We start from the raw sequence: 142,289 nt of genomic DNA, 5'->3' as shown, positions 1-142,289 counted from the left end.
GATCCTGCCAGGAATCTAGAAGGCAGAGATGCTCGTCTGGTTCCCTTAGAAAAGCCTGTGTGATCACCTGCCTCGGCGAAGGAGCATTTAGGGGGAAAAAAAAAAAAACTAAGGGCTTATATGTGTGAGGCTCAAAATTTACAGAAATCCAGAAATAGATTTCTTTGGCAGCTGGAAAAAGACACTACCTGGGGCTTTATGCACTCACAAAATGATATTGGTGGCACTTGGGTTGGCTCAGTGAAATGCTTTCTGTTCCTAGAAAGAATCTGCTTTTATGCTAGTTTTCAGCACCAGGCAGATTTACTGTATTTGCACCGTTTCTTTTTCTTTTATTTCGTTGTTGTTTGTTTTTGGATGTGTTATTTCTGTCTTTGAATGTTTCTTCCCCTGTGTCTTCCTGCTGTTTTCCGCATGTTTAATGTATCAGTCATTCAGGTGGGGAGTGACTGGTACGGCTTTGTCTCTCGCAACCGAAGAACTCTCTGTTTTCCGACTGCGGCGCCAGGTGTAACTGAAATTGACATGTCTTTCAATACATGGAGGAAATACGTTATTGGAAGAGACATCTTTTATTCTCCAGAACTTTACATCACACGCGATCTTGTCCGAGAGCTCTGATCTGTATCCCTCTGTGGGTAAGAGGGGGAGGGAAGGGCTGCATAGGTACGTGTGTGTGTGTGCGTGCTTGTGTGCGTGTGTGTGAGTAAGCATGCATTAAACACATGAGTCGAAAGGAAATCGATTAGCGCAGAAAAGCTGAAGTTTATTCAGGCAACAACAAAGAAAAAGTTCAGTGGAGATTCCATAACAGAAATTATTTGTAGGTCAGTAATTTCGGTGCTATACGTCCTTCTGCAGCGTCCATGAAATGTACTTCAAAGTTCAAACTGTAGAAACCCATTAATGTGATGTAATCGTTTGATATTTTGGGGGTTTTAAAAGTACAAAAGATCAAAATAATGGTTCAAAATGGACAGAAAGACAGCCTGCCAAGTCGAAAAAGCAAAAGGAAAAATATTTATTGGATTGACAACTTTAGCACAAAAGATGCTTCCCACCTTTCTTATTCTGATTATTCAATGCTAGATCTGTGAAATTATATTTATGAATCTATCAGCTGAGATTGTAGTTGACAATGTAGGTTCAAGCATTGCTTTACATCCAAACAGGAGATTTCAGTCCGTAATATTTTAACATAATGCAGTGTAGTAAAGCCAGAAATGTTTACGAAATGCCAAATTAGTTTTCATTTCAAGTGACAGAAAAGTATTGGAAACATTTTTCAGCAACAGGTGGATGAAGGAACAGCACTCCATTTCCCTATGCTCCATTAAATTATATAAAATGCTGGTGCTTCCTGCACTCTCTCTCATATCTTGTAAAAAGGACTTACTTTTTTTTTTTTTTGCAGATTTAAAATCTTTGGCATATATTGATATCAGTAACCAACCCATCTCTAGAAAAATGACCGTGAAGCTCTCGTGCACATTGCAGTCACTTGTTTTCCGGGTTTTTTGTTTTTACCTCAGAGTGGCCAACTTTATATTATTCCTATCTCGATTTGATGCATCAGATTCTTTCACACATTTACATCCTTACTGTTTATTTTGTACTAATAAACATGGTTATTTTATTTTAAAGGTTACATAAAGGTTTGTTTATGTATTTATAATAAAGAAAATCCTCATTTACCCTGCAACCGTAAAATAAGCCGATTTCCCCCCCTGATAAACTGGTCTGGAGCCGCGTGAAGGTAGGCTGAGGTATTTCAACTTAAGCTGAGTTTGGTCCAAGGTCTCTCCTCACCGGTGTATTCCTTTGTTGTACACAAACAGAACAGATTTTACACTCACTCCCAGTCTTTCTGACTGCCTTGTGGCTTTTCGTCTCTTTGTTGGAGAGTTCACAACCATTGAGGGAGAGCCAAACTGGGGAGAGCCTGAGATGCTGACACAGTAGAAAGCTGCCCCATTGCTTTAATGAGTACACACACACACACACACACACACGCACGCACACGTATACACATGACTGCTTGGCTATTAGGCTCCAAGAACAGGAGAAAAACTATTTGAAAGTGAATTTTAGATTTCCGGTCGTGGAGCTCTGCCTGGGAGTGGCAGCCAAGCAAAGGCGCAAGCAGTGCACATACACACACGGCGACACGCATGCACACCTCATGCACCTCACTGCTTCAGCCCCGGTTGCTCTTGCACACAGCATGGATGATCAAAAGAGGCCAACGGCTGCCGACCATTATGCCAATGACACTTTGAGTAAGAGTCCAGAGAGCGCAGCGACATGACAGCCATTAGGGATTGAAAGTGGGACTTTAAAGGAGGGCTGAAGGATAACTGTCAGTGCAGAATCAAAGGCGGAAAGTGAAATCTTCATAATGCATTGCAGTGGAGAAAATTCTTGCTCTCCCTGTCTCTCTAAACTACTCACTCAAAAGTATCCCATACAGAGATGCACCGTTCAAATCAGCCCCCCTTTCCAAAAAAAAAAGAAAGAAAAAAAAACACATGAAACAGAGATGAACAAAGGGCTGATGAGGGGAATTCAGAGACTGGCATACTGGTAAATGAAAGCGAACAGCGGTGCGGGCCATTGTGCGGGTGGTAGGCAGATCATTAAGGACTGGACTGGGCTACACTCACAGCAAAGGAGCAAGCAACTGGAGCGCTACACCTCTGTTTTCTCCAGCTTAGATCCAGCTGACAAATGTGATTGAAACAGTATGGCAGCACAATTAGAGCTAATGAATAACACTCTGCGACGGTTATGTGGAGCACTTAAAACTTTGTTGAAAATGCAAACTGAAGCTTTTGTCACAAAGTGTCAAAATACAGCTCCACATGTTTACCACTGAGGCGAAATTTCAGGAATCAGCAACCCGGTCCGAGTGAAACTCCCCGTCCTTCAACTGCGATGTCTGTACTTATTGTTTAAAAAAAATAAATAAAAGGACTAAACAGAGGGCTGCCCTTTTTGTCTGGTTTTTGATAGCTGAAATCAAGGTCTGCTGCTGGCACTGACCAAACACTCCCAGCTTGGCAGAAAACAGCCTCTAATGTGTCTTTCTGTCGCATAATCAGGGATTTCACACTCTAAATCTTTGATCATGGGAGAACCCTCTCTGATGGGAGAACCCTCCAACTGCTACCCCACACATGCACACGCAAACACATTCACACACACACACACACACCCCTTTGGGTCTCTGATCTCCCTCCAATTAATGATGTCAAATGAGTGTGTTTACAGGCTCATTAGATTACTGCTGCAGAAGTAAAGCACCGCCCTGCATCATCCAGCACACTCTCAGGCATCCAGATCCAGAGACTTGCTCTGTCTTGACACCGTCCTTGGAGGATAGCCTGATGGCAAGGCACCAAAGTGCTAGTGCCATCGCAGTCATAGCAGCGGCTCTGCGCTGGTAGCTGAGCCATGATGGCACCACTCCACACGCTCAGATACACTTACAACAATTTACTAGATGTGCAACCCAGCTGGACCGCTTTGGAGCCCGTTCAGGACGGTGATGCAGCCAAGTAAATCCCCTCAAGAGCTCTTTGAGTTTTGAAGGCTTCAGCCAAGGCCTGGAGACACACTGTCAGGTTTGTGAGTCTTATGGAGACAAAATTAAAGAAAAGGAAGCACGTTTAGAAAGAAAAGGGAATAACGAAAGAGACAGAACATTAAAAAAAAGAAGAAAAAAAAGATGGCAGTCGGAGAAGATACTCTTACTCCAGCCGGGAGTTTTTCATGTTTCATTTATTAACCAATTAGTCTCCCTTTACCACTGCTTGTTACCACAGAAAGCAGCATGTAGCCGTTAAATAGAGCCTATGAGCGCAGCTGTGGACAGCACGCAGGCCTGGTTCTGAACTTCTCCACTGCCCCCTGCTGGCTTGGAGGTCAGCCTCAACCTCCTCCAACTGAGAGCGCCACGGGCCGGCACTTTCACCTTAGCACTCAGACAAGGAGCTCGTTCGAGGCCCTCGCTTTTCAACCGGAGGTAATTATGACACTAATGAGAAGCGGAGCAAATCAGAGGGCTGCATGCGGACAGGAAGGCGACTCTGACATGGAGCTTCAATTACAGAACAGTCTGTCTTTGTGGAGCCTGAAGACGAAAGGGTTTGAAAGGAGTTAAAGAGGATAAGGGAGAGCGAAGAGAGGAGGAAGGCATATACGGCCTCTCTAATTCAAATTTAATATCTGCATCTGTGTTTCAGAGCACCGTTAATGTAATCATCTCCTTAATTAGGCAGCAATGATTGTTAATGCAGGAATCGTAAGCAGAATATTTCACATTTGGGAAAAGAAAATCACAATGTACAGGGCAATGAAAAAACTAGTCTTTTTTTAAGATTGCTGGGATTTTACGTGCTACACCAGCAGATTGTGGAGTAGAAGGAAACGGACACTCACTTTAAATTTTTCTTTGCAGATACTAATCTGAAAAGTGTGGCATGAATTTATCTTCAGGCCTTGAAGTGTCAATGCTTTGTAGAATCGTGTTGTCTGTCATTTTGACTGACTAATTTGAAAAAATACAGTCTTAATCTATTTTTCCCTATCCATCCATTTTCTAACGCCCTTGTCCCTTGGTGGGGTTGGGAGGGTTGCTGGTGCCCATCTCCAGCTAGCGTTCCGGGCGAGAGGCGGGATTCACCCTGGACAGGTCGCCAGTCTGTCGCAAACTCCATGCAGAAAGACCGGGGCTGGGAATTAAACCCAGAACCTTCTTGCTGCAAGGCAACAGCTCTACCAACTGCGCCACTATGCAGCCGAGTCCCTGTCAATTTTTAAAATTATGATAATGACATGGTTTGTTATTTTGTTTGTATATCCTTTTAACTCATGTAAATCACTTTGAATTGCCTTGTTGCTGAAATTGTGCTATATAAATAAAATTACCTTACCTTACATATCGAGTAGCATTTAATTTTATTTGATTTAATTAATATTCAGCAAGCTGCAGAGAGGCTTTGATCTGCTTCCCTGTCTGCGCTGAAGCAAAAGCGTCCCACAGCATGATGCCTTCACTACCATGTTTCACACTAGCAGTGGTGTATTCAGGGCAGTAGGGCAAAAGGTTAAATTATCATTAAACCTTCTTATGCACGTTTTTAGTGTCCATATGGATTGCGGCACACTTTAAAATGTATTCTTACACATTCTTCTTGCAGCTCTTACATAAAGGTAAGATTTGTGGAGTGCTGGACTAACTCAAGCACTCCACAAAGTGTTAACTAGTGGCATTAACTAGTGCCAACTAGTGGCATTAACAGGTTAGATTGTTCCACTAGAGTTACGTTGAGCTTCTCCAATACTGCTCATAGAAGACCTACAGCGGGAATCTTTCCAATTCTAAATGATGGAAAGATTTCTAAAGTTTTCAGTATTATTTTTAATAACCTCTGTTTTAAGCTAGTCCATAACTTTATCCCTGACCTCATTATGTTTGTCAACAAATATACTTTAATCAGATTACAGGTGGACTATGCTAACTGATTTGGTGACTTCTGAAGGGAATTTTACAGCAAAATGACTAAAAATGCATCCACTTTTAATTTGTAAAAACGGTTTAAAACTGATCCACTTAACTTTACAGTTGTAATGTGATGCAAAGATACAAATAAAATCATATTATAGCAAATTAGAATCTAAATACTTTAGTTAAAAGATTATTTTCAGCATTTCTTAAGCTTACATTTGAGACATCTGCCTAGAACTTGTCTGAGTCTGGTACTTTCCTCCCTGGGGAATCTGGCTAAGCATCACACTTCTTGGCAGTCTAGATGACACGGTGACCCCAGCTGGAGTGACATAACCCTCGGAGGAGAGAGTGCTGGCTCAGCAAATACTGCTGTAAACAGTCACTCAAGGCATCATGATGCTCAAACGCCTTGGAAAAAAAAAAGCCACACACACACACGCACACACACCCCCACACACGCGCACACACCTACACACACACACACCATGAAGTGACACCGACAGTGACAAATGCCCCTTTCAGATATCACACTCAGTCGGTGCAGAGCTGCACACACTGTATGCGAGGTGTACAAACAGGGGCTGACTGGCACGCACACACACGCACGCACACACACGCACACGCACACATCAACGGTGGATGGCACATTACTATTCTATTGAGGTTTAACAGCACCACCTACTCCTCCCATTGGGAATTCGATAAGCTGGAAAAGTCACGGCATTTTTCAAACACAAACGCGTAATTTTCTTCTTCTGCTGCCACCCATTTAGCAGATTTTCTGGCACAAGGATATTTCCTCAATTTTCCTCCTTCTATTTAGTAAAGACTCCACTAGTCCTTGCAGGTTGGGTTATATTAAAGCCATAACAGAAGAGGTGTTTTTGTTGTTTTGGTCTGTATGTTTTAGGCCCCTGCATCTGTTTTTTTTTTTTTTGGTTTTTTTTTTTGTATCCTCTGGTCCTCTCTTATCTCGTTACACACTCTTCAGGCTTTGTGGTTAAATTATGTATTAAGGTCAATGTCAAAACACGGAAGATGTGTAATCTACAGGGAGTTTCCTTTTATTCATTATTACAGTGAAGGCTGAGCACAACTGTCAGCTAGCCAGAGCTGTGCTCAGCATGGAAGCTTATGTGCTCAGCGGGGCCCCACAGAGCCCCTCTCTCTCCCTCTCTCTCCTCTTCTTCTCCTCTCCCCCTGGCTTCTTCTCCCCCCACCCCCCTCACTCACTCACACACACATGCATACACGCACTCTTCTTCATACTCTTCCTCCTCCTGGACAGAGCCCTGATAGATTTACCCAGCTAACCCCATCTCACTTTGGGATCTCCCTCCTCTGCGATGCCAATCTGATAGCTGTCAAGTGCACCTATATGCCAGAGCCATAAATCTGAAGGAGGGGAATAAGTGTACGCCTGAACCCGAGGGGAAAGAAGAAAATAGGAGGGGTGGTGGGGATGAAGAAGAAGAGGAAGGGGGTGTTTACCAAAAGGAGGGTGTCCCCTGATTCGCTTTTCGTCGCAGTAGTTTGTCTAATCTGGAATTATGTCAGGATACAGCGCCGCTGTAGGAGGGTACGCCCTCTTCCTCTACACTGTAAAAGCACATAATCTTATACGTTTTTTAGGTATAATTTCTAGAGTAAATATCTTAGCACACTTGAATTAATACAAAACCCACATGCAAGTAACTTTTCAGCAAGATATAGGAGTTTGTTTTAAGTCAGTAATCCGTAATATTGATGAAAACATGCTAGTTCCACTGGTAGATTATTTCATTTATAACATGGAAAAAATGTCTTTTTATGAGTGAAATAATCTGCCAGGGGAACTAGTGTTTTTTCACCAATATTATTTACTTAAAACAAGTTATTTTATCTTGCCAAAAAGTTAACGAAGTGAACAAAGCCGTTCAGTCCATGTTAGCCATATTTCCAAATATTGAATTAACATTAACTACCTCCTTGTTCGGATCGGCACTTCTCTCTTCACAGAGGAGGATGGCCAAGTTTCTTGGCGTCAAACTGGCCATTACAAACACCACGGGTAAACGTTAGCCATTGGGCCAAATTTAAAACTTCCACACCTACAGGAAGCGATTGTTTCTCAGGAAGCGATCGTTTCTCAACAGAGCCAAGACCCTCTGTACGAAGCGAATAGTGTAGAGCGAGAATCTGTTGACCAGATCTTCCCCTACCCGCAACGAAACAGAAAGCAGCGGCTGTCAGCATTTTTGTGTTTGTTTGTTTGTTTGTTTGTTCTACTCAAGGTTAAACTGACATCACATTATTTGTTGACAGGATAAGCTTTCGCCCCTACAGGGATTTGGATCCGGAGGCCTTGCACCGACTAGGCTCCCGTCTCACAGCAGCTCCACACTTGACCCGTTGTTTTCTCAATTGCTGTCAGTCAGAGTCTGAGCTCTATCAGATGCATCCTGACAGCTTCGGCGCGGTCAGCTTTGAAAGCTGTGGATGCCTTTAACTCAGGTTTGTAATCTCCTGCTTTAATAGCTCGGGGGTGAGAGAAGCAGTTTGATGAATCAGTCCAGCTTTGCTCCAGCCACTGTAATTATCTTCTGATTAGATTAATTCGGCTAGGCCTCGCTCGCATTTATAATACAAACAGCATTCCTGGGAGGCGAGCACTTTGTCATGTTAACGTTACGCAATTATTTCTGTAAGTGATAAGTGCTGCCGTTTATCGACCGCGTGACATGCAAAGATCCATTAATAAGCAGAATGCAGCAGCAGAAGGTAATACATTCAGAGCCTGAGAAAAGTGCTTATTGAACTTCACACTTTGTCACGTTACAAGAAACTTTAATAGACTTTAATGGCATTTTGTCTTAAGTACGGTCTTAAACCTTCAAGTAAACGTGAAGAGGAAAACAATATATAACTTTAAATAAAAAAATGTAAAAATGCACAGAATTAATTTGTCTTCAAACCTCTTTACCCTGAAAATCCCAAATAAAATTTAATGCAACTAATTGCCTGCACAAATTGCCCAATTACTAAATGGAGTCTGATTTAATCTCAATGTAAATCCAGTTGTGAACAAGAGGTTTGTCAGAGAACATTAATGTGAAATTATAACTAGGAAATGGAAATCCATAGTAAGTCTGAAGGAACTACTATATTCCACAGCATATGTGGGAGAATTTGTTGACAGAACACATTTAAGTTTCTTGTTTTATTGTGACTAATTGTGAGCTGTTCCATGAGCATCAATGCTTTTGAATGGCACTATAAAGAAGTACACAAGTAGCTGTTTTTTGTAAGATGGGAGAAGACTGAGAAAAAGGTGATGAAAAGAAAAATAAACTTCAAAGGAAAGTAAGGAAGGTGGACAAGAATAACAAAGCATGGCCAAGGTTATTTCGCATTTCTACTGCTGATGGAGTGACTGACGGAGAAAGGTCGCAACCTCGGCTGCAAAGGCAAAGAGGCCAAGGTTTGCTTTCTTCTGAAAATTGACTCTCTCCTTCAAGCCTCCTTTCTTTATCTCTCTCCTCCTGCAGCTTCTCTCCCGGTGGTTTTGCCGTCTCTCTCTCTCTCTCTATCTCTCTCTCTGTCTCTCTCAAAGCTCACGTGTTGTGCGTAGGAAAATGCCTCCTGACTGGTGGGCCTAATTACTGGCTCCTCACTGACCCACGCCGGGCCGAGGCCTCGTCAGAACACTGATTCAACATGAGCCCCTCGCCGGCCAGCACCTCACACTAATGAATACTAATGAATAATTATCGCTTGCCGGCTGGCATGTCAGCCCACTGCAGGGACACGGCCGCTTGTAGAGCTACAGGAGGAGCGTTGGAGGCCTTCAACGAGGAAAACGGGAGGCTCGGACAGCACGAGGCAAGGCTAGGTATGAAAGCCTCCCAGAAGGGATGCGGAGGAAGCATATACAGCCCTCAAGGTTAAGCAGAGGTAACGCTGAGCCGAGTGGCGTGCGCTGACCCCTGTGAAGACTGTTTTGATTGCCGTGACCTGTGCAGGGCTTAAGGAGCAAGTCATGGTAGTTGATATGGGTTCTCCTGACGCTTAGGGTAGCAACTTGGTTCGTGATGATGAAACATGTCAGCCTCAAGTATGGTGTCCACTGGCAGAGCAATGGAAACCTCTGATCTGCTTCCTGTAGATCAGAGGTTTGAAGACATCTATACTTTAATATGACTGAGAGGGGGTGGGTATTGAATTGCAACCAATGAGAAAGGGACTCGTTTTTTAGAGCTTTGCAGGTAGAACCATTTGAGTAAATGATGAATAGTGACAAGATTGTCAATTACTTTTTGCAGAAATGCTCTTGAGGGTTTTTTCTTCAATAAGCACCTGTTCAAGTGTTTGTGCACACATCTTATATCTAACCTGCTATTACACTGAATAGTTATTTTAAAAAGCATCTATGTTTGATACATATTTCATTTTATTTTGCCCAAATTAATTGACTGGTTTAAAAGGAGAATGAAATTTTCATACAATCGTTAAAATAAATATTTCAATGCTGCCGGTTTCTTGTTAGACCAATAAAAACTTTAAAGATGCTGCACTGTAATTTTTATTAGTTTTTTTTTTTTTTTTGCACAGACAGTTTTCCACTTACTGGCCAGGATTCCTACCTGGATCATGACAGGGTCGTTAGCAACATCCTGGAATTAGTCTGATTAAATCCTTATTTATTTCCAACAAGTAAAATGACAGAGAAACCTCTCTTTTCACCACAAATGGTCATGCTTGCTCAAAATTGGTTGGTTTCCTGGTGCAGACTGTGCATGTAGGTATAACTGATACATATTCAACAGGGTTGAGGTCAGGTCTGGTCAACATTCAATGAGGTTTGCTTATTTTATCTATTTTATTTATTCTGTTTGGAACATTGCCTTGTTGTGTCATTTAGATCTTGAAGAGAAGCTGGAGAATTTCAAAAAACAAACCAAAGCGCTTCATACAACATTCAGACATTCACCCATTCATGCACAGATTCACCTCTGACCCCCAGGTGAAGTGTCTTGCAGGTGAAGTGTCTTGACAGAGGCAGACAAAGTGGGGATCGAACCACCTACCACCGTCGCCACCATCGGAGAGAAACAAGATGTCCTCTCCAAGATGACTCACCTGGTTCCCCTCCTCCAAAGACTTGGAAGAGATCCTGTCCTGACAGATGTTTCGCCTACACAGACTTCCTTTTGACATTGTCTCTGAAAGAAGGCCGTAGTTCATCTCCCAGTTCTGGAGGGTGTTCTGTAAAGTTCTTGGGATGCAGGTGAGTCTCTCCCTCTGGTTTTCAACTGCAATTTGATAAGCAAACCAAATGACTTGAGCACAAGGTGGATACAAAATTGCAGGTGCTTTGTGAACAGGACTCTACTAAATGGCACATAAACTATGTAGAACATTGCCTAAAAAAAATAAATAAATAAATAAAAAATAAAAAAACTACACGCATACTTCAAAAACACATCAAGACTCAATTGCCACAAAATATTTTTGATTTCCTCACCTTTAGATCCACTTAATACATTTTTAAATGCCTGAATACATTACATTATGTCAAACAGTGAAATCAGCAAAACATCTTGTAAAATAGTACTAACCTCAAAAAGTTTTGAATATTTATGAATAATTTTTAAAAGCTGGTTTCAAGCAAGTTCTCAGAGGCAACGTTAACAGCGTTTGGCGCCGCTTTGTGAATCTGAATAGATGCTTAGCAAGTGAAAAGCCCTGTGTCTGTTTTCCTAAAAGTTTGAAGAGCAAAAGTGGTAAAATTAATCTTCATATGATAAATGATTTAATGAATAAATGTATGAAAAAAATTGCAACTGCATACTTTATAGGAATATTTCGATAACATTTCTCAAATGGTCAAATAGATTATTAAATTAATCTTTTAAAATGGTTAACCAAAACGTATTAGAGGCAATCACTTTGAGTCAATTTAGTTTTAATGAACTATCTTGTCTTTCAGCTTAAACCATCAAAACTACTGGGAAAGGTTAGCATTGCTATTGATGGGATTATTGGGCTGCAGGTCTGAAATAAATATTTATGACGTGTCATGTATGAAATAAAGTTAATCGTGCCATTAATACGTAATATTTTAAAAGTATGTACACGTGTACTTGTCCTACATAATGTCTAATGTATTTCTCACAATTATGTTTAAACACACGTATGAAAATATTTGCTTAATAGTAATTAAAGCTCTTATGATACATTATAATCATAGTCTAGATTAATTTACTAAAACACTAACATGGCGGAATAATGACTCTATTTAAACAAGTTTAATTAGAGTTCATTGGCTCATGTAAACCTCTAAATCTCTGCTTTTTAAGCACAAGTTACCCTAATGTAAACATTGTTTAAGCCCTTATTTTAAACTTCAATAGGCAAAAAAACTGTACATTTAGTCTCCAGAATAGCTTCAGCATTAAGTCACAGTCAGTCTTGCAGATTAAACTACCCTGCTACTTAAAACTGGCTGTGGGTGTTTTATGTGGGTGCAGGATCGCACCAGCCTGCTGCTTTTCCCCCTCATGAGGAAATGTAAAACTTCTTGGTGTGTTATTTTCTCCCCGTTTATTCTTTTGATCTGTGTGTACATTGTCTGCAGCTCTTTGAATTTCAATTTCACCGTCATGTAAGCTTTTTTTTTTCTCGCTCCTTTCTTTTTTTTCCCCTATCGCAGCTGAGGGTTACAGCTCTAATAATATTCAACTTTTAGGTCACAGCGGAATGCTAATTAGATTGCTATTTTAATTAATGTGTCCCTGCAGGTTTCTGTATCAATTCAGTTTTTACACAGAGCGCCGTGCACTTTGAGCCAATAAATTAAAACAAATTCCCAAAATAAATTGCTTCAAAAAAAAGCAAAGACTGTAAGGTGTACAGGAACTGTACTCGTTTGAACTGTGTTTACATAAATTGCTTGTTGTGGCTTAATAAACTCAATAAATTTCAAGCCACTCTGGGATGCTTTTCAAAAAGTTTCAATAAATCATAACAGATGTTTATTATTTACCCCCCAAAAAAAACATCCTCTCATGAACCTATTCACAAGATAAGAAAATTGAACTCAAACAAACAAAAGCAGATGAGTGCAGGCACTATAATACTACAGTGTGAGGTGTGTTTGTGCTACATTTAAGGACTTCAAAGTGCTTCACTTTCCATCAGAGGGTCATTTGTCTGTCAGCATTTGTGTGTGTGTGTGTGCGTGTGTGTGTGTGTGTGTATGCGTGTGTGTGTATGTTCCTGCGCTCGTCTGTGTTTATGTGTGTCACTGTGGATCCTCCCACTTCCATCCTGCCACTCAGTTTGTCCCATTCATCATGTTGAGCAGGAAAAGAGAGGCCGCTGTATTCTTCTCATAATCAAAGGTCATATTGGCAAATTGCTTCACTTCACTGCACAAGATATTAAAATTTGCTGCAAAATTTAAAAACACAATATATTTTCCTGCCTACTTGTATCATTCTCTATCTCTCTGCTCTCACATTTGTAAAATATTTTTTGGTTAAAGACTCAAGTTAGGCTATAACTAACAAAATAAAAATCTTCCCAGCCCACATTCATCTCCCCTTAAAGAAGTAGAACAGTGTTTTTGCACTCTAATCAAAATTTATATTCATGGACGAGCAGGGAGGGGGCTATTTGGATGTTTATTATACTTTAAAATGAAGTGATTCGCACTTCTCTGCCTGCGAGGTAATTAATGTGGGGAAATCTTGAATTAAAGATGTAAATCCTGACACTTTGGCAGAGTTGTGGTGAGGGGTGGGGAGCGATAAGGGACAGTGGTCTCCAAGGTCTAGATTATTCTTAGCGTATACCAATTAACACCATGTATCTTCTTTTATGTTCACTTCAATTAAGAGCCTTTACAATTTTTAAGTTCTTTTCTTCTCAGTAGTTAGAGAATGTCAGAGAGGCTGATCAAAGGCATTAGCTGCGGTCGGTGCACCATAGGTGATGCTGTTTTGCATAAGGAAATCTACATATTGCTAAGAAGGTTTTCATTTCATTTTGCATGAATTATGGAGCCAGAGATACTGCAAATAGATGGAGGTTGGTGAGGGATGATCGTAGACCTCAACAAAGATGTGTTCTCAGAACTGATTCTTTTCCGTATCTCGCAAATTTAGTCAAATCCTGGACGATCCTGGGTTTTTGTGTCAGAAAACAAACCAACACCAGTTGAATGCATCAGATGTTTTTGGCCTCCAGCTCTTGTGAAGGGCCTGCATGCAAGACCTCTGGTGCACAGTTATATCTGTCCACTGTGAAATCTTCCTCACATAAGCAAAGCTCCTGAAGTTATTACATTAGGAATAATTGTGGATTAATTTAAAAGTAATTTTGCCAAAAGAGAAAAAGTCTTCATCACTTTGTTTAAAAGTCCTGAAAATTAGACTATGACTTGTTAAGATCTCCTTCACTCAATTGCTTCCTTGTTAAGTTGAATTTACTGGATTTCTTTGGCTTCTGTCTTTGCAGATTATTATTTATTTATTTATTTTATTTTATTTTGGGGGTCTAAAGAGAAATCAGAAAATACACAACATACTTAATTAAAACTTATGTGTGCATCCATCAGTGCAGAGCCAGTTTGTGTCCCTCTGCAATAAAACAAAATATATGATTGCAGTAACAAGCTGCACAGTTACAATAGAAATATGCAGAGGGAAAATAAGGTTCTTGTCTGGTTTTCATCCTGTTCAATTTCTTTTCACCTGTTTTCTCCTATGTAGATGAGCAACTAATAGAAATATACTGCACCGAGAAGTCAGATGTCCTTTGTTGTTTGAAACAACAGCAACACCCTATTAAGTTGGAATTCCATTATTTATTAGCACGTTTGATCATTTGTATCTTCTTGAACCAGTTGAACACAAAGAGACATAAAATATACATTTCAGAGTATGTTCTCTATTTGAATGTAATAATATAAGGGAACATACATTGTTATGAGCTTGTAGTTAGCAACACAAGTACAGAATCCCACTGGTTTTCTAACTTTATTTATTTATAGCACTCCTAGTAGAGTCAGGGCATGAAATATTACAGAAATGGTGATAAACTTTTAAAAACTATTGTATAAAAGCTGACCTTTTCTTTTTAAACCACATCTATGATACTTGAGGGCTAATAAGCTTTTTACAGCAAGTTTAACGTTAGCATCAGCCATGTCTCTAAACTAAAGCTAAATGCAAACAGAAACTCTTACTCTCTCAAAACATTCGTCTTATGACAGTTCTTAACTTTGACATTTTAAATTATACCACTCATGATTATATCAGCCTTTCAGTTTTTTAAACTGTAGGATGATGAGAATAATGATTGACCTTCTGATTTTAAGTTATAGGATCTATCTGTCTATCTAACAGCTAATATCTAGTAGCCACAAAACTCCTTTACAAAGTGAACCACTGCAAACAGATGCTGGAAAAAACAGGCAACCTGTTCAGCTGTGATAATCACTGCTACTAAATTCAATTACTCTGTCAGCTTCCAATAAATCAATGAGCGGAAAGAAAAAAGAAAAAAGAAAAAAAAAGTAAACGACCGGCAATGAGGAATGGCCATCCGGTTCTTGCCTGTGTGCTATCCCACTGATGTTCCTGTGATGGTCGTCCTGGAGATATTGAATGCTCTTTTAAGCAAAGTGCTGACATCATAATAAAAGGGCCACCGTGAACTGGCCGGCTGTGCGGTTTAGAAGCTCCAGGCCAGAGAGATGGAAGGCCTCCGAACGAGGACGAAAAAAGACGGTCTTTAAAGTCAATCCAAGCAAGTGCTCTGTGTGGCTACATTTACCACACGTAATGAAACTACAAAAGGCTTTCTACAAAATCCCATAGACAAGCCACAAATGGCAGATGACTTTAAATAATTACACAATTTAAAACGATCATGATAAATAATGTGTTCAGTGGCGCCTTTCACATCAAAATTTGTTTTCAGTCCTGTCAGTTTACCTGAAGCAATAAAAAAAAACACATCTAGACGTGTGGGGCATAGATTGAAAATGACATAGCATAGAGTTTATTTTTAAACAAACTCAGATGCCCTTTCACCTCCGCGTGTGTGCATCTGTGGCTAACTTCCTCTGATGACAGCGTATTTAAATCCATTGTTCGAGACCTCATGAAACAAACGAAGGGCTGGCAAATTCAAACATCAAAACATGAAGCTGGGTGACATGTCTGTGTATTCATAACCCAGGTGTCTTGAAGCATTATTAACAAAAAAGGATGTGCATTTCTGAGGCCTGCAGCAGCACCAGAAAGAGGCTCTCTCTTTGAGAAGCACACGCAGCTCAGACAGCCATCTAGTGTTGGATGTGAGCAACAGCAGAGGATCCAAGCAGGGGAGAGAAGGCACTTCACCGCGTTGTGCGCACGTCCATTTGAAATGAGGCGTCTTTCAGATAAACAGGCAAATCAAAACATAACCTCACAAAGGCTGGATTAAGTATGCAGTTAGGTGTTGTGTGACATCATTACACCCTAAAAGTAGAGAAAAAATGCTCAAGCTGCTTCTGTAGTCTTGACCTGGGGCACAGGAGGCACGCTAATGGTCAGAACTGGTCTTTTCAGCCCACACAGAACACAGTGCACCCTGGTTTAGCCTAATAATCAGCTCGCTGTGAGATCTTAACCTTTTTCCCAGGGATACTACAGAAATAACAAGACGCCAGCTCCTGGAGGCTGTCTCTACCTCTGCTGTGAAGAACCTAGCTCTACCGTTACCTTTTGCCTTGTGTTTGCATTACAGAAGTACAAAATGTGACTTTGTGAGGCTTTTTGTTAATGCATGCAACCTAAATAATGCGTGCCACTGCGTACACATTGGGAGCATGAATATGAATTTTGCTGAGCGATCAAACGAAGACACAAAGGGAGGCCCGACTTGTTGTCGACTCAGCCCCTTTCTTTCCCCTGCTGTGAAAAAATCCTGCTCCCATAATAATCGCGCATCTTTATGACAATAGGTGTTAGGCAAAGCACATAATCAGAAGCGCATAATAAATACTGCACGACGCTGCTTCATCGGCACACGTGTGAAGAGGGTATATGCTCAGGTTTCAGATATTAAACAGTTCATCTCCCTCACTCGATCAGTCTCCCTCCCCTCTGCCGGAAAAGGTCTCGGCCTCCGAACAGTCACAGACTTATCGTCTAATTGCTTCCCATTGATCCTGTCCGATCAGGTGCCTAATGCTCGTCCTTTTCCAGGGCCGTCTCCTGAGCACTTCTGCCAAACCCAATCGAAAAAGTGAACATCTGTTTCACTTCTCATAAAACATCCAGCGGCGAGAGCAACACAGCAGAGCATTGTTTTCATGCTGCTGGAAAAGGTTATGGCAGAAACGGTATCGTCTGATGTCTGTGAACGCCTAAGGGATCTTGCAAAGGTAATAATGTTAAGCTTTAAAATATTTTGTTACATTACAACAAAATGTAGTTATACTTTAAGGCATTTTATCTGACAGGTCAACAAAAAAGAACAAATATCTAAAACTCTTATGGAGGTTATATGGAGAGTATCTGCCCACATCAACTTTCAAGAGTCAGCAGATCCTCAGATGAATTCAGGTCTTGACTTCGGACATTTTTAACGAAATGATAACACTTTGATCTACAGTGCCTACAAAATGTATTCACTTCAAACATTGCACATCATCACAAACACATCATCCCTACTGTGAGGTACGATGGTGGCAGCATCATACTGTGAGGATACTTCTTAGCAGCAGGTTCTGGAAGGTTTGTAAAGGTAGAAGGTAAAACATAGGGAAATCTCAGAGAACTGCAAGAGAACTACAACTAAAATGATTTGAAGACAGCAATGTGGATTTTGTTAAGTGGCCCAGTCAAAGCCCAGACCTCAATCCCATAGATAATTTGTGGTTTGACTTGAATAGGGCTGTTTTGCAAGGAAGAATGGAGGAAAATTGCAGAGTCCAGATGTGCACACCTGACTGAGGCCTCTCCATGCTGTTATTAGAGCCAAAGGTGCATCTACTAAAAACTGCCTTGAAGGGGGTGAATATTTATGTAGCCACTTATTTTATGTTACATATTTTTATTTCATTGACATTATTTTGTAAAGAAAATAAATCAGTTTTCACTTTGACATTAATGGGGTACTTTTGTTTCTATTTTGTAAAAAAATGTTGATCATGACTAATTTTTAAAAGCAACAAAAAGGGTAAAACATCCAAGAGAGTGAATACTTTTCATGGGCACCGTAAGCCTTCCAGTTGTAACCTGTAAGAACAGGCTTTCTTCTTTCTTCTTGTTGTTACAGCAACAAGGCAATACAAAGTGCTAGCCACCTTTCCAATAACTCAAACAAGCTTCCCTGTCGCTGCTAAAAAAAAAAAAAAAAAGAACCTCTACAGGAAGGTGTTGCCACCGCCATGTTTTGCTGTGAGTGTGTTTGGAGTTTCAGTTTTCCACCACACACAGAAATTTTGCAGATTTAAACCTTCAGATTTATTTATTTAAAAGCACATAAAGGACTAGACAAGCAGTAAGAACACTTCAAAGAATGCACTCACCGGACATCAACATAAAAATGAGAAACACAGTTGAGACATGGCATTATGAAAAAGCTGTATCAAAAAAAATCCCTGAATTTCATTGCCATTTGCAGTGCAGCTTCTTCCACACTGCCATGTTTCTTATGGATTCCTTTTAACAATTCAAAAACCTTGCACTTTTATAAATTCCAGATTTAAGAAAGCATTAATAATAGTTGTCCTCCTGTCAATACACTCCCAAAACAGAGCTGTTATCCTTGTAGCTGCTCCAGCATTAGCTTATCTTATTTAATTTCTCTATTTGAATTTCACTACTGAGGGTCAATGAAAAATATATCCTTTCTTTTCACAATTATGACCTACTTCATATAGATCTATCGCATAAAACCCCACTGAAATACATTTTCCTTTGTCGTTGCCAAAAACGTTCCAGGGTAAGGCACCATATGTGTGTGTTTTGTTGAGGCAGATTTCTCCGTTCTCTCTCATCCAGAACAGATGAAGACTTCAGTGTTCATTTTGAAGTTTGAAATATAGTTAAATCATTGTGGATGGGCAGCATAACAGAGGAACCCTATTACCTAAAGGCAAGCAGAGAGCCTGTGAGCCCTGAACAAGAGGGGGTGCGAGAACAACCTTGTTTACTTTGGACGGCAGCTAGAGAGACTTTTTCGGTAAGGTGAACCCAGATCAAGGATTCGGGACAGAAACGCCAGGCTCCACCTAAAGATTAAATGAAATCGGCATCAAACACGAAGGCCAGTGTATGTTGGCAGGCACTGCACTGGACTTGTTTGGGATTTCTATTGGGTTTTTTTAATTCTAATCACCACATAAATTCAAAATACATTTTGTTTTGTATCACCCCAAAACCTGGACGAGAGCCACAGCCCCTGATAAGAAACGTTCGGCCATCACAGCTTCGCTTTAATATGCTCGCCACTTCTTAGGTGGGATCAGATCAATGGAGAGTCTCAAATCAGACGCAGACACCAAGGTAGACAGAAGACACCATCTTTGGTGCATATTGAGAGCACTTTCCTTCCCTTGTGATCACACGTTTCCTTTTTAAAATTCCTCTTTACTGTGCTGTTGAGTTAAACTCAACTGTCTTGTGATGTCCATTAAAAATATTAACGTTAAAAGTGGAGCGTCCCCCCCATTCACCCATTGCAATGTGGGTTTAGGTTACTTTGAAAATAATGACCTAATTAAAGCAACTTCGTTTGTTATTGTACGCAAGAAAAAAAATTTCTTCAGATCACTGAGCAGGTCCTTACAAAAACAAAAATCTATTCACAATACTTCATATTTTTCAGAGAGTAAGCGTTGAAAAACATTTTAGACACAAAACCACGTTTTTTTTCAATTAATAATGTTTATTTTCAACTGGTGATGCAAAGAATGAGAACATTTTACTTAAAAAACAACATAATCGGATACTCTATTGTGAAGAGTAAAAAGAGACCACCTACATTTTAGTGTACCTTGTAGGTCTACGCTGTAAAGACTGCCGGGCTGAAATCAATCTTTTTTTAAATCCAGCTGGATCAAATAATAGGCTCTCTGGTTTACTTAAGATCCCAATTGAACCAGTGTACTGGGTTAGATTTTCAAGACAAAAAAAAAATGGGTTAAAGTAAAAAAAAAAGTCTAACATTAAGGCTGCCAAATAAGCAGGGAGAAAAGAAAATCTCATAACCTGGATGTGGGACCTATTGCCTTCCTGGATGAAAAATAAACTGACAATGGAACATAAAGTGTTTCTAGACACATAAACTGTCCAATTTAAAAGTAACACAGTATAAAAATGAATAATACATAAATAAAAATATGATGCATTTCGTCTGGTTGGAAAAACTTTACATATGCATATTATATGTAAGTGGAGCGTTGGACAGAACAGGAGCTTCTTAAAGAGACAAAGGCTAATTACTTTGAAATCATGTTTGATATATACACCGTTTTTGTAACCGCTGAAGGTGACATACTTACTTCATTGTGCAATAAAATGTCATTATGTGTGTGAAAAATACACATTACTGCACCGTTAAGTGAACCTTGTTCTCTAATTCTGTTGTTAACTCTTTCACCATTTCAAATTTTATTCCTTAGAAGAAGTTAAATGAAGTCTGATCAGATGGTCATACAATTCAAAACAGCTCAGTGAGGCTTGATGAGGATCCCTTTAAGCTGCGGCAGAGCTTGTGACTTAACATTTAGATGAAACTACCCTATATCTCTTCCTGTCCCGACAACCTAAACTTTGCATCTGGGTTAAAAAAATAACCCAGCAGTGTTTTTTTTGTGTGTGTGTAGTGATGTAAAACCCATCCAAGATGTTGAATGGCATATCCGTCTTTCTTCATGCATGGAATTTCTTTAGCTGTTCTGTAAATACGGTGTAGCGGCGCGAACACCCTGCGAGCCTTCTGCCGTGCATTATTCAGTCTCATTCAGATGTACAGGCCGCCCTCCTCTCTCTCTCTCAGACGAGCCGACCACTAACACGCCGCACTAATGTGATGTAAAAGTGAATGATGAAATCCGAGGAGGCCAAATGAAAGAGGAACAGGGAGTGTGCGTGTGTGTGGGTGTGTGTGTGTGTGTAAACGCTGGCCCGGGTCTAAGGCGGTGCATGTGTGTTTAAAGGTGAGGCCTTGGGTGATGTGGAATAGGATTCCCTTACCTCCCTATAAGTACAGAGGAGGATAAAAGCCAGATGTAATGACCTTGGTATAATGAAGGCCTTGCTGATTTCCATGAGTTTTCTTGCCTTCGCGAATCAGCCGTTCCATCGGAGCAGGGTTGAGGGGGGGGAGGCCGAGACGGAAAAATGGAGGGGAAAAAGGGAGCTTTGTCTGCAGCCAGCAACATATGCCCACAATCGAACACAAACTCTTGTTCCCATGTTCGAGCAATTATGTAAAAGATTGTTATCGTGAGGCAAATTAATAGATGAAACACAGTTTTCCAAATGGGTGGGTGTTTTATTTATTTATTTTTTGTTGTTTCTTTTTTTTTTGTTAGGTGACCAATTTACTTGCAATTTCCTGAATTCGTCAAGTTATTTACAAAGTGATGTAATGCTCGGTTCTTTTTTATCTCGAAAGCGAAGGCAGCATGTTGTCTAGGGCCACTTTGTGCAGCTAATATGGCAAGACGAAATGAAAGGCTTCAAAAGAGCTCCTCCACTCGGAGCTGATGCGGTGTCGTGGCCGACATCCAGATATCACTCGACTGCAGCGAAGTGCAACAATAGCAAACAATAAACAACTGGTAATTGGTGTGATCCTCCGTCCCAACAAAACAAAACAAAATGGAAAAATTCCTTGATTTGCTGCAAATTACGAGCGTTAACGTGTCTGCGCGCTGTGACCCTCCAAGGATATCAAAAGGCTCGTGATGGGCCTGTCTCATTAAAGACGAAGCTGGAAACAGATGTACAACACTCTGATCATTATAACTGGCACGAACTCACCTCTGATTCCTACTGAATGCGTGACTGGCATGAGACATCTGTGTTTTAGTGAAACGTTTCTGTGCACCGTCTATGAGAAAGTGAGTGAGAAAGGTGACAGGTGGCATCTCAGGTTAATTGCGCCCTCTTCAGGCAGTTGCTATACATTCTACATTCTTGTGTAGTGCTTGAGGGGCAAAGGTGCAAATTGTGCAAAGCACATTCGTGTTAAAGTTAAGATTTCTTGAGCGAGGAGATATGTTAAATATCTGTGAACATGCACTGAGCTTTCTTTGGCATCCTCACAACTATTCCTGCCTGAGCTCTCCAACTCCATACATGCCACCTCTTTCATTAATATGTGATGAGAGAGAAAATCTCCAAAGGCCCAATAGTCAGAGGCATTGTTTCTCTTTTAAAGTCATCTCAGATGGAGGGAGCAAACTTCACAGCCTCAGTGAAGTGTCTAATGAAAGGAGTCTCCTCCTTCGCGCCTCCACTTCGCACAGCATATTAGGAATCTAAATGTTGACTGAAGACAGTTTGATTTTTTTAGTGCCTGTGATTTTCTTCTGGAAAAATAAGAATAATAATACAAAAAAAAAGAAATAGTGGTAGCCATGAAAGAGCTTACGAGCAGGCACATCTTTGCTCAATGCCATTTTGGGAGGCGGGAAAGTGAGGTTCACACCACGGTTCATTTGAAAGCCTTATCAAACGGAGGCTGTTTAAGGCAAAGATCAAAGCGATTTCTGGGCCAAAATATCACTAGACTTTCAATATCCTTGTAAGATTTCTGCTTTATGCTAACAACTGTTTCAACAATGTCTGGCTATTATTGGAGATAAAGCAGATACTGTGCACAGTGGGGATGCAGACAATTAAGTATACTGTTCAGGAGTATAGCTGAAGCATAAGCACCTAAGTGTTTATTACAGTTTAAATCACGGTGAAAGTCACAGGCCTGCTTAATAGCTGTGAACGTCATTCTTGGAGAAGAAAAATGCTCAGATGAGATTCTGCTTAAGGTCTTAATACAAAATTTATTTTCCATTTTTGAAATTGCTGGTGGTTTTCCCACAAAGTCGAGATAAAGACAGACGATGCTTTAGGATGATGAAAACATTAAAATTGTTGCTCCGATTGCTAACTTGTCACCAGGAGTTACAGGAAACAGGTAAGGCACAGTAAATAATCATTTTGGCATCATAGCCACACACAATTGATTCGTGCTTACTCGGTTATAAATCTTGTTTACATTATTTTTTTAAAGACACTACATATACACCTGTTCTTGCACAGTAATATTTTGTCATAATGTTATGAAAATTACTAAGTTGACATCTTGTCATTGTGACAAAATAAATTATAGTTGTATAAATACACTTGGGATGGGGAGAAAAACATATCATTAACGCAACAATAACTGTCTGTTATTGTACTCAAGGTAAAATAATGACTTCTAATTACTGAACAGGTACTTACAAAAATAAAATGCGCCAAAAATACTATATATATATATATATATATATATATATATATATATATATATATATATATATATATATATATATATATATATAAAATGTGTTTTCTGGAAGACAAAACAATTAAGTATTTTAGTGAAATGATCAAATTTCTTTAAATGCAAATTTATTAAACTGATGTTTATTTTATGCTCAGAATGCTAAGAGTGAGAAAGTGTTATGAGAAAATATAATTTTCTACTGTAAGAAGGAAGAGAGGCCACCTGATTTTTCTGTTCCCCATAAATCTACACTTTAAAAACTGTTGTCTTCGCCTGATCTAAGAAAGATTTAACTGTAACTCTGGAGCTTTTTGTTGTAGCATTTTGGGTTACAGTTTTAACCCACAAATGTGTTAAAGTAATAAATATCAAAATTACAGCTGCCAAAGAGTGGAATAAAATGACCAACATATCGCATTAAATAGAAAATATATCATATTTGGGTTCAAATTAATTATTTATTTTTTATGTATTGCTTAATTTAGTACAAATACACACAGATAAAAAAAATACTAAAACAAACCAATAAGTGAATTTTTCATAGTAAAATTGATACTCGGTATACAACACTGTAAAATATTGTGTGCTTTAAGGACAATTTTATTGTCAAAGTGGGAATTTTGAGTTTAACTAGCATTAGCTAAAAAAAGCTAAAATTAATTTATGATTTTAGAGATGAGGTTCAGTTGGAGACTAAAAATAGTTAACATCTCGCCTGCAGCAGATAATTCTCCTCCTCATTTAGCCTAAATCCAGATCAGTTGTCCCAAAGGCTCAAGATAGCAGATAGTGCAGGAAAGGCTGGAACCAAAGCAGACGTCTACGACCTTAAAACATTTATAATGTCATAACTGTCATAACAATTTGTGCAAACATCATCTTATTGATTTATGTATTACTTCGCTAATAATTGAGACAGTTATTCTGACAAGAAAAACTTTGTGTTCTGTTTCACACAGGATTGTCTTTGTTGACACAGCCTCCAATCCCTCCTGTATAAATAATCATGAACTTCTATGTTAAACAACAAAAAAGGAAAACAATTTTGGATTAACAATGGATTAAAGGTTGGTAACAGTGATTACTTAACTAAAAATGATGAGAGGTTGCTTTGCAATGATAGAAGTTCAATTTAGTCTTGGATAAGCCATTTTTTCTACTAGTTGTACTTATAATAAATAAATATGCTGAGAGCATATTTAGAAGAACCTCATTTAAAAAGAAAGCAAATTGTCCTTTTAATATTTTTTAAATCTCTATCTTCAGATTCAGAAAACTTTAATCCCATTTGACAATTTTTTCAACTCTGTCCTATAAAATAGTTTCTATACTTATGCAAGTAAACTGACTCCATCTTATTATATTCCGATTAATACTAAGTTTTATTTTGCTTGGGAGTTTCAAATTGCTGAAGATTTTTCAGTAGATTTGTTTCCCCCTAAGTCCATACAAAACACTCACGACCAGAAGTTGCAGGAAACATCTGAGGCACAGTCAGCATCATTTTCACCTTTGTATTCACTTTGTAGTTCATTTTCAGTCAATTATAGTCCTTGTTCCGTAGTCCTAAAAAGCTACATTGCTTATACACCTGCTGGTCCTAATGTCATGAAAATTGCATTGTTGACATATGGGTTTTTCTTAGCTGTTATTATAACGCAAGTATATATTATGGTTGCAGAAACAGACTGATTAGATGAAGAAATTCTAATTTCAAAATAATGTTTTTGGATTGAAGACCAAAGGAGAACAATCTGCCTCCAAAAACACTGCTCCCAGAAGAATTCATTTGCAAAATGTTAGAGAAGTACTCAACCTACCATTAGTTAAATAGTTCTCTAAAAGGGAATATGTAAAAACTTTTGGGACATCTTATCATGATCCATGTGGCTTTAGGAATGAGCTGACATACATCTCTCTCTGTTTTTTAACTAATTTATGCAGCACAGTGTATGTGCTGTAAAAATGAAGCATCTGTACATGAATTTAGATTGTAAATGGAGAAACAATATGGGATTAAATTCATTCTACATATCTTCTGGGAAATCTGTAAAACGGGAAATTCTGGAAAATCTGCAACAGATGTAGAGCTAATTTCTTTTAATGATGAAATGTTTGCGCTTATCTCTGACTCACTCAAAAATGTAAAAACAAACAAAAAAAAATCTACTAGGTTGAAAAACAGGTTCAGGCAGAGGTGGCAAAACAAATTCTTACAAAATTCAGCCCAAGGCTGTGGCTGAACTGGAGAACTACATAAGCTACAGTGCCTTCAGAAGTATTTATGTTCCTTTAACTTTTTATATTTTGTCATTTTTACAACCAAATATTTTAGTGATAAGCCAACACAGTGTAGTGCCTTGTTATGAAGTTGAAGGATGAAGATGTGTGGTTTTCAAACTTTCTTCCTGGTAGAATAGCTCAAGCTCTGTGAACCACAACTTTCAAGTCTCTCCATGAATTTAGGCCCGGACTTTGACTAGGCCATTAAAAACCTTAATACACTTTGATATAAGCCATTCTAATGCAGCTCTGGCTATATGTTCACAGTTGTTATGCTACTCTAACTGCTAACCTCTGGTTATCCCATCAACTATAACCAGGTCCCTGTGGAAGAATAGCATCTCCACAGCATGATTCTGCCACCTCCATGTTTCACCGTAAGGATAGTGTGCTCAGGGTGACACTCGGTTCAAGTTATACACCACATAGAGTGCTTTGCATGTACAAAAAATTATTTTGGTCTCATCCAACCAGAGCACCTTCTTCCACATGGTTACCTTGTCCCCTAAATGGCTTTCTTCTTGGCACGCTCCCCTTTAGAAAAACAAGTGTAATTTTTCCTCCGCTTCATATTTATGTGCTGCTTTGTGCTTCTGTGTTATACAAAATCCCAATAAAGTACACTGAAATTTGTAATTCCAACATGAAAAGTCCTGAAAATGTCAAGGGGCATGAATACTTTTAAATAAGGCGCAGTCTGTGAATTATGCAACAACAGTATAAGGGATACATGTAGAAGACAAATGTTAATCATTTTAAATGTAAACTTTCTTACTAAAAATACTTTTTAAAAAAACTGCTTAACCCTTTATATGCCAACTGCTCTTCCTCATTAAATATGCCAAATATTACGTGTAAATATTGCAGAAGAACGTTTTCCCTTTAACTTGTCAATTAAAAAGAAGAAATCTCAATATGGGAATTTGTTTTAGAAGAAATTTAATAAAACACTAAACATATACAATGTCAAAGACCTTTTTTTTTTATCCCTCCAAATCTGAAAAGTGCACCATTTCCAGCTCTCCTTATTAGAGCGGATTGCTTATCATCTGCTTCAGAGAGGGCCTGTATAGCATAGCTGACAGCAGTAAAGGAGAGCTGCACACATGAACTCTTCACTAACGCTTTTCCTACGCTAACCAGCTGTCCCCCTGTGGTTTCAGCCTCAGCTAAAAGCTTTGAAATGTCCTTCAAGGCATGGAGGAAAAAGAAAAAAAAAATAAAACAACATGCACACCGCTTTGGGTAAAATCCTATTTGTACACTGTAATTACACTTTGAAAAGTTGCAAAGTTTAAAGTTTCGAGACCTTCACTTTTTCTCTTCTCATTTCGGATATTGATCCGGCTCTAAAACGCATGTGAGGCGGTGTTGTTGTACAGAACAAAGAGGGCTCTCATTACATGTTGCGCCTCAGACAACTTTGAATGCTTCAGATTTGATTTGCTTGCGCTATCAGGGGACACATAAAGGAGAATGCAGTCAATAATTTCCACAACTGTGGAACCACTGCTAATCTTCTCTTAACAACAAGGCCAGAGGCACTTTGAATGGGGTTATTAGGAAGATAGATGGAGGTTTGGAAAGATGGGCGTCTCTGATGTATTTCTTGCAGAAAATAAAAAAGTAACATCTGTACAAACCGTGACAGACAAGCCCAGAGAAGTTAGCCTCACAACCACGCTACTGTCTTTTATTCAAAGGTAACATTCTCGCAACAAAATACAATTTCTGAAAGGCATCTTTTATGCTGTAACTGAGTGATTATGTTCAAAATAGAGGCAGAGGCATAAATGCTTAAAGATTTTTTTTTTTTAAAAAGAAGCAAAAGTAGTGTTTACATCTGTTGTTTCTCATGACCGAAAGGGGACAAATTAGTCTGGACAAAAATTTGTTGCGTTGGCTGCGTGATAAGTGTAATTGCCCAGCAACACTGTATTTACAGAAACACAAAGTAATTTAGTTGTTGCTTTTGATTGCAGCGCTTGTGCAAGTAAAAATTATTCCAAGGGAAACTGTTTTTGTGCCATTAAGATAGGGCCCCGTTATCATGTGAAACCAAATGTTTCTTCATACCTAAATGACCTGCTTATCTGTCCGGCATGAAATATCCCAATATAGAATATAAATTTCATTTCCTCTCTGCCGGTGTCAAATACTGTGTCCATTATATAAACTGACCTCTACTTTTGCTGCCCGCTTGCGGTCCTGGAGAGGATACGCCAAGGAAGCCATGCAGCCTGAGACCACTTCCACAGAGCAGTAATCAATAAGGATTTCCAGCTCCGCTCGCACCAGGTGCTCTGTCAAGCCACATTGGAAGAAATGCAAAAAACACAAAAGAAAGTGGAATTAGGTACAGATGTGTCATTGTTAGCCATGCAAAGAAAGTCTGGATTAAATTTGTAAGAGGATACATTAAATGCGCACAGCTAGTCTCCTGAACATAATTGCGGTAATGAGCAGTTCGTGTATGGAGTTTTAATTTGCATAAAAGACATTAAAAAAAGCTAATAAACAGGATGTAGATGTTCATTTTCAGTGGGAGGAATTTTCAATGTAACTGTGGAAACGAGACTTGCGCAAAGTGCCTCGCAAAATATTCATACCCTTTTCATTTTTCAGTTTCCGTCACGTTACAAGGACAGACTTTACTGCATCTCAAGGAGTAAATTAAATCTACTGGAACCAATTGCCTTAAGAAGGCCGCTCATTTTGAAGTAAAGTCAACTAGAGTGCATTTTATTCTCAGTATAATACCAGCTGGTTTTGCCTCAAAGGTTTTTTTTTTTTTAAGAGAACATTAGTGGAAAAAAAAAAACCCAACATCGTGAATACTAAAGAAGACCACAGATAGGTTAGGAATAAGGTTGCAAGGATCTTCAAAGCGGGGTTGCATCATTAAACAACGCCCTAAGCTTTGAACATCTCACAGAAATCTGTTAAATTCATCATCTGAAGACATGGCTGTCCACCAAAAGCTACAGGAGAACATTAATCAGAGAGGTAGCCAAGAAGCCCTCGGCACCTCTGGAGGAGTTGCAGAGATCAACGGTTCAGATGGGAGAAGCTATTCACCTACTGGTTGTTAGTTGCAGACTGCGTATATCTGGTATTTATGGAAGAGTTGTTAGAATACAGACATCGCTGAGAAAAAAAAAGACACAAGATATCCTGTTAAATGTTTGCCAGAAAAGGGAACAAATAAATACAGGTCAGTTCTGCAAGAAGTCTTTCAGCAAAAGACTTGAGACTGGGACAAAAGGTTGCCTGCCAGTAAGACAAAAGATCCACAACGGTGTAGTTTAGATTAAAAGACTATTCATGTGGTTGGATGACACAGGGAGCCAGACCACATCCAACTGTGGCAAGACCTGAAAATTGCTGTTCGTAGATGCTCTCTTCACACAGTCTGACTAAGCTATTTTGCAAAGAACCTATTTTGGGCATTGATTTTAGATCAGGGGTGGGCAATCCTGGTCCTCGAGGGTCGGTGTCCTGCAACTCTTAGATGTCTCCCTGGTCCAACAAACTTGAATCAAACAGCTTAATCACCTCCTAAGTGCAGTCAGGTTCTCCAGAGTCCTGCTAATGACCTCATTATTTGACTCAGGTGTGCTGAAGTAGATGCACCTAAAAGCTGCAGGAGACCGACCCTCGAGGCCTGGAGTTGCCCACCCCTGATATAGATGGTAATGCCAGTAGAGGCATATTCAAAACGATTCACATGTGTAATTGCAATAAAACTTTGCTCTAACACGTGGGGACTGAATACACACACTACCTTTCCCAGCCACAAACCTAACAATGAAAATCTAATTGCCAACATTCTTTGACTTATTAATCGGTGCAATGGGTGAGAATGATTATCATCCGGAAAACTTATTTAATGAGGTTATATTTGTTTTAAAAATACATTTGAGAATCACTCATAATGTACAGTTTTGTTGTATGCACCGTTACTAAAATTGTCTACTTTGTTTCCCACCGTCAAAATCTGAAATAAACAAATTAACATAATTAAATATATCTGCCTGCCACTGTCTCGGGTAAGCAGACATCCACAATTAAAGAACGTCATATTTAACACAAAGCTAAAAACAATCACCAGATTTGCCGATTTAAAGATTTTAAATGAGCTGCGCACAACACAGTGGCTGAAATGAACCTTGAAGTATTTGCCCTACGATGTGTAAACTGAAACAGCGAATCCAGAAGGTCAAAGAAACGAAGTTTATCCGTGTTTCCCTGGCTTTCCATCTAACAGGTGTGAATGATTGGCAATCAGGTGTGTCACTCGAGACTGAGCCAGCTCAGTATGCTAGTTCGTTATGTGACCAAATAGGTCAACTCTGATCTTTATAGAATAGAATAGAATAGAATAGAATAGAATAGAATAGAATAGAATAGATATTTATATACAAGAATAACAAAACTGATCCAATTCAATGCAAAACAAAAAAACATAAAATAAATTAAATTAAAGATAAATAAAACAACTTTTATGTGCAGAACAACAGCCATAAATCCATTCATTAATTACATTTGCATTATATAGTTGTGAAGTTAGTCCAAAATATAAGTCTGTGATGCAGAGATAACATATTGCTTATAGCAATTTACATTTGGGGGCTTAGTGATCTTCTCAGTTCTTTATTATTGAAATGACTCTGCTCTGTATTAGTCATGAGCTCCAAAGACCTGCACCACTTTCATAAGGACAGCATTTCAGATATTTTGTTTTTGTTTTGTTTTGTTTTGTTTTTTTCTGCTTGGAAGAGTCATACTTGCAAGTAACAGACTGCACAGACACTGGTAAGTCATTTTATTTTAAGCTTTCATTTATACTTTTTATATTAAATAATATGGAAGGTCATTGTACCAAAATATCAAGTTTAGTATTTTTCCTTTGCATAGTATTAATAGTCTAGTCTTATAAAGATTTTGACATATTAATTAAAATAATAAAAAGAAGTTATTGGACGAATAATAGGCAGAAAATAATACTCAGAAAGGAAAGGGGGAAAAATCAATTCTTGTCAGTGATTGTAGCCGAAAGCTAAGATCCCAAAAAAAAGCACCGGAATTCTCATCACCAGGAGCAAACTTTTCGAAAATCTCGCGACAGTCTAGTGCGGTTACTAGGGGAACGCGATCTTAAAAGTTATTTGCTCCATTTGCCCCGTTTCACTTCCAGGATTTAGCGCCAGGACCGTAGCTTTATTTTTGGTCTAACTGTATGTAAATGCAGTGTCGCTCATGAAGGAAAAGTAGTGCAATGAGATACCAGGGCGTTTCGCTCTACAGTCCGCTCACAGTGAGGTTTGTATGTTCGGTTAGGTAGCATTAGCATCTCACAGCTATGTAGCTAACTGAGTCGGAGTTTATTTTCACCAAGTGGCATCATTAATAGACCAATTCTCTAAACTGTGGTTTATAATTTGTACGTTACGGAGCCGATTTTACGTGAATCACAGATGGGTTGAAGTGTTGTGCTCAAGAATATATTTTAAATGATCATTTTTGTGAGAGTAGAGATGCACGTTCATGTTATACTTTCTCCCTGTGGGCTAATATAGATTGAAAGTTCGCGCTACAATTCGATATTGTTTGCGAATGTTAGATGTTTACTTCAAACTCAAGGTAGATGTGTTCGTCTGTAGCATTCAACACTGAGATTTGAATTCATGCCAATTGTTTTTTCTGAAAAAAGACAATGTTTTGCTTTGACACTGATGCTACTTTCCTCCCCTACACAGTTTCGTCCTTCCGAGAAATATTAGTCAGCGAGATGCCGTCACCACAAGTTCTCCAACCGGTTCTCAAAGTAAAGGTTGATGAGCTGTTTCTCAACTGGCTGAGTGATCCTGGAACACAATCGGTCCTCAAGGATTTTCTAGACTTAATTAAAAGTGGCGAGTATAACGGCTCAAGCAGTGGAAACGCGCATGACAAAAAGTCCTTGAGCTTCAACGAGAACAACAATGTAGCATCTCAGAAGAACCTGTCCGAGAAAAAGCCCCTGGGTACCAATTCAAGCCCTGCACCCAACAGTATCCTGCCCTCTCGTAGCAGCAGCAATGCACGGGTGACGGGACCCAATGGGAGAGTACTGCGGAGGTCTGTCAGCACCAAGAAGGTAAACTATCTCTTTAAGCACAAAGTTATAACATGGACACTGCATTATGATGGCCTCAGACACAAGATGTGCTCTTCTTGTAGCTCCATCCATCCATTGTGTTCTGCCTATCCAGATCTGGTCACAGTAGTAGCACGTACAGGTATTTCTCTCCTCGGCATACATACTTCATCTCATTCGGTGCGATTCCAAGATATTTCCAGGCTGGAATGGAAATGTAGCCCCTCCACTGCGCTCTGGGTCATCGTCCATATTTTCCTCCCAATGTTATGCATGTGGATAAATTGTGTTAAATGACGGGTATTTCAACCAGCCTCCAAGTAACAACAAAACACAAATAACGGCATTGATATCTTGGTGAGGAATCGTGTTATTGTTTCGTTTGACTTATTTTTGTTTTGTTTGCAAAAGAAAAAGGGAGAAACATCCCCTACATACTTACTATCCATCAAATTTGTACTGGCCTTCAGATATTTTGTATAAGTTTCTTAACCAGTGATTTAAAGTATTTATTTTTTCTTGCCATAATCTACTTTTAGCCTTCTGCAAGAAAATATGGCTACGTGACGGCAGTGAATATTATCTATTGGGGAAAAAGTCACTGAAAGTTATTTTTGTTTGTTTAACTGTCATTATTTCCTAATCATATGAGTGCATTGGCCCATAGCTCAATTATATCGTAGATTTGAGCATTTTCAATCACTATTTATCAATATGATAAGTAATGCTTAGTAAAAAGATAGAAATAAGTGATTTGCAGAGCTTAAATACTTTAATGCAGCATGGCTAATTTATTGGTAATAAATAGATGGAGGTAGGACTTCATGTGGATTAGAAAATGGAGTAATAATTGACCTGAAGGCACAAGTTGAGCTTCCATCAAATGTTGTCCCATTGTTATTTTTAACAATGAAATATTTTATCAATCAACAAGTTTTTTTATATAACAAAAACCCAGCCTTACAAGTTGAAAATGCAAGAATCTTCAACCAGTAAACGTGTTTTATTACTTAATAAAATATCTGTGAAACAAGAGCTGCAGTTAAATGATGTTCTGATGCAGGACATTCATGTGTCGTATATTTTGTGTCAATAAATTCAAGTGTAAAATGACTAAAACTAAACAGATTAGTTCTGTAGTTGTTATATTTTTTGTTGAGTTTTTGCAACATTTTAGAATAACATCAGTGGAAAACTTTGTATTGGGGGCCAATTTCATGTTTTCATGGAAGAGAAAACAACTGATTAGGAAAAATTCTGCATATGTGGATGTGTTTACTGTACTTCCGTGTTGGTGTCTTCGCTTGTATTTTAACTTTCTCTTGCTGGCCACAAGAGGCTGCTGACAACGCCACAGCAGTGATTATATTCCAAACAGAGTCTTCATGTTTGCAAGTCTATGTTATAGATATTAATCAAATTGTCTAGCCCCTCCCGTAAATGAACGTGGTATGCGGTCAGGGAGTGTTTCACCCAGCCCTACCTGAATCACTCAGGTTGCTCCCTTAGTTTTTGTGTTATTGATCTTATTTCATCACATCTAAGCCTCTGGGACAACTAGTTTTAATTGTGGGGGTGGGGGGACAAATCTACCTGCCAAAAGGTTAAGTCAAAAGAATGTTTGTCGAAGGACTTGCGTCCCGGTGTTGGATTATGAATGACACCGAGACCGTCAGACAGCTGGGTGTACGTGCTTCTCAAGAATGCACAACCAACATGATGCCCGACTCGCTAAAGAGGGGCACAAGTGAACATTCAAGTGGTTATTGGTTGCCCATCTGTTTCCTTGCTGCCTAGAACATCAGGGCAGGAGAACATGGTCTTATTCCCAGAGTTTCTTTGGTGAAGTAAGTCCAGTTTCTTTCTCGGTTTCTTAACTGCACACACTGACTAGTTTGCATGGGAAACTTGCCGAGTGTTTTCTCTGTTTCCATGTGGGAACGGTTTACGTGGATCCGTACTCTGCCCAGTAACCTTTGGCCCCAATACCCGCACCACCACCGATTATTGTAAAGCAGCTGCTGGACAGTTTTTGTGTTCCGCTGCGACGTGTCACGCGTTGCGACCGCTCTGATTCACTCGGTATCAAAAGCGATAATGATGTCGTACGGGTGTGATATTTCTATTTTGAGACAACAAAAATAAATTCCGGCATTCAGATGCATTCTTTAAAGGATTACTCAAAAATTCGATTTATGTCACACTGATGCAGGCTGGAACAGCTGCTCTGACTTTGACATCAGACACTGATAAAGATAGCCTTGGTTCCCTTGTGTTGGCATTAGTTACCCAGAACTCTGGCAGTGAGATGAGGTGTGGCAGCACATTCATCCTCTGCTTAATTTACTTTTATGTCGTCTCTATTGGATGCTGCCCATTGTCAGGATATGTGGCTGTAGATTGTTTATTTAAAGTATGTACAGTAAATGCAAGGTCTTTGTGAATGATTGACTTTCCTGCCTGCTAGCTCAACCCATAAAATTATTTGTCTTGTGAGCGGCACTTGGCCATCGAGAAAGAACCAATACTTTGTGGACGATACGCAGCAGTTAAAACAACTTTTCTTCAACGTGACGAGGAGAACGCGTTTCTCAACCTCTATCTTTTTTTTTACTTGCTTAGTGGGGTTAACATAGCTGCTGTTACAAGCAGGGGCCTCTGAGAACATGTTATCAGTTGCCTGCCTTTCAAGAGGGGGGGGGACATGGTGTCATTTCCCAAAGTGCTTTTGTTTTAGTTGTGGTTGAATGTCAGGAGCGGATAGTTTCAAAGTGTGGTTTCACATCAGATCGGAAAAAGCTTTAGCAATAGGTACGTTTACGTTCTGTGATTTCAGACGGAAAATAGCTGAAAATTATAAAATACACCTGTAGAAACTACACCACATTTTCTACGGTGTCTTTTACAGTGGGGCATGAGATTTAAGATTTTGTCTGTGGTGTTCTTTTGCTTTCTTCAGTTCATTTTATCCATTGTGTTTATTAATGTCTGCATGCATGTGCTGGGTAAAAAACACCCTGAAATCAGTTCAGTCATGTGCTGATGAACACCTGTTCTTCCCAAACATGGGTTCACATTTCTGATGGTAGACTGTCTTATTGAGCAAGAAAAAAATGTGCTCAATTTAAATAAAAATAATAATGATGATAAAGATGCTGCTGCTTCAAACAGCAAAAATGATCTATCCTCTAGATTTCTAGAGGAGAGTTTTTTTCTTCAATAAACTATATTTACAGGAATAAGTTTGAAGATGAGAAATATGTTGTAAACAAAAAATAATGAATAAAAAAACAGAAATGGCACCAATGGTTCAGTGTCCTCCCTGTGCTAAAAAGTCCTTCGTGAAAAAAACCAAACAACTTGTTGCACATGTGCACACATGCTAGTTGATCTCTGCTGTGCTGGATGTTACTCCCCTCTATCCCTTCACCCAGATTAGATCGTCACCTTCATTAACAATATTTCTCATGAGCAATAGGATCCCTGCTGTAGCTGAATACCCTAAAGTCCTCTAACTTTTATCCACTTCTTCTACTCTGCAGGCTTGTAGTTTTTTTTTTCCAGCAGTGTGACGATGCTATTGCTTTTATTCTTATGCAAGATGGCTTGATCTGCTTACATCATAAAGTAGACCCTGGCACCCATGCTGTCAGTCAGTGCGTTCATCATGTTATCAGTAAATCAGGCCTATGTTTGGCACATTTTCACATTACATTCCTAATCCTTGTCACATATATTGAGCGGCAGCAGCACACTTACTCATGATGTAACCGCGCTGTAGCTTAAAAGGTTCTGTGCACAACACCCCTCTGGTGCAACTAGGTTACTAATGCTAAATCTAAAGTTATCTGTTCTTAGCATTAGTGGAGCAGCGTGTATGCTGCTTTAACTAGTGTTTGTTTGAGTAATGGTCACTTACTCGAAATGTTTAATTTTAGCTGTTGTGTAATGAGGTAAATATGACGGGGCACATGTTTGTGTACAAATCAGATTTACTGCCGGAGTTTACAGATTAGAGACGCATGGTGGAGTCACCGGGTTCCTGTGTTTGTTTTCATGTTTTTAAATTGATCCATCAGAGTGGAGACTAAAGACAAAAGCAGCTTGTTGAGCCGCTGGCGAGTTGTAGTTCGGATTGATTGCCAAAGGTTTCTCATCTTCATGATTTTAAGGGCAAACCCTTAATGTGATCCCAGAAGCAGGTCAAATTCTAATAGGCATCACATGCTGTTGTGATAGCAGCAGCTCTTGCCTCTTAAAACGTAAATTTAGTTTGTTTCATGCTGTCAGAAACTCGGCAGTAAGGGCAAAAAAATTCAGTTTAATTTCTCTAAAAATAAATAAATAAACACAAACCCATCAAAAAGCAAAAATCTTGAAAAAGAAAATGCCAACCAAAATAAATCTGATTACAAACAAAACTTGCCACTAACGATGAACACACAGGGAAATTTATACACAAAGATCAGCATATAAGAAACAAGGAGGGAAGGAGGGAGGACACAAAGACAAATAAATGCACCTAGGGATTTAATTCAAGCCAACAAATTATAACTTCAACACAAATTTGACAACTAAAAACATCATAACATGAAGACATTTCCAATCCTTGGGATGTAGACATCTTTGTATTTTCTTCAGAGTCAAATCCCTCTGTTTGCAACAGCCTGATGGATTCCTTCACATCCTGGTGTTGCCTCATAAAAAGTCAATTTCTTTAATCTCAGCAAAAATGAAAAGACAGTTAATGACCTAAACAAGCAGCTTTTATCAAATATGTGAAACTATGTTAGCAAACAAACTGTTTTAAATCAATATTGCAAAAAATAAAATAAAAAAATTATACAATGTGCTGATGTAAAAAACAGATTTTCTAGCTAGATTATGTAAATGGTTATAACGAGATATATTTATATTGGTGCCAATTTACAAAACGTCTCAGGACACATTGAGCTCAGTTGATTTCTCAGTTTTCTGTCTAAGGCTGTGAACAGCCTTCATACATTCCTTTTCAAACCAGTACAAACCAGTGGAAAAACTGGATTCTGTGAACCTAAGAAAAAACGACAAGCTTTTTTAGTTTCTGTTTACAATAATAGTGTCGTAAACACATAAAGGTTTATTGACTTAGCTTTCCCATGTGAGCATTCTGTCATTTTTTTGATTGTCAGACGAGAGAGTATGCGTCTCTCTGTATATTTGGCTTTTGGAGGACAACTGTTGAGCTGCCAGATCTGGATATTAATGCAGGACAGGTGAATTTGCCATTCCAGGGCAGCGAAAACTGGAAGTGGGATGTTTGTTTGAGGACTAAAGATACGCTCTTGTTTCCCCATATCTAGTTTCTTGGGTTGCCCAAACAGTGTTTGGTGATGCTTTTAATAGGCGCAGACTGAGTTGGTAATGATTCTTTGAGTTTGACATGCCCACCTCCCTCCCTCCCCTCCTGCTCTCAATTGCCCATCAACTATAATAAGACCTGGAATGACTGGCAGCTGAAGCTTGCAAAGGGAAGTCGAAATAAAAATCATAAAGATTGGATGTTAAGTAGTTTGTAATATGTGATGAAATTGTGGCTTGACTTGCAACTATTTTATCATGGAGTACTTTGTTTTAAATTTTCCTTTAATTATGTCTTTCAGGATCAGTTTATTACAGATTATTGTACTGTAATGTGTAGCCTTTGAGGTAGATCCTGTTTTTAGGAATCTCATGGTTCTGTAATGTCGGGATTTCTCATCCAGTTGGATTTTCGGGCTCTTATCAAGGACAAAGTTTCGCCAAGGCGTAGCGTGTGGAAGCTTTTTACGAGAAACATCGGTAAACACGAGCAGCGCGTTCTCATTATCAAGGCGCATCTTCCCAATTGATCGCCGAACACTGCAGGCAACAACAAGTCCCGTCTCTTTACATAACCCTTCCACGAGCACGGAGGAATGTAAACTGGAAAGGGCAGATCCACCGCTCACACCCCTCCCATCCCACACACACACACACACACACACACACGGTCCAAGTGAGTTCCACACACATGCACCCAGTCACTCCTTATCTCCACCAACAGCTTTGAAGCAAGAGCTCCCTGACCCGTCCACATGTGTGTACGTGCATGTTAGGTAGAGTTAGGGACAGCAGGCAAGAGCCGAGGGTTTTGCGACCAGATCTGGAATGGGAGGGAATGTCACAGTAGCAGCTGCTCCGTTGCATTAAGAGGCACTGAGGCTGACAGAGGACAATCACAGGGACATACCCCCGAAAGAGGACCCTCCACTGTGGTGAAGTCGCAGTGCAGATCGCCTGTGGTTTGCGCGGCCGAGAGAGGGGAACGCTGGATTGAGGCGTGTTTGTGCGCGCTACTGCCCCATCCTGTCTGGAGCAAAGATGAGGATGAGGGAGCTTACTTTACGTCAGGATCCCGACCTCAGGAAGGAGCTGGCTCTCCTGGCGCGGGGATGCGACTTTGTTCTGCCTTCTCGGTTCAAGAAGAGGCTCAGAGCCTTCCAGCAAGGACAGGCAGGTGTTTTTGTTGAGTGTGCTGAACTTTTGTGTCGTAAACGTCATTGTCGTTTCTCGTTCTTGGAGCGGAAACGAAACGGTTGTTGAACTTTCTGAAGGAAAGGTAACAAGAAGTTGTTGGGTTTTTTTTTTTCTCTCTCTCTCTTTCCAAAGATGAGGGGGGGAACTTTCTTCAATCTGATTATATTTCTGTTTTGGTACATTGTGTCCAGTTGCTTCCCTGTCCTCTTTCTGACCACATCATTTGCAATGTGCAAAATGTCATGTGGCTTAACAGTTGTGCTCAAGAGCTCTGCAAGCATGAAGCGAGAGAGGAGACAGCGCGGGGCAACAGGAGATGTTTATGTCCTTTTATAGCCATGGCTGATACCAACACAGAGCACTGACAAGCAGAGGATCAGCAGCATTTGTCATTTGTCATGATAAAATAAGCAGATTATCACTTGTGGTTTACAAGCATCTTTTGGGCCAGGCCCAGAATTTAAAGGCCTTAATAAGCTGTTGTTGAAATCTTTATTGATAATGAATCAATACAAACCCCAGAGGCATTATTTAATATGTTTAACAAGATGCAGTGCGGGTGTGTTTTTCATTATTAGTCACAAATCGAGTCATTTGTAAATCTATTAGGGTGAACAAATGGACCTTTGTGTAGGATTATGACTGATAGTAGCATCATGATTTCAAGTTGCCTTATTAACAGAATAACATAACAATACTGACTGTAACTGGTTTCACCTGTCGTTGTGTTATTAAAATGCTACACTCTTATTATTTGGTTGAACTAAATGTCACTTTGTGATGCACAAAACAGGGATCTTAACAGTGTCATCTCATAACTCCAACGTCTTCACAGTTGGAGATTTAAATGGTTTTCCAGTCGAGTTTGTGGTGATGGTGAGACTTCGACAAGCCTAAAGTTCTGCTGTTTGTATTGCCACTAAAAAGGAGGACAATTACAGAAAACGACAAACATCCCACATCAACAAAAGCATCACAAAAGACTTTCATTGTGTATTTGATCTAAAATTATGCTTCTTATTTGGTGTTATTTGCTGATGAATGAAAATTGACTAACAGTTTGTGTTTGTCATTCTGTGATTTCAGTCTTTAGCAATAATTGTTTTCTTGGTTTGATTTGAAGGTTTTCATTGTTTAATAGAGCGAGAAGGTTTGAGTCCAGTAGAAGATTATTCTGATTTCTGCATTGATGCATCCGAAGTGGCAATACTCTAAAACTTTTTTTTTAATTACTGAACCCAATTAAAAAATGAGTCTATTTACTTGTTCTGAAAGACATAAGTAGATGAAGAAACACATATTTGCTGTCTTCTTTTAGTATAACCTTATCAGGATTCCTTACACTTGAGTTTATGTATTAGAAGACTTTTGCACTTTGAAGAAATAATAGCAAGACCTTGATAAGAACCCAGCAGCGCAGCAGTTTTCTTTTTCTTTCAAAGATTATGCACCTTTTTTATTCAATATTGTTTAACAGTGATATCTCGTTTGTGATATCGGGAAGTTTAACAGAGTTTATCAGTACAGCAGATATCAATGTGAAGCGTAAAAGCATGACTTGACTCCCACAGCCCTGGGGCCGAGTTGGGTTCAGTCAAGTTCACCTTTTATCAAATAGACTCTGTTGGCGTGAAAACAAGCAAACTAGAGAATCCACCAAGAATATGATTCCGACTGAATAAGTTTTACCACAACAATTGCATCTTCACACCTGTGGGGAAAGTTAAAAAAATCTATTTGTTGCCTCCTATTTTACTAATGAGAGGTTAAAAGATCTGTCTTTAGATTATGTAATATCCTAAGTAAATTGGTCTAAAATGTATCAATTGGCCCAGATTTTCCTTAATTTTTGTGATAATTACATATGAAACCCATCTCATCTTCCTCCCCAAAGGCTTGAAAATCAGCCACTGTCTACTCTGCAGTGTTCATGGTTAGCAATAGTCACCTTCACTGTTTCCAACTTAATGACTTTTCAGACAAAAACATCAGAATCGCCAGGTCAGGCTTTTTAAAGGTCGATGATCTGCCTGAAAACTGCAATCGGTGCACCGCTACTAAAATGTGGACCGCTTTAATGCTTTGGAATTTATAATAGGTTTGCATTTTAATTTAAAAAAAAATTGCATGTGATACTCTGATACTGCCAGTTTAGTTTTTTTCTTTCTTTCTTTTTTTAATCAAAAGGCACTACATTAATATGAACCAACTAGCTGGGTTTTTGTAGGTTCTGGACACGGAAAACGATAAAAACTGAATGTTTTGAGTTTGGGAAGGAAAAATAATGGAATTACATCATGTAGGATTAAAATGTGATTGTCTAGAAACGGGTCCCTTTATCTATTGAATTTGGGATTTTACTACTAATTGAAGGGCTTGTCACGCTTTAGCTGAGCACCGAGTTAGCTCACTGTTATAACAATAGTTACAATAAAATATACCATGACGAAAAATAAGTTTTATCAACACTAATTATATCCCTAAATCAACAAAAAGACATTACTAGCCAATTTATCAGTGTTGTATCAGAAGTGGTGACTCAACCTAATGTTAGCCAGACACTTCAACAAGCTGCTTCCTATGCTAAGATCCGTGATACAAGAAAGTTACAAGTTTTTGCTCAAATAGCCCTTTTAGAAAAAAGTGCTGGCAGAGCATTTGAAGACTTTAGAGTCCACACCTGAAGATTATTTAGTTTACAGAAAGCACAGTTTTTTAAAGTTAGAAATAACTGAAAATATGTAATATTTTTGCACTGCAAAAATGTAAGCTTTTATTCATTTTTAGGTGAAATAATGCGTTTAATTTGTGAAACAAGAAATGCCAAATTTAAAATTCGAATTTGGTTAAAAATAAAACTGAATTTGAGGAAAAATAAAATGGTATTTGGAAAGTACAAGGCTGTTTGCTGCCTTTTTCTCCTTTCTGTAAGCTTTATAAAACAACTTTTATGTAGATGTGCATTGGTGCACTTTATGAATTAAAAGCGGTTTGTGTTTAAGACCAAGCCAACTTTGAACTGTAAGTTTTGCATATCGGTTATGCTTGATACAAGTTTGATGATTTTTATGACCTAAATGCTTCTTTGTGTTTTCCTTTTCTCTAAAGGTTTTGTATTTGCTTTGGGGAAACTGTGATAAAATAGAAGTCAGGCCTTTACAGAACAGCTACTGTGGTATATTTTTGCCCTATAGCTGACCCTCCAACTGTGGAGCCCTAACGTGTCTCCTGTCAGAATTTAAAATTAACACATGCACTACATGCCCCCTATAATTAAACCATTAATTCTGTCGTTTACACATATCACACTACTGCCTCTAATCAGGTAGCAGTTTTTTCACACCGTGCAAAGATGTCTCTGCTTGTTTTGTTTTTTTTTCTTCAGTGTGAACCACAAACATTCCTGCACCATAGCATTGTACTCTATTGATCCCTGGGGAGTCAACATTGTGGTTTTTGAGAGAACATATAATAGCTTCTAGTAATCTAATTTCAGACTGGAAAACCTGGCTTCACATCTTCAAAGCCACCACACCGATGATGTACATTTTAGAAAAGGTTATGTAAAAGTGTCCAAAGTGCACTTTTACAGTTTTAATAGTTGCCACCAATTGTTGCGATAATCAATTCCAAGTACTCTATTGATAATGGCACAATGATGCAAATTCGCGCTCTCAATAAAAAATACACTTTTTTTTGTTTTTTTAAAGAACACTTCACACTGGAACTGGAAGTTATTTTAAATATACAAACTAAAACATGACAAACAAAAACAATAAATAAATATGAAATAAAAATCACACACAGCAGAAACGACAAATACAATGGGTTACGATGTCTCTTTAAATAACATTGCCCTTCAGGAAATATAAATCAATAGAATGGAAATGATCAAATCCATTTTATCATGTGATTAATTGATTATTCCGACATGCAATAAAGGTCAAAAACTGCTCTGGGAGACTGATGTGTTAATCCTACCTACATTTGTCTGAGCTTATAGAATTCAAAAAATGTAACTAGTGGAAAAATTATGTTAAGAATTACTGAAACATATGACTTCATGCACATCAGGATTACCATTAGGTCCTAACTTCATCAGGAATATCTATTGCAGATAAGTGGATAATGATTATGAGTCCTAAGTATTCACAGGCCTTCCCTGATGAGGTAGAGATATGGCTACATGTGGAATAAGCTGAGTTAGCATTTTGCTGCGTCAGTAGCTAACAGTTTTTGTCTCTGTTTTGTTTTTATTTTTTCTTCTTCAGGCCCAGGTGAGGACGGAGGAGCCGGTCACCACTGCACTGAGCGAAAACATTCCCAAGTTTTACTTCCCACAGGGCCGGCCTCAAGCCAACCTCAACATCGACGGCCTCATTTCCAAAATTGAGAAAATATTTTCGCAATTTCCAAATGAAAGGGCCACCATTGAAGACATGGGGCTGGTCGCCAAGGTGAGAACGTGAGCAGTCGCATCGTGGTCCGGCCGCCCACCGGCGGATTATTTTTACTGGTGCCATTTGGCTTCCGACGATTTGAATATTTTCTGGTTTAAAAAAAAAAAAAAAAACTCAGATTGGAAAATATTATTTCCGTGTTGCAATGGAATGTGGTCAGTGGCCTGAGGAGCACCTGAGAGAAAGGACAGCTAGGTTTACTTAGTGAAATCTGTAAATGATATAATACTGCCCTTTTTTCCCCCACCAAACATACTATTTAATTAAAACTCGCATCTGTAATTATTTTACATTTGCTGTCTTTTAGAAGCTGCCCTTGTCATGCACTGCCTTGTTTTTCTGTCATCTTAGGCCTGCGAGTGTCCCCTCTACTGGAAAATGCCATTGTTCTGCTCAGCTGGAGGCGACAGGACGGGTTTCGTCTCAGTACACAAGTTTGTGGCTATGTGGAGAAAGTAAGACAATAGCTATTTTTATTCCCGCTAGACCATTGGGTCATTCTCTCCCAGCTAAATAGCTCCCACATTGGCCTCTGAACAATAGTGGCCGCTCACTCGGGGAACATGGTCACTGAAAACACATCACCCTCCCACCCCACCCCAAATGGACGTCATTGGCTTTAGAAAGAGCAGATAAAGTCACAAAGGAAGTAGAGGGCAGTAAAGGGAAGAAACTAACCATTTAGTGTTTTACTGTATTAAGCTGAGACACTGTGGGGTTTCTATGAGAGTATCTATGTGCTGAATGTTGCTGCGTGCAATAGGCATGCCCTTGTTTTAAGAGAACTCGAGGCAGACGTGGCCTTTGACCTAAACCCATGACTAGAGCTTTCTACGTTTGGAGGCCTTAATCAACCAGCGCCGATGCTGAATTCCAATTTCAGAATGCATTATTCTGCACTTGTAATCTTTAGTCTGAGGAGTTAAACCCTGACGGAATGATGAAAAGTGGCTTTTGGAGCCAACGAGGCAGCAACTTCACAACCATCTGTTCTCTCTTTTGCTTTTCCAGAACGCTGCAGACCTGTCATGATGATGCTTCTAAATTTGTGCACCTCTTGGCCAAGCCTGGCTGTAATTACCTGGAACAAGACGACTTTATTCCATTCCTGCAGGTACTGACTGCAGCACACCCAGGGAGAGAGCAGGACTTGGCAGTGTGGGATGGCAAAATTGCCCTGGCTTGGGTGGTGCAAACTGAGCTTAATTTGCGGCATGCCCTTCTGAGACCTTCCTTGTTTATGTAAAGAAGGGAGAATTTGTGGTTTTTTGTTTTTTTTTAAATTGCCATGCTGAAGTATTCCTAATACATGTTCATATTTTGTCACATTATGACCACATACTTGAGAGGGTTGTATTCCAATGTGCTTCATTGCTTTTTTTTTCAGTTATATTAACACAAAGTGGTGCATAATTGTGTAGTAGAAGGAAAACTGTTTTTGTCTTCTGTTTTTTTCTTGTGTACATTTGTATTCAACTCCCTGAGTCGGCACTTTGTAAAACCATGTTTTGCTGTAGTTACAGTTCCAAGTCTTTTTGGGTGGGTTTCCACAACATTGCGTATCTACAGATTAAAATTCTAGACAATTCTGTTCACCTGACTAAAGACGATACAATTTGTTCTCTAGTGTTCTCCAAAATATTAGTTCAACAACCAGCTGCGTTTTTGCTTAGCTTAACTTGCACACAGACTCCTTAAGTATTTGCCCCTGATTTTATCAAGGGGACAAGGGTGTAAAGAAGATGGATGGATGGTATCACATTAAAGAGTGTCAAATACAAAATGTATGCCATGTTTTTTGTTTGTAAAAAAAGAAAAAGTGGTAAATGTGTAGTTTTCCTTCCACTTTCCTTTAGTAACTCCGCTTGTGTTGTCGTTCCATCCAGCAGGTTGTTTGTGGGCCAAGCTGGCCCTTCCCTGCACCTAATTCACATTCATGCTTGCGCGTGAGAGCTTTCACTCTGAGCTGAACACCGGTTAGCGTAGCGGCAGAGAGTCCGTGTGGCACACGCTGTTTAATTTGTACGGTTCCTCTTGGCGAATCGCCTTTGACTGTTTTGATGAATGAAAGGTGGATTGCAGTGGAGTAGATTTGACTGTCCCGGCCTGTTTCCTGTGGCCAGTGATTTATGTGTTTTCTATGATTTAATTTATCCCAGTAAGAGTCAAAGAGGCATGACGGCTGCCACGGAATAAGGCCTTTTAATTTCATTGCCACCGTCGCATTTATGTCGACGCTTTCTTCCTTTGGTGGGTGCCAGGAAGGTTGGGTAGAGGAAAGGCATGAAGAATTGTTTTAATAAGACTGTAACTGCAGTTTATTAGATGCTTTAGTGACTTCATGGCATTATGAAAGCGGTAGTATTTGCTCAACTGTCTGACTCGGTGCTTTAAGATTTCACAGGAACATTTGTGTTGGCCGGCTTCTCTCGGTAATCTCTGATGTGCTTTCTGCTCCCATGAGAATTGTGACAAAATGTGCAAGAGGCCGACATCTGATGTCTCTATTAGTGTGGATTCATACTCCTGTTCAGGCAGGCTTTGGGATATATCTTTCACAGATTTAAACCAGATGCGGACTGTTACTTAGCTTGTCTTTGAAAGTAACGGTGTAATTTACCAGAACGTATCTGTTAAAGTGGCGGTTGTAAAACTTCACAGGACTAAAAATGATTGTTTCTTTTTGTGGAGCAAAAACTGAGTAAACCATCTGTACTTTATGCTTTCAGGATGTAGTGAACTCGCATGCAGGCCTGGCCTTTCTGAAAGAAGCACCGGACTTCCACTCGCGATATATCACCACGGTATGTGGGGAAAGAAAGCCCATTCACAGGGCGATGGTACCGAACAGGGTTTTCTGTTTCTGTGTCATTTTTGGAAGTTAACACACCGCTGATTCTTTTCCAGGTAATTCAGAGGATATTTTACAATGTGAACCGGTCATGGACTGGAAAAATAACCTTTTCTGAGCTCAGGAAAAGTAATTTTCTTCAGGTAAATCTCATAATCATTATTCATCATTATTTTTTTCTTATATCTGGTGCCCCATGCAAATTTATTCATACACCCTTTAACATTTCCACATTTGGTCACCTTACAACTATTAACTTCAAAGTATTTTGTTGATACTCTGTTGGATCAAAGCAAAGTAGTAAATGGTTGGCAAGTAGAAGTACTAAGACAAAATATGATACATTTTGTCTTACTTTAGTTAAACTGACAAGTATATTTGTCCCTTCAGAATCTAAAATATTTTCCTATTTATCTTTGCAAAATAGCGTAAGCTGAGTAAGACAGTTCTGGCTTTACCACCTAAAGACAATAGGCTTAAATATTATTTTATCAATCAAACCACATTTTATTTGTATTGGTCCAAATTACATCAGTGTGTAAAGATATTAAATATTGCCTCATTTTAAGTAGTCATTGAATAGAGAAAGTTAATATTTTAATAGTTTACAGTTATATTAATACATTCTGCCACCTATGGCCCTTTGAGGCATGTTTTGTTCATTATTTTTAATCCTTTATTTAAATGGGAAAATGTCTTGAGACTCATTGTCTCATTTACAAGAGAGATTTGTCAAATACGTCAACAACGAATGGCATAAAAATAACAATAGAATCTATTTAACAATTCTAAGAATCAAATGTTCAGCTTTGTTTTTTAGCCGTTTACAACTGCTCCATATTGGGTGTGCTGTGGCGGCGCAGGGGTTGAGCACAACCCACATATGGAGGCCTTAGTGCTCGACGTGGCCGTCGCAGGTTCGATTCCCGACCTGGCGACCTTTGCCGCATGTCTTCCTCTTTTCTCATTTCCCACTTTCCTGTCAATTAACCATCAAATAAAGTCAGCTAGAGCCAATAAAACCTTTAAAAAAAAAAACCTGCTCCGTATTTGTCTTTTACATTAAATCTGTATATAAAAAAACGCATTGAATTTTGTGCTTGTAAGGACAGAAACTATTTAAAAAATTTCCGAACATGGAATCTTTTTGAAGACACTTTATTTAATTTGGGGATTTGTATATTATGTTTTTTTAGATCATGCTAGAATATTGGGTTGAACGTCGCATGGGTAGAAAAACTTTTCCCGTCATTTATTTTGCACAGAATGTGGCGCTGCTGGAGCAGGAGGAAGACGTGAACCAGCTGACGGAATACTTCTCCTACGAGCATTTTTATGTGATCTACTGCAAGTTCTGGGAGCTGGACTCTGACCACGACCTCTACATTGACCAGAAAGACCTGGTGCGGCACAATGACCAAGGTGAACCAGTCGCCATCACTTAATCACATCAAAAACTCTTCCCTACCTTTTTATTCAACACCAAGCCATTACATTTGCTCCATTTATGACATTTTTGTTATTTCTCCAGAATCTGAATGGGCCGATAGGAGAGTTTTGTAGCACCGTATTAGCTCCTCACCCCTAGCCAGTTAAAATAGATTAATCTCCCCCTCTCTTCACACCACATGTTTTTAGCTGATGATTCGAGGGTGAGGCAAGGGAAATAAGACACAAGATCAATAAGAGAGCAGCGTATATACTCTGCTTCAATGACGCCATGTCTGGAACAATTTCTAACACTATGCGGTCACAGCGATGACCACCGTGAGTTATGGTGCTGTCACAAAAACCGAACTGGAAAGAATGAGAACGGGGGCCACATGTGTCGAGTTGTTCAGTGACCGAGATGGAGAGAGAGAGAGAGAGTTCTGTTGTAAGCCACCGCTCCGCTTTGTGTTTTGCAGCCATTTCCCAGAAATTGATTGAAAGGATATTCTCAGGAACAGTTACAAGGTGAGTCGAGTATCAGAATATGTTGTGTTAATGTACGCTACCAGTATTTATCCTCTTTACCTGCTGCTGTTGTCATCAGGGACAGACGGGTGTATAAGGAGGGAAGGCTAAGCTACGCTGATTTTGTTTGGTTCCTCATTTCTGAGGAAGACAAGAAAACCGACACCAGGTATCTTGACTTTTGGTCGCACTGATTGTATCATCCTTTCTTGTTTTCTAAACTGATTGTATTTTTTTATTTTTTATTTTTTTCCTTTGCAGCATAGAGTACTGGTTCCGCTGCATGGACCTGGACGGGGACGGGGTGCTCAGCATGTATGAGCTGGAGTACTTCTACGACGAGCAGTGTCAGAAACTGGAGGCCATGGCCATCGAGCCCCTTCCGTTCGAGGACTGCCTCTGCCAAATGCTCGACCTCGTCAAGCCCGAGGTGGAAGGTCGGCGCTGTTTCACATTTATCCGCGTAGCGCGCAGTCTGGCTGTCCCCGGTGGCAGATGCACAGGCGCGTTTTCAGGCCAGATCATTGATCATCGGCCGAGGGAACGGTTACAGATGAGAGGACTAACTGGGCCGCCTGCGGCCAGCTGCTGGTGTCATCCACACTGTCAACAAATTCCCTCCAACACTTAACTCCTCCACTGTGTGATTTAGAAGTTCACGGTGGGGTATGCATGTTTAGTATTGACGGCCACTGCTGGAATGTGACCCAAGTGCAGCCCGATGGTGTGCTGCACGAGTGGAGTTGTATAAAATTACACGTAACCCGATATGGAACAACCTCTTCACCAAGATGTTTTTCCCGAACAGTAACTAGGCAGAGCGACCTAAAGTATTCGAACAGATTGTGGGAGGGGGGGCAGTTAAAATTCTTCACGTAGGTAATATCATAAATTCAAAGAATATCCATACCGCTGCCAAGACGTGCAACTTTAAAGCCTATTGCTTCTCTGCAGCTGAGCAGAAACAGCTTGAAGCCTTCGTTGTCTTTCCCACAAATACACTAACTGACAAAACCGGGATTTTTGAGTGTATATCTGAATTTCAAGCAATAGACAACTTAATACAAAACAGGGTAACCTTTGAGGAAAGGGAAATACCTGTAAATCTTTTTTGTGTTTAATAGTATAGCATCGAGGACAATGCCGTTTGTCTTATTTTGGGGAAAATGTCCTCTTTCGGGATGCCCCTCTTATGGATCCAGGTTATTGGAACATAGATGTATATCAAGTCCAAGTCCAGCACTTCATTAAAACCATGTGCTCACAATAAACTCAGCAGCTTTGTTATATTTTGTCGTAATAATAATACTTTGAATAGCATGACATTTCCAGATATATCAATCAATGAATTTTATTTGTACAGTACATTTCAACAACAAAGTAGATCAAAGTGCTTTCCATCATGAAAACATAAGTCACATCTTGCCCCTTGCTAACGATGCTTTTGGCTTGGCTAATGCTAGCACGTTTACTCTGTTGATGTGACTCACTGATGATTCAACTTGTAACATGTTTCAGTTCCAGTTGTGCATGTGCAAACGAGACACATAGTAAAAAAAATTGTTTGCGTCCTTCATAAACGTTCAACTTTGAACGTCGTAAATTGTAATCGCAGGAGTTTCGGCTACTTTCCATGCAGACTGAGCGCGTGCATGGGCGGTTATACGGTTTTAAAAGTCAGGATTAGTTTCTGGAAGGCGGCTGAAATATTGGCTACATTTCTTGCTCAGTCTTAAATCCCATTCAGTACAACAACAGACATCAATGGCTAAGTTTAGTTGAGGAAATGATTGGCCATTTTACCAATGCTCGACTAATAATCAAGGCATAAAATGGACAAACGATATTAATTTTGTTCCAGAATTATTCACACTTTTGTCACATTACACCCCAAACATCAAAGCTTCACTGGGACTTTACATGATAGGCCAACACAGATTGGTGTATGACTGTGAAGTAGAAGGACAAGTATGCATCCATTTTCTCCTTTCTCCCTTAAAATAGTAGGTCACCTACTAAGTAAATGGAGTTCATCTGGATGTAATTTAAACTCGCTGTAAATTCAGCAGTTGCTTGGTAAATTTAAGAAATGTAAATACTTTTTAAAGCCACTGTTTGGGAACTTAAGTGTATTTTCTTTTGTTTTTTTGTTTTTTTTGCTTTGGGTAGATAAGATAACCCTGCGGGATCTCAAGAGGTGCAAGTTGGCCCACATCTTCTTTGACACTTTCTTCAACATCGAGAAGTACCTGAACCACGAGCAGCGGGACCCCTTCTCTGTCATCAGGGTGCGTAAGACGCGATGGGTCGGGGTCACCCTCCCATCAGAGGTCAGGGCCGTTTTCTAACCTCTGCTGTTTTGTTTTGTTTCTTTTTTGTTGTTGTTCCCAGGAGGCTGAGACGGACGGCCAGGAGGTGTCAGACTGGGAGAAGTACGCAGCAGAGGAGTACGACATACTGGTGGCAGAGGAGGCTGAAAATAATCAGTGCAACGATGTGTAAGTGTGACGGCAGAAAACAGCTGCAGCTCCAATAATCAGGAGGGGCATATTTTATTAAAATATCGACGGAGCGCAATGTCCACCTGTTGGGAGTCTTTCAGAAAAGTTTAATCTAGACATTTTCTGCTTCATCTGATTGTAGAAATACCATTGTGTTTTTAACTGACCGTGCTTTAGAGTTACATCAGTTAAAATTTCATGTTTGTCGTACATTTATTGATGCTAAAAATGGACGAAAGAGAGCTTCTTAAAGGTGTTTGAGCTGAAAAGTCTGGTTGTTTTGAATTGTCTGTCATGGTGGACGTTTTATGTAGCCAGCTTGCTGTGACTGAGGATAATGTGCAGCAGCAGATGAGCTCCCCCCAAACCCCTCGCCCCTCTGACAGTGAATCAGTGATTAAACCAGGCTGTTGACAGGCATGTTGTGTGGCGCTTTTAGGAACACCACTGACCTCTAAAGACAGGCAGCTCCCCAGAGAGCAGGTAAGACACTCAGGGTTTCAGCAGGGACAAAAGTTTTCCTCCTTCCCTTTTTTTTTTTTTTTTTTTTTTTTTTTTTTTGTTCCTTCTCTCTGGGAAAGTTTCAACCTTAAACCTACTCCTAGCATCTATCCTCTCCCCGCCAAATATTCGCACATTCAAGACAGAAAGTAGACCTGGGAGTTTATTACCGAAACTTACAGCTTTTACATTTAAATCTCTTATTTTACCTGAGGGGAAAAACATGAAAGCTCCTCCTCATCTGTCCCTGCCGTCGTGTGGTGCTCCCGTGTCCTTTCCGGTTACATCTGCTTGCTAAAAGACGCGGTTCAACGTCATGGATAAATCTGTTTTACTTGCTTTCTTGCCATGAAGACTAATTTCACCCATTACGTCCTTTTGGCGTCCTTTTAAAGCTTTATCGGCACCATGTGGTGAGCTTGTAGAAAACCGGCGATCTCTCTTGGAGAGTTCTCGTCAACGAGAAAACGTCTTCTGCTGCCAGGTTTGATTATTCTTCAACTCCTGGCAAGAAAGCAAGCGTGTTTCCCGCCTGTGTTCATAGCATGGATACATTTACCCCATATTGCTGTTGAATGTGTAGAAATGGCACAAGTTTTAAATTCATTTAAAAATATGCGTTTTTATAATTCTTTCTATCAAATTTAACTCACACACAGTGAAATCCAGAAGTGTTGACACCCCTTGAACTTGTCATATTACAACCACAAAATGTCCTGTTTTAACCAGATGGGCCAACACAAATTCAGTTCAATTCAAAACTACTTTATTTATTTATTCCCTTCGGGATAAATAATCTACTTCATTTGCTTTTGTAAAATCTTTTTCTGGTTATATGATTAGATGTTAAAGTAGGAGAAGTGATCCTTAACCGTTGTGATTGGTGGTTTAAACTTCTTCCTTCTCTCCTCCTTTTCAACTCCTCTAGGCTTTGGGTTCATAGTTCAGGGTATTATTTGAGCTTTGGAGCTAGTCGGCTGCTCACAGTTGTGCAAAAAAAATAAATAACCCTGCATAACCCGTACATACCAATTGTCCAAATTTTTCTTTTTTTTTAAATCCTTCCATCTGCACAGCATCATAAACCAGAGGGAACAATCGTCCCAAACATGCAGAACCAAAACCAAAAAGATTATAAACATTTTTTTTCTTTTGAAAAAGAACAAATCGGGAGCAACACCAACATACTAACACCATGAGTCGTGTAGTTCTAGAAAGACAGCAGCACGTAAATGTGAAGCGAAAGAGAAATTGTAATAATCTGTGAAGAGCAGCATGCTTTTGTTTTCAGCTCAAAGCTTCACTTTCCAGCAGGAACCAAAGATCTTCATCTAAATCCAACTAATAATCTGTTGCGTGGCCTGAATGTCGATTTCAATCTGACTGATCTGGAGCTTTGTTGCAAAGAACGTTAGCAGAATGGAGAAGGATTTCAGTTTTTAGATGTCCAACGCTGGTAGAGGCGGAAAACCGTGCATCACCGTCCATCAGCTTTGTATTGGTCCATCCCAAAAAACATTTAAAAAAATTCCAATGAAATGCAGTTCAAAGGGTGTGAATACTTTTGCAGGAACAAGTACCTGTTAGAAGAGCATCTCAGAATACATTTTCACCATGATTGTTTTAAATCCAGCATTAATTAAAAGCACCTCAGCTTTTTAGAGAATTTCCAGAGGATTTATTGGTAACCAACCACTGTGTTATTGGTAATGCCCGTCTCCTTGTGTCTGTTTAGGTATGATAATCCCTTGAGCCCGTTGGGGCAGCACATCTCCAGCGAGCTAGGTCTGACAAAGAGACACTTCTTTGAGATCCCCACACCACACTGCAACTTGGACATGGACGAATACGAGTACGAAGACGACTTCGAATGACGCCCCCCCCCCACCCCCACCCCCTGACCCATCCTCTTCCATAAATACAGTCAACGTGACGTGGGTATGAAAACAGCGTCACGCAAAAAAAATAAAATCAAATCAACAGACGCAAGACTCAAAAACCAGAAGACGCCTTAAAAATTTCGAAGTCCCGCATGTCTAATGAACGAATGGTGTAAAAAAAAAAAAAAAAAACCGTCTGTGGCGCTGCAAGGTTTTCAGCACTCGGAGGCAATTTTATATTTTCATGTGTTATACTTAAAAAAAAAAAAAAAAATCACCAGAGATGACTTAATAATGTTGAAAGCTGTAGCTCATTTTTTGTGTTTTTCTTTCTTTCACTATTGTTCCCTCCTCATGTTAAGAAGCCTTTACCGTCACGGATCATTCAGGGAAAGTCCTGCCGCACCAAAACATCGGAGTTGCCAACCGGCATTAGTTCTACACCAGATCTCCCTGAATAGTTTTTAAGAGACCTTATTGATTTCGTTCAGGGATCAGATTTATTGGCTAATGTTACATTCCAGTAATCATATCAAAGGGTTTTTTTTTTTCTACGAGGCTGTAAATGCTTAAAGGGTCTGTTGCTGTAAACTCCTAACGAGCCACAGTCTAAGCCTTCTGCTCGCCGTTCACATTACCACACACACACAAACCGCACACTGTACGTGTCTGCGTTCATTAGGACTTTAATGTAGAGTTGGGTTTCTAAATTATTTGAGATGAATTTATGAAGTATTGTACATATTTATTATGAGTTTGCCGTGTTGTAAATGATGTGGAGTTTTAGACATTTTTCTATGGTACAGAGTACTTTGCGTGAATGTGCTTTGAGAGGAAATTAAGGAACATTTGGGGGTTTTTTGTTTTTTTTTTATTATTAATAATGAAGCTTTAGTTACAACAGTAAAGGAATAGTGCTGGTTTTTATACTGTATGACTAATTTCATCTGAAAAGAATGTGGGACGTTCTCAGAATGTATGATTTTTTTTTAGTTTTTTTAGTTTTTCCAGTTGCCCGTTTTGTTCTGTCACCGTTTTACTTCTGCTGTGCACTCACACCTGCATAAATGTTCCGATGCCAAACACAATAAAATATTTATTTATTTTTTCCACTTGCTTAAGGATTTGGCAGGAAGGTAAAGACTGAGAAATGTTTTGTATAGTTGGATAAAGTGGCAGGAATTCAGGGACAGGCTATGATGTAGTACTGGAAAAATAAATTCAAAATAAGAGTTCAATCTTTCTATTGGTCTAATATTTGAAATATTTTAGCTACAGTTATTAAAGGGACACTTATTTTACTGATCAACACTCTGAATGTCTCACTTGGGCCTAAGAGCCATTTGGACAGTCGCATTGTAGGAAAAAAAACAAACTCGTGAGAAATAAACTTTCAATATAAAATACATTCAGGTTTTTTAATGCGGTCAATGCTTGAATGTATCAATAAAAGGCTACAGGTATTGTTTTATTCAAATTATTTACATTACAAATGGATATAAACTGTCATGACAATCATTGCCAACAGAGCCGATGAAATCCGACATATAAAAAGCTAAAGTGATGAACTTAAAGATGTGTTTTATATTGCAGCACTGTTTAAAAAAAAATATTCACACAATGCAAATAGTCCTTGATGTAAAATTGTGTACGTGTAATCAAACCCTGATCGACCAAAAGGTTTAAAAGACACTAACTCATCCAGTTATGACTGCTTAAGCAGCTTCATGCTGTGATGGAACATAAATCCACTCGCTGTTGAGTGACGATCAGAAATGATATTTATGAGACCAGAGGAGGAAAACGATGCTTCCAACTTCACTGCTACAGAGTTGGTCGTTCTTTGCTGATGTATACAAAAGGCGCTCTGGACAGTTTTACGCATCAGCCGAGGAGTTTTGTGTTTTGGGGCAGATACTTGGTTCATACACACAGGATTTCACAGACCGTTTCTCACTGAATTTACAACCTGTTGCAAGTTTGTAAGTACAAACCTTTTCTGTGATTTTGTAAAATGGTCAGGAAGTTTTTTTATTCTGCTTTAAATACTACTTTTACAAAAACTGTACACAAGACCTGTTTTATCACATGATCTTTGGGTTTTAAAATAATCGTTAAAAAAAAGGTATTTAGCTTTATTTCTTAAACATTTAGGTGATTGTTTTTGAGTTAGGAATTCCAAACTATCCAGATGTTGACATTGCTACACATTTCCATGCTTCTCTGTGATTCAGCGTTTCCAGTTATTCTGATATTTTTACATCTTTTTTTAAAATATTCAGTTCAGAAAGTCAGTTCAGTCTTGATCGGTGATTTCCACAGGGTTCCCACACGTCTCCATTTTAAACTTCCAGGCCTTTCCGGTCACAGTTTCCTAGATTTTTTCCAGCAATCTTGCCAACATCACATACACCTGCTTTTCAACATCTGGGATAATACACCATTAAGGTTTTTCATGATGGGGTTTAAATGTAGGTTCATGACATTCGGTACTTTCTTCTAATTCTACAAACTAAATATGTACTTCAAAAATTAAATTTGTCAGAAAAACTAAAACCTCCCTTTCTTAATTCTTGATTGTGCATTCAATTTTGGGTTTTCAGTTAGTAACGTTTGCAATAAAACAGAAACTAGAATATCATCAAAGTATTGATCCCAAAGTTTCCCTAATATATTTAGTTTAAAAAATTGAACCCAGGCTGTAAACATTTTTTGTTAATTTGGTATCCCCCATTCTTATCTAAACCTGGAAAGCTGTAAAAGCAAAATTTCACTTTTCAAGACTGTATAGGAACCCTGTATCCTTTTATAAATAAATAGTGTTTCTTAGTTTGGCACTACAACTACCAGCTTATGTCGGGTATCAAGTATTACTGGAAACAAAAAAAGTGCTTTAGGATATAACACAAAAAAACAATAACAGCATCAGAACGTAAATGACATGATTTGGTTTGGGGGGTTTTGGTCATATTTTCCCCTTCAGAACTTAAAATACTGATTATTTAGATCGAACAAAGCATCGGAGTCTTGATCTCTGCACAGCCTAACGAAGTGGACACCAGTCATTAGGTGCAGATTCAGAAGAGACGGCTAATGGAAGCCCCGTCCGGACGGGACAGACGGTCCGCTCCCGCTTCCTGGTCCTCATAGCTCGATGTCCACGCTGCCGTCATCAGACTCGCCATTGATGCCGAGGACGGTGGCAGCCATGTTGAAGCTTCTTCCGTGGAGCTCCGGAGGGATGGAGAACGTATCCGTGTCACCCGGGTTCACCTGAGAACTGAGGAGGTGACTTGGGTAAAAATAATGTGAAAAAAATTGCTTTTGTGAATAGTTAAAAAAAAAAAAAAAAAAGTAGGCATCATCACCTGTGGCTGATGCTGGGTTTGTGAACCTTAGTAACTTGTTCAGCTGGGCGACCTTGACTTGGGGACTTGTATCCTAAAAACATAATTAAGAGGTAAAATGTCTCGGCAGCCAACTTCTCCAGACTCGGTTCTTTATAGACATTTTAAAATATGAAACGCTAAAGTTCACCATTAAATTATGACAGAGGAAGGAAAGAAGGACACAAGAAAAAGTGGAGGGAAACAAGAGAAGAGCAAAAAAGCAAGGGAAGAAGGAAGAACACAAAGGAATGAAAGAAAAAAGGGAAATAAGGACAAGTACAATAGGAGACATGAAAAGAAGAAAAGGAAAGACGAACAATGAAAGGACAAAAAATGAAGAATTAAGTGAAGGATAGGATGGACATGAGAAAGTGAGGGAAGGATGGATACAATTAAGGACAAAGAAAGAAGGTAAGAACAAAATATATTGTTCAGCTTAGACAATGAAGGGAAGAAAGGAATTAAAAGAATTGAAGCAAGGCAGGAAAGGAAGAAAGTAGGACAAAGTAAAAGAATAATGACAAGTATACATGGATAGAAAGATAGGAAAGAAGGACACAAAGAAAGGTATAAAAGAAAAAGACAAAAATGTAAAAGAGAAGGAAGGACGGAAGACGGCAAAATAAAGTCTGGAAATATTTTTTCCCAGCTCTTCTTTTGTTTCTCCAAACTCACCCAGAACTAGAAGATATTTAAATCAAACCCCCTACTTTTTCCAGACTACGTAGGCGCCCTCTCTCATTCTGCAATAAAAGGCGCAGGGGTCCATACCTTCCAGCTTTTGTTTGGAGACAGGAGAGCGACTGTGAAGGCAGGGCCTCCTGTCTGAGCTCACATACGACACGGCGTCCTCCATTTCTGCCACGGCCAATAAAGACGCGCGATAGTAGATGAGCGGCTGCCAGCACTCCTCCCTGAGGTCAATTATGTGCTCCGCTGTGTGTTTTTGCAGGTAGGAGAGCCTGAGAATACAGAGGGAGGGAAAAAAATAAAGAGTTTGAGAAATGTCAGAGTTCATATTCCTCCAAGTTGCCCGTTGCTTGCAACACTCACACTGCCTTCTTGTCTGGCTTGAGCAGTTTGTTGGAGAACTCGCTAAGGATGGTCAGGTAGGAGAGGTACGGCGGCGTTGCGTAGTCTGGAGCCTGTCGGAATTCTTGGAAGACAAACTCCACGCCGTTCCTAAACACGTTCGCACGAGAACTTGAGCGAACGGAAATGGGAACCGGCACGAATCCGAAAACAGACGTGAAGAGCACCTGGCTGACCTGTGGATCATGACGAGACACTCACGAAACTTGACAAGGTCTCCGAATGTGAGGGCGAAGCGCCTGGCCAGCTCCTTAATGCAGGTGAACGTCTGCACTCCCGAGTGAGCCCTGCCACCGCTCTCTTGTTCCCGCTTAAGCTGCACAAACAGCTGGGGAGAAATAAAAAAAAACACATCAGCAGCTGTGCTGACAGAAGAGGAGGTTGATTTTTTTGTTTGTTTGTTTGTTTTTGGATGAGCAAACCATGTTGTACCTGCTGCAAGCAGAGCACCAGAGTACGAGTGCTCTCTATTTTATCCGTCTGTCTGGTCCTGGAAATCGTTTCCTTGATGATGTCGCCGAAGTCGCTGTAATGCTGGGGACAAAAAAAATAAATAAATGGAGTAATTTTGCAAAATGTTACTGAAAGATGCATCATTTGACTTCATGTAGAGCACCGGCAGCCAGCTGAGAATACACACAGTTTTTAGGCAACATTTGAAACTGCAACTTAAACTCAAAATTTAGGGTTGCTTGGAACCCTAACATCTTATCCCAGCACTGACACATAAACTACTACTCAGCACTTTTAACCGTTTGTATTTCTTTAAAACGTTTAAGCCTTGTTGCAGCTGAACTGCACGATGATGCATATTTGACACATACTCTAATATTCTACAAACCAGAACTGCAAAAATTGTTTAATTATGAAATTACCAATTATGCCTAATGTCACTAATTTGCATCATACCAAACCTTAAATGCTATATTCATGCTATATTCAAATGAACAATCTCAATTTTTTTTTGTTTTACTTTTTAGAAAAAACATCATTTGAGGAAGTTGGAGTTTATAACAGAGGCACACATACTGTATATGTCCACCCTCTGTTATGAAACTTTTTTTTTTAGGATCTGGACTGAAAAAAAACAAAAAAAAACAGCAGTACTTGACTACCAACACTACAATAATTAGTAAATAACGCTGGTTTTCAGACTTGGAACATGCACAACTCTGGTTCAATGTCATTGCCAGGAAGTTCAACTCTAAACCCCAAACTTTTTTGTTGGTATTCTTGTTTCGTTTTGATTGTACTTGGAAGTAATGCGCTCAAACATAATGCACTATAAGGGTTCATGTAAGTCATTTTAATTTATGAATGGGTGATTAAGAGGGGAAAAAAGCACAAAAAGCATCCAAATTGATCTGGATTTTTTTTTTTTTTACTTCATTCCTGTGTTGGGGGGGCGGGGGAGGGTTGCTCTTTTGAAAATTTTTGCACAATAATGAAATACCAAATATCAACAAAAAGCAAAGAACATCTGGTAGAGAAATGAAAAAGTTGAGTCAAATGAATATTCATCCAAATTTTAAGTTTTTTCAGAAATTTTTATGATGAATCTTTAAAAAAAATCCTATTAAAATATTTATTTATTCAATGACTGAATTTGGAAAGTAAAACTTAAGGCTGTTCTTAGACTCAATGTAAAACAGAATAGAATACACAAGTTTTTGTTGCTGTTGTCAAATGTAAAAAATAAAAATAAGGATCATAACCTTAACCCTATCAGACACAAGAACTTCATTGATTTTTGCAACAAAAAAAAAAAAATCATGATAATAAATCTACACGTATATGTGAACGTGAACAGATGCGATCTCCAGCATCCGACCCATCCGACGGAGTTGACCTTCACCTTCACGTAGTGTGTGTAGATTTCTGCCGCCGTGCTCGTCTCCAGCACGCCGTGTACGATCAGCTTGCAGTAGGCCGCTAGCAGATTCCTTCTCCTGTGAAGCTCCTCCAGCCTCTCCACTTCAGAGCTCTCGCTGACTGAGGAAGAGGAGGGGTGGGGTGGGGTGCGGTTCAAACATGTGATTGGATGTGAAATGGTCAAGAAGTGCAAAAAAAAAAAAAAAAGGAACGAAAAAAAGACGAGGAGAAAAATATGGGAATGAGGCAAAAAAAAAAAGAGGGATTAATCACACGGAATCATATAATGGAAAGAAAAAAAGAACAAAAGCCTAAACGGGTGAGAGTGAGAGTTTGAGTCTTGGGACGATGGCTTTAGCAGGTGGAAATCAAAGATAACATCAGACTGTGGTTATGGGTGTGACACCATGTGGCTTCAATCTTTCACAAGGCTAATAAAATGGTCTCGGAGGCGAGCCAGAGTTAATGGAATTTTCTCACGGAAAGAGATTGCCCTGATTTTTTTTTTTTTTTTTTGATTTACCTCAGTGCCCCTGCCCTCTGAGTGATCTCTGATCTTGCGGGCTAATAGAAAACACTGTCCATATAACAAAATCATTACCAGGAATATCCAATAAAACAATAGCTTTTTATTACATGTTCAAAAACCAATAATCCTGGATTACATTTGCTTGAACATTTAAGAGAGTCCCACCAGGACAGTTATTGGCTTTTTCCCGGACTTCTCCCACATTCTGGATGCAATATGTCTGCGGAAGGCAGAAGCTGCTGTGAGAGACAATGAAACATTTCGGATGCGGCGAATGAATTCAGACGTTTACCTGCAGGACTCTGCAAGGAAATCACCCCATTTTTTTTATTTTTTATTTTAGTTTGTTTTTTTCTCCACTTTTCCTACACGTCACTCTTGTTTTCCTCATTATGAATCAAAGAGGAGCGCGCCGTCATCGGGTTTACACGCTGCGTCGCTTTGCATAACAAAGTCGCACACGCTTCCATACAAATTAGTCAATCCTGTTTCAGTCTGAAGGTATTAACGGGGCCTCCTTTGTATTTGGGTGGGGGGTCAATTGTCGGGTCAGGTTGGAAATCGGGAGACGTTTACAGTCGGGCAAGCGACTCCGCTGCGACTTATTAAGCCAAACGTGTGGCCATGCATTTAATAATCGGCGCGGCTGTGAGCACGGGAAGCTGCGGGGTTTTCTACTCTGAGGCGACGCAGAGTGACAGTGCCATCTACTGTGCAACGCTGAAGGGAAAGCAAAGTTCTCCGCACTTAACTTTGTGTGCAACTCTTTGCACTTTTACTCCTCTGCCGGCCTCGAATAAAAACAACGACAACAAAAAACAACTTTATAAAGCATAAAGCTGAATCTGTTTTCTATTTTTGTATTTTTTTTTGTGATGCGGATAAAAAGTTAAATCTTGTCATCTTTTAAAATGTTGGAGAACATTTGCCTTCTCTGATGGTTTGATCTGCCTAAATTGCAAAGGCCCAAAATGTGCAAATGTTTTTGGATTCATCAAAAACGTCACTTTTTTTTTTCTACCCGCTACTCCTTTTTGTCCTCTTAATATCCTCGTCAAGTTTTGAAGGAAACCTACAGCTTCATCTAAATAAGACAGAATATAAAAGTTTATTCATTTCAGCAATTCAATTAATTAAATCAATTATATTAGTTAATTACACACAAAGTAATATATTTCAAGGACTTATTTCTGTTAACGTCATCGATTGTTGCTTATAGCTTACAGACTCTCAGAAAACTAGACTATCACATACCACCAATTAATAAAAAGAGGACGTTAAACGTCTATAAACATGGGGAAGGCTGCTGACACTCTCCAGAAGGAGTGTAAGCCTAATCCTAGCACAGTGATGGAAAGTTGAGTGGAAGGAAGAACAAAAACTGTGATAGAGGTGTTCCAGCAACACTGGTTATTGCAGTCTTGAAAGGATTTCAAAACAAAGTCCATTAAGCAGTTTGGTTTTCATGCTTCCCTCTGCTGACAAGTTTTATGAAAATGTTGATGTCCGACAGCTCAGTCTAAAAAAAACTAAAACTAATTGTACTAATTGTCTTCTTATAAGTTTATGATTTTCTGAGAAACTGAAGATTTATGATTTTCATTAGCTGAAAGCCACAATTGTCAAAATGATGAATTAATTAGGTTTAGGGCAGCCATTATGAGTGTAATCTAACAAACCGTGATAAATTCTAAATAATATGTTTACTTGAAGAACTTTGTCCCATTTTATTCTGTTACTTCGTTAAACTTAATTCTTATTCATGTTTATACCATTTTAGCATCATGTTTTTTTCTTAATTTCTACGCACAAACAAAGACAAAAATATCAAATAAACACAAAGTAACTATATCAAACAATACTTTGAAATTAGATATTTGTCTAGCATGTTTTTCATGTGAAAACAACTTTTTTTTTTCTGGCTAATGTCAAACATTCAACTTCTGTCAAAAACTTTTTGAGATGAAAACCCTCAAATGATGATCATTTAAACTGGCAGGAAAAATATTTTATGTGAAGGTTAAAGTGAAATAAAACAGTAAACATGCCGAGACCTTACCTCTGCTCTGGTTGTCGCAGTCTGGGATGACAAACACATTCACGCATACAAAGGTGAGCAGCGCCCTCTGCAGTTTGGGACTGGGAGTGTAGAGCAGAGGGCCGAAGCAGGTGGGATCCCACACCTGCAGCTGGTACGAGTGAGCAGTCAGGACATCGCACACACCCAGGAACGCCTGAGGAAAGGGAAAGATTAAGAAAGAAGGTGGGAAGATGTTTTTCGGCCTGCTTCCCGCTGTACCTGATTCTTCACGCTGTGGTTGCAGTGGGAGAGACACCGATAGCTCCTCTCACAGAAGAGACGCAGCTGGAGCCTCTGGGCCACAGCTTTCTCCTAAAAAAAACAACAACAACAAAAAAACACATTGCATCTCCAAAGTTTTCCAGAGGAATCACAAAGCTAGAAAAATGCATCCACGTTTCCAGACAGTGGAAACAAAAATCATGTAGTTTTGCATCACCAGTGAAAATCAATGGGGATCAATTTTTCCCATTCAACTGAATCCGTATGTGAAGCTTTCATTATATGTGACCTAAAAATATCCTCAATAAATCTAATTTTAATACCTAAAATGCTTTGAAATGGTGTACCATCTTCCACCCAGACAACAGTTCAAATACATGATTTAAAAAAATCTAAATTAACATGGAGTCCAGGCCCATGATGTGTGCATTTAAACTTTACAATTAAAATAAAGAATATAGAGTAATCACAGCCAAATAAACAGCACAGTATTTTTCTTGATGTACATTTTGAATCGGAGAAAGAAAGTTCCCTACTCATAACAAGTCTTCACATACAAAGAAGTACAAGTAAACTGCTACAGTGAAAGCAAGATTCAGATTGATCATGGATTTCATGATGCAGATGTAACTCACCCTGCAAGTTAGAGTTTGGCTGCTCGTACTGAGGGACCACAGCATGGCAAACGACATGCACTGCAGTGCCTCCTCCAGCACCTGTGGAAACAACACCTGATCAGAGCGAAGCGCTGAGAACAAAAACCATTAAAAAGTGTCTACGGTGATTTAATGATGGTACCTCTGGCGGTGGTCCTCCCAGGCTGCCGTTCTCCGTCAGGAGAGGAGACAGCAGCTCAAACACGTTCCATTGGCTGAGGTCATGACAGCTAAAACAACGCAGACAGAGACAGGTTGGACCAGGATCGATCTAGAAGCAGCTTACACTAAACTGTTGAGTTAGCTGCGCGTCCTCGTCGGCCAAATCTCACTTGTGGAAAGCTCTGAGTTTCTTCAGTGTCGCTACAATTTGACTCGTCTCGTCTTCCTCAGCAGAAAAACAGCCGCGCTGCATGAGAGCGGATAAACAGAAAAACTACAGAGTTAGGTAGCATTCACTGTTTATTTCACAGAAAATGAATCAATTCTACGCTTATGAACAAAACCTAAGACTTCTCTAATTAAATTATTGGAAAAAATTTGAGGCCTGTCAGTTACACAGATCTTCCATTTTCTAAAATCAAGTAATTTTTGGAAGTGTGAAGAGTTCCTGAAAAAAAAATTCCACTAAAAAATTCTGTATTTTTTATTCAAGGCTTTGTTTCAATATAACTAGATCGGCTCTAGTTAGAAATCCATAAAATGTAGACTTTCCAAACTGGACCGGAATATACTACTCTCAATGCATATCCTTTTAAATGTTATTTTTGGAGCGTTTAATGTTTATTTTGCATATCAAAATGTATGTAACTTTAGTATAAGATTTAATCTGTTTTTGATAAATAAAAAGAAGGGTTTCAATGCATAAAACAAATGCATGTGTAATTGATATCCTTGATCTAAGAAAGGTTAGAGTAGAAAAAAGCTGTAAATTTATAAAATAAATATATAAATTAACTAATTAAAATTTGTGTGCATTTATCTGATTCAAAACACAGACGAATAAATCAAACTGGAAAAAGACTCAAGTTGTGATGTGGTGAATTAAAGATAAATGATAACTTAAATGCGTGTTCAAGCAAAAAAAAAATAAAAATAATAATAGTAATATTTTTCAGGAATTCAGATTTTTATCTGAAGTCTGGAACCGCAAACATTTTCCCATAACACGTTTTCATTTTTTTCCCCCCATACTTATCAAGCCCTGGAAAATCATAAAGCCCAACTTGTTCCAGACTTTCAAATACTGCGTAGGAACCTTGAGCGCACATGTTGGCCACTGCTTGCTTATCTCTTCAGAATCAAAATTTGGCAAAAGTATGGAACTAAAAACTGATGACAGCTCGTTTGAGCATAACAATTTTCCAAAAAATATATATTTGGCTGCACAAAGGAGAACCGAGGCGCCTACCCTGAGCGACTCCCCCATCGTCTCTGTCAGTCGGTCCACCCAGCACTGGACCAGAGAGTCCCGTGAGGCTCTGGCCGCCGCGGCCCAGGCTGCGTCATCGCCACACAGACTGAGGTATGTTCGAGCGGCTGCTTCCAGAACCGCAGGGCCCGAGTGAAGGTCCAAAACAGCTGCCATCTCTGTCATCAGGCTTGAAACTGACTGCACAAATAGCATCATACGAAATGGTTATGAACTATTTTTGTTTGGTTATGCCATCAACTAAAGACACGAAAACAAAAAAAAAACAGAAATGATATTTGATTAGTTGTCTTCCTAAAGCTCCTATTGTTTAATTTTTCCATGTAATTTTACAAAAAAAAAAAACTATCGATACTGAAAGTCAATACAAACAAAACTTAAGAACTCTGCAGTGGATTGACAAGATGAACAAAATCGGATGTTGTTTAAAAGGTAAACTAGAAACACTTTTTTCCCCATTTCAAAAATAAGTTACTTTTTTGTTTTTTTAATTAAAACTCACTTATCACGAACTGTTTTAATATAAGAAAAACATTGCAGTTTAAAATATTTTATTATACAATATTAATCTGGCTACGATGTAGACCTCTGTGTTTTTAGCCTCTTGACTGTCTGGGTGGAAGTACTGAGGAATCCGGATCAGGGAAGCAACAGTGTCGCCACTACATGAAAACTGCAGAAACACAATAAAATAATTCACATTATTATTATTGTTATTATTATTTATTTTTTTACCACATGGAGTGAACTGAGCTTATTGCATGGACTGCTGCATGTGGTGTAAATACCTTGGAGAGTAACTTGGGAAGCACAGAAAACAGATGTTCAGTGAGCTTTAGACAGTCGTCAGCTTGAATTTTCTTTTCTCTATTGTTCATGATCTGTTAGCAAACAAAGTTCAAATTTAAAGCCGTAATGTTTGACCAGATTAAAAGTGAGATATCATTCAGCCTTCTTTTTACCTTCTTGGCCCCGCTCCTCCCTACCAGAGCCGGCCCCTCTGTGGCCTGACGCACCGACGCAACCAGGATCTCCACAATCACCGCTTGTTCTGTCGGACTAAAACCTACAACACAAAAACACCCACGGTTTGAGTAACACCTGTACAATACATCAGTAAGATATTGTAAAATCTTATGAAATTCTGTAACTACTGACAAATTTGAAGAGTTTTCTTGCCCCCCGCCCCCTAACTCACACACATGCTTTCCTACCTGAGCTGTTCTGCAGCAGTGCAGCTGTGAGTGTGGGCCAGTCTTTCAGCAGAGACCCACCACAGTCCCAAAGGCTGTCCACCAGGTAAACGACATGCTTGTGGAGCTGTAGGTTTACATGATTTAAAAAAAAAACAAAAAAACATCATCCATTAAATATGAAATGCAACAAGCATTGTTTTTTGTAAACTAAAAGATGTAAAAACAACTCGTCACCTCAGCCTCCTGATAAAACCGCAGTAAAGCTTTAAGTCGGTCAAACATCTGTCGTTTTCGCTCGTCCTCTTCGCTCCTTTCATCCTGATTATCAGAGGTAGGAGCTGCAGCACTGAGGATCCTTAAACAGACCAATGGCGTTTCTTGTTTTTGTCAAAACAAGTAATTAGTACATTTAGCCAAGCGACGGAGGCATTTTTACCTTGAGTAGAGTAGCTCCCCTGCGGTGGCTGCGAGAGGCCGATGAGAGGAGTAAACAACCTGAAGGAGCTGCTTGTAGTCCTCAGACGTCAGCACATCGTCTGTGGCTCTGGGAAGAGAAGGATGATGATGAGGGGGGAAAAAAAGCAACAAAAAAAAAATGGAATCAATATTAATACAACTTACCTGGAGATTAGCACCAATAGTTTCATGGTCTGTACTGCCACCTCATTGTCCTTATCTAGCACCATGGAGATCAGTCGATTCTGCCACACAATGAGACGGAGAATGAGCAATGACGATAAAGGACGCTTGGACCTCAAGGAGTTATATGGACATTTTAACTGAAAGCTTTGATCAAATATTTTCATAGTTCTTATTGAAATATATCCGGGGATTTATTTTAAATAAGAACTAATATTAAATATATCCCTTTCAAAAGTATTGACCTCTTAAACTTTTTTTTTATGTTTGCTGCTTTACAACAACAAACTCTAGTCATGTTTTTATTGGTATTTTATGTGATGGTTCAACATAAAGTAGTGCAAAATTTTAATTTGAAAGAAAAAGTTTTTGTTTTTTCTTACAAAATTAAAAACATTGAAAAGTGTAGCAAGTATTTGCCTCACACCTCCATACTGAATTTATACTGAGACTAAACTATACACACAGATTGACTCTACCCACCAGTTAACACAACTGATTGCACTCCATTTTATTTAGGGGAATCACTTTTTATATTTTTAACTCGTACAAAGCTTTCAAAGTCATATTTTTCTTTCAATTCCACAGTTATGTGTGACTTTCTGTTGGTCTGTCGCAGAAAAAATACACTAAAGTTTGCAGTTGTGACGCAATAAAATACAAATAAGTTCTAGGGGTGTGAATATTTTTGCATTGTGAGCCAGATACAGGAATTCACAAAAAAGCTGAAGGCTTTAAACAGGGAGCTCGTTTACCTGGAAGCGACTGATGAACAGATCTAGTTTAGGGAGCAGGACAGGATCACCGAACAAACCCTGTAGAGCTAACACACACTTCAGACGGACATCCGGTACCTGATAGGTGACATATAAGGAGTTTCAGCTTGTTTTCAGGATCTGAAAAGCTGCTTGATTCGCCTGTAATTAGGCAGCTGCTGACCTTATCGTGCATCATCCAGCCCATGTATTTGAGGTAACTGTCGTTGAGAAAAGACGAACTGTACAGCTTCATCCACAAGCCCAACTCCTCCATGCAGACTGAGCGAATTTCTGGAAGCATATCCCTGCTCAAATGTACACAACATATGCGGAGTGTTACCTGTGGACATGAAAACGCTACAAACATTTTTTTTTAAATAAAATAAATTGAAAGCGGCAATGTAAGAAGTGTTGTGTACCGATATCTTTTAAGAAAAACCCCTTTGAAGATGACGTCCATCATGCTCTCTACCTCCGCCCTCTTTTCCTGCAACTTTTAGAGGCATCAGAGGGCGTTAAAATTCGATTCAGTCACACAAAGCAAACATTCAGTCCCCCAAGCGTCTTCAATCCACAAATCTCACCTCCGAGATCTTCTTCTGCATCCTCTCCAGTTGCTGGGTCTTCTGTCTCACCGTCTTCGTCCTCTGCACGTTGTACAGCTTCTGGCTGTTTTCGATCCCGACGCTCAGGCTCAGAGCCACGCTCAGCAAAGAGCTCAGCAACTTCACCGCTTGACACACACACACACGTTCAGATCAAAGAGTCCACGTTAAATGATTTAACGATTAGCACATTTGTGTGTGGAAAGCCAGATGGATCAAAATCACCTGATGTTGTGTGTGTTTTTGAGGCTTTCTTCACATGTTATTTGCAGAGTTTGCATGTTGCTTATCAAGTACGTGTTAGAGTCGACTTTTAAATAAACTTTTAACAAAACATCTGACCCAACCACACAGAAGAAATTAATAATAATAATTTTAAAAAAATTAAAATCACATGTTTTTGGCCCTGCTGGACTTCCATATTTGTATCAGCAAGCGTTTCGTCTCTTACCCGCGAGCGTGCACGTGTGTCTGAACGCCCTTACGTATGAGTTGGACAGCTCAGTGAGCAGCGAGATGAGGCTGTTCATCAGGTAGCTGTCAAAAAGGACGCTGTGCTGACACTGAGCCACCAGCACCGACACAAAGTCGCAGAACTCCGAATGAAACCAGCGACCGGACGGCCCGGACTGCACAAGTGGATACTCTGCACTGTCCTACAGTTTAGAAGAAAACAGGAAGAGGATTCTATCTCAGAGCAGCAGAGATTTGAGCATGACAAAATGACAAGTAGCATCATTATATAGTAGAAGAGTATTGCAAAGTGGTGATATTGTTGTGATACGTTTGCGTTCCACATAACTGCTAGGAAAAGATGTTTAGTTGCATACACAGCAACTCAGACATGTTTATTGCGGTTTAAATAAAATACAATCCACAGCACAAAAGGTGCTAAAATCATCTGAAGTCATCAAGATAACAGACACAACAAATCTGCTGTATAGAAAGAAAGTATGTACTGACTGCATCCATGGGCCACGTGACGGTCAGAATCCACGGAAAAGCAAGGAATCGCTTGTACTGCAGACCAACAGCCTGAAACACACAGACATCCACATCTGTTTGAGTCAGCCTCTCTTTATAATCACACAGTGGAGAGGACAGGACAAAATGTAAAGGCGTTTACCTCATCCAGCTCCTCGACCATTTTGCTCTTCACGTGCTTGTCCTCTTTACTCTGGCACATCTCTGCTGTGGCCGCGCCTGCAGAGGATGCGAAAACAGAAGGACGCACACATGAAACCGGTTCTGTGTGTCTGGCGTGTTTCTGGCTGTTGGAAGGAGCTTGAAATTGTGCATTTGTGTACGAATCGCTTGCCTTTGCAGCCACAGCATTGGATAAAGAAGCTGATGAGGTCGAGCAGAGAGGCGTCTCTGTCCGTCACGTATGCCTCAATCCAATCATCGATCACTGCCTGTCCAGGCAGAGAAATCATTGATGCTAGAACATATTCTTCCTTTTATCTGTAATCGCCACTTTATTTACACCTTTACTGAGGTGAAGACATATTTGCCCTCTTACAGACATCGTTTGATTGTGCTTTGTTGTCGTGCTTCAAATCATGAGACTGATTTTAATATCAACCCAAGAAATGTCCTGAGTAAAAAAAAATAAAAGGAGTATTTTTTTTTTATATTATTTCAAAATGAAACAGAACTCCCCCGCTGTAGTCGGTATGGCTAAAAGCATTTCAAAGTCTGTGGGACTCCATCCAACAAGAAAATATGGCATCCATTGGAAAGGAGACACCTGCCTTTTTTCAAACCAAAAACAACACAAAGGCCTGCATCACATCCTAAAACAGCATCTTACCTAACTGAAAATCTCTACTGAAGCAGATGTCTACCAGTAATGTATGCTGGGTAAGCCGTCTTACCTGTATGGCGCTCTTGCCCATGGTGATCACCTCAAACAGGGTGACTGCCTCCACTTGCTTCTCTTTGGCGCGTTTGCCCCGTGCCCTTCGAACGCTGCTGCCGCTGGCTCTGGCTCGTTTGCTCTTCACATTTTCCGAGACGCTGCACGCTCTTCTTCTTCGTCTCTGCATAATTACATCTTCATTTTATCAGCAATGACACAACATTTCAAATTTAAAATTCATAACAGTCTAAAAAAAAGGCGTAAAAAATATTCACAGATATTTCCTAATTTGGATCACTAAACTTCTAAAAGGTTTATAGTCCATTGTATGATCAAGTTAGCCATCACACTATTTATTTGGAAACATTTTTTTAAATGTACTTGAAATATCACAGAAATTCGCTCATATATGTGGTTGTAATTACACAATGTGAAAAGGTTCAATTGAAATCAATCATTTTGCAAGCCAGTGTTTATCTATAAAAGCATCCCCACACTCTTCACTTTAGTTAATGAGTCCCGTCACTCTATTCTTGTTCTGCATTTGCATTTCTGCAGGAAAACAGAAGAAACCCACCACACTCTTCTGTCGGTTCTCGTTCCCTGACTCATCCTCAGAGGGACTGACAGCTCCAGAGGAGGTCGCCTCAGCCTGAGAGTTTGCACTGGAAAACAAACAAACAAACAAAAAAAAAAAAAATCATCATATTTGATTACATAAATCTAAAAGGAAATTTAAAACTACATCAAAATAGCGTCATCCACAGTTTTGGTAACCAATAGTTACTTTTTCTCTGAAGATCTGGATGCGGCTGCAGCAGAAGGTTCTGGTATCATCTCCTCCTTAGATCTTCACAACGGACTCACCATGATGTAATCAGAGGGATGCTTGTGCAGACAACAACGTGCGTTCGTAAACAATAACAAAAGCTCGCAACTTTGCCTCTTTCTGTAGGAGCAGCTTGGTAGTCTCAATTAGTCCAAAAATAGCAAATAAAAAAAAATCAGAGTTTAGCAGATGTAAGGTGGTTAAACTGTACAATTTATATTAAGTGTGCGTTTTAAAAAAATTTTAAAAACTAATTACCATCCGTAAAAATTTAAAGATATACCAGTAGCTTACATCTGATAAAACAGCTACAGCACATGGCAATAAGTAGATAATAACCTATAGGTGACTGTTCCACTGTCCAAACTTACCTCCATTGCACAGGTACGTGACTTTGTGATGCTGATAGATGTTTCGGTTTTAATCTGCGGCATATCAGAGTCAAATAATTTAAAGGGTTTCCTCTCATTTCCTCCGTCGTCGAACCGAGCTCTCACAGTCAAGCTATGGGACAGCCTAACTCGAGCTGATTGGCTACAAACTGAAATGCTGACACCTGATAGGCTGTTCTGAAACATAATCGTCTGTTACGTCCCTCCCGTTGCAGCTGTGGTGGCAGATGCGCGCGCCCGTCCGGGTTGGTTTTCTGCTGCCACAGCTGAGGCACATCTGGGCTAAAACATACGTCATCGGCCTTCAGTAATATGTAGGTTTACATAAATAAAAGCTAAGAGCACTATTGTTTCTGCTAATATTTTACAGAGTTTTTCGTAGCAGGATTAAAACACTGCCTGGTGTGTTTTTTAATTAAGAACTCTCGACAGGACAATTCAGACGGGAGCTGTGATGGTATTTCCTGGTTTTACATCATTAAAACAGCAGGGGGAGCTATTTACCTATCTTTGGTGTGTAGAGTGGCGATCAGAAGTTCACAAATAGATTATAGAATGGCGTCTTTAATTTCATCGATTCATTTTTAAGTAAAATTCAAGTATTATATAGATTTATTACTCCAAGTTGTATATCTAAAGTGTTTATTTATAAAAATAAACAAATATAGTAAATTTTGATGGCTTAAAGCTAATGAAAACTCAACATTTGACCATTAAATAAGACAGATTAAAAAAAAATAACAAAGAAATGATGTTGTATGTTCATGCAAATACGTTAAGTGTCTTGTTTATCTCTTTAATTATGTGTTAATATCCCAAAAGACAAAACAATTAGAGCAGTTTTGTCCGAAAGAGTAGATCACAATTCAAACTATTACGAAATTAGCTAGTGTGCAGCTTGTGGAAGGATACTCAAAACATTTGACCCAAGTCGTAGATTCATTTTAATGAATTTTATTCTTCCATGGTATTTAAAAAAAATTAAGTTGGTAATTACAGTAGTGCAAGGGTGGCTTCATCAAGCTTGACATTCAGTCCCCAACACGAGAACGACAAAATAACAAAAAAACTCTACAATATCTCCAAGTAAGCTAGGCTGTCCAGCTCTTCGTTGTTCAGTTGAATCAAATGGCATAGCACCTTTTTAAAAGTCAGTTGTGGTTCAGTTCAGTTAGTAGCCGGATCCTTACTGGAGTTACCGGGATGTTTGCGGGGGTGACTGCTTCTAGGACAAGAACTGAGACACAAAGGTGAAGGCCTGATGAAGGTCCTCTGTCAGCTCCTCTGGCAGCGACAGAACCAGCGACGTCAGGCCTTTCGTTATTTCCAATATCCTACAAGAGGGAACAGAGTATGGCCTCTTAATCAGATTGTCCGCGGATTAATCATCGTCTTCTCGAAGGCTGGAACTCACCAGCTGATGTAATGAGCTGCCAGCTGAGGCTCATGCCTGCAGCCTTCCTCTGCCACCAGAGACTGCTTCATCTGTTTGAAGTTGGTCTCAATGTCCTTCTTTATTTCTGAAAAGACCTGGATTCCCCTGAAAGAGCTGATGACTTGCTTCAGAAGAAAAGAAAGGAAAAAAAGAGACACATTAAGGAAACAGGCAGAATTGCTTAGAAGACTGGAGAGGAATCAATTCAAAGAAAGCAGAAGACAGATTCACCCCACTTACATAGATAACTGAGAGCTGGTGGGCTATGTATTTATGACTACCCAGGTGCCTGATGTCCTGCTCCAGCTGCTGACTCAGCACCAGCAGCTGGTTCAGTTTGGCGACGTGGAAGAAGTATTCTGTAGCACGAACAGAAGCAGAGGTTGGTGCCGGCAACAGAACGGCAACAAAAGTTCAATTTGTAGGCGCACAAATTGAACTTTTTAACTTTTTTTTTTTTAACGCTGTAATCACAACTTTCAGTGTTTTATCAATGAGATTTTCTGTGACAAGCCAGCCAAAGAGCAGCAGATAATTATGAGGACAATGGCAAATGATACATGACTTTTGCAAACAAAAAATCGGAAAAGAACAATGTGCATGTGTGTTTTAATAGTCCTGAAATGTAAAACGGTCCCCAACCTGGATTGCAAAATTAAAGCTCAAGCTCAGTCAGGCTGGATGGAGAGGATATTGTCACCTTCTGAAAATTCATTTTGCGGCTGTGGTGGCAGTATTTATTCATTTATTTATTTATTTTACCAAAAGTGACTTTTTTGCTTAAAACATCTTTTGGAAAAAAGGAGGTTGTAATTTTATTTTTTTTTTTTTTACTATTTTTGCCAAAATAATTTTTGTGAACATCGAGGATGCTTCATGTGAACATTGAAGATGCTTCCTTAAAGCGATCGTCATCCTGGAAATCATTTTATGTTGCTGTACTCTTATGGAAAATATTAGGAAGATGAGAGAAGGACGCCACCAGAGAGTGCAAAGACATAACTTAGTGCTCCGTTTTTGTTGGTTGGGAATGATTTAAATGTTCTTACCATCCATCAGCGGCCGGTCCAGCATATCAACAGGGCTGCCTTGAATAAGGAAGACCTCGACACGAGGAAACATGGCAGACAGACCCACCATGTCCAGATAGTCCTGAGCAAAACACGTGAGAATTGAATCCGTGCTAAGAAAAATCTAATATTTTATTAGGGTAACACCATTAGGTGTAATACCTCTAGCTGTGGCATAGGCTTTGGTAGATGTTCAAGGCACTGCAGCATTTGGTCAAGAATCTCTGATCCTGGGAGGTTAGAGAAGAAACACATGAAATACACAGAGTTTAGCGAAGCTAGAATGATCCCCCGACAGTTTGTTGGCATCATACCTTGGGTCTGAAAGGTGTCCGACTCTTCTGGGCTGCAGCCTTGACCTAACTGCTCCTGGAACTGGAAATTTGAAAAACAGAATTAAGCTTCGCGTGTAAGAAAATCACACATAAAACCAATTTACTCTGTATGGACTATGATGATAAGATTGCTCTAATTTTACAGATGAAGGTGTGAGATACATGTCACATATGTACAGTTGACAGTATCAAAAGTCTTTATGTTGTAAAAATGTCTTAAGAAAAATCGAAACAATAATAATGATTACAATTTAATGTAAAAACATTGACACTGGTAAATACTTTAAAACCTGTTCTACCTTTGATGTGACATTTATATTTGGAGAACCTTTGCAAGACAAACTATTTCATGGTGTTCACACATGTATACCAAGCTTATTGCAACTTTTTATTATTTTATTTTATTTATTTTTTAATTTTTTCAAATTTCCTTCTCATCAGTTTTACAATTTGATCAAATTATTTATCATATTGTCCCTTTTTTACTTCATAAAAGTCTGGCACTTTAGTTTAAGTGTGTGTTTGTTTGTTTGTTTGTTTGTTTGTTTGTTTGTCAGAGGTCAGCCTACCTGTTGCATCTGCGCCCTGATGAGGAGGTCCAGTTGCCCACAGAGACACAGCATCTCCAGCCCCACCTGCTCAGGACTCAGTCGAACAGGCATCAGAGGTCGCCTCACCTGCAGCTCCACTGACCACACCAAACCAAACCAAACCACATCAGCACATTTTCTTATTTTACTTTTATTTTATTTTATTGAAACTATCTACTCCTTTGTAAAGCTTCACAGAGAGCTGTCACCAAAGCCTGGGACCATGCATCAACCCTCTATGGGGAGCTTGATGATGACAGGAGGGGAGTGGTCAGGTTTTTGGGGAAGCAGACAAAGCCTGTAGGACGAAGTTCTACCACACTCAATTCTAATTCTCCCACATATTACACTGAGATCAGATACGAAGCAGAGTCTTACCTTTAAAATCTTCATGATAGACGCAGGGAAGACAGAGGGGCTCCGTTGTGCTGACTGCCATGTCTAACCGGGATGTGACGTGATGAGGCTCCTTATGTCGTCCTGCTGGTAAAAGCCATAAGAAGCGGCTTGTACGAGCAACACGGGACAGCAGACGACTAACGTTTCTATTTAATTTAACGCATTTTCCCGGTGGTAGCCACAGCGAGTGGTGCGTTCGAGTGCCAAAGGCTCGGGCGGGTAAATGAACACCGGTTGTTCATTCAGAAACTCGTCTTCTTCTCGCAGATGACAACGACTAAACGTCGCAGCGTGGCGAAACATCCTTTATTCCCGGTGTTTCCATGCGGCTTCGAATAGATTGAAGCAAAACAAAACAATGACGAAATGCGGACGCCTGCTACCAGTGAATTCAGGGTCGGTTTCAGTGAACGCCAACCCCACGCAGACTGGGGAGATGATGTCATGCTTTAAGGTTGAGGATCAGAGCATCACAGTCAGGATGGAACCTTAAAGCTATCGCAGGTAAATAATAAATTCCAGTTTATTGTTTACCTCAATAAACTAGATTATTTAAAAAATGATTTGATTGAACAACTGCACGATGTATATCACGTGTTTGTTCATTTTGATGACTGTGGTTGCAGTAAATAAAAAGCCAAAATTTAGCAAACGTTATAAAATGTTCAAGCAATGATAAATCCAATGATGACAGTCATTGGATAAGACACAAAATTGTTTTTGCTAACGAAGTTGGGTGTTGATGGAAGGTTTAGTGGAAGAAAAAAGTGAAGCGCCACCAAAAAAGATGCATGAACAACAACGTCAATTTCAGAGTAGAAGAGACATTCACAAGCAGTGTAGGTTTTTGAAATGGGGTGCAAGGGCAGTTGCCCAGGGCGAGAGTAGAAAGGGGTGAGACAAATATTGAAAATCACATTTTCTCAGTCTGGAGGAAGAGTCGAGAGGCACACAATGAATTGAGATTCAATATATTTACAGTCATTGTTGATTTGGGGAACCATGACATATCCTGGTGCTGGTACTATGTGATTTATCTGTGATTTTATTTTTTCTTTCACAGGAGGCAGAAATAGGGAATCCATACATCAAAACCTATGTCTATTTTTATAATGGAAAATAAGTGCATTGTGATAATTTTAAGATGACCTTAACCATGAAATATTTACACTTAAAAAAAAAAACTAAAATTCAGTTTTCTTAAATTACTGTATGAAAAGCAGATAATCTCATTTGTAATGTTTAACTCTTTGTTTTTTTACTTTATTATAAAATTTAAATATACAAGCTGCTTTAAAGTGTCTGGACATTTTTTCCAATTTATGTTTTTATTATGGACCAATTCCCCCAAGAGGAACATTCTGGACCACAGGTTCATCCTCATCTACGTTGATGAGAAACGCACCAAAAGAAGGAGATCCCAGCTGAAATGAGCTTTATCTCTTGTGAGGCATTGAGAGGGAATATTTTTTTCTAAAAAGTCAACTCTGAGGAGAGTGAGCACTTCAACAGTCATCGCTGAATGGAAGATCCTTAAAGCACAAACCAACACGGGGCTTTGTTTATTAAATAGCAAAGTCAGACAGCATGTCTCCAAATCCTTCAATCAGGACTCAAAATGGTTCTTAGTAAAATACAACTGGCTTATAAAGTTTATCACAGTTTTAGAGTATAGAAAATGAAAAATTCAAATAAAAAAAGAAAAGCAGATACTGACAAAACAAAAGGCAAGAAGATCATTAAATAGTGTGCTAAGGAATCTATCCCCTGAAAACTACAATAGACAGAAGAAAAAAATCTTGCAAAAACCATCTCACCTGATTTTCTTTCTGACAAGCAAAATTTACATCAATATACATATTTTTGTAAACAATCTTAATTTTCAATAGATAATTTTGCTTACAAGTGCCTGCAGGACAAAAATAACACATTTATATATTTTTTCCCTTTGCATTCAGCACTGATTTCATTCCAAGTCAAAGTTTTTAGCTGAAGAGAGATGGCATGCTGGATTCAGACCACTGCTTTTCCTCTTTTTTTTTTTTGTCACGTCAGCTCTGGACTTCAATCTCAGGGAACTCCAGTTCAATTTCAGGACAAAAAGTCTGAACGGGTTACTGTCGAGTGCTGGGGGGAAGCGACAGGCTGGCCATCAGCTCTTGAACGGATGCAAATATGGTGCACTCACCTGAAAGACAAGAGCGTGTTAGAAAGGTCGACTCCCGTAAAGTCAGAATCTTAGTCGATATTTAGATTAAGGGGGAGCTTGTTATGGAGTCTTACCCTGCCTGGAAGGGTGCAGCTCGTTGAACCTCTTGAGAATGTTAGAGACCAGAAGTGCTGCGGCTCCAGAAGAGCTGTGCTGCCTGGGAATATCGGCCTGCTGAGTGAGGCCCGTGGCCATGTCGTACACGATAGGAACAATGATGCTCACGGGGTCCTGGGGCACCGGGATGCGCTGGGTGAGCTGCAGCTGTGAGACGAAAATAGCCAAACGTGCACACACACAGTCAGGCTCCTGCAAATATTTAAAGGTCTGTAAATGAGCTACTGAGGTAGGAGAGATGGTGCAACTTACAAAAAAAAGCATTTTGGCCTTGAGCACCACAGCGATGGTCCCAGGAGGAGCGATGGGGGGCGCACTGGGAGGGATGGTGAGACAGAACTGGACGTTCCACTTGAGCTGTCCAGCCTGGTCAGGGAACTGGCGAGAGAGAAATATTTTAGTCAAGCCCAACTAGAGATGCACAGAAAAAACTTGTGTTGGTTGGAGCTGGATGATTTTCAGTGAGATCATCCCAGACCGGAGAATGGCTAGTAGGAAACTTGAAATGCCAAATTTTTCCAAATTATTAGACATAAATTGGTCACAACTCACACAGTGTGACGTCGCCTCTGCTCCAAGCAGAAATTAATAAAGATCTAATGTGACGGTAAGGGCAGAAAATGGGTTTTGAAAGCTGTTTTGGAATCTTCGTGTAGCTAATAAAAATGCTAACTGGAAATTGAGATACTTACATCTTTTACAGTAAAGAATTCACTAATAAGACAAAAAAAAAAAAGCCTTTAAAGCAGAAGTGAAAGCTACGCACCAGCTCAAGTTTCATGATGCGCACACAGTCTCTAAGAACATTAGTGGGAGCCCCGAGCAGTTTCGTGAAGGCACTCAGAGTGTTGAATTTAAAGGGAGGACCAGCGACCTGACAAGAGAAAGTTAAAAGAAGAAGGATTGTTAGGATAAAACAAAGTGGAGGTGTGTCATTTTAGGTGTTGTCTAGCGTTTTCATTTACCCGGGTCTCGAAGAACCTCTCCAGCACCTGGAGCTCCTCCTGGGACCAGGGCCCTGCGTTTTCTGGAGTAACTTTGAGTTGCAGAGTCTGATAGTTCTTTGGATTGAGAGCCACTCGGCACTTGAGGACGTCCGTCTTGAACATGATCACGCCTGGCTCGTTGGAGTTCACGATCGATAACTGGAGCAGATGCGACACGGCAGGTGATTACGCTGAAAACACTCAAATTAAACTCGAGAAGCAAATAACCAATTACTGACAAGACACTCACCGTCGCCTCCTGCTGGATGATCCTCTGTAGGTGTCGCCTCATGATAACGGAACCCAGAAAGCGCTCCAGTGGCGAGCAGAGATAGCTTCCTGCTAGGCCTGGTACCATGCAGGGGGTGGGTGAGGGGAGCAGAAGCACGTGTAAGGCGTTATGGGAGAGGATGGTGGGGATGGATGCAGCCCAGGGGCGCTGAGGTAGCTTTCGGGGAGGAGGCATACTAGTAGGCATGACTTGGGAACCTAAGGCAAAGATAGGAAAAAAAACAACAACAAAAAACAGGGGATTTTGAAAAGGCAGAAAAACACAGAATTTAATATACTTAAATATGATCTAAGTGACACTTCTGTTGTACTGAAGGATGACGCACTGCTCAGGTTTCTGTTTATATTTTCTGTTTCTTTTTTCCCCTGTGTGTGACAGACCTAATATTGTCTGGACACAGGGAAGGCAATAAACTTATAGTTCAAATAAAAAAAGAATCAGAAAAACCTGCTATTTGCAGATCAGAATTTTGCAAAAACTTAAAATTGATAACTGGCCACTAAACTTTGTTCCTCACGACATTAGAAAATACGTCATGGTGGCGTTTACTTTAAAATTCTTTGATGGCAATTTCATTTGCAATCAACATAGAGTCCTCACTAATTTCTCCCTCAAATGTCATGATGCTGCTGCCAACGCTCTATGATTTTATCATCTCTGACATCATCCTCTTTTTATGTGTGGGTATTTCCTGCAGTGAGGCTGAGAGTATTTTTAGCATGAAAAGTGTGAATATTATAACCAACAAACTTTGCACTTTAACTAGTCCTTCAAATATGCATCATTGCACAGACTATTATTGCAAAAGTTGCGCATTTAAGATATATTATGCAGCCCTAATAGTTAGTATTGAGAAAGTGGTACTTACTGCTCCCAGCACGTGGAGAGTTGGGGTCGGGAATAGGCGAGTGCAGCGAAGGATTACCAGGGGACATGCCGGGGATTCTGGCCCCAGGAGAAGGCCCTGAAACCTGGGGTGAGCCTGGCCACTGGCCCCTGTGGCTGGGAGACACCATGGTGTAAGGAGAGCTGGGGTCCAGAGGACCTAGGTAGAAGAGAGCCAATAATCAGTCACTAAACATAACAATCACAGTCATAAATACAACACTGCGTGCCCTGGCTTTAAAAGTCTTAAATGTTTGCAGCGCACAAAAGGCTCGGTCATGTTCGCTTCGGCCTGTTCAAGCCCCTCGCCCAGCAGGGACCAGCATTTACGGCCCTCCCTGCTGCTTACCGTGGGGACTGGCAAAGCTGGTCTGGCCCATGGCTATGCCCAGAGACGACGGAGATGGGGTGGGGCCAAAAGGAGAGGGCGCCCTCAAAGCTCCGCTAGGGGAGCCAGAGGCATGGATGTTCCCTGCATATATACACACACACACACATGCGTCAAATGGCTCATAAGACTCTGCTCCTCTCACACACACCCTCAATCACTCGTGAGCATACAAGCTAAAGCTGGACGGAGAGGCCGTAGCGTCTGGCTGGAGGGCTGAGATGGAGACCAATGTAGGGAGGGAATATGGCTGAACACATGCTTTTTTTTTCTGTGTGCACATGTTGCATGAGAAACACAAATGGTCTTGTAGTTTCATCAAACTAAAAAGGGCACACGTGGCAGCAGAAGCTCTCAGATGATTTGCTCCGGCAACAAATATGTCGGTGACCATGACGACATGAGAGTCAAACTAAAAATTCATCATTTAGAACAAGATGTCTGAATGAGATGAGATGAGACGACACAAACGGAACGAGACCTCCACACTCACAAGTATGAGAGGGAATCACAATGTACCGTTACCTGGCGACTGTGTGGGCATCATGGAGGGCGACGGAGTAACGTTAGCAAGATAATTCGGTGGCGGCGACGTAAGAGGCGGGTATACGCCTCCGGCGCCCCCTCTCATGGTCTGGGGCTGCTGCTGAGCCTGCAGCTGGTTCATCAGGCTGTCCATCACGTCGACGCCCACAGGGGAGGGAGGATTGTCGTCTTCGTTGACGGAACGTCTGCGGGCGTCTTGGCTGCTGTCCACAAACATATTAAGGAATGTCTGAAGGAGGAGAGAGAGAAATGTTTGATGTGGAAAAACTGAATCATATCACTGGTTTTTTTGGGGTTATTTTTAGTGTCCAGCAAAACTAATGACACCAATTCAGTGTTGCTAACTTTGCACCAATATGTTTATTCCGATTTTATGCAACACAAAGAAGTAAAAAGTTATGAAATGGAAAGAAAGTAATACACACGTTTATTGAATGAAACCATGGTCTCTGCAGGTTTTACTAACTCAAATTTAAGACTATTATGAAATGAATTTAAGGCCTTAATCTTCACAGTAATGTTCAAACTTCACTGTCAGTCTTACCCATCTCTCACACGATAAATAGGCGAAAAAAAAGCTAGCTAGCAAAGGTACATTAGCAGCTAGCGAGAGGTAGCCTCAACCGTCTCAAGTCACAGAAGAGTGTGGGACTCAAATTTTTGCCAGACAGAGAAGTCCCACCAGAAAAAAAATACATATATATATATATATATATACACACACACACACCTCATATAAACATATATATAATGTATGAGATTAAATAGTTCTGTTGAGACAAACCTTAAGACCTGGTAATAACATATTCACATTTTTTTTAAACAAATTTAAGACATTTTAAGGCCTTAATTTTAGCTGCATTTATTTATTTAAGACTTTCCAAGAAATGCGCAGACATCCTGGAAACACTAAAGAAATGCATTCCCAGAGCATGATACTGCCAACACCATGTTTCACTATCCTGCGGCAGTGCTCAGGTTAATGTGCAGTTTGTCAGCTCTCCTTCACACCTAGCATTTTGTGAGTAATAAAAAAAACTAATAATCAAAGACAAAATCTAATAAACTTACTCAAATTTTATCTAAATTTTTTTTTAAAAACAAAAAAAACCAAGCATTTTCTCTTTTACAGTTTAAAAAAAAAGTGTGAGTTTTTTCTCTTTAACCCTCTTCCTCCCGTTTACCTTGAGTCCTGGAGCGGGGTAAAACCCTTCCACAATCTTAGTGTTGTCAAACAGGCTGTAGGCTCCGTCTCGAATGGCCACCACTCCTCGGCTGCGGCAGTAGATGTCGATGCAGTACATGTTGCGGAACGCTAGGCGGATGTGCGTGGGGGACTGGGGCAGGATGGAGAAACACTGGTAGGCAGTGTTGGTGCGCTGGGTGAGGCCCAGCATGGGCACTGTTGGTAGCTTGTTGATTGCATTGAGAGGAGCTTGTGTGTCATAGAGCACCTGGAAAGTCACAAAAAAGGATTTAGGAAAAATTATTTTGTAGATCTGTGCAGATTGTTCGCCAATACCGACACTGAAATAACTTCATGCTTTTAATTTCTAATCACAGCTTGTTAAATCAGTCCCTCCAGGAAGTTGCAATTTTTATGACCAATCACTGAAACTTGGCTGAATTTTGGAAAATCCATTCAACTCTCGTAACTTTTTTTTTGCAGCCCTATTTCTGTTCAATAGGATTTGCTTACACAGTGTAAACAGCTCATATTAACTTGAATGACCAATACAGAAATATTCTTTTGCACTCTGACAACTCCCCAGGACATGATTTTATTTGAAAGTATTATTTGCACTTTGCATATTAAAATCTTGTCTTTTTTTGGAAAGGTTATGTAAACATTTTTGTAAGACAATGTTATGGCAAAAAATAAAGCTTAAATTGCAACTTTCACAGCTACGTTTTGAAAAAAGTGCCACATAATCAGCAACTTTAGACCTCAGTAATCACAAGAAACCATCTCAACATCCTGGAGGCACTGATAAATGCTAATTAAATGCAACACTCCTGTGGTTTAAAGATCATCTAACTTGTTTTTCACATCCATCGATTTATTAGAAAGTTCAGCACACCAAAGCAAGCCACTTGAATGCACCTTCTATGAGTACCGTTTTAAGAGTTTTGACTGTGTACCTGCAGCAGCTGCATCACGTTCGGGTTCTTGTTGAACATCTCCTGCAGCTGGTGGAGGATGATGTTGTGGCAGTTGGAGCAGCCTGAGTTGGGCCCCACAGTGCCCAGGGCGAGGTGGAAGCGCTGCGTGTTGGAGTTCCACTGGATGGTGACGGAGCTGCCTTTGGTGGTGCCGTAGCACAGCACCAGCTTGCGGTAGTTATACAGCCGGACCTCCGAGAACTGGCTCAGGTAGGGCGGCATTTCTGGAGTGAAGAAATGACCGCGTTACACGGCAGAAACAATACTTACAAATACAGGTGGATTTTTCCTATGCAGAAAACGACCCAGACTCCAGGATTCCTACATGGTGTTCTAAATGTCATATTTAGAACACCATGTTAGAACACCATGTTCTAAATATGAACATGGTGTTCATATTTAGTCCAAAGTCTAATTGTGTTCCAATTAGACTTTGAATACAAAATTCCAAAATCTAATTTCTTGAACAACTGTTAAAACATGAGTACCAGATTTCACTCTGAATTGTCTACAGATATTTATACAAATGTCCACTTTAATAAAAGAATACATGGAAAAATAGACAAAAAGATGGATTGATGCATCCATGAGAACTTTAGCACATTCTACAGATTTTTCATTTAACCACTTAAGCCAATTATATAAAATGTTGGAAATATATTTTAATATAAAACAAAGTTCACTAATCAATTACTAAACTAGTTGATTCAATCAATCAATCAAATATTATTTGTATAGCACATTTCAGCAGCAAGGCATTTCAAAGTGCTTTACAGCATGTGACATTGAATAAACAGTAAGAAAGAGAAAGATTTAAAAAAATAATAATAATTGGAATTTGGAAAAAAAGATCCAGATTTTTAGTCAAAATGCCATTTGACAAGGACATTTGATTATTTCATTAATCACCATTAATCCTATTAATCACTTCAGCCCTGGTTTGTAATTTTTTTATATTTCTCCACACCTGGAAATTACTTAATTAAAATCCCAAATGTTCCCAGTCTGTATAGGAGCCTTGCTAATTTCTGCAATCGGATCATTGGCAAATGTGAAGACCTATTTCTTTCAGGTCAACATGCACCCACCTGGCAGCGTGCAAGAAAAGTTCAGAACACACTGGTAGAGCTGGCTGATGGCCTTCCAGTCGTTCAGGAACATCTCCACCACCTTCCTCCCGCCCACAGGCTCCGACAGAGGGTTCTCATAGGTCAAATACACATGGCGAGTGGAGGCTGGTAGAACAGGGAAACTCAGTGAGAACACGGGTCAGAATGCAAACAGAGGAACATTTTTTTTCTATAAAGATTAATGACAAAAATACAGAGGTATCATAATACATTATTTTGAATAAAAAGATGCTAAAATTATTATTTTCAGTGGACGAAATGATGTGCATTTGGTAAAAAAATGAAAAGCACCTTGTTCCTTGCTGTTGGTGCTGCTGAGTGGACAGTTGGCCAGGACCAGCTCGGCCACCCAGGTCCGGTTATTCCTGCCCTGCAAGCGAATGGTGCTGTCCAAGAGGGAGCGCTCCAAAGCTCTCCTGGTTTCCTCTCCGACATCTCTACAAGGGGGAATCCTAGAAAACAAGAGGCGTAAACAGTTTGCCGTTTTACAGATTGAAGAGAACAAAACACACGAAAGAAAAAGGAGGCACGTGGAGGTTTGTTTTACCTTAGCAGTCGGATTGCGTGACTACTCCCGTCCCCTTCCACTTGCATTCCCTCGTTTGGAATGGCCATGTTGGAAAGCTACTCAGAAGAGAAAGAAAAACCATTTGGGATCAGTTGGGAATTATGCAAGCCTTGAATCCAGAAATGTACACCTGAAGACCAAACGCTGACTGACCTCTGCTCTGAGACCAATAAAAGGCATGTTGGTGTCGCACATGGCTACAAGATGAGCCAGCTCCTTGTTGAAAGCACACATTTCTCCAGACCTCTTGGGCTTCTTAGGCTCAGAGTCTCCTTGATCTCCAGCAATCTACAGAGCAGAAGACAGAGAACGATGTTGAAGGTGTATTTAAAGCATGTACAGTAACTTAAGGAAGATGGTGTGAGCGTGGCAGGTTTGCAGTTGCTCCATACTTTCCATTTAGCTGTTATAAACAGGGCCCAAAACATTTCCACACAAAGTTCAGAATCTCACATTAAATCCATCCATTTTTTCACAATATAAAATAAACAACTACCTTTCTTTTTGTTCCAGGTCGAGCCTCTCTCCCTGTTGTTGGGTCCTGGACAAGTTGTTCCAGGTTGGGTTTAAAAAGCTGTAAAAGTTGTGCGCACATAGGCCCGTCCTCTCCCTCCAACTGAGAAACTGATAGGAAAGAGTATTTGTACTGTAATGCTGTGGGACTGCTAGGCACTTCAAGCATTTCCACCACCTGCAGGGAAACAAGAGAAAATATTTGAAAAAAATAAAATAAATGCATGGGAATGAACACGTCTTTAAACAATAAACTGCCCGACAAAACTCACAATGTAGTATTGTGGGAGACGAGTGAGCTTGATGAAGAGTTTGTGCTTGGACAAGCTGCCGACTGGGTGCGTGGCCGAATTGGAGAGGTGAAGGATGTCGGAGCAAACGGTGGGAAGGTGCTTCACGGACTGTCGGCATCGCTGCTCCCCCAGCCAGAACCTAACCGGAGAGAATGAATGCCTCACAGTCCCCGCACAGTGTTCGTAATTTATCACATTCAGTAAATAAAAATTTATTTAGTTTGTATGAACTTACCTGAGCTGCTGAAGCCAAGAGAGAATGCGCTTCATATCATCGTTGACCGTCTTTTCAATGTCATCCAGCATGGACTGATCTGTAGAGAGAACAAACCCAGGATTTATGGCTCAGAGAATGAAGAAAGCTAATAAATCACGATTATAGATAAATGTGTAGCCATAGTTTTAAAACACAATCAGATGAAAGTTGACAGAAAAAAACATCATCAATAGAAGGAGTTACATTTTAAATTAAACTAGTCAAATTGTAGTTAAAACACAAAACGTATAAGTTGCTAAAAGCTTGTTTTAAAAACACAACACCAATGCAAAACTGGTGTAAGAGTCAGGTTAATCAAAACGAACACAAAAAATACAGGACCCACAAAAGAGGAGTTTGCATTTGCTGCTGCTGCTTACCTAATCCATAGAGCATGGGTTGAAACATGCCAGAATGAAGATCTACAAAAATGTGCAGGCACTCTGAGCGACCACATGGCTCAAGTATCGGAACGACCAGCGTGGGCAAAGCTGTCTCAATGAATGCTGGAGGAAAAAAATACAGTAAAACAAGCAAGTATTTAACACTAAATATGACTGGAAAACATACACTGGGACAAAACAAGACTGAGACTAGTAAAATATGTGATTCAGAAAGAACCTCTGGTAAAGCTGTGCTGTGATTTCATTTACCAAAGGGGAGAAAGTGATCCAGATCAATCTGGTTAAATGTGGAAAACTTACTGAGACACTCGTTAAGAGTTTCTGCAGGTCTCACCAACTCAAATTTAAGATATTTTAAGCCCATAATGAATGGAAATCAAGTCTGTATCATGACAGAAATGTACAAAAGAAAAACACAAATAAATAAATTGTATGGGTTGGCAATAAGATTAAAAACCTTTAAAAAGGATGCAACCAAAAACCTATCTTCAAGATCCCCAATGCTTTTCAGTAAATATTCAAGTGATGTGAGAGAAAAAAAATAAAAATAAACATGGAGTCTTATTACATCTGGCATAAAACTAACACAACAGAAAAGCTCTGGGTTTTAATGATTCTGTCAAGTAGAAACAAAGATGAAATGCATACAGTTATCGCTGGGATTGCTGGTCTTTAAAATGGCCTTGAGTTCCTGCAGCTTCTGATGGGCACGGGCATGAACACTGTCAATCAGCAGCTTCTCCACTGAGAGATGATCAATCTAAATAAGTCAGAAAAAAGAGAGAGAAAAAAAAAACTTAGCTGAAGCTGAGATTTAAATGCAAAGGAAATCCTAACGGTCTAAATGTTGCATTACATCAGGAACAGAAACCATTTTCATTTTTAATTTCACCTTCATGGCTCGCTCCATTAACTTTGAGTCACATGCAGGGAGAGCGGGCTCATGAGATATTTGCAATGGCTTAGATCCATCTGATTCATCGATCTTGATTGTGACTTTATGCACTGATGCTGTGCCTGTTTTTCGACCCAAAACCTGTTGGCTGTAAAGATTAAACAAAAACAATTAGGTATTTTTTTTTATTTTTATGTTTCTTCATTAAACCTCATCTTTTTCCCCCGTCTGAAAGTGTAGACGCCTTACTTCCAGACGGAAAGCGTGAGGTATTTTGCCGGAACATATTTTTCCTCCTGCACCAGGTCTCCCCAGCGCTCTCTGATCAGCATCAGTGTCTGAGAATGGAGGACCTCGAGCTGCAGCGACAGGCAAAAGGAATCTGGATAAGGTGCAGTTAAAGAAAAGCATGGTATGGGGGGTGAATTACAGATCAAGGTAGATGGTTGACTATGTGACTTATCGCGGCATTGACATTCGAAACACGCACACGCACACATCCTTCAAGATGTAGATTATTAGTTAAAGAGCTGCTTGTGCCTCACACAGACTGCTCTTTGACGTGGGGGTGGGTGAAAGCCAGTGCAGAGATGTACTGATTAGCATTGTGATTAGCAGTCTTGCTCAATTCGCATGCTTGATTAAGTCTTTGAGAGTTTGACGATTGCATTAAATGCTAATACCTGGTTGTTTCTATTTCTGCATAAAAGATGCATTTTGACAGAAACTAATATCAAGATTTTGTTCGCTGAAGCCTTGCCGTCACACGCAAATGACTGGCTAAATATATACGTCGAAGCTATGCAACTGACAGAAAATTTAATTTAGCCGTATTTCATAAACATGCTGACAGGTGTGGAAGCACACATCTCTGTAAGTGGTTTAAAAAAAGAAAAGAAAAGAAAAACACCTCAGATGACCGATGCTTGCAGGAACAGTGCTGCTCTTTCTTTGCCGTTAACAAAAAGCTGATTTGTTATTTAAGAATTAATGAAAGGGTGCTAGGCAGGATGCATTACTGCAGCTGGGATTCTCATTGGAATTCTACACTTGTCTGCTTGATCAGTCAATACCCTATATGCTTCAACACACACACACACACACTACTGCAGAGGGTCAGAGCAGAACTGGACAAAACCTGAACCGTTGCACAAAAGACATGTACAAAGTGCATTTAAAACCGATACATATTGCATCAGTTTCAAAGCATAGACACAAAGCTTCCTCTAAATTCATGGCTGATTTTCTACAGGGACTAGGCATTGAAGATGGACTGAACTGTTAGAAAATGGAAGAAGAAATACGTTCTGCGAATACCAATATTTTTCCCTTGCTCTCGTAAACTTTCTCCACATGCATCCAGACCAGGAAACACCCTGAAAATGTTTGTCTCGATGAGCAAACACAGAAACATTTAAAGGATACGCAGGCAGTTGTACATGTCCTGGAGGGGTTTTTCATCGGCACAAAGTCGAGCCTGGACCAACTCGTGGATGAAGTTCACCTGCAAACTGTGGACCAGTGCTCGTCCGTCTGTTAGTAAGCAGTGAAAGTAAAAAAAAAAAGAGGAAATCACACATTTGGCCACACTATGGATGTTACTCATAAAATATAATCAGAATTAGCTTCTTCACCTCCAGTTTCTTTGTCCTCCACTAGAATTTCTAACTTCAGGAGCCGCCAGGGAATGTCGGGATCATCTCCCATTACTGTCAGAGTGGCCTCAAACTCTCCCTCCACCCGAAACTTAACACGACCATTAGCTAAAGAATATACAAATAAGCAAGATAAATAATAATAATAAAAAATGAATAAATCAACAGTAGGCAGTTAAAATTCCAAGACCTTTACACAAACCGCTTACCAACTGTGAGATTTGCCAGCTGTGGAGGCAGGTCAGTGGTGACAAGGCGATGTCGCAGAATCTGATTGAGCTGGTTTAAAGTGGTCTGCTTCTCCGTCTTAGTGATTGGGTCGGGAGGTATTATTTTATCCTGAACAAAGACAAAAAATAAATAAATAAATAAAGTGACACATTAGACAGACAAGTCTGAATATCTAAATCTGCATCTTCTTTTTATCCAGCTTTAACAGGGAAAGAAAAATCAAGATTTAAGACTTGCACGTATGCACGTAGGCAGGCGTGGGTACGACCCTGTCGTCAAGACGTCGATGGCGAAGGGGATGGCAAAGCTGGGCAAGCGAGCGTGCACGAGGGCGTCCCGAGCCAGCAGAGCCAGTCTGTCGGCTGTGTCCACAAACAAGATGGCCTGCTGATCCAGGAAGCTGGAGATCATCTGTCACAACACAAGCCAAGTCAGAGAGGTATGGTCAGCTAGACGTTTGTGCTTCTGTCGACAGAACCACGTAACGCACAGCAGGAGAATTTCATTAAACACAACGTACCGCACACTTCTCAACTTTCCCCGCATTGCTTGCCCACTTAACCAGGGCCAGGAGACGCACAAACAGCTGCCTGGTGCGACTTGCAAACTGGACGATCTCAATTTTCCTTCATGAAAGAGAAGTTTAAGAAATGACAGTCAAATGAAAAGAAATGTCCCTTAAAAAAGTTGTGAATTTAATTATTGTATTTAATAAATAAGAGGAAATATATTAAAGCAAACATACCGCTCCATATCAGTCTTTCGGGGGAGCCTGCAAAACAAAAACATTGATTTTAAATTAAGGTCACATTTAAATCACAGCATCTTCTATCCTAAAAAGTTGTAACGATGTTTTTGCCCTTCTTTTTCCACAAGCTTTGTCACAGAATCGCTCAAACCTTTTGACTGATTGCTTGATTCTGTTGAATCCTCCAACCCCTGATGGATGTTTATATTTATATATATATTGTGGCTTTGAATGTGTTTAAAAACTTTGTATACTTTGTTACGAGTAAAAAAAGCAAAAAATACGATGTATTGGAAACATGCAATAAAAAGAACAAAGAAATATGAAAGCAACGTGCTGTGGGTTGCCTTACGTAATGTCACCAGGGGAATGTGAGTGTGGGAGCTTGTAAGTGACAGGGTCTCAAATAAGTAACTGATTTTGGGTAAACAGCACAACAACAAAGGAAGCCTGATATTTATTTGTCTAAAGGAAACGAACTTTATGAACAATAGCTTTTACTGATTTTTACAGATGAGTGTGGATCATCTGTAAAAATGATCCACATTTTTACATTCATCTCGCTCAATGAATGTGGAGCGAGAGAGAGATGAGACTTTGAGACCGATCCGTTTTTCCCAGCAAGAGGTCACCAGCTGTTGATGTAAGCATTTTGTAAAAATGCTTACATCATGTTTACAATTCAGACTATTCCGACTTACAGGTAAGATGTTTGAGTGTTTGTAACTTTGTTTGACAGCTTGTGGTAGTTTGTCATTTAACTTTAGTTGTACGCCCCTTAAGAAAGCAATCACTTTTTATGCATTGAGTCTTTGTTTAATATAACAAATTAGTATGATTGTCATAGGTATTGTTTGAGCGTAATAAAACAACAAGAGTTTATTTTACAGCTCTAAAGTTCTCAAGTTTACAAGCGTTAGCCTATTAGCCCGCCTGTGGGCCTGCTAAGCTAACTGTTACTTACAGCTCAGCCAGCAGGGTAATTTCATGGTAAGTCCGCTGGAGAAGAAATTCAATAAGCAGGCTTAGTTTGACGCCCTGTGTAGCTGGGGTCCCGGGAGGTGGTGGCTGTGGACCCGAGACAACGGGACCTCCGAGCGGAACGAGCGGCCCATCTGACCCAATCTGCACCGGAGCCATTTTAAAAATTGACGGTATAGGCTAGTTAGCTGCTCCGCTGCGCAAGCAGCCAGACAACGGGAAACTCTCGGCTAGTAGTGGCCCGCTCCTCCTCAAAAGACACTTTCCTCGTATTCTCACACCATTTCTTCTATGAGAAGAGCAGCGCTGCAATGACTTAGTCACTTCTGTAAACAACAAAAAGTCAGCTAATGCTTAATTTAGTAAGTCATTACGGAGAAGATTTTCAATGCTGCTAGGCCGCCATCTTTGATATCGGGGATAATTAGCATACAAGTTGGAGAGACAGAAAACCCAGACAGGATTTTTTAAAGAGCGAGACTCAATAATATTCTGCAGCTTATGTGGATTTTTTTAACCAGACTGGATGGCTTTGACATCGAAAAAAATGCTTACATCATGTTTACAATTCAGACTATTCCGACTTACAGGTAAGATGTTTGAGTGTTTGTAACTTTGTTTGACAGCTTGTGGTAGTTTGTCATTTAAGCTGTGCTTCTGAAATTGTTGCCCTAGAAACAAGTGACAGTGTACTACTTTAAATATAATTGCTTAAATATGTTTTGTTTGCTAGTTCACGTAAACTATAGTATTGAAGTTGTGAGGTGTGTATGTAGGAGGAAAAAAAATTAAAATTTCATCCCAAATCATCTTTATCAAGACGACGGTTTTACGGGAGTTCTATTTCTTTATTTCCCCCTCTTTATTGAACGGGTGTAGTGGGCAGGTTTTATTGCATATTACTATATGGTGTCAATATCTTTATTAATACACACTACACAAATAAAAATAATATGCAAAACAATAAAAAAAAATCTTAAAGTCAAAAATAAGGGACACATTTCATTCATTGTTTTAAAATGAATCTCTCATTTTAGGTTGCAAAATAAATTATCCATATCTAGTTCTAGTTATGTGTTTTAAAAAGAAATTTAATGAGGGATATTCTCAAACTTATTAGAGTTGGGAAAACTCTCGCGAGAAAGAGAAAACTACATTTCTATTAAATTCCCGGATCAAACATAAATGTTATTAATACGTAAAGTAGGAATAAAAAGTGTTACTAAACATACATCAAATCACTTTATCCAGATGGTTAAAGCTAAAGGTAAAGTTTTGTGTAACCAGCAATGTGCAGTTAAAACCTCAGACTGAAATCATTATAATTAAGGACATGCTCTTAGTCTTCCAGTTAATGAACTCTGAAGCAACTTAATTTTTCTATCCAGTTTTTGTAAAAGATTGATTTCCTCTTAGAAAATCTATTATTCCAAATTATAATCTTGTGTGTTGTAAAAAAAAGGAACTTTTCAGTGACATTCTGTATGAATGTCATAATTTGATAACTTATAGCTTCAAAATAATATATAAAGCAAACATAATTTCACCAACCTTAAAGAAAATATTTTGTTATACTCAGAGCCTTCCTGAAGTACACACCCAGGAGCCCCATGATAATCATGGTACAGGTTGAAAAAATCAACAGCTTCACATGTACAAAGGAAAACATACCTGTTTTATCAACATAATAAATTAAAACTAATTTATTTGTTTCTGTTATGTATTCCCGAGCTGGGAAAAACATTTTATGTACATCTTAAATGCTTGTGAATAGACCAAAGATTAAAAACCTTATTTCTGATGGTTGATTCAGATGTGGCTGTTATTGTGTAAAGTCTAATGCAAAAAAATAAATACACCATCAAGCATAGATAATATAAACAAGAGCTTGTCCCAAACAAGAGCTTGTCCCAAATTAATTTATATAAAAGCCCTAACTTATGACTTATGATTCTTCAACTAAATGAGTCACAGCAACATATTTTCCCTATGGGGTCATTGACGTATTTCTGAATTTGAATTGTATTTGAACAAAACTTTAGATGGACTTTGGTTTTATTTTGTTGAAAAATATGACCTTGGTAATGTTAAATAATTTTTCCAAGCCAAAATCTTGACTGATGTAGTGCTCGGCAATATCAGTACTGGTGTTAATAACAGGTGTCAATAGCAGTGAAAGAGCATCAGGGAGTGAGGCTGTTAGGCCAAACGCAACTGTTCATCTCTATGCAAATATAGAATACATAATTCCACTGTTTTGAGCTTTAGATTTTAAGCAGTGAACTTAAATATTTAACTATCTATTTCAAAATTATTGACACCTGTAAAAATTTAGGAATACGCTTACTTATTAAATTTCCTTATGTTTTATTTAATTATAACCATGGTAAATGTAATTGTTTAGTATTTTTATTTCATTTATTGTGCCATGCCACATTGTACACTTCCTATATGGTGTTGCTTGATGATTTTATATTCTTAAAAGGAAACAAAAAAAGTCGCTTTCTTGTATTGCCACCCCGTCCGATAGGAGGCGTTATAGTAAAATGCCACAGCTGTTCATTTGTTTCTGCCTCATTTCAGTCAAAATCAGGAATGGATTTAATTACTGGAACTGGAGTCTCTTATCGGAATTGAGTGGGGTTTTATGCTCTTCCATTCAGCGGGTGTTGTGTTAAGCAGAGCTAGTCGAGGTTGTGATGCAAACCAGCTCATAGACATTGCCGGAGTGTTGGAGTTCACACAGCAGTCTGGCCTGTTTTACTAAGAAGCGTTTGTGTCGGACTGCGCTTCCGCCATGTTGAGCTGATTCAAGTTGTGAGTGACTGCTGGGACCGAGGTGACAAGCCCCAGAAACCGGACTAGATAGAGTTAGGGGGCTGTTACCGCGCCGGTGACGCAGGAAAAACACCCAGAAGCGGAGGAAAAAACGTAGGAATTAGATTTTTCTAGTAACAGGTTTGGTACCCTGCGAAACTGCCACTGATATAGGCCGCGTTTATGTAATATTCGACGACACAATCGCTGGAGACTGGACGTATCCCGTGAATAGAGGGGAAGTCGTATCAAATTCCTGGTGAGTTGTTAGCTGCTTAGCACAGTATGTTGACTGCTGATTGTTAGCCAGCTACTGTTAGCGTCAGCTGGTGCTGTGTGCAAGGTAACGTTGCTGCATTTAGCGATACTTGTATTTCTCAATTGCTGGCATTGCTTTCTCTGGTGGCTACCAAATTACTGAATGTGTCAACGTAAATAGAATTTAATTTACGGCCATAAGAATATGTCTCTAAATTCACTGAGTTAAGGCTAACGTTAGCTACCCGCAAAAGGACCTCGATACTGTCTACATTCTGATAAGAAACATTTCCTTTAAACGTCCCGTGTTTACAAGTTAGCGGCATGAACATGCAACCAATTTTTGTTTAAATAATGCACTTCGCGATTGCTTTCTGAAAGAAATGCTGCTATTTACATTTATTACCTCCAAACCCGCCAGTATGTTATATTTTTGAATGTTTTACCCTTGTTCTAACTTTAGGAATACGTATCAGAACACTGTTGGATTTCAGGAAATAGACGCCTCCCCTGTCATCCTTTGCAAAGATAGCTAGCTAACTTATTCGTAATGTTGAAATGTTTGCAGACTGGCGATAAGTCAACTACATTTTATTGCTTAAATCCCAGCATATATAGTCATGTCAATAATCTGCCAAGTTATTTTTATTCAAATATGTTTACTCGCTAGCTAACAGTTGGCTAACATTAACTGTCTAGATTGGCTCCTGTTAGCACGGCCGTCGCTCATTGCAAATGGCGATCTCGTTACATAGTTAGTCAGCAAGAACGGTGTGACAAGTGATTGTTTGTAATGAGAATTTTAATTTTTGAAGCAGCTTTGCTGTGTGTTTAGGATCGTACGTTTTTGAAGCACATATTTGCAGGGCGAGTGTTTCGTCAAGGCCCAAACGGACGCCGAGGCCTGAATATGTGACAGCGCAGTGGGCTTTGGACGGTAAGGCCTTCACCGCCTCAAAGCTCTGCTGTCTGGGCGGATCGCCTTCCAGCCAAACCGAACCACAGGAACCGGCGTGAACAACCAAAAATGACCAGGTGTCAATGCTTGGTCGTTGCACTAATTACGTAATGTTGCTGCGTACTTGTCAAACTTTTCGACCTCTTAGTTTTGAAGAAACTCGACGAGAAACGTGCTAATTTTATTCGACCGATTTATCCATCAACAAGATGCCTGGAAATAACTTTAGTGCTAATATTCAAAAGCCGGCGTTGCACCTCGTCTTATGACCTAAATTCTTCAGAATGTATGTTTGCGTTGCATAAATAACAGGTTTTATTCTGTTTCAAAGAGGAATTTATTTATTTTATTTTTTTAGGTTAGAGGTTTATTTTTGAACTGTAATATTCATTATCAACCCCTGTAACAAGTAAGAAAAAAAAACATATAAAAGACAATGTAGTCAATGTTTGATTTTATATTTAGTAGGTGTATAGAATAGGGCAACCCATCTGTCCAGATGTCTCCACTGGTCTCATTAATTTTTATGCTTGCCTCATTTTTATTTGGAAATGCACAATGTAAGCATTTCCATGCAGCTTTGCATTCATACAGCAGAATATGAGCACTTTTTGAAGCTTGAAAAAAAAAATGTTTGTTGATCCAATTGTATGCACTGAACTGGAAACAAGGATGACAAACTGCTTTGTTTGTGTTGACGTTTATTAGCATCTGGACAATTCGGCCCTTCACTAGTTCTTAACCCCATTTCATATCAGTTGCTGCCATTTGGTCCCTACATACCTCAGTTTCGTACCTGTAAATATAATATTTTGTTCTCATTTCTTTGTGGATGAGTATTTTACTGACTGGTTGAGATAAATATAGAAATGTCCTGATCTTCCATGCAATTCAACCTATTTTTGTATTATTTTTGGAAGACCTTTTATTACACTCTTCCTCTATTTATTTTGGTTCTGATCCAATATACGAGTTGACATTTATAAAATACAAGATTTTGAACCCTAATCAAATCACAATAAATCTTTTTAGTAGTAATCTTTTGCCAGTAACTATTTATTGAATCTGACTACATTTCCTTAACAGACTTTAAGTTGACAACTATCTAGTTTTTAGAGACACTTGTGTAGTTAAATAATGCACTGTATAACATTTAAGTATTACCTGAACCCCATTGTGTGTGATGTAGAAAAAAACCAAACTACCTTGAGCTCTATACACTAACTCTCACAACGCCGTAGATCAGCAAGTAACTTTTTCGAGTCACCCACTCTGACATAGGTTCTATAACATTTTTGACACATTTGGAAATCTGTTGTTACATTATTTTAACATTTCGGTAAAAACATTTGCAACAAGTAGGAGAGATATGTTTGAAATGGCAGAAAGTGGATCAGGTCACTAAATTGGATTGGGCACAAAATATCCTTGCTGTAGCCGCTTAATCAAACATATTTCTGGTTTTTGTTTCACTTTTATAAGGACTTAAACATAAACCGTGTTTTCTTTGTGTCATAAAATCAATTCTTGCTCATTCAAGCGGGTAGATAAATACTAATAACTTCCAATACAAAATACATAGAAACTCTTCAGATTTTGCCTTGAGGGTCTCCAAAGTGGAGGAGATGCCCTCTGTCTCTACAGTACACTCAACTAGCATTGAAGGTGCTGAAGGAAATGACATTTTACACCTGGGTAGTAATCATTCTAGTTTTACATAAGCACTAGAAAATAATGTTTCAATAAATACTTTTTAAAAAGTACCATATAGCTCGTTAATAAACGGTGAGAGGTTCAACAGTTATATTTTTCTAGCTCCTTTTTTATAAGTTTTGAGTTTGTTTACTTGTTAGTATTTAATGCGTGTCAGCACCTTCATACTGATTTCGCTCTGTCTTCTGTTTTTGCATTCGTGAGTTGATCTGATAAACTCTTGGTATTCCTGCGCAGAATGTTCAGCTGAGCAGAGGCCGTGTGATGAATGGAAATAATGGCACTCTGTCATATGGGTCTTTGTTGATATTACCGTAGATTAATTAACTTAAAACCGATGAATATTTTAGTACTGTCCTTCCTCCTTATCATGGTAGCGTTGAGCAATGTAGTCAAAAGGAAGTTAAAAAAAAAAAACAGAATTTGCTACCAGGTGTTCAAGCGTGGAAGGTAAATTATTTCCCTTTTTTTAAAATTTTTTTTAACATGATTTTGTTTATTTTTTAAAACTTTACAAGTCAGTTGCCTCGATAGATGAAATGGAAAGATATTGCCAAGCACAACCCTGCTGAATCTTGTGTGTGTGTTTGATTAGACAACTGATCTGCTGTAAACATCCCCGGAGTGTGTGTGTGTGCGCACAGTCATCCTATGCAGCAGGGAAATATTTGGTATGAAGCCCGTGGGGTTTGTGTTCTTTCATGCAATGTTTCACTTTAGCAATGTTCAAAGATTTCGGTACTCACTTCAGTCAGCACATGTAAATGACAGCTGTTGGTCAATAGCAGTGCACAGATTATCTCCGACTCTGTCCTTTTTCACAGAAAGAAATTAAATTCTGTTCAGAACCTTAAGTATTCACAGTGTTTAACCCAGATTATGGTAATGTGTGAGGTTACAAACTTGTTTTAAAAAAAAGTGGTACTTAGAATGTGTTTGTATCCTGTGGTTGTGTTATATCTTAAAGTTTTGCAGTGAGTTTTGACTCTTTCAGTATTACTTTCATTTACTTCCTCGGCGCTTGTTTCCTGATATGCAATTATGTGAAATTGTTTTAAATTCTTTTCACATTTCAGATTGAAGACTACATGAAATGAAGTTTCTCTTGTTATCAGACATGTTTCAGTATGTCTTATTGTGTGATTTGAAGTCTTGCCTTGAATTTATTTTTTGTGTGTTACAGAATAATTGATTATTCTAACATGCATGTTTTAGTAGAAAACTGAAATGCAAGAAAAACAGTAAGGATATACTAGATATCTTATAAGTTTGGTGGTGTCCAGTTATTTTTCAATCTATAGCATAAATTCAGGTGTTATGTAAAGTTTTCTGGTTATTGTATCAAAGGACCTGTGACTTTGACTTTGCAAAAAATATTTCAACTGCATAACAATGTTCTTGACACTCCCTACCAACAAGAACTTGGAATCTGAATGGATGTCATTTATGTTTTTCATCCAACTGTCATTCAAAGTAGCTGCTACAAATATGAAAATAAGGGTGTTCAATCTATAAAATTGTAAGGATCCACATAAGCACTTTAAACTGAAGAAAAAAAACATTTAAGGCTCTTCTGTTATAACGGAGACTTACTTTTATTATGATTGATAGATAATGGACATGTAAAATGTCTTCAGTCACATAATTGACCTTTAGTCATACACTCTCAACCCTGTCTTAGGTTTTCACCAGCAGAGGTCGGTGATAAGGTAATGTTGCGTCGTAAAGGATTTGAATATGCGAACAATCTGCTGTAAAATGTGATCAAGATCTGCTCAGTTTTAACTTCCTGTACTTTCTCAACCTGTACAAGTTGACAAAACCTCACGTGGAGAAGAAATGCTCTGTTGTGCTTTTCGTTAAAAGTGATATTTTTACTCGGAGGACCTGTGATTAAAATAGAGATTGCCTCAGTCATATCCTTCAACCACAGATGAGAGATAAAGACATTGCACCCGACTAGAGTTGGGTTTCTTTTGTTTTTTCTTTGACAAAAACACAAGAAAATCTCTTTACTTTGGGGCTGCCAGGAGCGTGACCTTTGATCCTCTTCCATTCACCAGGTTATGCAATGGTCTCAGCGGTACACCCAGACCTCCAGGTGCTTGCGACCCTCTCTCGTGTGTTCGGGCTCTCTTCCCTCCGCTGTACAGCTGAGGTGGCTGTGATTTCCCTCCTGGCCAGCGCTCCCTAAGAGGCCAAGATTGCCAAGATCTGCCCTGTGGCGAGCATGACGGCCACCACGCGTGGCTCTCCGGTGGGGGGCAACGACAGTCAGGGCCAGGGCCAGGGCCAGGCACCTGATGCTCAGAGCCAACCCCCATTGCCACAGAACCAGGTCGGTAAACCTCAAACTGCACATGTCAACATTTAGTCTCATTTTCAGTCTAGTAAAGTATTTTTTATTTTTCTCATTTTAAATCAGTTTTGCTCCCACCTAGCAACACAAAGATGCCAGTTGGGACCTAAAGGGTAGGAGAGAAGAGAACGGAAAAGAGTGAGAGAGTAAAAGGGAGGCAATGAATGAATAGAGACTCCAGAGTGATGGTTAAAGGGTGTGCGCGTGTGTGTGCGCGCGCGTGCACATGCAGGCCTGTGGTGGTTAGAGATGAGCTGTGTTGAGATGTGAGGCAAGCTGCCTATGTAGGTCAGCCAAGCAGAAGGAGCCTTAACCGTACTCCCCCACATTTTATATTTCTCAGATATGGATCCCACTCAACAATGCGTATCATTCTTTTCCTCTCAATGCGCAGCTTCTCATTATCATTTAGATATAAAAGAAAAGGAAAATCCCTTTGCCCTTGCTTCTTTATGAGATGCTTCATCAGATTATTTAAGTTTGACGACCCTGGGATTCTCCCACATGCTAATTAATACGTTTCTACCTCGAACGCATTATCCCTGCGTTTGTTTTTTGTTGTGCATCAGCGGGGATAAATGAGCATTGGTGTATTTTGCGAACACTAAAGGTATGATGAATTGACAAGTATTGTTAGAAAGGCTTATTTTAGGAAAAACACCTGTGTCTTTGTACTTGTGTGTTTGTTCAGCTACTCACCAGAACAATAGAAACCGTACCACAAAGCCTGTATAGGACCTGTCTTTTACTGGCTCACAGATCTATAGGATCTGGATGGACTTTTTATTTTTGTGCAGGTGTGTACAACAGGAAAGTTTATAATTGTGTAACGACAAGTGGTTTGAAATTAAAGAAACAAATTAATAGAGAAGGATTCTCTTAAAGGTCATGACACACATTAAAAATAATTGCACTTAAGTTAGAGAGATTCAGGTGTGGTTTAATTGTTGTGAAGAGTTAAAACTTTAAATTTTGAAAAAGATGTGTAAAAATTGTTTGCTAAACAAATACAATAAGGTTTGATTATGATTGTTTTGTTTTACAATGTCAACTACAGACGGAGCTGCAATTCCTTTTCCTGTATATTTAAAAAAAAATATGCAGGAAAGATTATGTTTTGATTTTGATAAAGCAGTTAAAAAAAGTGAAGGCATAAAAAGCTCATGCCTACCACCTACACTTTCAGTGCTCACTTTGGGTGCTTGCCACTGGCAGAAATTTAAATATCTATTTTTGTTTTGTGTTTTTATTTGTATTTATTTTTTCAGCATTGCATCATTTTGGTTTTCTTTTTTTGACTTGTGTATTGAAAAGTTAAAAATGACTAAAATAAATAAGCATATCTTAAAAATGGAGAATAGTTTTGCAGGCAGGTTTTCACTTTTTTTAAATTTTTTTTATCAGTTAACCAAAAAGCTACAGTTAAAAGAAAATATCTTGTGTTTTCTTTCCATATCAGACCTGAATTAGTATAAACTCACTGCTACCTAGTTCATATCTTGAGACTTTCAGGTTTAATTATTGAAGCCGTTTAACAGATATAAAAACCGATTCATAGAGAAATCAGCCTGAAAGTTGAGCCATGATATTTTGGTTGGAAGTGATTCCTTTATACAGGACTTTAGAATTTAATCAAATCTGTGGCCTTGCATGGGTGGATTGAGTTTTACTGCAGTAGTTGCCCACACTTGACACACTTTTCAGAACCAAGGATGCTAATTAGAGAGGGAGAGGAGGAGATGAAAATGTGGATGTATTGCAACTGATGGCGTAATTGCAATATTTTTGAGTGTTTATCTTCTACCTGCACTTTAAAGCTTCCTCAAATTTATTCTTGCGTATTTATTTATCTCCAGACTTCATCTCCTAATTCATCTAATGAGAACTCCCCCGTGAGCCCACCAGATGAGCAGGGCCAGGGCGAAGGCCCCCCTCAGCTGGAAGAGGAAGAGCCTGCTTTTCCTCACACTGACTTGGCGAAGCTTGATGACATGATTAACAGGTATCTGCTCGTCTGCCAGCTCCGATTTAGTGGAGTCGGTCCACCCCTGTCCTGCTCTGCATTGTTACAAATGAAAAACGTTTTACTGCTGTGAAGTCGTTTAAAAGTATGCCTTGTTGCTTTAAATTCAGTTTGCATTTAACACATTTTAAGATATTTTTATGTATGTAATACATAACCCTATTCCAAATTAAATTTAGTAAAAAAAGTTTAAGTTGTTCACACACGCAGTGGAAAACACTTCTCAATGACTTGACATTTAAGGAGCTTGGGATGCAGCTGAACAATGTTTATGGCGCTGTTATGCATGTTTTCCGCATTATTTTGGTATTTCTGCTGATTTATCTTTCTTTAATATATCTCAGGCCTCGATGGGTGGTTCCAGTTTTGCCAAAAGGAGAGTTAGAAGTCCTCTTGGAAGCTGCTATAGACCTGAGTAAAAAAGGTAGGAAACTGCAGCATGTTCTTTTTAGTCAATGCTTTGTGACATTAGCGTCCAGCTGACATTTGTTTCAAATTAACTTATGATGTGAGAGAGGGCACAGATTTTATTTCTTTATTTCTTAGTAAAATGTGAAGATTTAAACGATATACGCGACTACTGTTTTCATATGCATATTTTTTCTATTACTATGTTTGTTAGACAAATTACGTTGGCCGTACTGTTACAAGTTTGTGTTTATACACAAAGTTGTTGGCCAGCCATGATACTTTTCATGTAGAAAATGGTGGATTAGTACCACGCTTTGAAACCTGTGAAAAAGCATTGCTAATTGAAAATCAGTTGTACTTGATGGCTTAAACGTAAAAATCAATTCTGAAATGTTCTTTGACCTATATTTTGTTTGATGTTCTTTAAGGGCTCTGTTTTTTAAATCGGGCTGTAAAGATAGTGATATTTTTTTCACCATAAGGCAAACTTCTTATGTGGAAACTTATACTTTTTTCCTTGCATATAAATTTACACTTTAGAACTATTGGAATTCTAGAAGTATTGTACATAAACAAACAAGCCTGACGTCAACTATGTTCTCGAAGGCAAACAAACTCTTACAAGGGCACAAATATCTCCAGTTTTCATGCTATGCCTCTTTTTAAAAAGGTTTTTAATTTCAGCCCCGTGGTATCTTATCAGGGGAGTAAAATGTGATTTGTACCCAAAAGCAACCATCAAGGAGGGGAAAAATGACAAATTGAACACTTACTTTTTGCATTAAATCCAGCATCTCAGGTGGCCTGAGCGGACATTCCCAACATTCCCATTCCTCAGTGTTTTCCAAGAGAGGATCTCACTGTAACTGTTAAAATGGTCTAAACCAAAGTGACTTCTCTTTGTTTTCATGAGGCAACAAGTCGGTAGTAAATTTGTAGAATTCACTCATTACCATTTAAGAATTTTACAAAAATTTTGGGCATAACATCATGATTGCATCATTAATGATATAGACAAATAATTTCCCCCCCTCATATTTTAACTGTTGGACAAAGTAACAAAATTTTTATTCTGATTCAACGGGTTCAATAGTTTGGGTTTAGATATATTTGTTCAAAGTTAATCTTTGAAGTACTCAATGAACTCAAATGTATCCCCGCTTAAGGCAGTTTTAATAAGGATTTACAACCTTTGTTTTTATTAAGATAACATTTTTAGTTAGCTGAAATGACTTAAAGGTTTAAATCAAAAGCAAATGTATTAAAAAAACATAGGAAAACTTGTTCCTTGGAATGAAAGAGTTGAGTTTACAGAAACTCACTGCTGCATCAGCCTTGACACGGCTTTATGCTGCTGAAATGCCACTGGCTTTTCTTTAGTATGGAAAGGTTTTTGTGCAGATAATAAATATGTAGTTTTTACTCATCTCTTACGGTGAAAGTTTCTGTGGAAGATTAGAAAAGTATATACAGAATAAGAACGAGTTCCCTAATAAGCACATTTGGTTCATGACCCATTTTTTATTTGCATCAACACTTTTGTCTCTATTAAAAACAGATCTATTTGCCAACATCTACGCAAAACTTCCTGAAGAACTTTGTACCCTGACATCTGTTTTTGCTGAATGTTTCACACTTGATGTTAATGTTGTGAGTTTGTCTCTTCTTGTTTTCTCCTCACAGGACTGGATGTGAAATGTGAGGCATGTCAGAGGTTTTTCCGGGACGGTCTAACCATTTCCTTCACAAAAATCCTGACAGACGAGGCAGTCAGCGGCTGGAAGTTTGAGATACATGTGAGTGTTTTTCGGGGCTCTGTCTGTACATGAATCTGCGTTGATCTTTTACGTTTGAAAACAAGTCCCCAAAATCAAGTTTTATGTTCAGTTGTTGAAGATCAAAGGGGGAAAACGGCAGCACGAGGAGCGATCAATTATGTTATTGCTAGAAATAGGCGAGGTTGGCTTTTGTTTTGGGAAGATTGATTTCTGGAATCTCAAGGGACTTTGGGGGAAATGGTTTCAGTTTTTTTTTTGCTTTCGACTTTGGTCAAAACAATGTTGACATTTTATTTGAATGCATGTTGGCTCTTAATTTGTATTTTTTAACACATTTCTTGTTGCTTGTGCAGTACCTCGATGACTAAGATAGGGAAAAAACTGTTTTGAATTTTAGTAAAATATCTGCTTTCTTCAGACACATTAATTAGTCATAATCAATGTAAAATGGAGCAGCGTATTGGCATTTTAATGACAACATCCTGGCTCATGTTGAATTGAGGTTGCTGCATTCCATATTTTCATAACAAAATGTCTTCGATAAAGAGGTCAAAATGTAACATGTGCGTTATGTTCAGTTCATTCCAACACTGTCCATCTTAACGTTTAATTTCTTCCCCGGTCTCCGTCTCTCAGAGGTGTATCATTAATAACACACACCGATTGGTGGAGTTGTGTGTGGCCAAGCTGTCTCAGGACTGGTTCCCGCTACTGGAGTTGCTGGCCATGGCCCTCAATCCCCACTGCAAGTTCCACATTTACAACGGCACACGGCCTTCTGAGACCGTCCCCGCTGGAGCGCAGCTGGCCGACGACGAGCTCTACGCTCGTCCGCCTGACCCGAGATCTCCCAAGGTGAAATTCGATAACTTTTGAATAAAAATAAAAAAAACATTTAAAAAAAGCCATATTTAACCAAATATTGCTTTGTTTTAAAACCTTTCTTTTTTTTAAGAATCATCCAGAAATGTAGCTGTTTTCCTCTTCTGCTGGGCAATTAGGTCAACTTTAGCTATCTGAGACTGAAGTTGTAAACTTGCATGATTAAGAGCCCTCATTAAAAGTATCTGAACAAAAAAAAATCTATGTTTATCTAAGTAAATAAAAACAACACTCCCACTGCAAGACCTTGAACCTAATCTTAGACTAATTCTTGTAACACTGTAAAAGAATTTAGAAACATCAGGGAGTAGAGATTCTCCAGTGAAGGGTGGATGAATGTAGCGTGGGCTCAGGGTCACTGTGAACAGCACTGCAGCACTGCTCGCCTGTCTGCCTCTATTGGCACAGAGCCCATCACTATGCTGAGCTCTGCCTATAATGCTGTTAGTCTCTATACAGTTGTTTTTAATCGATTATTTAAAAAAAAAAATCTTGCCAGATTAAAACTATATGGGAATATTTTTCTAGACGCTTTCTTTTTCAGTTTGGATTAACTGGCAACATCAATGAAATAATTAAGAGGAAGTTGTTCACATCACAAACACCTAATTAGGTCTCAAATTGCAAAATAATGACTCGGGATAAAGCCACCCTTTAAGATTAACGGTGTGTTTTCTGTCCGCAGGGCTGGCTGGTTGATTTAATAAACAAATTTGGCACGTTAAACGGGTTTCAAATTTTGCACGACCGCTTCATGAGCGGCCAAGCACTGAACGTCCAGATCATCGCTGCACTTATCAAGTGAGAATCGGCAATGCCACGGTTATTTAATCAAAAAAACATTTCCAAGTGTACATTTTTTTTTTGGTGTGACTTGATGTCCCGTTTTGTGTTGCAGGCCTTTTGGCCAGTGTTATGAGTTCCTCACATTGCACACAGTAAAGAAGTACTTCCTTCCAGTCATCGAGATGGTTCCCCAGTTTCTAGAGAACCTCACAGACGAGGAGCTCAAGAAAGAGGCCAAGAACGAAGCCAAAAACGACGCACTGTCGATGATAATCAAGTCTCTGAAGAATCTGGCTTCTCGTGTACCGGGGCAGGAGGAGACGGTGAAGAATTTAGAAATTTTTAGGTTAAAAATGATTCTTAGGTGGGTACTTGAGTCTCTTTTAAAGCTCGACTGTTTCCGTTGTACATCTGCAGAGTGATCTCACGGGAATTGGATTTTGCTTCTTTCGACAGGTTATTACAAATTTCTTCTTTTAACGGCAAAATGAATGCACTAAACGAAGTTAACAAGGTGATCTCCAGCGTCTCCTACTACACTCACCGGCATAACCCTGAGGAGGAGGAGTGGCTGACCGCAGAGCGCATGGCGGTAAGCGCAGGCTTCAGAAGCACTACATTCTGTGAATTTCGCGTCCGTAAAATGAATTCTGCTCTTTCCGCATCAGGAATGGATCCAGCAAAACCACATCCTTTCTATTGTGCTGAGGGACAGTTTGCATCAGCCGCAGTATGTCGAGAAGCTGGAGAAGATCCTTCGCTTCGTTATAAAAGAGAAAGCTCTTACAATGCAGGACTTGGACAACATCTGGGCTGCACAGGTGCGCCACCTCTAAGCATGTTTTAGTTTTCTGTTTATTATGCAGATCGTGTATACAAAAAAACATTTACAATGTTTTCCTCCAGCCTTCCTATTGAAAGTGGGAATTAATTATTGTAATGGAACCAGAGGTAGCTTTACAGTCTGTTTAATAGAAGAGTTGCTTTAACACAGGGACTAAATTACACGGTTAATATTTTAAGCTGACTTTTGAATCTTCTACAGATAAGTGTGGCTAGCACTTTAAGACGTCAGTCTTTTTTGTTAATATTCTGAAGAACGTCGGCCTTCTCTTTAATTCTGACATTTCCACATCCAGCTTGTTCTATAAAAGTTAAGTTGCACATCTTTTTGAGTTGAAAGCTCAAAAAGATGAAACATGGCAACCTTGCTTTGTTGAGGTTTGTGCTGCTATTAATTGCTGAAAGTGTTGCAATCTCTGCAGCAAGAAAGCATCCTATAGCTTTCATCATTTGTTCTTCCTCTGACTGCATTTTAAGCTCCCCAGTAATTCTGAAGCGGGTCGACTTTATCTTCTTCTGTCAGCAACATTGTCCTAACCAGAGACCATTCTTCACCACGAGCTGCCGGTGCTCAGGCATGGTGCTTTTACAGACTGGAAAAAGATGAGATTTAGTCATGTCCAATTGCGGCCACCAACAAATTTCTTTACGCTTCAGGGTGTTTCTTTTGTTTTCTTTTTTTTCTTTTTTTAATCTAAATTATGCAATTTACTATGCAGATAATGACAGTAATGGAGTAGGTTTTAGTTGCAATTTTTCTATAAATGTTGTCAGATTGGGAATGAAATAGATTTCAGGTTTGTTGATTTTAGAAGTGCACCTAAATATTAAACTGTAAGTTAATGTTTAAAAAGAATGATAGTTTCAAGCAGATTATTTCTGCTTCACTATTAAAGTCTAATGTTTACAATATTTCTGTATTTCTTATGTCTATGTGCAGGCTGGTAAGCATGAGGCTATTGTGAAGAACGTCCATGATCTCTTGGCCAAGCTGGCGTGGGACTTCTCACCCGAGCAGCTCGATCATCTTTTCGACTGCTTCAAGGTAAGAATAATACCGCAGAACATGTAAGTGTTACCCTCTTTTTTTTTTTTTGTTGTTGTTTTTAGTTTAGTCAAATTTAAATGCTTTGCTTCATAGCAGATCATCGATGTGATAAATACGATTACTGCTCTGCCTTCGCTTATTCCTCTCCTGTTTTTGCAGGCAAGCTGGACCAATGCTAGCAAGAAGCAGCGTGAAAAACTGCTTGAGCTAATCCGGCGTTTGGCCGAGGACGATAAGGACGGCGTTATGGCCCACAAGGTCCTCAACCTGCTCTGGAACCTGGCGCACAGTGACGACGTCCCTGTAGACATCATGGATCAGGCTCTTAGTGCTCACATCAAGATATTGGACTACAGCTGCTCACAGGTAACGTTCACTTTTTTTTTTTTTTTTTTTTTGGTGAATGTAACAAATAGATGCTCACACAGTCGCTAAATATAGAATGCGGTTTCTTCTCACCCACAGGACAGAGACACGCAGAAGATTCAGTGGATTGATCGCTTTATAGAAGAGCTTCGTACCAATGACAAGTGGGTTATCCCTGCCTTGAAGCAAATCAGGGAAATCTGCAGCCTCTTTGGAGAAGCTCCTCAGAACCTGAGGTAAAATTTGAATAGAAATAGATTTCTATTTTTTGTTTTTCAATTTATATATATATATATATATATATATATATATATATATATATATATATATAGAAAAAGATGCTTTCAGTTTTCACAAAATGCAACAGGCAAAAACAAACTTTCACATTATTGGTTTTTATCACTTATGTAAGATTGCTGAGACACCCCAGTCTTGTACTTGTTTCTGATGAAAGTGGCTCTACATTCTTTTTCTTTTTTTAAATTTTTTTTAAACTTTTTTTGGTAAAATGTCAGATTCTGACTGCAGTAAAAAAAAAATATATAAATAATGTAAGGCTTTTCAGCTTTTGATTGCTGAATTTCTAGCAATCAGATTGAATTCTTCTAACATTATTTTGAGTAGTAGCCCACTATGTCAGGGATTAAACTTGTTACACAGATTAAACATTAGTCAGCTTTCTGCCTTTTATACTTGTGTTGTTGAAGCTTTTTTTTGTGAGCAGTGGTGGTCCTAAAGGGCAGAAGTAATTAAATAATCATCATAAAGTTGGACGTTAGCTAATAATGTGCATCAGTCTAATTGTTTTTGAAGTACTAAAACACTATTTTAGTCACTGTAGAAACTATGTAGCAGACATGCCTGTTGTTTTTCCAGAAAGAAAATGCCAATTAACATACAAACGAACTTAGTGAGGTAAGTTTTTATGCCAATTCTAGGGTTTCTCTCTCTTTTTTTTTTTTTTTTGCGTCAAGCCTCACTTTCTCTTTGAGAAGTTTACAACGTAAACTACATCAAAAGTCAATCTTTGCCACAAATCAGCTTAAACGGTTCTTTCCGGGGTTTCATCTCAAATGACTATTTATACATTTATGGGTTGAAATTGGGGTTAATCAAAAACTCAAAAAGTTGGATGAGTTATAACTTAAGATACATAACTCCATCTACTTTTTTTTTACTTAAACCTCAGGTTTTTTCAAGTTATTGGTCAGGTTAAGGTTCTTTTTATTTTTGAGTGCTTTCTCACGAAATCATGCAGTCTGAAATTTTCCAGTGAAGGTGTTTGTGTTTAAAATAAACACTGAAACAAGTAATATGTTGTTGTTTTTTAAGGGGAAGTCCTCAAAATTTCTTATCAGTTCTGTTCTAAAAGTATCAAAGCATCAGTGACTTGAAGGACCAGGTTTGATGACATGTTTAAATGGAAAATATGATTATTAAGTCAAAGAAAACCAATGAATGTGTGCATTAGATTATCTGGCAGCAAATGTTCTCAGTTTAGTGAACCTTTAAGCTCAGTTTTGTCGTAATCAAGTGCGAGCTGTAGTTCATACAGATTATAGTCGACACAGTTTTCTGATGTTTATTAAAAAGTCATTTGAGATGAAGCCCTACTATTCCTCCGGCCAGTTCCTTTCACTTCAAATCATTCAATGCAGCGTATCGGGGAAATTTCATGCCTTGGATCCATGTTTTCAGTTTCCTGAAATACCTCTTTAATTGTATTTTTTGTGTCAACGCTTTTATTTATAGAGCTGAAGTCTATAAATGTGAATGCCGAAAAAACTGCACAATCTGACAGCATGCACAGCAGTTTGTGCAATTGAATTATAACTTGAGAGGGGAAAAATTTACTTTCACAAGTTTAGATTATGATTATATTTTAGAAACAATGTGACAAATGCCTGAATTAAAGGCTCGTGTGTGTGGAAACGAGGCAAGAAATTTTCTTTACCGATACAACCGCTCTTCTGGTTAAACACACAAAATGTACACAAACATCTCCCAAAAAATATTTTCTTTTTATTACACACTGTACCAAATGAGAAATCAAGGTGCAGCGTTTTTATTATTCAGGTTACACGTAAAGTTTTTAAACTCAATTCAACTGTTTCTCCATGTTTTCTGCCTTTCTCGCCCTTTTGTTTGTCTCTGCACATCAAACACTCCTCCTCTTCCTTGTTCCATTTCAGCCAAACGCAGAGAAGCCCTCATGTGTTTTACCGCCACGACCTGATCAACCAGCTGCAGCACAACCACGCTCTGGTCACCCTGGTGGCTGAGAATCTCTCAGCCTACATGGAGACAATGAGGCAGCTGTCCAAAGGTAGCTAAAGACTTCAATTTTGTAGTTGGAGAAAACCGATTCCATAGGACAGAATATAAATTAAGACTTTTTTCCTTTTTAGATTAGGGGCAAAAGTTTATTACAGACTTTAACAATCTTGTAGCAATAGAAAATACAAAGTATTCATCTTTAAGTAACCAGTCTTTTTGCTTGCTTGTGCAAGGTCCGCGTCTATTCCATGACTTCTTAAAAGTCATTGTGGTTGATGTATATTTGACTTCTTTGCTCAAATCTGCTTTTAATGTAATTACTAAACTTGGCTAAATACAGGAAGCATATTTAAAGAAAGAATGATCTAAACTCTGTTTTTATTGCCCGGAATTGACCAAATGTTCTATTTTTTTTTTTTTTCAATTGAGACATAAAAAAAATAATTAAAAATTAAAACTGGATGTGTTGACCTATGTAACAAAAAGTTTGGACATTCCTGTTACAGGGTGTACAATCTGCAGTCTGATTTGGTGTGTGTGTGTGTGTCTGTGTGCACCTTTGCAGAAGAACAAGCAGAGTTTGACCCTCAAACAGTCAGACCAGGAAGCCGCTACAGTCACGTCCAAGAAGTACAGGAGCGGCTTAACTTTCTGAGGTACGTCCTTTTTTCCTACGTCTAAAAATTAATTTTATCCACTTAAAAATTAGGCTAACATGCGTAATCTAAAAATGTTAAATACAAATTGCTAAAATTAGGCATAGTTGGTTCAAGGACTGTTTTCTTCGGTCAAAAAGTTGTCGTGGACTTCAGCCTTCAGGAAATTGTTGCCCCACTACAGCTTTTGTCTCTTCTTTCCAGGTTCCTATTAAAAGATGGCCAGCTGTGGCTGTGTGCTCCTCAGGCGAAGCAGATCTGGAAGTGTCTGGCTGAGAACGCTGTGTTTCTGTGTGACCGCGAGGCCTGCTTCAAATGGTACAGCTTTACTCAGACCTCCTTGCTTTTGGCTTTTACTACGTTTGTCAATCCTTCTATTGTTTATTTCTATTTTAAAAGGTACTCAAAGCTGATGGGGGACGAGCCAGACCTGGACCCAGACATCAACAAGGACTTCTTTGAGAACAATGTGCTACAGTTGGATCCATCGCTTCTGACAGAGAACGGCATGAAGTGCTTCGAGAGGTTCTTCAAGGCCGTCAACTGCAGGGAGGGCAAACTGGTAGCGAAACGCAGGGCTTACATGATGGATGACCTGGAACTAATCGGCTTAGACTACCTGTGGAGGGTGAGGAGAGCAGCTGCAGCAGTTACAGATGAATGCTTCTGCATTTATTTCTATCAAATAAGTGATTTATATTACAGTTGTGTCATCACTTCTGTCCCTAAAGCTAACACAGAATGTCTGGTTTGACACATTTCCGAAACTTTGAACAGATGTGAACTTTGATGATGCTCAGCTGTCTGTACAGTCCGCTCAGAAATGGTTTTAGTGCACTTTTGTTGTCTTGTTTTAAAGCACAGAAGCTGCCTAATTAGCTGAAAGTAATTCAAGGTTTACGATGGAAATAGTAGATTCTTGCCTTTATCCATAGAAACTCAATAGTTATAGGAGTGACAATCTACAATACGAAATTCACACGATCAAGATTTAAACTTAAGCAGAGTAAATTCTGAAGAAAAGACTGTAGGTGATCTATCACAGGAAGATGGCCCTTCAACATTCAGAGGCTGCACACCGCAGCATTGTTTGCTTCACGCTGTACTGCATGATTTTTCTCACAGTGCACAGTCATTTGAGTCTGTCACAGTTTATTTTTTACCTTTGAGTAGGAGCGTCGGGACATTTCCAGGTCATGAGACGATGCTCTGAATGATATTGGTTTCACAAAGATAAAATAACACAGGATTTGTTTTAAATTTTGTTTTAGGCAGATCAAGAATCATTTTTGTGGAGTATTTTAAAAAATATATTTTAAAGTATCTGCAATCAGTACAATTATTTTAGCACAGGTTTGTGTGATCCACCAATTGCAGGTTTCTTGCTCGTCAGTCATCAGTTGTTTGAATGCCAAAAAGCAATCATTTTAAAACCTGAATAAATATTTAGTAAATGTAAAACGGTTTTAAACTAAGACTGAAAAACAGCCTTTTGGTGTAGTGGCTACAAAATAAATGCTAACTTCGGCATTATCAGCTATTTGTTTGCTAGACTTAGTAATATCAGTGTTTACAGTGCTTGTATCTTGTCACTAGGTTTTTTTTCCCCCACCAAGTAGCCATATTGCTTCCACACAAACAACTTCCAGGTGGTTGAGGTTTCTTCAGTGCTAAGTGTTGACAGCCGGTCCTATTAGCAGTCGGTAGCAATCAACTAAAGAGCAGCTGCATTATTTCCTTGTAAATAAAAGTTCATTACAAGGATATGGGGCATCAACTTAAAGCAGTTACTTTCATATTTGAGACTTATAATAGCTTGCGCTTATTTCACCATAATCATCCTGACAGACTGGTTTCCAGTTTGACACAGGGCCCGCTTCAACAAATATTGTCGTGTTTAGTACAATATTACTAAACACGGCAGGAAATTTCCTGCCGAGCCATGACATTTCTTCACTCTTAGTCAGTTGCAAATCATCTTATTCCAGGCAAAGATTTATTAATTTCCTCCTCCCCGCTTCTCATCCAGGTGGTGATTCAAGGAAGTGACGACATTGCAAACCGAGCCATAGACCTGCTGAAAGAAATCTACACCAATCTCGGACCAAAACTGCAAGTCAACCAGGTACGGAGACTACTTCTTCGTGCTATGTGCAAGAAAGCATTTAGAGCTCATAATGTTTTTTAGTCGGGTATTTATTACCCCCTCCCATCGCCTCTCTCTTCAGGTTGAGATTCATGAAGATTTCATCCAGTCTTGTTTTGACCGTCTGAAGGCGTCCTATGACACCCTGTGTGTGTTAGATGGAGACAAAGACAGCATTAACTGTGCTCGGCAGGAAGCCATCCGCATGGTGCGGGTTCTCACTGTGCTTAAGGAATACATTAATGAGTGCGACAGCGACTACCATGAGGAGAGGACTATACTGCCTATGTCAAGGTACAATCATTAAATTGTCATTTTATTCCTCTTTGGTCTATGTGTAGCTCTGTGGTCGGAAAATGTTGAGAAGGCACACACACACGCACGTTTTTTTTTTTTTTTTTTTACACTTTGTTCAGCTTCTTGGCATAATTATGAAATGTTCTGTTGAAACCTCTTTGTCTCCTTTGTTGTGCAGAGCTTTCCGAGGCAAGCATATCACACTGATCGTCCGTTTCCCGAACCAAGGACGTCAGGTGGATGATTTAGACATCTGGTCACACACCAATGACACCATCGGTTCGGTCCGGCGGGGAATCCTAAACAGGATAAAGGCCAACGCCGCGCACACGAAGATTGAGCTGTTTATTGGTGGGGAGGTCGTTGATCCTGCTGATGACAGGAAGCTGATTGGACAGCTTAATTTGAAGGACAAAACGGTGTGTGCGCGCGCGTTTGTGTGTGTAACTCAAACTCTTAACTCCTTAAGCGCCGTTAACTAAACCTTGTTTTCATTATGCAGCTGATCACAGCCAAGCTCACCCAGGTGAGTGCCAACATGCCCTCAAGCCCAGACAGCTCATCCGACTCATCCACTGGCTCCCCTGGTAACCACGGAAACCACTACAGTGACGGGCCCAACCCAGAAGTTGAGAGCTGTCTTCCTGGTGTGGTAAGTTAACAAGCATGGGCTCTATTAAATGTTCAAATAGCACAACTATCTATACTGTTTAGCTATTGCACTTCAACGTCGGCTATGTTGAAACTTTAATATCCTTTTAAAACAGAAATGATGCAAACATAAATAACATGAGACCCTTCGCTCTGATTTTCAGATTATGTCGCTACACCCGCGCTACATCTCCTTCCTGTGGCAAGTAGCCGACCTCGGGTGCAACCTCAACATGCCTCAACTAAGAGATGGAGCTCGAGTTCTCATGAAGCTCATGCCTCCAGGTAAATAACACACCCTGATGTGGAGAGTTATTTCCGCATCTTAGTCTGATGTTAACTTTGTAAATGCATCACACACAGTATTATCTCTTTGACCAATTTCATGCTTTTTCTGTGCACACAGATAACACCACAGTGGAGAATCTTAGAGCTGTGTGTTTGGACCACGCCAAGCTCGGAGAGAACAGTCTGAGTCCGTCACTAGACTCCCGTTTCTTCGGCCCATCACCTTCACAAGTGCTCTACCTCATTGAGGTAAGGCTCAGTGTACATTTGGGTGACAAAATGCTAGAGATATACCCACCATCAAAGTTTTGTGAATTCTTTCTGATTGTCGAAAACCTGTAACTTGCTGATACCAAATTAGTCAATTCCAGTTTCTCTAAGAATGTTTCTCCATATGTTCTTTTGAGGCGTTCATCACTGCACATTGAGAGGACAGTTGCTGTAGAGCAGGGGTCCCCAAACTTTTTCCTGTGAGGGCCACATGACTTTTCCCTTCTCTGGAATACGACCTGTTGAATGTGACGGGTAGCCAATCAAAAAGCGCGTGACATAAGAACAGAGGGGAATCCCAAAGAGCTGACATATCGCGCAACTGATCGTCCGGTGGATATCGGAGATGATATGAGGAAATGTTTATTATTAAATCTAAACATCATTATTATGTTTATTCAGTTAAAAATGTTAACTATGAAAAAACATATTCACATCCAAATCATAGTGCAGCAAATAGAGCGGCTGCTCCCGTCATCTTTCATCCACCACCTTTTCTTTTTCTTGCATCTTTTATCTCTTAAAATGACTCCACAAACTATCACTACTGCTTCTACATTGTCATCCGTGTTTAGTTATTCTAAATTCCCGCTATGTTGGGGGTTTTACTGGATTATCCTCTGGAATCGGGATGTTTGTGACTGGAATCGGTTCGTGTTGCTCCCGCCTTGGACACACGAACCGATCGAACCTGTTGGACTAAAGAGCCCGCTGGTGGTTGAAGAAAATTACACATATAAACGGCTTATAGTTCGGAAAATACAGTAAATGAAAAAAAATCTGAATGCTCTCTGGTATTGTTCAGGGGACCGGACCAAATGTGGATTCGGCCCGCGGGCCGTAGTTTGGGGACCCCTGCTGTAGAGTCACTAAATATTTAGGAAGTCACAATCATTACAGATTTTGTCATTTAAAATGTTTTAGGCTTGTTATGTCAGCGTACATTTCCTAAAATACATAGTAACTTAGCTTACCTCTAGGATTTCCAAAAGGTTGCCAAGTTTTCTCAATCAAGCAAACTGACGGCGGTTACACTGAAATTTTGGAAGGATAAAATAATGACTGACCTCATCTAAAACCTCACTGATACTGCAAATGGCTAACTTTGACTCTTCATCCCTCAGTAACAACTTGTACACTGAAGATTGTTGATTTTACTGCAATCTGCTTAGATATGTTCCATTCACAAATAGGGAAAAAAAAAATCTTGGTTTTAACCAGCATGTCACCAGTTACAGAGCTAAAGCCAATTTATTTTTGGTCAAGTTATTACAAATCACCATACTCTTTCCCTACTTTCCCACATTTGCTCCTACTTACTGTTGGCAAACTGCTGTTATTTTTCTAAATAAAGATATCCAAGTTTAGGTTTCTCTGCCTGTTCTTGTTGCAGGTTGTGTATGCTTTGCTGATGCCAGCTAGTGCCACTCTGGGTGAGGATGCAAGTGACTTCCAGTACAACTTCCTGAAGAGCGGCGGTCTGCCACTGGTGCTAAGCATGCTCACCAGGAACAACTTCCTCCCGTCCGCGGACATGGAGACGCGCCGAGGCGCTTACCTCAACGCCCTGAAGATCGCCAAGCTCCTCCTGACTGCGGTCGGCTTCGGCCATGTGAAGGCCGTGGCCGAGGCCTGCCAACCCAACGCTGACGGAAATATTCCTGTCTCTCCGGTTAGACCCCGCTTTCTTTCCTTGTGAACAGACGAACCAGTTTAACCGGTTCCTGGGTTGTTTACCTGCTGCGGCCTTGACATGTCTATTTCTGTTTAAATTTTTTTTTTTTTGTCTTTCGTGACTGTGTGCAGATAAATCAGGCGACTCACGACCAGGCGCTGGTTCTTCAAAGTGCCCTGCAAAACATTCCCAACCCTGCCTCTGAATGTATGTTGCGCAATGTAGCTATCCGCCTGGCCCAGCAGATTTCTGATGAGGTAAAGGACACTTTACATTAACTGCCTTTTACTTCCTTTATTTAGTGTCTGACGGCATTTTGATTACTGAATTTAATAGTTTCTCAAATCTAGTTTGTTTGTAAAAAGGAGAGTGTTAAAAACAATATTAATAATGGATTCAATGGAACTGTATTTTTCATCAGAATTTCTTCCAGGCATCAAAGTACATCCCAGACATTTGCGTGATCCGAGCAGTGCAGAAAATCGTGTGGGCATCGGGCTGCGGCACGGTGCAGCTGGTGTTTAGCAATAATGATGAAATCAGTAAAATATACGAGAAGGTAAGATTTTATGCAAAATGAAGCTAATTTTCAATGAACTTAACTGTGTATGTTGTATCTTGAAATTAAGCACAACTTTGTTTTTTTTCTTCTTCTTTATAGACTAATGCAGCCAAAGAGCCGGATGGAGAAGATGAGCAGGTGTGCTGCGAGGCTTTGGAGGTGATGACTCTGTGTTTTGCCCTCATGCCTACGGCTCTCGACACGCTCAGTAAGGAGAAGGCTTGGCAGACCTTCATCATAGATTTGTTGCTACACTGCCACAGCAAGTAAGCGCTTCAGTTTGCACATTAAATTCATATTAATTTCCAGTTTGAGTTAAATTATTATATTTTAAAAAGTCTTAATTTGTCGCTTTGAGCTTATAAAACAAAATATGAACTTATTTAATTGTATGGGTACATTTGTCACATGGGGTACAGTAATGAGGTGAAAATGCCTGTTTGATCCCCTGCATATAGCAGGGCTGCAACTAACTATTTTTCTAGTAATTGCATATTGTATTGATTATTTTGACAGATAAAAAATTCTTTAACCAATTAGGTCTTTGTACTACAATATTAAAAACACAAAAAAATGCAATCATTTGCAATTAACGGAATACTTCTTGTATCAATATGTGAAAAGCTCAGACTTGTCTGCTTGACTTAACATGAAAACAGTGTAGTGCTGATCTGGTGATGAATCTTTTTCTTGATTAGCCAATTAATTATTGGATAGCAAAATGTGCTTTTTTTTAATCTTTTTTTACAGATTTTGAACCAGGCTAAGCTAAAAATATTTATATTTTGAGGAGTTTTTGGATGATTTTTTTTAATCTTGAATACAAAATATTTATATTTTTTGTACAGTTAGTCTGTATCCTCCACTTAATGACTAATTGATTACTAAATTAGTTGACGATTATCTCAATAATTGATTCATCACAATTAGTACAATTAATCGTTTCAGCCCTATTTGTCATTATGATTCTGACGTTTATATCTCCTTCAAACAGGTCCGTGCGTCAGATGGCGCAAGAGCAGTTTTTCCTAATGGCAACTAGGTGCTGCATGGGGCATCGACCTCTTCTTTTCTTCATCACCCTCCTCTTCACAGTGCTTGGGGTAAATGGCTACACAGATTGCGATTGTGCGCCAAGCTTTCATCTCACCTAATTTGCTGGGGAGTTCACTCATCCTGTTGTTAATGCTCTGTCCAGAGCACAGCCAAAGAGCGTGCCAAACACGCAGGGGACTACTTCACGTTGCTCCGACATCTGCTCAACTACGCCTACAACAGTAACATCAATCTGCCAAACGCCGAGGTGCTGCTCAACAACGAGATCGACTGGCTCAAACGAATACGGGTGAGGTTCATACTTTGGCCGGATTCTCTTTTGCTCTTGCAATCTCAGTTGCAGTTTAGAGGATGCGGTCTTGCTCGAGGTCAAACATAATTTCATTCATCAGGACGAGGTTAAGAGGACAGGAGAAACCGGTGTGGAAGAAACCATCTTGGAGGGCCACCTTGGTGTCACCAAAGAGCTTCTGGCCTTCCAGACTCCTGAAAAGAAATACTACATTGGCTGTGAAAAGGGAGGAGCAAATCTCATTAAGGTACATGCAGACTTAAAAAAAACAACAACAAAAAACATCCTTTTTTACCAGTTTACCCTCATCGCTTATATTTCTTTCTCTTTTTAATTAGGAGCTGATTGACGACTTCATCTTCCCAGCATCTAATGTTTACCTGCAGTACATGAAGAGTGGGGAGTTCCCCACCGAGCAGGCCATCCCAGTGTGTAGCACACCTGCATCCATCAACGCCGGCTTTGAACTCCTGGTGGCGCTAGCAGTCGGCTGCGTCCGCAACCTCAAACAAATAGTCGACACCCTAACTGACATGTACTACCTGGGTAGGGAGACATTTCAGTGACAGGTTCACAAGCAGCATCCACATAATTTATCGATATGCGTTAAATCGAGTTTTCCTCCCGCCTCTACATTCAGGTTGCGAGACACTGACAGAGTGGGAGTACCTGCCTCCCGTGGGACCACGCCCTAACAAAGGCTTTGTTGGCCTGAAGAACGCCGGTGCTACTTGCTATATGAACTCCGTTATCCAGCAGCTTTACATGATCCCTCCAATCCGCAACGGCATCTTGGCGATCGAGGGTACGGGCACCGACGTGGACGATGACATGTCTGGTGACGAGAAGCAGGAAAATGAGGTACTAGAAATAATGTGTGAGAAGTCTGTGTGGACTGCAATCAAAGGGTCTGATCATTTCTGTCAAATACAGGGAACAACCAACAATGATGTCTCACTTAAAGACATCTTTGTTATTATTTTGGGTAAACCTACCTGTACAGTGGTCTGAAATACAGTAAGTAGCAAGTTAATGACCATCCTTGTTTCTCTGCAGGCTGCAAATCAACACGTAAATTCATGTCCTCTCTGTAGCTCAAAGCACAACTTGCCATGATCTGTACTTATTATTGTGGATTTTGATCAAACTTTTAAATTGTTGCCAAATTAAATAAAAAGAAAATTCAAATTGGGCATAACTCATTCGGCAAATCTCTCCCTTTTAGTGCATTCACTCTAAAGGGGAGCGTTAATGCACTTAAGCCAAAAACCACCTGCAGTGAGTGTAAAACGTTTTTGGGAAATTGAGGAAGTTATTAAAATTTTTGCTGTTGTGACTTTTGTAATGCAACCCTTCAAAATGCACATAAAAAAAACGATCAAAACACACCTACTGATTGAGGCAAAAGCCTCAAGTTTACATAAAAGTGCAATCTAGAGCAAGCATAGAGCCATGCATTTATTAGCAGAGAGTCTTCACAGAAACAAATGTGTAACGGCTCAACACTCATATGCAGCGGAATGTCACACTATCTTTGCATAAATTGGTCCCAAACATCAGTTTTTAAGAGCCATTACCTCCAAATCAAGCAGCGAGCTGCTGTCAGTTCAAGTTAATGATGTGAGAAACGGCATTAGCACCGCTGGAGTTTCTCCCAAACTTTTAACGACTAAGGAATTCACTTGTTTGCGCTCATGACAAATTTGGTTTGTTACAATTTGGATTTTGCTTCCACAGAGTAATGTAGACCCTCGTGATGAAGTTTTCAGCTACCACCACCAGTTTGATGACAAACCCTCCAGTAAATCAGAGGACAGGAAGGAGTACAACATCGGGGTGCTGCGTCACCTACAGGTCATCTTTGGTCACCTGGCTGCATCCAGGCTGCAGTACTACGTCCCAAGAGGCTTCTGGAAACAGTTCAGGTATTTTAAAGATTTTTCCTACTTTGATGGGGCATAATTTCCTTTTGGGAAAAATAATCCAGATTACTGTTAGAAAGAATTTGGGGTTTAAGAATTTTCCAGGTTTGGATTATGTAATTAAATTTTTTTTAATGCCGTGAAATCAAGGCCAACTTTTTGTGTGTTTAAAATGGGTCATAGCTAGACTGAGAATGCACACTTCTGATTTAAACTTAGAAGTACGCAGAAACAGAAGTATTTTTGTCTTCACAAATGTTTCGGTTACTTGTGCTTATCTCTGTTTGTGTCGGTCTGCGTGGAGCACAAGTGGCGCTCACTAAACATCAGCAGCAATGTAGATCTTAAAGTTTTTAGAAGCTTATGGACAAAGGAAACAATTACTGTCATATTTGATAAACTTGTAAAAACGACTAAAAACTCTTAGAAGACCAGATATTTCATTTAGAGTTGTAGTAAGAATGTGCTTTCTCTTTTCAGACTTCTTGTGCTGCAAGTTGTTAAATCCAGATTTTATCCAACAGCTTCCTGTGCTGGCATAGAAAGAAATTTCATGAAATGAAAAATCTGCTGAAACCTTGTCTGTTGACTTCTGTTGATATTTAATTTTTTTTGTTTTAGATTATGGGGGGAGCCAGTTAATTTGAGGGAGCAGCACGACGCTTTGGAGTTCTTCAACTCTTTGGTGGACAGTTTGGACGAAGCTCTGAAAGCTTTGGGTCACCCTCCCATGCTCAGCAAGGTGCTGGGAGGATCCTTTGCTGACCAAAAGATTTGTCAAGGGTGTCCCCATAGGTGAGCAATACCTGAATAAGCTTAGTCACTTTAATAACAATAAAAGTACCGTTGAATTTGTTTCTGATTAATAATGATTCTACCATCAGATATGAGTGTGAGGAGTCATTTACAACCTTAAACGTGGACATTAGAAACCACCAGAACCTGTTGGACTCGATGGAGCAATATGTTAAAGGAGATCTGCTTGAAGGAGCCAATGCCTACCACTGTGAGAAATGTAATAAGAAGGTAAGACTATAGAGCTTTAAATTGTCACAACAACCGCATGGAAGGTTTAAAACTAGATCTAGAACGATTAATTGTGATTGGTTGTTGAAATAATCGTCAATTACCGTATTTTCTGCACTATAAGGCACACCTAAAAACCTTCAATTTCCTCAAAGGCCGACAGAGCACCTTATAATCCGGTGCGCCTTATATATGGACCATTATTGAGCCACAACAGGTCTAGCAACTACGGTAAACAGCCGCCTATTTCATTTTGCCCGTAGAAGAAGCGCGCGGTGCATGCTTGGATAGTTGTCAGAACGCTGGTTTGTTAATAAAGTTTGATAATACATTTAAAGCCAAGGGGGAGGGGCGGGGGAAGAGAGACGGAGACTGCGGCGGCAGCGTGTTGGTTGGTCTGTGTTACCCAGAAAGCAGTTGGGCACAATTTCGCAACACCGTGAGTGAAACAATGACTGGGGCAGCCTACTATATAAAGTACTCGGGGACCACTTCTTCTCTACAAATGTGAATGTGTAATAGAGTACGGAACAAATCGGCAAGCTAACTGTAGCGTCTATTCTATGCGCCTTATAATGCGGTGCGGAAAATACTGTAATTTAGTAATCAGTTAATCATTGTAACTGGAGTATACAAACTCTAAAAAAGGGCAATTTTCTGAAAGAACAACATATTCAGAGCAGCATTCAAGTCAAAACTGTACAAAAATAGATGTATTTATGTGATATACATTCGTTATCTGTAAACCTGTCCTTCCCATAACTCCTCAGTTGGCAGGTTTAGCTTCACCTGGTTCAAATTCTATAATAAAATACTATTTTTAGAAAGTCTCCTGTTAAGCACCTTTTGCTATCCAGTTATTAATCAGTTCATTCAGAAAATAACCAATAGATCATGTTGGGCAGAAAAGGCTGAGCTTTTCACATGTTGATGTTGGAAGGATACAGATTCATTATTTGTTATAAACGATCAAGACCTCACTAATGGAATGGTGGTGTTGCATTATAGGCAATAAAATTTTCCTCAAAAAATTTAGTTGTTGATTAGATTTTTTAAAACTGTACTTCAAATATTGTATGAAAATGCTCCAGTGAATTTTTTAACAGAGTTGATGGCTTAATCGTCGAAGATAATCAGTAGAATAAGCGATTACTAGGATAATTTTTAGGATGAGAAATTGAATTAGTTGTTTTCATGTATTTCTGTTGGCTTAATGGATTATCCACAGAATGTACCAATCTTTTTTTTTTATTTGATTGTCAAATAAAATCAATAGAATAACCAATTAGTATAATAATCGTTAGTCGCTGTTCAAGTGAGATTTCTAAATTCCTCTTGATTTTATTTTTTTTCAGGTGGACACAGTGAAACGTCTACTGATCAAGAAGCTGCCGCCTGTCCTGGCCATCCAACTGAAGCGCTTCGACTACGACTGGGAGAGGGAGTGCGCCATCAAGTTTAATGACTACTTTGAGTTCCCGCGGGAGCTGGACATGGAGCCATACACGGTAGCGGGCGTGGCCAAGCTGGAGGGCGACGACGTGAACCCGGAGAACCAGGTGATCCAACAGAACGAGCCGTCCGAACCAACGCCGCCGGGCAGCTCCAAGTACCGTCTGGTGGGAGTGCTGGTTCACTCGGGCCAGGCAAGCGGCGGACACTACTACTCCTACATAATCCAACGGAACGGGGGCGACGGCGAGAAGAACCGCTGGTATAAGTTCGACGACGGCGACGTGACAGAGTGCAAGATGGACGACGAGGAGGAGATGAAGAACCAGTGCTTTGGGGGAGAGTACATGGGCGAGGTGTTCGACCACATGATGAAGCGGATGTCGTATCGGAGGCAGAAGCGATGGTGGAACGCCTACATCCTGTTCTACGAGCGTATGGACTCGCTGGACAAGGACAGCGAACTTGTCAAATATATCTCAGAGCTGAGCCTGTCCTCTACCAAGCCCCATCAGGTCAAGATGCCGAGCGTCATCGAGTGCAGCGTTCGCAAGCAGAACGTCCAGTTCATGCACAACCGAATGCAATACAGTCTGGAATATTTCCAGTTCATTAAGAAACTTCTGACCTGTAACAGTGTCTATTTAAACCCTCCTCCAGGTATGCACCTTGTTTTCTGTTTTATTTCTTTATTTAATCTGTGAAAAGTACAAAACACTCGCCAGAACCCAGATTGTAAATAACGTTTTTCGTTTGTTTTTTTGTTGTGACACTTAAATGTTTCAGATCATCATACGAAATCAAAAAGCCTATTTTCAAAAACTGATTTTATTTACTGCAGGATAAAAATCTCTCCACCACCAAACTGGCCCTGTGTGAAAATGTAATAGCCTCCTAATCCTAACAATTGGATTTCCCCGTCTCGGCAATAACGCTCACCATAAAGCCAAGCTGCATCTCATTCTCATTAATGACTTTCTGATAGATTGCAGAGTTTATTGTCCTGCAGTTGTTTTCACCATGCAACCCTTCAATAGATGCAATTCTTTCCCAGTTTCTCTTTTTTTTTTTTTGTGGAATCACAAACACTTGACCCTAACTGGGGCAAGTGAGGCTTCAGATGTTGATGGGGATAAGTCATTGATGCGCTGTTAGGCGAGCTACTCCCCCACTGTCCTACGCATCGTTCTAATTTGTGGAATGGCTCGCATTGTCTTAAAACCTCGGAAACAAATGGAAACCTTTTGAAACTACACTACATTTACACTTGCTATCTTTGTCTTTGACATTAGAACTAGTTTGATCTGAAACATTTAAGTGAGTGTAGAGAAGGCAAAAACAGAAAAGGTGTGTGCAAGCGGTATTTACATTTTCACACCGTCCCACATTGAAATGACATGAATAACTTTGGTTAGCAATAATTCTTTTGCACTTGAAACATAAACTGTGTGGAAAAAGTTGGCTGCTGCTTGAAGAAATGTTTGAAAAACTACAGTTAATAGTTGCTATTTGTACGTTTTTGTTCCACTTTTACTCCAATTATTTCCCTGAATCAAATCCCTCCTCATATTATTAGTTTTCCCCCCTGAGAGCTTCTTTGATCTTTTGAGCACTGATTAATTCCACATCATGTCTCTGTGCGTTTAGATTTCACTAATCTTCCATCTTTGTGTTTTAAAAATGACAGTTCAAAACCAATCTTAATATCCAGCATTATTCTGGATCAAAGGGTAGTTTGTAATGCTCTGAATTACACTGCCTTTCTAATATTTGTATGAAGTGCATTTTTAACACCAGAGCTATGCAATTATTTACTTAAAAATGGGTATTATTAAAACCATCATTGCAGAAGCTTTTTGTAACAAAGATGGCACATCCCTGTTTTTTATAGAGGCCAGAGGAAGTGAAGGGAGCTTTCCACCAACATTGCCCCTCCCAACCTATTGCTGCACACTTCTGATCAGCAGTCAAGATGAAGGCTGCCACGCTTTTTTTTTCTTTTTTCCAACGCTTAAACTTATGTATGTTGTTTGGAAAAGTATTAGTCATGAAGAGCAGTTTTTGGCAACGGGCTGCAAGTTGGCTGAACAGACTGGATATCCTGCTCATATCAGCATGTTGGATTTCCAGTGTTAAATTATAAGGAGAAGAACGGCAATAATAAAAAAAACCCCAAAAACATGAATGGCCTTATTTTTTCAAGATTCTGGTACCATGACGACCTCACACTGGGCCAGACCGGTGTCTTTTTTTTTTTTAACAGTTTAATAGGAAATGACTAAAATATTGATAACTGTCTTTATGTTGTAAAAGTGATATAGGAAACATAGATAAAAAATCAATTCACATAGCAAGTCAAACATTTTCCTTGTTTGGTTCTAAAAACATCAAAAATAACTATTTTCGGTTCTGTGTTTGGGGTTAGGAAAACAAGAGAGACGCTCCATTTTTTTGTCCATGACGAGGTGTATGCTGCAGTGAAGTAAACAAAGCGCGTCGCTCAGCACTTTTTCAGCATTTTATTGCTTTCTTTCATCTCAGGACAAGACCACCTTCTGCCAGAGGCAGAGGAGATTGCTATGATCAGTGCTCAGCTGGCTGCTCGGTTTCTCTTCAGCACAGGTTTTCACACCAAGAAATTAGTACGGGGTCCTGCCAGTGACTGGTCAGTTCTGTTTGCTGTTGGTTCATTTAAAAAAAAAAAAGGGGGAGGAGGGAGGGTTTGCTCTTGTCCATAAAGCATGATTGCTCTTTTCTTTTTTCCCTGTTTAGGTATGACGCCCTCTGTATCCTGCTGAGACACAGTAAGAATGTACGCTATTGGTTTGCACACAATGTTCTCTTTGCTTACCCCAATCGCTTCTCCGAGTACTTGCTCGAGTGCCCGAGCGCAGAGGTCCGTGGGGCGTTTTCCAAGCTCATAGTCTTCATCGCTCACTTTTCTCTGCAAGACGGACCGTGCCCCTCACCCACAGCCTCGCCAGGACCCTCCACTCAGGTTGGTGTGGATTTTATGGGTTCAGCGGTTTCAGAAATAGACTCCCCCCCCTTTGACTGTTAGGTTCACTGTTGTTTGTGTTTTTTCCTACATCAGGGCTGTGATAATCTCAGCCTTAGTGACCATCTATTGAGAGCCGTACTCAACCTGCTCAGAAGAGAGGTTTCTGAACATGGCCGCCACCTGCAGCAGTACTTCAACCTCTTTGTCATGTATGCCAATCTGGGTAAGCAGCAAACTGATCTTCCATTAGTTATTTTGAGCTTTAAGTGCTTTTTTTGATTTTTATCTTGACTGTTTGGCTCTTCAACCACACACAGGCCTGGCAGAGAAGACTCAGCTGCTGAAGCTAAATGTTCCCGCCACCTTCATGTTAGTTGCTCTGGACGAGGGTCCTGGCCCTCCCATTAAGTACCAGTATGCTGAGCTGGGCAAGCTCTACACTGTGGTCTCCCAGCTTGTCCGCTGCTGCGACGTCTCCTCCCGTATGCAGTCCTCAATCAATGGTAGGTGGGACTTTGGTCGTCTTTCCTCTTTTTTCTTCTTAATAAAAGTATCTAGAGTATTCTAAATTAGGGCTGAAATGATTAATCGTGTTTAATGCAAATAATCACAATCTATTAAAATAATTGTCAGCTAGCTTAGTAATCAATTAATCTTTAACTGGGGTATAAAAACTCTTAAGTCAATTTGCTAAGAGAACACAATGAGAACGGTAATTAAGCTAAAACTGTACAAATATATATATATACATTTTACATTTAACATAAAAAAACAAACCTTTGTCTGTAAACATGTTCTACCCAGAAAACTCGTCAATTGGCAGTTTTTTCTTCAACTGGTCCAAATTTTAGGAGAAAACAATCATTTTTAAGCACATTTTGCATCCAGTTATTAATGAGTTGATCCAAAAAATAAACACCAGATCAGCCCAACACCATTGTCATGTCTAGCAGAAAGGGTTGAGCTCTACACATGTTGTGACTAAAGGATTACTGTTACTGCATTTTAGGCAATAAACTGTTTATTTTATTTATTTAATTAGCTAAATAATTTCTTGTTTTGCAATTTTTTGCAGTTCTAATATTGTTAAATGAAAGATCTGCACAATGTGCCAATATTTATTTTTCAGTGATTTTTGATAATCAATTACTATAACGATCGTCTCTTGCAGCCCTACTCTAAATGAACCACTACTCTGTATTTTACCAGGTAATCCTCCTCTTCCCAACCCGTACGGGGACACCAACCTGACGGCTCCTGTCATGCCGGTGCAGCAGCTGGTGGCAGAGATTCTGTTTGTGCGGACGAGTTACGTGAAGAAGATCATTGAGGACTGCAGCAACTCTGAGGAGACGGTGAAGCTCCTTCGCTTCTGCTGCTGGGAGAACCCTCAGTTTTCCTCCACTGTGCTCAGTGAACTGCTCTGGCAGGTAAACATCCTCTTTCAACAAGCCGGGTCGCTGAAATGTTTGTTACGGGTAGTTTTTCAGATTCAGTTTGAAAATACTCTATTAATCCCAAAGGCAAGACTGGAACAATAACCTGTGTTTTGTTTGCAGGTGGCATATTCCTACACCTATGAGCTGAGGCCTTACCTTGACTTGTTGCTACAAATCTTACTCATCGAGGACTCCTGGCAAACACACAGGTCAGATTGACTGCAGCATATTGTATACATATACCTTGAACCTTTTCATATTTTGTCATATAAGTAACACCAATGTATTTTTGTGAATTTTATGTTGGAGCAATATTAAAATGATCAATGATAAAGCTCATTTAGTCTGTAAATGAGGCTGGTGCAGAGGTACACCTTTCATCAGGACAATAACGATAAGCACACAACCATAGCTAAAACTCGAGAAAATTTTAAGACTCAAGAAAATTCTTGAGTTAAAAAAAAACCATGCCACACCATTCAACTTTTTCTTTGTAAAACAACTTAAAAGCCATGAGTCATTTATACTCTGATATGTCGATTCACAGTCATTGAATTCTAGGCTTGTTTTGTTACAAACTATACAGAAGTTAAAGTGTAATGTTTGTTTTTCAAGGCCCTGAACAAGTTGTATTTGCTTTTGTCTGGTCGTCGTCTTTAACTTTGCACTTTTTTTGTGTGTTCATATTAAGGATCCACAATGTGCTGAAAGGCATCCCTGATGACAGAGATGGGCTATTTGACACCATTCAGCGCTCGAAAAACCACTACCAGAAACGGGCCTATCAGTGCATCAAGTGCATGGTGGCCCTCTTTAGCAACTGCTCTGTAGCTTATCAGATCCTGCAGGTAATCACACTAACGTATACAGCTCTGATGCTACATTCAGTCAACTACTAGTTGGGACAGACTTGTCGTTTAAGCGTAGTTCAATTTTATTTAGTATGTCAACAAAATCAGGAAGCCCGTAGCTGACTTGCATTTGTACTCTTACAGAGCAATGGTGACTTGAAGCGAAAGTGGACATGGGCAGTGGAGTGGTTAGGGGACGAGCTGGAGAGGCGACCATACACAGGAAACCCTCAGTACACGTACAACAACTGGTCCCCTCCAGTTCAGAGCAACGAGACCTCCAATGGATATTTTCTTGAGCGCTCCCACAGTGCACGCATGACACTGGCCAAGGCTTGTGAACTCTGTCCTGAAGAGGTAATGGCATTTACAGATCACCCTTAACACCCACAGTTTCACATTGACCTGATCATGTTGCTGTAAATGATACAGTTGAGCCCAAAGTGATGCATACCCCTAGCAGATTTAGATTTAAAAGTAGATTCATCTTAGAAATTGTATTTGAGAAGAAATGAGACTGGATTCATGAATGAATTAATTTGTTTACGTTTTAATAAGAGGCAAAATTATCTAAATATTGCTCAATAATCTGTGAAAAAAAAAAATCGTTAGCATTTTTTAGCAATCAAAACGTCCTCGTAGTTGCTGGTTTTATGACTATTAATCTCTTTCTTGCCTTTAATAGTCATAATCTTCAGCTCTGTTCTCTATTAGATTTTAGTGAAGACTGGTCTGGGTCACTCCAAACACTTCACTTCCAGTCTGAAGAAACGATTTGGTAAAATATAACTTTAACCCAAAATCTGCCAGGGGTATGAATAATTGTTGACTTTACTGTATATTTAGAGATGTTAAGGAAAAACTCTTAAAGGGCCTTTTCCACCAACCTGGTTCCAGTTCTTATCTGATGCTAGAGTTCAACAGCTGCTAACCCTGGACCAATTTGCTGCTGGGCCAGAGGGGGAAAAAAACGCTTTCATTAAGAGCTCCATGTTTAAAACCATGGAGCGCAGTGTAGGTTTTGTCAGATTTAAAACCGAAACACAAGTAAAAACCCTGCAGTGCACCTTAACTGGAATAAGGACGTTTTCCCACAGTTAACTTTGGTGTGGATTAGTAGTTGAGTTTATTGGCTGGCAACTTTTTCAGATTGTTTGGGGGGGTTTTTTTATGCAGGGAAAGCTCCGATGACACTGAAACTTGTCAGTACAAACAACATGAAAACGTTAAATCTGTTTATTGGTCAAACGTATCCGGGGTGGAAAACCAACTGTGAACACAGGAAGTAGATGCTTCCAGTTCTGAGAAGTCAATATTGTTCTGATTCTTGCCACCATTTCATGCAAAAGTATGAAAAGTTTACTGAATGATTAGTTTCCTCTACAACATCCCATAATGCAACAAATACCTGGATACGGGAAGGGGCTACATTGGTCAAACTGTCTTTGCCCTTACAGTCCTTCACAAAAACGGGAAAACAATAAATTGGTCAGTTCTTTATAGTAATAAAATAACTTTGCTCTCAGGTTGTGGAAAAGCAAACTGGTTGTTTTACAGAACCAGTTAAGAACTGGCTTTAGCACCGGAACTTGTTAAGAACTGGAACCTCTTTGGTGGAGAAATTTTGTTTGACTGAGTTTGATCACGTCATCTCAGCACAATGACCCATAAAATGACTTACCTTGTTGTTGTTGTTTGTGTTGTAGGTATTATTAATATACATGTCAGAATACATGTACTATATGCTGTGTTCTTTAACTTTTTAACTGTTTAATAAATTTATTTGGAGATAAACAAAAATTGAAAATGTAATTTCTAAACCTAAATTCTTCTACGCAAATTGTTTAGTTAGATGATGTCTGGTTTTTCGTAGCCGATTTGACCAATAAAACCCCAAATTCTTTATTTCTCACTTCACATGAGCTATTTGTATTTATCATGATGAAAAAAATCCAGTTAAATGACACACTTCTCCTGTAATATTCCATACACAGCTCAAGTGTACTCAGGAAAGCCCAGGGAAGGTCAGTATTCCAGGCAACACGACATAAGGGAAGGAAATTCAACCAAATCTCCCTAAAGATTCAGCAGAGGAACACGGAGTATTGATCAATGTTTAAGCCTCCAAACACATTCAGCAACTGTTCAGATGGTTTTAAGGTTTACAGTTTAGACTGTCACAATAAAACCCACTTATTCCTAAAACTGTACATCACTTTTCCATCTTCTGTCATATTTTAGACTACTGTGACCTAATATGTTTAGAAAAAGGTTTTATTTGTTATTGCTGAATGAAGGCTAGGTAGCATCCTGCTCTGTTTGATGGGCAAGCAACCACTGACTGCTGCTACTGTCCACAGAAGCATTTAATAAACTACAAAATCACTGAAAAGTTTATTTACATCAGTGATAAATTTGATATATGCGTTATAGAGAACTATACACGATGGTGATATTTTAAGCCTTTGTTTCTATTAATTTATGGAAGTCCAAAATGTAGTGTGTCAGAAAATGTTAATATTATGAGAGAGCAATTAAGAAGAATTAATTTTACCACAGAAATGTAGTTCTATATATATATATATTCTGGCCTGTACAATCACAGGGAAAACTTGAGTCATTGACACAATCCTTAGGGTATGTAAGCCACAAAATGAAACTATTTTTATCATTTTAGAAGATATGTTTTAGTCTTACAGAGCCCTATCTGGAAAAATATATCCTTATGTAAGATTTAATTTTCTGTTTAGTTTATATCAGAAAACAAAGACTGAATTGGACAGTGAAACTATTATGGAGGGTGTAATTCCCATTTAATGCAACTAGTCAGCATCTTCAGTCAGAAATGATTAAACAAAGCTTTCATTAATCTGCCATTCTTTAACAAGCCAGATATTTCAGCTCTAAAGTAGAAGTAAAAAGTCAGCCTGTAGAAATGGTCTGTTGTAGGTGCAGTGTAGAGAGGTGCATGTGATCTCTGTCACCTCTATAAGTAGAGAGAAGGCTCTTAGGTGAGCCGCCCACCCACCCACACTGAAACACAATCTAACCTCAGCAAAAACACCAAAGCTTAGACTGTATGTACTCAGGGCATTGTCCAAATGAACAGGCAGATTCTATTTTTTAATGTAGTGTTGAAACGTCCGACTTGTCTGACCGGCGGCGATTTTTCTATTCCAGGAGCCAGATGAACAGGAAGCACCTGATGATCAAGACTCGTCTCCACCTGAGGACACCTCTCTGTACCCTCATTCTCCTGGAACCACCCAGTTCCAGCAGGTAGGATGCGACTGGACAAACTCCCCCGTTGCTTTGTTTTTTTTATTTAAACTGATGCAAAAGCAGCAGAAGGTGGTGTCCGTTTCCTGTAACCGGACTCTTGTGTCCATTAACGGCAGCGGTCGCCGTGGAAATGCTCGACGTTTAGGCGTTTGGATCTGAGTACTGACATAACCAAGAGCCTCGGGTTTCTAGCTTGTAGCGATGCAACACCGACGGCTGCGTTTCAGAATAAACCTTTTGGCTCACTTGGAAGTGATCTGCTTTATGATGCCGTTCAGAAACTTTAGTTTTTATCTTGACACAAACATGTTGAAGCACAGTAAGCATGCATTCTTTCCACTTTAAGATAAAAAAAAAGTTAACATTTTCTAAAAGTTAGCTTGTCGTGGTATTTTTATATTTTTTTTTTCAGAAGACCAACAGTAGCTTGATGTCTTATTTCTGCTTTAGCATTTAGCAGTTACTGACTTCTTTATATCCGTTTGTGGAAAAAGCGCAGGCTTTTTAAGTACTCCGTAGCTTTATTTCAACCAATCAACAGCAGGTACAGTAGAAGGCGATGCCTGAGATTGACGGCAAACCAGTCTGAAGTCAGAAAAATTAGGTTTTCTGATACTTATCAGAATCCATTTTCTGGGAAAATGTCTGTTAAAGATCTGATTTCCGCTAAATAAATGCACATCATGACCGTCCCTCCATCTCTCTTCTCAAACAGAACAACCACCCCCATGGGCAGCCGTACACCGGGCCCGCTGCTCAGCACATGAACAACCCTCAGCGTCCCGGCCCCGCCTCCGCCCCGACTCCAGGCCCTACCCAGACTCCGACCCCAGGCCCCAGTACCGCTCCCAGCTCGGGCCCGCGAGCACAGGAGAACTGGGACGGCACCGAGGAGGTGGCCCCTGCCCCGGCACCGGCACCGGCACCGGCCCCGACCTCCACCTCCACCTCCACTTCCACCTCCACCCCAACACCCGCCCCTCCCAAGGAGTAACCTCGCCTCCCTCTCTCTTCTGCTGTGCCTCGAGCCTCCGTTGTTCCGCTCACCTTCCTCTCATCCTTCGGTCAACAGTCTCTCTCTCTCTGTCCCTCTTTCTCTCTTTCTCGCCGGCCCCAAGGCAGGGCAGAGCCGGGCCTCCCGCCATCCCCCGGCCTGTTGGGGGCGCCCTTCCCTGGCCTGGAGCTGCCCGACTGCGTGACAGGGAGGGCAGGGAGGAGGGGGGCCTGCTGGCAACTACAGAGGCGAAGGAGTGGGACAAGAGTTCTAATAAGAGAAACAAAAATTACCCAGAGCTGACGATGCTGATGCGCTTACCTACACGACGAAAAGGTGTAAATAGTATGTTAATGTTTCTGACTGTTCAGATTCCCCCAGTAGCATAACTCGGCGCGGGTTGCTGTTGGGAGACGTTGCAGACGTGGAAAAACAAAATGGATACTATAAATAAGAAAAAAAAAAAAAAAAATGTCCCCAAAAAGGAAAAACCTCTAAGAAGACGACGACGACGACTCCTCTTTGTTTTATCACCCATGCTCAGCAGTAAAGTTTGTTCTACCATCGGACGTTGTCTGGTCATTCAACCGTCGAAGGACTCATTGTTATCATATTCTAATAATTCTACTTGGCGCTCCTTGGCAACCTTACGACCCATGCCAAATCGACTGGCGAGCTGTGGCTGGGGTTTTAGTGTGAGACTGGTTGGGTGGACTTTAACGGTGTTCGGTTGATGTGAAAAAGCAGTGATGCAAACAATTGTTCTAAAACTCATTGCCTTCTTTTTATTTTGTATTTTTTTTTTTTTTTTTTCGTTCGTTCTGGTTCTTACTTCAGACCTTTTTGAAGCTCTAGTTAATATGCTGTAACATTTAGCATGGCTTCTCACCAGAATAGTGTAGCCCAAGGGAAGACTTGTGATCATAACAACCTAAAGCTGTTCTTAATCCAAACCTCCAGAGGGGTGCTGTTTACCCTTTAGGTTTTTCTTTGGTTTTATTTTTCCCTCGTTCTTTTTTCTACTGAACTTCCCCTATCCACAACGAGGGTAACTTTTTTTGTTTTGTTTTTTTGTTCTTTTTGAACCAACGTATAAGTGGCTTTTCAATTGCACATCGTAATCCTCCTACTTCACATTTGGCAGTCAGTTTCGGTGGGTTAGACAGCTTAGCTTTCATCTATAGGAAACCAGAAAAACGAACACATATGCAACAGGATTGCTGCACTGGGCTCTCTGGTGTATTAGACTGTGTGGTTTGCTTCTGTCTCTTCAATAGAGCGTAGTTGTAGACGGACTCGTTTGCCCATCGGCTTCCTCTCTTCCGTGGAGCTGGGTAAGGCTGGGGGACGACGACCCCTGACCTCCCTCCCCCTCATCCTCAACCCCATCCTCTCCTCGCTCCACTGCGTGAAGCTCCCACAGCAGGTTTTTTTTTTGTTTTGTTTTGTTTTTTATTAGAGGCTGGTTAATCTTGTTGCAACTTGAGCTAACTTGTAATTCTGTAGGAGTAAAAGGTAAAAAAAAAAAAACATCAGTAAATACTGTATTTAATTGGTAACTTGAATGCGTGTACTTTTTGAATTTTCTTTTTTTTTCTTCTTTTTTTTTTGTCTAAAACATACCAAATACTCCTGCAAATGAAAATATTCTGCCCACCGTATTATATTTAAATATTTTGCTCTTATTTTATAGAATTTATTTTGTTGTATTTCACTAAAAATAGAATTTGATTTAAGAGGAACATTTTTGTCCTTGTGTTATTTTTAAAGAAGATATTGACTGTACAGAGTTCTGCGCCCTGTTTTTTGCCGACTTTTGTTTTGGCCATGGTGTGACGTTGAATTCTGGAGCTACAGTCGCGATGTGGACTTTCACTTTGTGAGGTTTTTTTGTGCACAGAAATATAACAAAAAAAAAAGCATTGCGCCCTTAGCAAATAAAGAACATGGAATCTTGCCTCTGTCTTATTTTAATTAACCAGGTTTTCTTGAAGGCGTTTCTGTTTATCAACTTTCTGTTTTTGCTCTCATTAGGCATGGAGTTGGTCTGAGATTCTCTCTAATCTGCCCGATTAACTAAAAAATACCCTTACATTAGATCTGCCTTGAATATTGTATCAACCTTTTACTTTCCGCATGGTGTCTACTTGAAGCTGTTTTTTTTTCTACTTGAAGTCCCAGGATTACCAAATTGTATCATTGGCATCTTCCTACTTAGAGACCTAGTTGTGTTGTTTACTAATCATGTGAAATAATTTGTTCTACATGTACTGCTTTTATTTCAAAATGAAGTTTTTCCTCTTGCTACTAAAATAATATACCTTATAATTTTCACTTTTGCTTTGATGCAGACTTGAGCAAAAAATATTGAAAGATCATTTGTGTGGTTTGTAAGTTCATATTGTACATATTCTTCTGCTTTCCTGGTTATTCTTGAGTAGTTTATCCATTTGTATGGCAGTAGCTGCAGTGACATGCAGCCATACATTTGCCTAAAGGAGAACACCGTAAAGTTGTAAACATTTTTTTTTATTCTCATCGCACTACATAACAAAATCTTGGTGAAATTGTAGGTCCACATGGGCTGTCCCTAGATTGTGCTTTAGTGTCTGCTTCATAATTTGTTTCTTGTAACCTCAAATATTTCTTAGTCAACAAATTAGTCTGCATTAAAAGCAAGTGGTAAGTAGAGTTTTCTTTCAGCCAGATGACCAGCAGTGTGCAGCAGCAGGTTGGAGGAGGGTCAGCTTCAGACCACTGCAGCACTTAATAGTAAGACTTTGAACCATACAATAAGACATAAAAAAACAAAAAACTTTGGCATACCTTGATACTGGAAATGTCTCATTGCCTCTACGAAGTTAAGATTTATTTGGACATTCAATAAGAACATGGAAAACCACTGTTGTTCAAAAAGTTTTAAAAACGCTGTAAAGCTGGTAATCCAGTTCCACGAGTGAAAATACTTTTAAGTTTCTCAACCACAGCTTCATATCAATGTATCAAACATAACAGGAAATTTTGAGCAGGACGTCATCAGCAGATGTTTCAGAAATAATTTTCTTTGCGCGTCTCTAAATGCTGTTCCAACCTGAGCGCCCTCTACGGTACAATGGTGGGTATTGCAGTTCACCTTTTGAACGATTCTAAAAATGAATGCCAACCCAACCTGATGGGTTGGATTCTTTTTTTAAAATAAATTGTGTCATCAAGGTTAGTTAATTGTTTGGAGTAAACTATAAACGAACTGCTCAAAAGCATTTTAGTAAATTAGTAATTCAATCCAGAAAGTGGAACTTGTATATGGTGTAATTTATCAAACATGGAGTGACGTTCCAAATGTTCATTTGTTTTCTTTGGATTACAAAAGCTTGCAGCTTCCCAGGAAGTTAGAAAATTACAGATTGAGATTCAGAGCCTACCCACTCTGCCTGCAAACTTATAAAAAGACTTAAAACCACAGAGCAACAATCTCGTTCTTCTCATCCCAGGTGAGACAGTTCTGGAGTTGTCTGGTTTAGAATGACAGCTGGAGTCAATGTCCTGGTAACTCCAGCTGTAGTTCTAAACTCAAGACTTTGCTTCACAATCCTTGCACTTTTTTTTCAGCTAGTCTTTTCTTTCACTCAACTTTCCTTTAAAATACAGATGGCAATCTGAATATATAATCAGTGCTATACTTGCATTCAAACTGCACCTAGTATACAACCTTGACCCAAGATGGCATAAAATTTCTAAAAGTATTTTTTCTATACTTTTCTCGTAATGTACCACAAGAAAGTTGTAGACAAAGTACTTCCAACAGTTGAGATCTTTAATAGATCTATTCATTTTTCATAAAACTAAATTCTAGTTCATCTGTTTGACCATTTCACTCCCTCGACACTTTTTACTACATCAACTCAAACACAGACAGGAAAATGGTGATTTTGGAACATGTTTTATTAACAAGACAGTCACATTTAGTTCTCCTTTTCCTGGACGGTCTTTGTTCCACGCAGTCTGCCTGTACGACGGGCAGCGATAAGACCGACCTTGCGACCAGCAGGTGCGTCCCTCCTGATCGTTGAGGGTTTGCCAATGTGCTGATGGTTACCACCACCGAAGGGATGCTCAACAGGCTGCACAGAGAGCAGAGGGGGAAAAAAAAAAAAAAAGCTTGACAAACAGTTCAACCGTTGGTGAGTTTTTGAAAACAAAGTTGTAGCTTAATTTATCTAGAAGAAGTCATTTAAGGTTAACCGTCTACTCCTTTAACTGCTCTAATTTTAGTTTTACCCTCATTTGTGTCGGATTACTGAGCTCAACAGTTAAAACTGAAATAACTTCCCAACTAAAGGCGACATAAATGCACCTGAAGCCCCTTCCAGTTCTACTCCTTTGGTTCTTCACACAGTGCAGCCAGGATGCGCCCCCAGGTTCACTTACGTTCATAGCCACACCACGGACACGAGGCCAGCAGTTCCTCTTGGCCTTGTACTTGTGGTAGGCGCGGCCGGCCTTCAGGATGGGCTTGTCGATACGACCGCCTCCAGCAACGACACCTTGAACGCAGCAGCAGCAGAAGAGGAGGTGGCATTCAGTTACCTTCAGTGGCGGCAGCGTCAGCAAACGCTAACAAACAAGAAACAACAGCGTCCTCACCGACGACGGCTCTGTTGGCAGAAGAGATGACCTTCTTGGCGCCGGAGGGCAGCTTGACTCTGGATTTCTTGGTCTCGGGGTTGTGGGAGATGACGGTGGCGTAGTTTCCTGAGGCGCGGGCCAGCTTGCCTCTGTCGCCGGGCTTCTCCTCCAGGCAGCAGATGATGGTTCCCTCGGGCATGGTGCCGACAGGAAGAACGTTACCGATGTTCAGCTGAGCTGCGGATCAGAGACGGTCGCTTTAAGTCTGAATGTCAGCGTATTCTTTCTGATCAGCACAAAAACAGTTTGGAACAAAAGTTCTCCCTGCTTCAAGACAATAATCTGGTGAATTATTTCCTTTATTGCTTATCCTTCATTTCAAAGATACTTTATTAATCCCAGAGGGAAATTATACATCGCAACTCATTCTACAATTTTCTTCATAGAAATTTAATGACGATTTCTGCTGTAGATTCTGACAGCAGAAACTTCTATAAGTTTCAAAATGAAGGAAAATCAACTAAACAGTACATATTCAATGTGAATTTGATGTAAAGTTTTTCTTTTTTTTAATCACAATCACACTTCATAATAATTCTCATTTTTATTGCAACACTGTGACAGTGAATTTATAAAATTGGGTTCCCAATTTTAAAAAAAATTCATATTTCACGCAGAAAATGTGGGGAAGAAAACTACTGCGTAAAATTAAAAACGGACTGAGATGGGACCGTTATCAGGAATAATCCTCACTGAAGCAGCAGAAACATTTGTTATAAGAGCGTCAATCACTTTCACTAATAACAACACAATACAATAATAAAATCTAAAGGCACCCACATTCAGAACATCAGAGAAGCTTACACACATACTTTATCATTTCAAATGGCAAAGTTTTCCAGTTTTCTTTGAGGTCTGTGGGAACTTCGTTTGATCCACTGTTTTTATAAAATCTATAATAAATGAACTTCAAAGAGTATGACCCAAACCTTCACATGTTTTATTAATGCCTCTCACTTAGTTGGATATTTTTTTTAGTTTTGATGCGCTTCACCCACATAGGTAATTTCTTGTTTTATATTTAATTTTCATTTAACTTCAGACAGTTAAATGATGAAACTTTCATAATAAAAGGGCAAGATCGTGTATTTTGGGAGCAAGCCTTCCCCTACTGCTTTACTATTTTATTTTAAACTAAACAGAACAATCTTTTCCAATTAACTCCCATTCTAGATGCAATTTTTGAACACACTGCCATTGTAATTTGCTTTTATTTCTTTTTCTTTTTTAAATCAATAGGCTTCTGCTGCAATCCCTACAAAACTTCCTATTTTATTGTAAAGCTGTTTATCATGCACAGGATGCACATTTTTTTCCTCATCATATTCAATGTTTGTCAATTTTTAAAACACCTCCAGTGCTCTCCTAATACCTTCCCCTAAACATTTACATTTCCATACGTGGAATGATGAAAAACTTTTTCCAGCTACACCAAGATTTAAAATGACAATCAGTTGTGGAATATCTGATTGGTGCATCTGAATTCGGAACCGTTCGAAGGCCAAGTCGCAACAAAACCTGATTGTCTTTTTAACACAACCTTGAGAAAAAACCAATGAATAAACCACGTACAGCTTAAACACCGATGATGACCGTCGGTCCTTACCCTTCTTGCCGCAGTAGATGAACTGTCCGGTGTGGATACCCTCAGCAGCGATGAAGAGCTCGGTTCTCTTCTTGAACCGATATGGGTCACGGAAGGCCACTTTGGCCAGGGGGGCGCCACGGCCGGGGTCGTGGATGATGTCCTGGTTGAGGGTTGCAGACATATCGACACTTCCAACCTTGCAACAAGTACAACCGCGATCTGCTGATAGTCACTGCTTACCTTCACGATGCCCTTGATGTAGCCATGGCGTTCAGCGAAGTCGACCTGACGGAGTTTAGCAGCACCTTTCCTGTGCTTGACGTGGGCTCTGAAAACAGAGCCTGCACCTTTTCTCTGTCCCCTGATCACACGTCCCATTTTGAACTGAAACACAAATCATTTCTCTCAATCATTGTGGCAGTGAATGCAAATAACGTGAGGCAGTCAGATATTATATATGCAGTGACCTTTAATCAAGCTAAAAAGCATTTAGTAGCTTTTAAGCTATTAAGTGAATAGCTACATAACTTCTTCATAGGTTCAACCCATAATAATTCAAGTTTTGAAGAAACCAGTATGAAAACCCTGACACTTTTAGAAACGATTAAAACCTGTTTTATTATACAAACAAAAATGTAATGTTTTGTCTTAATAAAACTGTGTTCACAAATTAAATGTTTACAACAAACCCTCTGCTTTTCATACAACTGTTAGCCTGGCAGCTAGACACACAAAGTCAGTGTCATTCTGAAGCTGTACGCGGCTCTTTCTGTTCAGAGCTGCTGCTTTCACATTTCACACATCACAGCAATTTTAATAACCTTTCGCCATTAGCACAGATTTACACGAAGCCCCACGAGCGCTTTGAGACCAGCGCTTACCGGCCTCCTAGCTAATATCACACCGCTACTGCAGCGCCATGTCACCAAGAGGCAACAAAACATAAATAAATACTTTGAAAACCACTCTGCTACTGAAATACAACACGGGTCACATCCTTATACATAGTTTACAGTTTTATATGTGTTGATTTAAGGTGGATGAGCCAGTAAAATCAAGATTTATACAGGATTTCAAGACAGGGACCAGAAAGTATCAGTCCTACCTAAACTCCGCTGACGGAAAGAGGAAGTGCAAAGTAAAATGCGGAGGTTTTCTTCCGGAGAAATCACCGAAAGGGGCTCATGGGAAATGTAGTGTAGCACATTTCACTAGCTGTTGAAAGCAAGTTTCACCTAAATGAAGCAAATAAAGAAGATAAATCTCGCTTTTTAGCTAAGTATGAATTATTATTTTCCCTACTCTACCTTTACCAAAAATTTTGAAGCGATTCCGTAGTTTGGAAACAACAAGAAGTAAAACACCGATAAAGTTTTCATACAAAACGATAATCAATAAGATTCAAGTGGACATTCTACAACTTCTGGGGTTGGAAACAGTTTTCGCACAGATTTTAAAAATAGATTTAGTTGAATTTATTTACTTATTTAAATATGTAAGCTTGAACTACATATTCAAATGTAATTATTTTTACATAATATATTTTCAAATTGTTGAGCACCATATTGTCTGCTGCATATTCTGTTTTGCACAATATGCAATATATTATGAGAAAAGTTAATATGTTTCAAGTATATTCATAATAAGACTCAAACAACTATTTTTACAATTAAGAATTAGCCTGTAATATCTCATCTCTACCACAAGATGGCAGCAGTACAATATGAAAGAGAACGAAGAGGAAGCGCTAAGTAAGCCAAATTGGTGAAAACTCCCATCTGTTTGAACTTGCGGTGTGTTGTGGTAACGAATCAGGGGAAACTCTTAAGAAGCAGAGCAGTGCGACTCAGTGAGACCGAAGTGGTACTTTGGTTTTCTGGTCGAAAGGCAGACTGATTTAATAAATATTATGTAAGGCTGGAGCTCAAATAAACAAACTGTCCTTTTCAAAATAAGCTTGAAACTAACCAAACAGCTAATGTTAATGTAATTTAGGTCTTCCTATGTATTTCAGGCAGTTTTCTAGTATTATTCCAATGTTAACAATTGTTTGAAAAAAATACATCTTAATTAAAAAAATTAATCCTCATCAAATTGTTGATTTTACACTTGCAAAGCTGGTACGAAATACTAGAGAGCTTTAAAAATGGTTGTGCACCCTCGGTAAAGAAAATACATGTATTTTAAGGTTATAAAGACCAGATGTAACAGCTCTGGATGTTATTTATCTTTTGTGTGTCTGTGGTACCACATGTGGTGGCACAATAAACTTAAATCCTTATCCGGCTTTGGTTGTCCCACACCAGTTGTTTTAAACATCTCAGATTTTGCTCTTATTGTTTGTATCAGTCGGTTAAGGTGAGTAGTTGAGAAATATTTTCAAATTTACTGCAAATATCACACACATCTCTATTAGCTATATGTCAAGTGTGGTTAAGAGAAAAGGGCCTGTTTGTCAGGTTACATTTAAACCCCAAACGGGCAGGAAGTCAAAGAATATTAGTTCAAAATTCCTATTTTGACCAAATTTAAAAAAGAAAAACTTAAATAAAAAAAATATATATATTTCAGGAACATTCATTTATTTCACAGCAGCAGACGACCCTGAACGGCAGATATGTACAGTGGAAATACGCTCTGAAACTTTTTCTTCTTGTATTTCAGATGTTTGCTCTCCAGTGCAGCAGAGATGTTGAGCAACAGATGGTTCCTCTCCTGAGATCAGAGCATCTCGCTGGAGGAACAATGCTGCTGTGATTAATGAGGACATGCACACATGCAGGGCTGAACCAGCAGGTGATAAATATATGGCTTACTTATTATGATGCTGCATTGTTTTGCACAGTCCCGCAGGTATAACAGGCATAAATACAGCACCTACTCCCACGCGCTCATATTCTGGATTTGGCCTTTATTGTTTTCTTGATTTTATCCCTCAGAGATCACAGAGTTTGGGCCTGATATCGCTGCTCCTGTTGATAGGTACTTGTTAAAAAGGCATTTTCCTCTTTTTTTCCCCCAAGCATTTCCCAGCGCTTTCAGCTGTTCGGGCTTTGAGGAATTCACTTTCTTGGCTCACTTTAGCAGCAGTAAAGTAAATTATGTGCCTATATATTATATCTTGGAGTTCTTACTGATGGAGCTATGAAGCGCAGAGGGACCCCTAATTGTGCTGTTGGGAGGAATTCTCATGATGGTGTTGAACATTGTGCATCCAAGCATGCTTTCTTTCCAGATGGCACCGCTATGCACAGTAAGACTTAAAATAAAAATAACTTTGCTTGGATTCATACTCGCAAAACACAAGAGCCGCCAGATAGAAACATTATTATGGGGAAGGATTAGAGCGTTGGAAAAAAAGAAAAGAGATGCAAAAATATCTAATTGTACAAGATGATCAACTTTTATAAGAAAACTTTAAAATCTAATGTATGGCAATACATAAAAAAAAGACATTATTATTTAGCAACAAATATAAATCTTTACAAGATAAGATGGGTCATTTTGATTGAAAAGAGTAGTCAAAACTGTAAATGTAGAACTACATGGCTGGTTTTTTATAGATATTTTATTTAGTTTATGAAGATGCTGAAAAATGATTAACTTAATAAACTTCAGCCAATCACTGTAGACCATGAGATGAGAATGATACCGCAGAATGCTCTCTTCTTAAGCTGTTATAATACAAAGACTATTGGAAAAAGTTACAAAAATGATCACAGAAATTGATCATTTTTAGAGAGAGGGCTGAAGATAATGATTCTCAAAGAAAGAAAGAAAAAAAAACTTTCCAAGAAACTTTGATAAAACCCCTAAAAATCAGTGATGCTTTATTTTGTTGGCGTCTCCCGCCCCGACCATGTTTGAGACAGAGGACGTTGCTGCTTTCACGTCCTGGAAATCCCCCGGTCCTAACATTCTTGACTGCATTTCCTGTGGAGACTTTCTGCTCCAGATTAGACGCAGAGGGCTCACGTCTGAAAACAGACACACAGATACATGGGTACGCCAACACGTTAAGTAACAGATAAAACCATAACAGAAAGCGAGGTGAACATATACAGAAACATGTACAAGTGTGAATACGTACAGCCAGAAAGGCTGCAGGGCCTTGCAAAAATAGTCGTGGTGGGGTTTTTTTTGTCAAGCTGCAAATATTATGTGATCGACCGACAAGATGTAGCTCCGCTGCAGCGACAAACCTCCCAGCATGACGCCTCCACTGCTGTGTTTCACTGCGGGGATGGTGTGTTTTGGGTGGAGATTGGTTTTAGTAATTTGATTCAGGCTCTGCAGCTCCTCCAGAGTAACCATGGGCCTCTTGGCTGTTTCTCTGATTAATGCTCTTTTTGCCTAGTTGTAAAAAATATTATTAATAATAAACGAGAGCCTTAAACACACTGCACCACGGTATATTTATTAACAATGTAATGTAACATTGCCTAATTTAGCTTTCTGCTGGCATAATAGAAAATAGCTTTTTTTTCCACAAAGGTTGAGTCCCTCTGAGACTCAAGTTTAAGATATGAGACATCAGAGAGGAGGAGGTGTGGTTCAGAACGACCTCTCGACCTTTGACCTCCCACTGGTGGAATCACCTCCAGCCCGTGTATACGGGAAAATGCAGAGGGCTGCAGATGTGACAACAGAGCTCCATTCTGCTGTCCAACAACTAAACACTGCGCTGCACTGTATGTGTGTGTGTGTGTGTAGTTAGCCTCTTCATCATTAGTACAGTTAGCTTTGTCAGATTTGGGACAAAACAGAACAATGGAGCTGAAACTCGTACAACACGCACAGACTGTTCTGTTTATTTTACTGTTTTCCGTTTCTCTCCGCTAGAAGATCCAGCAGCGGTTCGAACGGGGAACCGTACCGAACTGTGTGCATTCCCTGAAGCCGACTCCCAGATGTTTGAATGCATGGGCACAGGCGTGTATTTGAGCGTTGTCGTGCAATCAAATACAAGCCTGCCGTTTCCCACGGTCAAGACAGGAAGTACATATTTAAATTTAACAGAATTAGTCACAGTATTCTCATCAAACAAACTCATTCTATGTCTTGATTCCTCTTTTGATATTTGAGCTGAATGTTTGTCTTTCTTTATGGACACCAAGATGCTTTGAACAAATTAAACAGTTTTGACTGCTTCATCATTTTTTAAAATCTATTTGTGAATACTTTACTTCAGTCGTGTTTTCTTTCTGCTTCCTTGTTTTTGCTTTCCCTAGTCGATTAATATTTTCCTGGCTGTGATAAAGTTGTAAAACTTTTCTATTTGCTGTTGGATTTGGATTTTTGTTGAGGATACGTCCCCTTTTTGAACTTTTGGATTCCGCTCCATCTGACCTTTGTGGTTTGGCAGCTCACAGCAAACATGAAATAAAACAGCACTGCTATATAAATATTCAGTGCTAGTTTATTTTTAAGGATTTCCCTGGATACTTTCCAGTGGTGTGTACTAGTCTTGAGCAAACATTTAGTCCTTTAGCTGTTTGAGGATTTTGATTTGCAGACTTTATCAGCATATCCAAAACATAGCCGTGTCACAGTTCTTGATCTTAAATATTAAGGGCCACTGTGCCCTCTCTTTTACATAGGACACTTGTCTATGCAGATAGTTATGAATAGTTCATCTCTGTAGTTCCGTACTATGCATATTACACTCAAACGTGTCCTGAAACATTTAAGCACAACCATGCATATTAACTCACTGCCAAGTGTTTTTATGTCATCATTTTAAGCATTGCCTGCTGTGATTTACACTGATCAAGATGAATGAGAAATAAGATTAAATGTTGAGTAGAGTGCTATGTGGATGCTCATCAGTGTTTTTTCTCTCTCTCCATTTGACAAAATATGGCTCACCCAGTTGCTCCAAAAACAATAAGGTGACACGCCAGCCGCATTGGCTTGAGCTAAATTCACATTTCATTGCAATAAATAAATCTCAGATGAAAAATGATATAAAATTGTTTTTTTGTTTTTTTTGACTACAGTAATTCAGAAGAGAAAAATTCCACTGTATAAAATAACGTCCATTGACAAAAACATTTTTCATCTGGATCAATCCCAATAAATGAAATACATAGTAACTGCATGTCTATTGGCTTTTTGGAAGTGAGGCAGCAAAAACAGTTATTTTCTTGCCCCACCATCACAAACATAAACAGGTGGAGTCTTCAAAAACACTAGTTGGACTTTGAATGAAACCAAGTTCTTTAGCTTGATGAGACTAAGATGACAAACACACCATGTGGGTTTGGCATGAAATAAAGAATTAATATATATGTCCTCTCTTAAGCAGGTGTAGCTGCAACATTGGTGATTTTGTTTAAAAAGAAACATTTAACAGCATCAGATTATTTTTAAGAGACTTTAATTCATCCTTATCAGGGATGTTAATTAATGTGGCTTTAATAGCTCATGTTCCTTTATGACCAAAAAGAAAATTATTTTAGAGGTCATAGGTTTATAGTGCAACATTTTGCACTGTACACCAGTGAAGCTTTTTGAAGTTAGAGGTCAACTAAAAGATCAATGTGACTATTTTATTAAGGGTTTATCCAAGCTCTCAAAATTAATGAGGAAAAATATGACAATATAAACTTGTATAATATTTTACTTTATAAAAATAAAGTACAGAATAGCCAGTGACAAACACTGCCCTCGTATACATGTTTGGTCAAAACATTTTCACCATTGTTTTAGTAAAATACAGTAAGGTTGTGAGAGTTTGGTTATAGTTATTCAAAGAGATGATGCTCTCTCTCTCTCTTTCTCTCTCTCTCTCTCTCTCTTTTGGGTCTCTTTGCCGTTGGTCAGAACAGCTGCTTT

The 142,289-nt window shown here is 39.5% G+C and overlaps 6 protein-coding genes across 17 annotated transcripts; 2 read left to right on the top strand and 4 right to left on the bottom strand.

Moving 5' to 3' along the window:
• The first annotated feature begins 30,460 nt into the window (after positions 1 to 30,460).
• Positions 30,461 to 53,396, top strand: ppp2r3b (protein phosphatase 2, regulatory subunit B'', beta). 4 transcript variants are annotated; one of them, XR_014085156.1, is made up of 15 exons: positions 30,461 to 30,655; positions 31,093 to 31,472; positions 42,281 to 42,466; positions 42,821 to 42,924; positions 43,481 to 43,583; positions 45,199 to 45,273; positions 45,377 to 45,463; positions 46,586 to 46,742; positions 47,228 to 47,276; positions 47,356 to 47,445; positions 47,538 to 47,713; positions 49,446 to 49,564; positions 49,668 to 49,774; positions 50,092 to 50,260; positions 52,014 to 52,095. XR_014085156.1 is itself a non-coding variant. In XM_081600986.1 (15 exons), exons 2-14 carry the CDS (start codon positions 31,125 to 31,127, stop codon positions 50,233 to 50,235), a joined length of 1,620 nt encoding a protein of 539 aa, XP_081457112.1. In that variant the 5' UTR covers positions 30,461 to 30,655; positions 31,093 to 31,124; the 3' UTR covers positions 50,236 to 50,260; positions 52,014 to 52,249. The 4 variants fall into 4 exon arrangements, 3 of the variants coding, with proteins under 3 accessions (XP_081457112.1, XP_081457106.1, XP_081457120.1); XM_081600986.1 differs by having other exon boundaries at positions 50,217 to 50,260; positions 52,014 to 52,249; XM_081600980.1 differs by lacking the exon at positions 50,092 to 50,260 and having other exon boundaries at positions 52,014 to 53,396.
• A 217-nt stretch (positions 53,397 to 53,613) lies between these two features.
• Positions 53,614 to 69,989, bottom strand: LOC103478963 (cohesin subunit SA-2). The gene is made up of 32 exons (XM_008433138.3): positions 69,690 to 69,989; positions 69,277 to 69,377; positions 69,067 to 69,154; positions 68,506 to 68,670; positions 67,947 to 68,043; positions 67,755 to 67,831; positions 67,592 to 67,663; positions 67,080 to 67,284; positions 66,608 to 66,756; positions 66,443 to 66,516; positions 66,205 to 66,328; positions 66,021 to 66,119; positions 65,248 to 65,327; positions 65,063 to 65,170; positions 64,861 to 64,981; positions 64,645 to 64,750; positions 64,393 to 64,496; positions 64,219 to 64,311; positions 64,017 to 64,103; positions 63,410 to 63,610; positions 62,331 to 62,407; positions 62,141 to 62,228; positions 61,978 to 62,058; positions 61,340 to 61,432; positions 61,100 to 61,274; positions 58,495 to 58,631; positions 57,072 to 57,173; positions 56,816 to 56,967; positions 56,601 to 56,729; positions 56,319 to 56,509; positions 55,527 to 55,599; positions 53,614 to 55,438 (listed from the first exon to the last, which is right to left on the bottom strand). Exons 2-32 carry the CDS (start codon positions 69,324 to 69,326, stop codon positions 55,303 to 55,305), a joined length of 3,534 nt encoding a protein of 1,177 aa, XP_008431360.2. The 5' UTR covers positions 69,327 to 69,377; positions 69,690 to 69,989; the 3' UTR covers positions 53,614 to 55,302.
• Positions 69,990 to 70,648: 659 nt separating this feature from the next.
• On the bottom strand, positions 70,649 to 73,999 carry LOC103478957 (uncharacterized). The gene is made up of 8 exons (XM_008433125.3): positions 73,519 to 73,999; positions 73,120 to 73,238; positions 72,530 to 72,590; positions 72,378 to 72,445; positions 72,195 to 72,297; positions 71,386 to 71,504; positions 71,125 to 71,270; positions 70,649 to 71,044 (listed from the first exon to the last, which is right to left on the bottom strand). Exons 1-8 carry the CDS (start codon positions 73,577 to 73,579, stop codon positions 70,936 to 70,938), a joined length of 786 nt encoding a protein of 261 aa, XP_008431347.2. The 5' UTR covers positions 73,580 to 73,999; the 3' UTR covers positions 70,649 to 70,935.
• Positions 74,000 to 75,072: 1,073 nt separating this feature from the next.
• On the bottom strand, positions 75,073 to 89,242 carry med14 (mediator complex subunit 14). Of its 2 annotated transcripts, XM_008433002.3 has the most exons (29): positions 88,783 to 89,242; positions 87,816 to 87,842; positions 87,591 to 87,696; positions 87,308 to 87,481; positions 87,049 to 87,178; positions 86,819 to 86,947; positions 86,610 to 86,717; positions 85,434 to 85,566; positions 85,182 to 85,332; positions 84,938 to 85,049; positions 84,266 to 84,391; positions 83,865 to 83,943; positions 83,609 to 83,768; positions 83,320 to 83,514; positions 82,977 to 83,111; positions 82,803 to 82,879; positions 82,547 to 82,707; positions 82,214 to 82,360; positions 81,105 to 81,349; positions 80,147 to 80,416; positions 78,942 to 79,191; positions 78,378 to 78,500; positions 78,012 to 78,188; positions 77,102 to 77,340; positions 76,831 to 77,010; positions 76,632 to 76,739; positions 76,118 to 76,243; positions 75,823 to 76,012; positions 75,073 to 75,727 (listed from the first exon to the last, which is right to left on the bottom strand). In XM_008433002.3, exons 1-29 carry the CDS (start codon positions 88,956 to 88,958, stop codon positions 75,654 to 75,656), a joined length of 4,308 nt encoding a protein of 1,435 aa, XP_008431224.1. In that variant the 5' UTR covers positions 88,959 to 89,242; the 3' UTR covers positions 75,073 to 75,653. The 2 variants fall into 2 exon arrangements, with proteins under 2 accessions (XP_008431224.1, XP_008431231.1); XM_008433009.3 differs by lacking the exon at positions 78,378 to 78,500.
• Positions 89,243 to 91,439: 2,197 nt separating this feature from the next.
• Positions 91,440 to 131,135, top strand: usp9 (ubiquitin specific peptidase 9). 8 transcript variants are annotated; one of them, XM_008433058.3, is made up of 48 exons: positions 91,441 to 91,875; positions 96,609 to 96,883; positions 98,761 to 98,906; positions 99,272 to 99,351; positions 101,022 to 101,134; positions 101,753 to 101,971; positions 102,684 to 102,799; positions 102,897 to 103,148; positions 103,241 to 103,376; positions 103,453 to 103,605; positions 104,568 to 104,672; positions 104,835 to 105,041; positions 105,141 to 105,277; positions 105,918 to 105,956; positions 107,234 to 107,367; positions 107,884 to 107,974; positions 108,179 to 108,292; positions 108,374 to 108,602; positions 110,004 to 110,099; positions 110,203 to 110,414; positions 110,596 to 110,836; positions 110,920 to 111,069; positions 111,233 to 111,353; positions 111,475 to 111,605; positions 113,020 to 113,298; positions 113,433 to 113,558; positions 113,735 to 113,860; positions 113,963 to 114,129; positions 114,858 to 114,966; positions 115,062 to 115,208; positions 115,312 to 115,458; positions 115,550 to 115,757; positions 115,852 to 116,072; positions 116,949 to 117,136; positions 117,755 to 117,928; positions 118,018 to 118,159; positions 119,515 to 120,271; positions 122,153 to 122,276; positions 122,384 to 122,609; positions 122,706 to 122,835; positions 122,930 to 123,115; positions 123,822 to 124,042; positions 124,172 to 124,260; positions 124,743 to 124,899; positions 125,047 to 125,259; positions 126,897 to 126,926; positions 128,083 to 128,181; positions 128,900 to 131,135. In XM_008433058.3, exons 2-48 carry the CDS (start codon positions 96,776 to 96,778, stop codon positions 129,176 to 129,178), a joined length of 7,875 nt encoding a protein of 2,624 aa, XP_008431280.1. In that variant the 5' UTR covers positions 91,441 to 91,875; positions 96,609 to 96,775; the 3' UTR covers positions 129,179 to 131,135. The 8 variants fall into 8 exon arrangements, with proteins under 8 accessions (XP_008431306.1, XP_081457042.1, XP_081457058.1 ...); XM_008433021.3 differs by having other exon boundaries at positions 113,723 to 113,860; XM_008433084.3 differs by lacking the exon at positions 126,897 to 126,926 and having other exon boundaries at positions 91,440 to 91,875.
• A 1,967-nt stretch (positions 131,136 to 133,102) lies between these two features.
• rpl8 (ribosomal protein L8) lies at positions 133,103 to 136,656 on the bottom strand. The gene is made up of 6 exons (XM_008432989.2): positions 136,558 to 136,656; positions 135,693 to 135,836; positions 135,471 to 135,612; positions 133,823 to 134,041; positions 133,607 to 133,722; positions 133,103 to 133,299 (listed from the first exon to the last, which is right to left on the bottom strand). The coding sequence occupies exons 2-6, from the start codon at positions 135,828 to 135,830 to the stop codon at positions 133,141 to 133,143; spliced, it is 774 nt and encodes a 257-aa protein (XP_008431211.1). The 5' UTR covers positions 135,831 to 135,836; positions 136,558 to 136,656; the 3' UTR covers positions 133,103 to 133,140.
• Between the last annotated feature and the right edge of the window lie 5,633 nt (positions 136,657 to 142,289).

This window comes from Poecilia reticulata, chromosome 2, assembly GCF_904066995.2.
Source record: "Poecilia reticulata chromosome 2, P_reticulata-male-v2, whole genome shotgun sequence".
In the NCBI taxonomy this organism is placed as follows: domain Eukaryota; kingdom Metazoa; phylum Chordata; class Actinopteri; order Cyprinodontiformes; family Poeciliidae; genus Poecilia; species Poecilia reticulata.
This window is presented reverse-complemented; position numbering and strand designations above follow the sequence as displayed.

Excerpts from the sequence above, each read along its gene's own strand:
- ppp2r3b (XM_081600980.1), top strand. The coding sequence starts at position 31,125 with ATGCCGTCACCACAAGTTCTCCAACCGGTTCTCAAAGTAAAGGTTGAT. Across the intron at positions 42,925-43,480 it reads TTTGTGGCTATGTGGAGAAA|AACGCTGCAGACCTGTCATG; the intron begins GTAAGACAATAG and ends TTGCTTTTCCAG. Across the intron at positions 47,714-49,445 it reads CGTCAAGCCCGAGGTGGAAG|ATAAGATAACCCTGCGGGAT; the intron begins GTCGGCGCTGTT and ends TGCTTTGGGTAG.
- LOC103478963 (XM_008433138.3), bottom strand. The coding sequence starts at position 69,326 with ATGATACCAGAACCTTCTGCTGCAGCCGCATCCAGATCTTCAGAGAAA. Across the intron at positions 68,044-68,505 it reads TGGGCAAGAGCGCCATACAG|GCAGTGATCGATGATTGGAT; the intron begins GTAAGACGGCTT and ends CTGCCTGGACAG. Across the intron at positions 62,059-62,140 it reads TGGGAGGACCACCGCCAGAG|GTGCTGGAGGAGGCACTGCA; the intron begins GTACCATCATTA and ends TTGTTTCCACAG.
- LOC103478957 (XM_008433125.3), bottom strand. The coding sequence starts at position 73,579 with ATGGCAGTCAGCACAACGGAGCCCCTCTGTCTTCCCTGCGTCTATCAT. Across the intron at positions 72,446-72,529 it reads GGACACCTTTCAGACCCAAG|GATCAGAGATTCTTGACCAA; the intron begins GTATGATGCCAA and ends CTAACCTCCCAG. Across the intron at positions 71,271-71,385 it reads ACCAGCTCTCAGTTATCTAT|CAAGTCATCAGCTCTTTCAG; the intron begins GTAAGTGGGGTG and ends TTTCTTCTGAAG.
- med14 (XM_008433002.3), bottom strand. The coding sequence starts at position 88,958 with ATGGCTCCGGTGCAGATTGGGTCAGATGGGCCGCTCGTTCCGCTCGGA. Across the intron at positions 84,392-84,937 it reads CAGCAATCCCAGCGATAACT|CATTCATTGAGACAGCTTTG; the intron begins GTATGCATTTCA and ends TTTTTCCTCCAG. Across the intron at positions 78,501-78,941 it reads GATGCCCACACAGTCGCCAG|GGAACATCCATGCCTCTGGC; the intron begins GTAACGGTACAT and ends GTATATATGCAG.
- usp9 (XM_081600916.1), top strand. The coding sequence starts at position 96,776 with ATGACGGCCACCACGCGTGGCTCTCCGGTGGGGGGCAACGACAGTCAG. Across the intron at positions 102,800-102,896 it reads ATCATCGCTGCACTTATCAA|GCCTTTTGGCCAGTGTTATG; the intron begins GTGAGAATCGGC and ends TTTGTGTTGCAG. Across the intron at positions 122,836-122,929 it reads TGTCATGTATGCCAATCTGG|GCCTGGCAGAGAAGACTCAG; the intron begins GTAAGCAGCAAA and ends AACCACACACAG.
- rpl8 (XM_008432989.2), bottom strand. The coding sequence starts at position 135,830 with ATGGGACGTGTGATCAGGGGACAGAGAAAAGGTGCAGGCTCTGTTTTC. Across the intron at positions 134,042-135,470 it reads CATCTACTGCGGCAAGAAGG|CTCAGCTGAACATCGGTAAC; the intron begins GTAAGGACCGAC and ends TCTGATCCGCAG. Across the intron at positions 133,723-133,822 it reads TGCCAACAGAGCCGTCGTCG|GTGTCGTTGCTGGAGGCGGT; the intron begins GTGAGGACGCTG and ends GCTGCGTTCAAG.